Genomic DNA, 144179 nt, shown 5'->3' with positions numbered 1-144179 from the left:
AGGCATAGCTTCTCTCCAAATTATACAGAGCTTTCCCAACAGCTCCCATGCGGCCATCACTGATTCTCCAACAACAGGAAAAGCCAACAAAAAAGAACGTGTACCCAGAGGCCAGCTAACTTTTTCTCAGATAAGGTAAGCCCAATTGGAAAGCAAATGCTGGGAATTCTCTAATGGGCCAATGTTGGGGTCCTTTAATGGACCAGGACCTGGCGGTCCGGAGGCGACTATAAGAAAGTGAAAGAGAAAAAGAGGCTGGTTTATGCATAAAACCAATAAAGTCCTTGACACAGGACTTGCATCTCTCACGAAGGCACCGGGCACCCTCTCGAGGTGGGTAAAGGCACAGGGGGCCTTCTAAAGAGGGTCTTAGAAGCCCGGGCAGGAGAGTGAACAACTCTCTGTGTTCCAAGGAGTCAGCCGAGGAGAGTGAGAGAGAGAGAGAGAGAGAGAGAGAAAGAAAGAAAGAAAGACACGGGGACCCAAGCTCTGATGGAGCAGAGGTGCTTTAATGATTTTTCTGTAAGTATATATAGGCTGTAGTACAAGAAGTTTCTTTTGTCAATGATAAAGATCAGAAAACCAAATGTACAGTAACCGTAACCAAGGGAACAAGGGATGATGATGGTCACAAGGTCAGGAGACAATCCATATCTCAAGAAAGGGGATTGAGACTAAGCGTTCTGTCGAAAAGAGAATTTTTACTAAAGGAGATTTAAGCCTGTCTCACACAATGACCCCAGTTCCTGGGAGCAGCGTGCTGTTCCGCTTAAAAAGAAACAAAGGACTTGTGAGAAACAGCACGTAGGAATCTTCCTGTTAAACATTCCCTGACAGTCCAATGGTTAGGACTTGGCGCTTTCACTGCCACAGCCCAGGTTCAATCCCTGGTTGGGGAACTGAGATCGTGCAAGCCTCGTGGTATGGCAAAAAAAAAAAAAAAAGAAAGGATAAAGAGAAGCAAAGGCCAAAAAAGTGTTGGCCAGGACTGGATGGTAGGGGCTGTTTCTGAAATAATACCACTTTATTGTTTAAATGTACAAAGCTGACAGGTTGTTTTCTCTCCCTGAACAGAAAAGAAGATATTCTAAGGAAAATTTAAAAACAGACAGCTCATCTGTAAAGAAAAAAAATTAAATGCCACAGATTGCTCATCACAATATTAATACCTATACTTACACGGCCCTCATGGCTCACCAGGCCCTGATTTAAACACTTTACAAATGTTCACTCATTAAATCCTCATGATACACTAGCATTGGTCTCGTTTTATAGATGAAGGGACTGTGGCAAAGAGAAAAACTCTGTGATGTCAGGGTCTACAAGCTTCGACAAGGTCCCTGACAGGCATTTGCTGAAGCAGGGGGAGGTGGGGTGAGAAGGGGTCTCTGGCGAGTTCACGCCTCCACAAAGTGTTCCTTTGTCCTGATCATCTTCTTTGCCTGGACGACACACCCTTCTCTTCCATCACACAGTCCTGCTCCTTTTCACTCTACATCCTCATCAGCTGTGGCAAAAACGGAGGTCTGCTTTTCCTTTCTTGGCCTTCTTTTTTTCCAGCTACCCCACTTCCTGGAGAAGATGTTAGTATCATGACAGCTGGGAAATGCTATTGATCCTAGGAAAAGAGATGGACTCGCTTGTCTTGAGAGGCTCCCTGGAAGAGTCTGGAAACTCTAAGTTCCCCACCCGGTTGCACAAGACTCCAAGTCCTCTGGCAGGATGTCCAGGAGGGTGTGACCCTAAAGGAGACAGCAAAAAGAAAAGGAAAACTGAGACTTCCCTGGTGGTCCAGTGAATGCAAGGACATGGGTTCAATCCCTGGTTGGGGAACTCAGATCCTACATGCTGCAGGGCAGCTAAGCCTGTGCGCCACAGTGACTGAGCTCACACACTGCAACAAAAGACACCACAAGACATAATGAAAATCCTGCTTGCTGCAACTAAGACCCAGGATAGTCAAGTAAATATATAAAAGGGAAGACTGAGCCCAGGGAGCCCCTGAGCACCCACCATGACCCACCTGTGAGACCATCGGGGAACCTGTGAGGATAGTTTGCATCCAAGTCCCAAAATCTGGGTGCAGGCTTCATCAGCAGAGACTTCCCGACATCATGGCCTACTGAAAGTGAAAGTGTTAGTCGCTCAGTTATGTTTGACTCTTTGTGACCCCAGAGACTGTAGCCCACCAGGCTCCTCTGTCCATGGGATTTCCCAGGCAAGAATACTGGAATGGATTTCCATCCCTTTCTCCAGGGCATATTCCCTACCCAGGGACTGAACCTGGGTTTCCCACATTGCAGGCAGATCCTCTACCACTGAGCCACCAGAAAACCCCATGGCCTACCTGCTGCTGCTGCTGCTAAGTCACTTTAGTCATGTCCAACTCTGTGCGACCCCATAGACGGCAGCCCACAAGGCTCCCCCGTCCCTGGGATTCTCCAGGCAAGAACACTGGAGTGCGTTGCCTTTGCCTTCTCCAATGCAGGAAAGTGAAAAGTGAAAGTGAAGTCGCTGAGTCTTGTCCGACTCTTAAAGACCCCATGGACTGCAGCCTACCAGGCTCCTCCATCCATGGGATTTTCCAGGCAAGAGTGCTGGAGTGGGGTGCCATTGCCTTCTCTGCATGGCCTGCCTAAGAGATAACAAATTCAACCAGCACAGTGAGCTGCAAGGTGAAACACAAAAATCAAGAGTGTATTCATGTATGATTTATGTAAAAAGGAAAAAATATTATGGAAGATCAAGGAATAAAAAGGATGTAAAACTTTAATAAGTTACCCATTGATTTTTCACATGAATAGGGAAATTAATCTAGAAGTATAAGAAAATGGAAGAGTCAATATTCAATGATTATGATGAAAAGCTATATTTTAAATACTGAATCATAAGTCAAGAAAAGTAGAAATGAACACTCTCATTTAGGCTTTTACTTGATGACTAGGCTATTTTCATTAAATTAGGAGTGTCACTTAAGGGTCAAATTTTGGAACAACTATATACCAAAAATGTACTGGGACTATTCTATAAGGAAAATACATCTGTTACTCTTTTTCACCTTTTTTTTTTTTACACTAACAAACACAATAGTCCTTCATTTGAAAAAATTAAATCTTCCTTAATCTTGTTCCAGTTTCCAGAGAAATTAGTGATGACCTGGGCCAATATTTTCATTTACACACAATTGGAAGCATACTGTACAATACTATCCTGTGAATCGTTGTCTTAGAAAACTTCCCTGTCAATACATGCAGACTTTATTTCCCATTACATTGCTTTCCATAACATCATAGAATTATGGTATTTTCCAGGCCAGAATACTGGAGTGGGTAGTCTTTCCCTTCTCCAGGAGATCTTCCCAATCCAGGAATGGAATCCAGGTCTCCCACATTGCAGGCAGATTCTTTACCAGCTGAGCCACAAGGGAAGCCCAAGAATACTGGCATGGGTAGCCTATCCCTTCTTCAGCAGATCTTCCTGACCCAGAAATCAAACTGTGGTCTCCTGCACTGCAGGCGGATTCTTTACCAGCTAAGCTACTAGGAAAGCCCCATTGGAGAATGTTAGATGGTTTCCAATTTTCTGCTAACACAAACTTGCAATGAAACTTGGACAGGTTCATGCTTGTTTAAGTATTGCTAGAAGACAGACTCCTAAAAAAGCTATGACAAACCTAGACAGTGTATTAAAAAGCAGAGACATTACTTTGCCAACAAAGGTCCATCTAGTCAAAGCTATAGTTTTTCCAGCAGCCATGTATGGATGTGAGAGTTGGACCATAAAGAAGGCTGAGCACTGAAGAATTGATGCTTTTGAACTGTGGTGTTGGAGAAGACTCTTGAGAGTCCTTTGGACTTCAAGGAGATCAGACCAGTCCCTCCTAAAGGAAATCAATCCTGAATATTCACTGGAAGGACTGATGCTGAAGCTGAAGCTCCAATACTTTGGCCACCTGATGCAAAGAACTGACTCCTTAGAAAAGACCCTGATGCTGGGAAAGATTGAAGGCAGGAGGAGAAGAGGAAGACACAGGATGAGATGGCTGGATGTCATCACCGACTTGATGGACATGAGTTTGAGCAAGCTCCGGGAGTTCGTGAAGGACAGGGAATCCTGGAATGCTGCAGTCCATAGGGTTGCAAAGAGTCGGACATGACTGAGCAACTGAACAACAGCAAGACTCCTAAAAACAGAATTGTTGGGTCAAAGGCACAATAGGGTAAATATGACCACATTTCTTTCCAATTATCAAGTAGCAACAAGTCTCATACTAACAATGAACATGAATTATTAAGTCTATTTAATAATTTGAGAAGAGCTGCCATCTTTAAAATATCATCTCCTCCCATCTAGTAACATCTAGTCTGTCTGTTTTCTCTAAACTTCTCTCATTTAACCTCTTGTTTTCTAATCTAAGTATTCAGACTTCTGAACCTGCTACTGGTCCTAGTGGTTTCTCAGTTGTCTTAACTGATTTTTACATGAAAATCACCATGTGACGTCATCTTTTCTTCTATGATTGTATCAACAATCTTTATCTTTACATAGCCTTCATTAGGGCTTCCCTGGTGGCTCAGATCACCTGACTCAGTTCCTGGGTCAAGAAGATCCCCTGGAGAAGGAAATGGCTACCAACTCCAGTATTCTTGCCCAGAGACTTCCATGGACAGAGGAGCCTGGTGGGCTATATACAGTCCATGGGGTTGCAAAGAGTCGGACATGACTGAGCAACTTTCATTTCACTTCACTTCACTTCAGCCTTTATTAACTCATTCTGCTTCCCTCAAACGTAGACAACACTCAGCACATGAACAGGAATTACCCTGTACCAGCATCGTCCCACTTGCAAGCAAAAGCTTCTTATCAGCATCATTGTGTAACATGCCAGGGACTCAGCTAAGCAGTTTACCTTCATTGTATTATTTCATTTGATATCCTACCTCTGAAGACATTATTATTATTTCCAACAGTGTGGAAACTGAGACTCAGAAAAGTGGTGTGGGGTTCCCAAGTCCAGCTTCCTAACCAGCTAATGGGTAGGAGCTGAGATTTTCACTCCCATCAATTGTCAGGAGCCAGTACCACCCCCTCAGCTGTGGTTCCTCCTTAAGGACAGGAACTCATGTTGTATTCATCTCCTCATCCTTTCTTTCAGCACAGGGCATGACGTATCCCAGATCCTTGCCCAATGTCATTCCCTTGCTATATCAATTAGCACAGAAAGGTTCTAAAAGGTTTACTGAGCTTGCATAAAACCCATCAGGTCTCTACTTGCAGACTCCAATACTTGGAAGATGCTTTTAATAACAAGACAGAAGTGAGGTTTCAACACCAACACAAAAGTCCTTCTGGTAGGAGGAAGTGGTGCACACGTCTTGAACCCTGTCTCACATACTCTTTGCCTGTCTTTTCTGCCCCCATTACTGCAGCCACCAGCTGTAAACATCTGCCTCCCCAGCTATGCGACTCCCTTTCCTGCCCCCAGATGCTCTGTCCCCGCCTGTGAACCTGCCTGTGAATAAGCAGTCAGGCCCTTGGTATCATGAACCAGGTGAGATGGGTGAAGGCTATTGACATGGTCACCAACAATCCTCTCTCCCACCGCCCACAGGGACCAGCCCCAGGCACATCCACCCACTGCCCACAGTAGTGACCAGCTCGATGACACACCCTTGGGCTGGCCTTCCCACCTTCTCTGTTTCACTTCTCTGAGTTCCCCACTCCTGCTCCCTGGAATCACCTGCCAAAATAAGCTACCTGCACGCAAACCTTACCTTGCTTTCTGAGGCTTCCAGTCCAAGCTAACAGAGGATATGGTACTCGTGCCAGCTCACTCAGATGCAGCACACCCATTCTCCCTTGGTCATGTGTGCACATGTACACCACACACACTTTTAGATCCTTCAGGGATTTTTATCTGCACAGAGGAACTCAACTGTAGTCAAAAAAAAAATGAAGCATTTGTCCTTTTCAGCCTCATCAGGGCCTGATTTTAGATGCCATTATTTCTTATGCGACAGTAGATGACATCACTAAAAATCCGAGTCCACTTCAATGTCAGCAGAACCCATGCAATGTTCATTTAAGAACAACCCTTTTTTCCTTCTCAATCTGTGCCTGTGGAAGGGAGGAGAACTAAAAGTCAAAGTATAGTCATGGGTTTGGTGATTCACAAGGTAGGAAGGAGCATTTGATCATACCTTACTTACAGATCTTACTATCACTTGACTGGTAGGGCTGAAGATACAGTCAGAAATTTCTCTGAGCCTGTTTCCCCATCTGTAAAATAATGGGTTTCTTTTTTTTTTTTTAACCAAAAGCCTAGAATTCAGATTTTTTTGACTAATTCACTATCACCTCCCCAGTTACTCAGAACATCCATACTTTGTGTGTCTGTGGGGAGAGGGATGAGGGATTTATAATAAATGGATCAGGCACTGAGCTCACCATGACTCCATCGCAGCCCTTAGTTCATTTCATGTTCACAGCAGCCTGCACTCTTAGCTGCATTTTCTGCAGCCAGGTTTCAAGGGTTCACATAACACTCTTAAAGTCGATCAGATGACAGATGGCAGCACCAGCCTTGAACTGGCCTCTCTGAGCCTAAACCCTTTGCCCTTGAGCCTCAGCCCTGCTCCACTCCACTGGTAAGGGTGGTGGGAAACACGATGGAGCACAGTTAGTATCCAAAGATCCCCGCGGGTTTCATCTCACCTCCTAAAGTGGAAGCCCCTTAAGGGCCAGGATCCCGAGGATGAAATTCCCACCTCAGCCCACGTATTAGTTTCCTGTGACACTGTAACAAAATGCCACAAACGTGGTGGCCTAAAGCCACATATATGTATTTGCTTATAGCTCTGGAGACGAGAAATCCAAAACAATTCCACTAGCCAAAATCCAGGTGTTGGCTGGGCCATGAGACTCTAGAGAGGCTCGCTCTTGTCTTTTCCAGCCTCTACCAGCTGCATTCCTTAGCTCGTGGCTCCTCCTCCATCTTCAAGGCCAGTACCTTCTCTCTGACTCTGTGACCTGCCTCCTTGGCTTCTGCCACATGGCCTTCTCCTCTGTCTATAGCCAAGTCTCTCCCTCCCTTCACCTTCTATGGAAACTTGTGACTACATATAGGGGCCACATGAATAATCCAGGATCATCTCCCCATCTTAAGATCCTAAGCAGAATCATAACTGCAGAACCCTTTTGCCATTTAAGGTGACATTCACAGATTTCAGGGATTAGGGCTGGATATCTTCTCTTTTAATTACTAATTTTTTTGGCTGTGCAGCATGGCATGCAGGATTGTAGTCCCCTGACCAAGGATTGAACCCATGTCCCTTGCAGCGGAAGCACAGAGTCTTAACCACTGGACTGCCAGGGAAGTCCTCAGGGCTGGATCTCTTTGAGGACTTTCTGAAGTCATCAAAGCCAACCAAGTTTGGAGTCAAGCTATAAAAGTAACTCAGAAAACTACTAAATAGTCAAGGCTACAGCCTCAGCAGTCATATGCATACACTTTTGACCTATGTAAGGAGACCAAGGGCTCCCCTGGTGGCTCAGTGGTAAAGAATCTGCCTACCAATATAGGAGACGCAGTTTCCATCCTTGGGTCAGGAAGATCCTTTGGAGAAGGAAATGGCAAACCACTCCAGTTTTCTTGCCTGAGAAATCCCATGGACAGAGGAGCCTGTCAGGCTACAATACAGGGGGTTGCAAAGAGTCAGACACGACTGTCTGAGCATGCACACAAGGAGGCCAACCTACAGTGCACCATGAAACCAGCAAGTGCAAGGACATCTCTGATAACCTGCCTGCCTTGCCCCACCTGCCCGCTCTCCCCAGTTGCTCAGGTCTCTCCTCCATAACAATGGACTTTCGGGGGAAAGTGGCGTCAGGAATTTACTCTGCCAAGGGTATGCAGCCTGAGCTTAGTTTTTAATAGTAGGATAAAAGGCTTTATCCTCTGCAGAAGGAATTTCCAGAATCAGAAATCAACTGGGGGCTTCCTTCTGTTCATACAGCTGGCCAGTGAGACCCTTTTAGCTCTTTTTTTCCCCCAACAAGAAAATACTCAGTTTTCATCCAGAGACATCTTTCCCCCAGAAAATGCATTTCCATTGCAGGATATTCAGCCAATTGAAGATTCCACTGAAGACTTGTCTTCCCTCCTCCAACTCGCATCACTAGCAGCATCTGCTCTGCCTGTTTAACAAACCACTGTGTCTGGAACTCCAGCTGTAAGAGTGGCAGCCTCAGGGAATCAGGGTGCCAAGAACAGGTGAAAAGCAAGGTCCTGAGAACTCTAGTCCAAATCCAAAGGCTGGATTCTCCCTGCCTTCCAGGGTCCCCTTCTGCCTCCTGTTGGCCTCATCCCTGGCCATGAAGCAGAAGGGAACTAAAGTTGTCCCCAGCCCCCTGCCACTTCCAGGCACTCACCCTCCTCCCAAATGACTCACAGCCATCCATTGCCAGGTGTGATACATCATAGAGCATTTGTTTAATTAATTAATAATTTGGCTGCAATGGGTCTTAGTTGTGGCATGTGGGATCTTAGTTCCCCAACCAGGGACTGAACCCACCTTCCCTGCATTGCAAGGCAGTTTCTTAACCACTGGACCACTAGGGAAGTCCTGTCACAGAAAGTGTTGACAGACTGAAAAACATTTCAGACTCAAAGGAAATGAGAACTGATGGTGTTATGGGGCACCATAACAGGCCAGAGGGGGAGATATTTGGGAACAGGGAAGTCCCCCTGGTGACTATAAAATCATACCAAGTGGGCAATGATACACTTTCTTTGCACAAATTTTACTGGGCAAATACATTCTACTCTGGGCTTTGTCTGGTTCTTACTGAAGGACAATTTGAGGGTTTCACTTCAATCAAGGTCCTCAAGATGCACCACTGTGGCCTCAACCAGGCCAGTCCTCCCACTGCAATGCTTCCCAGGCTCCAGGGGCCCTTCAGGAGTCAGTTCTGATAAAGTGTAGCCACGCATGGCCCTAGCACATGAGTCCCTGTGAAAGTGACTTGAGTTATCCAGCCCCACATTCAACCCCACAGAGCCTGGCCAGCACCAACTTAGAAACTTGAGCAGGTAATTTAATCTTCCTAAGCCTTACTTTTTCTCCTGTGGAAATTGGAAATAATGCCTCCTAGATAGTTGGGGGAACTCAATGAAGTAGGTTTGTAAAAGTGTAACACAGGGACTACTATATATCAGGAACTCAATAAATGCACCTGTTCTTAATGTTATTTATAACAGTATTAATACAAAGTCATGCTGCTAGTTTACAGATTACAATCTAAGACCATAATCTATAGCTATCTGAGAATAAGAGTAATGACCCACAGAACTCTCCTTTTATGTTTTGCTATTGAACATCTCCCAGATCCTTGACTATGGAAGTAATGTCTTGCTTCACTCCTCCACATCCACAAATATCGACCCAGTCCTTGCTGTGTGCAGGAAAGAACTTCCAAGGACAGGTCTCAAGCGAATTTCCAGCCCGATGCAGAGTCGAGAAGCAAAAGGTACAGAAATGGGTGGGTCCCTGTCCTAGTTGTCAGCGGTCATCCAGTCAGAAGAGCTTCCAGAATTCAGAGAAAGTCTTAGTCCCTGCGGTAGGCGGTGCACAAGGAGCCTCTTTGGGAACTGGACCTTGAAGAAAGTGTACGATGTGAACACGTGAAGAAGAGCAGAGGGGCGTCCGAAGCCAAGGGAAGGAGTGATGGGAATTTAGGTAGGGAACCCTCCGTCCATCTGTCCCCTGCTGCCTGTGTGACACCCACCAAGGTGGAGCACGGGGGCTGGAGGCAGTGAGCGCTGCGGTTCTGTGAGGCTACACGTGTGTGCACAGCCCAGCCTGCAAGCAGATTCGTGACTCCACAGAAACTGCTCCCACCTTCTCCTCCAGCTGAGGGAACGAAGCGTCTTGGAATTCACTCTGTGAAACAGATTTTCTCAGTTCAAATTAGCTACAGTGGTGTTGTTAATCCCCTTGTTATGGGATTAGAATATATCACTGCGTTGAGATTAGAGCCTGACAGGTTGGAGGAGTTTGGAGTCAACTCCAAGTTCCAAGCCATGTGGTCCTGCCCACAGGCTCTGCGGTCTTTGGCCGGAACAATGGCGCCACCTTGTGGAGACAAGGATCTCTATTGGCAAGCCGTTTCCTCTGCGGCACGTTTTGTATGTGATGGGGGCAGAAACACAAGGAATACTAAGGCAGGCTAACTCCTCAGGCGCTGGTGGGCCTCACTAGTCCATGGACTATGGTCCCCAGGACTGCTTTTCCGAACCCTGGAGCCGACCTTGAAGCGGAGAGGGATTTCAGGACCCACCTACTCCCTAGCACCTTAAATCCCTTTCACAATTGACAAAACCCATTCCTGTACTTTATCAGCACGTGTTTACCATTTGCCTCTATGAGCTGTGCTTAGGGCTGAGGCATAGAAATATTTAAGAACCAGCCCCTAAACACCATGCATAGCCAAAGAGACAAGGACAAGTTTGTTGTTGTCTTTGCTCCATGCACAGACTGTGGCGTCCCCTCCCAGGCAGGTCTGAGCCCTTCATCAGCTTCCCTCATTCCCTCAACCCAAGGCTCCTTCTGCCCCACTCCCCACTGCTCCTGGGACGCCCAGGCTCCTCCTGCCACCACATTCTTTCTTGGCTGCTCCAACTGCAGGAAAGGAATGCCTTCCCTCTCCCCTCAAGGATGGCTGTTTCTGGAGGCTCTGGGCAGGGAGAGCTGAGCTAGTGCTGTGCTGTTGGACAAAAATGACTTTAAACAGCAGAACCTTGTGGGAGTGGCTGCAACAGGGTAGCCACAGCTCCAGGTGGACAGACAAGGCTGGACCTGGGAGAACAGAGACAGCAGCCCCAGGGGAGGACAGCGGAGCAGGACTTTGTAAGGGAGAAGCCATAGTTCCACACAAGGACTATGAAAGGGGCAGAAAGTGTGCATCCATGAGCTACTAGGCAAAATAAAATGGAAAACTGCATGTTTTTTGTCTGAAATTCAGGAGAAGGTAGGAAAGGGGAGAGGGAAGGTCTGCAGCTGGTGGCAGGCAAGGAGACTCTATGGGTTGAGGAGCGCATGGAAATGTCCCTGGGCGTGGTCACCATACACAATGTGAGTGTGGGAGTGACTCAGACTATCTGAATGGCCAGCTGGAAACCATCATCTACCCACTTCCCAGTGTTCAAGGAAGGATTATATTCCTATGTTCACATTAATGAACACTTTGTGTGAATAGGTTTTACTTAGGCTCAAGGCATTACCTAAGAAAAGAAGTGTGTTTCCACAGCTGGTTCGAGGCTAGGAAACAAGGAGAAAGCACCCACAGGCCCAAGAACCTGGGTGACGAGGGGACCTGGAAATTCACAACATCCAGGGCAGGACCATGGCCGTCCACAAGGCATGGAACAGGTTATAAGCCCATCTGAGGTCCCAGTGGCCAGAAAGCCTATCTGGTCCACACAAGCATTTCTACATCCTGTCTCATTATGAGCCCACTTTCTTCTCCGTTATTTTCGTTTTCTCCTTGCTAACAACCTGGTCTCCAGATATAGTGCTGTATATGATGTTGTCAGTGTGCATTATGAAATAAAGGCTTTAACAAAATAGATAAGTGGGCTTCCTTATGGTCTAGTGGTTAAGAATCCACCTGCCAATGCAGGGTACACGGGTTTGATCCCTGGTCCAGGAAGATCCCACATGCCCCACAACAACTAAGCCCGAAGTCCCAGTGCCCTAGAGCCCGTGCTGGGCAACAAGATAAGCCACCACAATGAAAAGCCTTCACACGGAAACAAAAAGTAGCCCCTGCTTGCCACAACTAGGGAAAGCCGACACACAGCAATGAAGACCCAGCACAGCCAAAAATAAAACACATAAATAAATCTTCAATAAATAAAACAGATAATCAGCAAGGACCTACTGTATAGCATAGGGAACTCCATGTTTTGTTAATACTCAATAATGGAAAAGAATCTGAAAAAGAATATAAAGAACCGAATTGCTGGACACCTGAAGCTAACACATTAGAAATCAACTGTACTCCAATATAAAACTTAAATTTAAAAAAAAAGAAATAAAGGCTTTAAAACCAGAAACATGTGAATGCTTGTCCCAGTCCCTCTTTGTCCTGGCTATGTGACCTTCACAAGTTCCCAAACCTAGAGCCTCAGCTCTGCATCTGTAAGATGGGCTGCTGTCTGGCTGAGAGATTGTGGTGCAGAAGCAATGTTTCTGAGGGACAGCATCAGGTGGCTGGGATATTGTGGCTATCACCTAAGGAAGAGCCACTCTGAGGAAGGAAAGGGAACCATGTGTGTGGGGAGGGTTGACCCCTCAAGACTAGGTCAACGGCACAGGCTCTCAGAATGAGGTGGCAAATGTCAGGGACTTAGGGCTTCCCTGATAACTCAGTTGGTAAAGAATCTGCCTGCAATGCAGGAGACCTGGGTTTGATCCCCGGGTTGGGAAGATCCCCTTGAGAAGGGAAAGGCTACCCACTCCAGTATTCTGGCCTGGAGAATTCCCTGGCCTGTATAGTTCCTGGGGTTGCAAAGAATTGGACACGACTGAGAGACTTTCACTTCACTTCACTAGGTCTAGTCACAGCTTCACATGGAAACACAACCCTTTCTTCATAAGCAGATATTTATGGGTTTCCCTGTCAGAACTTGAATCCTAACATGGCAGGAGTCCCTGAGCTTCTTGTCCACTTGTGGGCTGACTCTAGGCTCTTGCTACCAATGTCATGGACACCCCTTAGATTACCTTCTACTATGACTTTTCTAGGAATTGGCCCTTCCCCACTCCATCCAGGATGTTGTAGAAGCTCTACATGATAACACACCCCACCCTCTGCTCACCATGGATGGTCCAGGGAGAGAGCGCTGCATTGAGCACTGGTGGCTGGAGTGTAGTTTGCAAATCCGGGAGCTGGAAGTGGTGACCAGGCCCCATCATGAGAACTGGGGAACAGAAGAAGGCTGGAAAACAGCAAGACAGAAGGGCAAAGAGAAGAAACTGAAGATGGACAAGGAATAGAGACTCCTGGGTTGGGACCACATTCAGACCAGCTCTGGTCCTGCTGCCCAGCTTTATCTCTGAGGTTGGACTCAGCAACACACCCAAGATGCCTCTAACCAAGTCCTTTTTCCCTTGAGGTAGATGGAGTGAAGTTCTCAGAGCTGACATCCAGACTAAGGTTTCATCTGGGGGAGAGGAAAGACATTGATGTTGAGTGCATGTCTCCCCAAGTGATGAACAAATTACCTCCAACCTTGGCAGTTTGGGCAAACCTCCTTCAAGATGGACCCCGAGGGCGACAGACACTTCCCAGGGATGATCATTCCAGGCAGGCAAGATAGTTGCATTTTACTCCTCGATGGGCTGCTTGTAGAGTTTCACCTCCACAATGAGAACATTTCCTATTACAGGAGCAAAATGAAAAAGGAGTTACCACTCCACATGAAAAACAGGCATGTTAAAAAAAAAAGGAAACACTGTCAATCAGGCTGAATCACAAGCTCTGATTAAAGCCTCCAGATTTTTTCCCATTAGTATGACTACATTTGAATTTTAGCCCAACACCAAGCCTGTATCATAGAATGTCTGATGCAGTCTGCTTTGAACCTAAAGCCAAACAGGTCAGAGAAGAATACTTATCGCCTAAATTCAAGCAAATCGGGGCCTTTTATTCAAAAGACAATCGTGGCGTCTCATTTACAACCTGAACTCAGAACTAGGTCTTCCTAATCAAGAAACAGAAGACAGAGCTGGGGTCTGTTGTCCTTGTCCTGCTGGGTGTGAAAAGGAAACTGAACAGCGCTGGGAAAGAAAGCTGAAAATCTCGCCCACCCACTGCTGCTATGGCCAGCGGTGGATGCATTGTCGGCTTCACTCCAAACAAGGACAAGGCCCCCCGGACGGGCGCTGGGAATAGAAAGGAGACATGGTCCCTGCCCTCGAGAAATTCTCCAGCTCAGAAAGGATGACCCTCATGTAAAGAAACAATTCACTTTAATGTAGAGGCTGTGGGCACTTAGAGGGGAGGCCTGGGGTGGGAAGGGCTGGCAGAAAACACTTTGAGGATGAGCAGGATTAGAACCCAGAAGAGGGCCAAGGTCTTCCAGAGCCTGGCATGCCGGGAGAAGACCGTGTCCCATCCACACTCACCCCAAGGCTTGTAATGACCTCTGCCCCACACCCAAGACAGCCAGGAACTGAGGAGCCTTCCCACCCTAGGAGGCAGAGCTATTCTGAATGGCAGGTGAGCCTGAAAAGAAAGAAGTAGATGGTAGCCCCGAGTTTTTTTAGTGAGCTGCAGAGGTGACCATAGTGACCTGCTTCCAGAGGTGGCTCTGGCCGGCTGGTAGGGCAACTAGGAGGAGGTCAGAGGGCATTACCCCAGTGCTCAGGTGAGACAAGGCGACTGGCCAGGATGGCCTCCGCTCGGAGCTTGCTGGCCTTGACCTCTCTGTGGTGGATGCCATCACTGACTCCAGTCAGGGCCTCTGCTGAACTCAGAGATGGCCAGATCACCACTTCCTAGAAAATCAGGTTTCTCTCTTGAATCTGTCTCTTCTTTTGTACCCCTCCCCCAAAATTCATCAGCAACAGCTCCACTGCCTCCAAAATACACCCCACCTGCCGTGCCTGTCCCTCCTCACTGCCCCCACCTCAGTCCAGGCCACCCTCAGCTCTCACCTGGACGACAATGACAGAGGGATGTTGTGTTCCATTATGAATCCGATCACAGTGTTCCCTACTCAAGACCCTCCAAAGAATGTTCTCGCCACTTGGAGTAAGTCTAAGCTCTTTTCCATGGTCTATCTGTCCTATCTGTTGGTGGCCCAGCCCGCCAGCCTCACCAAAGACCACCCTGTCATGCTCGCCAGGCCCAGCCCCATCACCCTCTTTCTGCACCTTCCTCCACCCTGGCTTGGCCCTCTGCTTGGAATGTGCTTCTTACCTAATGTTACTGCCTCAAGAAGCCAACATGATGCCTAATGGTCTTCACACAACATTACTGCTCTTCACTGCCTGCTCTCCCATCCCTGCTGTTCCAAAGGCCCGGTAAGAGAGGAGACTTGTACGTCTGCATTATTCATGACTGTATTCTTATAATAAGGTCCATCCCATAAAGGATGCTTGATGTACATTTGCTAAATGAATGATCCTCTGCATCTGCTGATACCCACTCAAAGCTTTGGGCCCAGTGGAAGCCATGGTCTTGGAAATTTGCCAGGGCAGGGCAGGCTGCCATTCTGGGGCCTGCTCTGATGCTAGGGAGGGTTCATGTGCCACAAGAACTCCCAAACATTGGGATCAAGGGCCCACTTTCCTGTCTTGGTAGAATCTTTGTGACAAAGCACTCGACCTCCTTCACCATGCTGATCACTCTACTTTATGACTGCACTGTATTAGGTTCACCAAAGAAACAGAATCAACTCTGTGTGTGTGTGTGTGTGTGTGTGGCTGAGACCCAGGACAGCCAGCGGTGTAGCTCTGGTCTGAGTCCAAAAGGCTGAGAACCAGGAGAGCTAATGGGGAAGTTCCAGTCCAAAAGCCAAAAGCCATCAGGCTTTGGGAGGGGAAGGGATAAATCAGGAACTTGGGACGCGCTACTAGATATAAACTAGATAATCAGCAAGGATCTACTATATAGCACAGGGAACTCTACTCAATATTCTGTGATAACCTCTATGGGAAAAGCATCTGAAAAAGAATGAATGTACGTATGTGTATCACCGAATCACTATGCTATGCAGTGGAAACTCTCACAATGCTGTGGATCAACAATATTCCAATAAAACTCTTAAAAATAGACTATTAACCCACCATCTTTTTAAAAAAGCCATCAGGCTCAATATCTACAAAGAGTTGATGTTTCAGGTCAAGTCCAAAGGCAGGAAAAAACAACCTCTCACTCAACATTAGCCAGGAAGAATTCTTCTTCCTCATCCTTTTTTCCATTCAGACCTGCAATTGAGAGATCACAAATCTAGGACTTGGTCCCAGCTCTCTGAATGCCCCTCCTGTTGGCTTCTTTCCACACGATTATTTTTCCTCTCTGGGATTATGAACTGGTGTCTAGGGAGTAGCTAGTCCTTAACACACACAGCTGAGTTACCTTGTTACCTTGCCTTAGAGACCATAAAGGCTCAAAAGAGAAGCCTGTCCACTGAGCCTGAGGAATTCACATTCCAGGAAAGCCTTGCTGCCCAACGGAGGAAAAGGCTATGACTATGCATCCTTGGCTGGAAACCTACCCCCATCTGGAGAGCCAGTGCCGACAGCTTCAGAGGGGCTCCTGGGAGGTGATCAGGGGGCCTTCCTCAGTCCTCTTAGTCATCATGACACATTGCATCAAGCTAGGCTCAAAGCAATTGCAGTTCCAAGTCAGCCCCATCTTCCCAAGGACCCAACAGCTGTTATGTCTGCTCCAAGAAGCTGCAGATCCTGCCAAGTCAGGAGAACCATGGAATACCATCTGCATCCAAGAAAACAAAAGTCATATAGTCACATCTGCTAACATATATAGAGCACTTAATACATGCAAGAACCAGCTCCTCGTATCACATGTGTCCCAGGAGTAGCTGATGTTTCCTCCTGGTTGATTAATTGCTCATACAGTTGGGTCATTTGGTTGTTTTGTTGCTGTTATTGTAGTTTTTATTGTGGGTTTTGTTTGCTTAGTGGCTGTTATCAAATGTGGTCGTTCTAGCTGAAGAAAATATTCAAGACCTTCCTAAAATTAAATAAATTCAAATCTTTGAGCATGAAGTTGCTTGCATTGGAAAAGCTAAGACTTTGTTTCTCTAGAAAATGTAAACTTTACCTCACTAATTCCTCTCACGATCTGAAAAGTTCCTTCATTTGATCATTGGGTCTCACCATCAATCACAGCAGATTTTAGGGGTGGGGGAACCCTCTGAATGTCAGCTATGGTTGCCCCCAGTCTCAAGCAACTTCAAGGAAGACAATCAAATTCTTCCAGCAGGGTTTGCCCCACAAAGCCCACCCAACTCCCATCATTCAGTTCCTCAGTCAATCACTCAGATATTTATCCAATGTGTATTTGAGTATCTGCTGTGTGCAAGACACTGTGGAAAGCAAAACAGACATGATCTCTGACCCCATATAGTCATAGTTTAGTGAGAATATTAACATTAAACAGATAAGAACATAAAAGCTTTCTTTGGAACTGTGGTGCCTGCTAGGGAGAGAAATACAGCATGTCTATTCATTGACCACTAGATATTCACAGAGCACTGAAACAGGCAAAACCCTGCCTTGTGCTTGCATGCACAGTCGCTTCAGTTGTGTGTGTAGCCTGCCAGGCTTCTCTGTCCATTGGGTTTTCCTGACAAGAATACTGGAGTGGGATACCATGCCCTTCTCCAGGGGATCTTCCTGACCCAGGGATCAAACCTGCACCTCCCGCATTACAGGCAAATTTTTCTATCACTGAGCCACCAGAGAAGTTCCTGCCTTAGGTGCCCACCAAAATCTGGACCGAGACAAAAACTGGGAGGGAAGAGATGGTCTTCAAGGAAATGTTGCTCAAGCTGATATCTGAAGGACAGGTAGAATTCACCAGGCAAGGAGAAGGCAAAAGAGCATGCCCATCAGAGGAACAGCATGTTGGGTCCTAGGGAAGGATGTGTCTTGATGAATGGGCAGGGATTCCCCTTGGCCTGGCGCACAGGGGCTGGGGCAGGTGAGGCTGGATCAAGGAGCAGTGCCAGGGCTCCAGTGAGAGCCGTTACTTGGCCCCAGAGGCAGGGGGGAGTTTCTGCAAGATTTTAAGTTGAGAGGTCATGTCCTCTTCATTAACTCTATACCATGCTGTAGTCTCCTTTTTATCAAGATTCAAGGGCAGGTCAAATTTCAGCCTGTGTGAATCCCAGCAGGTAAATTCATATTTGAGGTATGATGTACTCCTTATCTGTGTGCCTTTCTATTTTTAACATTTTTTAAAATTGAAATATAGTTGATTTGCAAGGTTGTGTTTGCTTCAGGTTTACAGTATAGTGGTTCAGGTGTATATGTGTGTGTGTGTGCGTATATATAGATGTGTGTGTATATTCTTCTTTCTTTTCCCTTATAGGTTATTACAAAATACCGAGTATAGTTCCCTGTGCTAAACAGTAGGTCCTTGTTGGTTATCTATTTTATATATAGTAGTGTGTGTTAATCCCAACCTCCTAAGTTATGGTCCCTTTCCCCTTTGGTAACCATAAGTTTGTTTTCTATGTCTGTGGGTCTATTCTTGTTTTGTAAATAAGTCCGTTTGTATCTTTTTTTGGATTCCACATATAAACAGTATCATATGGTATTTGTCCTTTTCTGCCTGCCTCCGTGCCTTCCAGCATGCTATTTCCTCTGTTCTGTTTTTGCTCATTTCTTCCTGGTAAACACCCTCGGATACCTCAGAATTCAGCCTGGCTATCACCTCATCTGCAAGGCAGTCTGACCGCCCCAGGCCTTGGCCGCAACTTACACTCACCTCTAGGTAGCGATTGGCTCAGAGAGTGGGCTGGCACCAGGGACCAGGCTCTGTTCCCAACCCACAGGAAGTGACAGGAGGACAGAATATGAGAGTCAGTGTCGAGAAATTCTAAGAGCGATTTGATGACTACTGAATCTAAGAATAAAAGAGTGGGGCTTGGATTATGTGTGTCTTTCATTTCATTTTGCTAATGACTCATTTTTATTGTATTTTATAAAAGTATTGCTCCACAATGGATTGAAATTTATTAAAAAGGAGAGGGGTGGTGGTTCAGGTGGCAATGCCAGCAATGGGGAACAACCTGGGGGCTGGGGACCCCCGGTCCAGAGTACTTGATGACCAAAGCCTTTCCCTGCTTCCTTCTTCCTCTTCCCCACTTACCAGACCTCCGCAAACTCACTACTTGATTCATCCACCCAGCAACCTTACAGAAAAGCAATTCCTAACCTGCCTTTCCTTCTCTGATTAGAAATGAGCGAACAGAAGCTAAGAGAGGGAAAGCAGGCTGGTATCAGTCCCCTACTGCTGCTGTAACAAAGTACCACAAACAGCGGCTTAAAACTACACGCTGTATTGTCATATGGTTTGGAGGTCAGACAATCTAATTGGGCTTCACTGGACTAAAATCAAGGTGTCGGCAAGGCCATTTTCCCTCAGAGGCTCTAGGGGGATTCTTTCCCTTGCTTTTTCCAGCTTCTAACCACTACCTGCATTCCTTGGCTCATGGACCCCCTGTCCATCATCAAATCCAGCAGTATAACACCTTCTAATGTAGCTCGCTCTCTCTCTCTTTCTCTTTCTGTCCTGTCTCTCCCTCTCTCCTCCTTCACCTCTCTCTCTCACCCTTCTCTCCATCATCACATCTCTTCTGACTCTACATCCCTCTTACACGGATGCCTGTGATGACAATGGGCCCACCTAGAGAATCCAAGATAATCTCCCCTTCTCAAGATTCTTACCTTGATCCCATTTGCAAAGGTGTCTTCTGCTAAGCAGGGTAACACATTCAAAGGTTCCAGGGATTAGGGCATGGATTCTTCAGAGGGCCATTATTCTGTCTACCACAGTGGCTAAGACCACACAGCTAGCAGGCCAAATAATTCCAGGATCCAAATTTTGATCTCAGCTTCAGAATCCATGTTTATAGTTTTGCTTTGTTTTTCCCCATTACTCCACTCTACCTTTTAACATATGCACATATGCTGGTAGAACTATTTTGTTTGAAAGCCTTAGAAAATAGTGAGCCATGATGCTGTGGGTAGAAAGAAGACTCATGCAATTGTATTGCCCTAAGCTATGGAATCCCAGGGACAGCGGAGCCTGGTGGGCTGCTGTCTATGGGGTTGCACAGAGTCGGACACAACTGAAGCAACTTAGCAGCAGCAGCAGCAGCAAGCTATGGAGACCTCTGAGTCCCCTGCAGAGAGTCACTGCAAACATGCAAGGGCTGCCCCATTTACTCTCTAATCCAGACAGAACACCAGAAATGCACACAGCCAGCGTCCAGGAAGACTCATGATAAGTCATCTGGATTGCACACACATACGTCTCGGGAAAGACAGGGTTTTCTCCATCAAGGACAACTGTGGCAGTGTTGAATTGTTATTCCTGGGCAGATAGATAAATAGATATGATACTTGTTAGCAAGAAGAATAACCTGCACGACGTTTCTCCAGGAAGACATTAAGATAATCCAGCAGCAGCCATCCGCTGCTAGCCCAAAGCAATCGTTCATGGGAAAGTTCTATAAATCAAACACAGATGACTCCAGAATCCCTCAGGAGCTGGTTCCATGAAGTGCTCGGGGATGTGGGTCTTGGCACAATCTACTCCAAGGTGGGTGTTCATTCACCCTGTTGATTCTGGCTTGTCTCGCCCAAAGCCTCAAGAGCATCAGTCCCTCCAGGAGGCTGTGATGGTCTCCTGGGACAGCACCTGGGAGAGCCTGAGGAACTACTGGCTTATGTTGCACGACACAGGACAGATGGTGGAAGGGTTGGGGGAGGGCTGGGGTGGAGAGGCTTTCGAACCCGGGGTTCTCTCTGCAGAGGTAGCTTTCAACTTGAGGCCTGAGTGATGAGAAGGAGCCCTGAGTGCAGATACAGGAGGCAGGTAAGGAGGGACTGGGCTTGGGCACGTGGGGGAACAGGAGGCCAGCGCAGCTGGAGGGCCATGAGGGAAGTGGAGGCGGGGTGGGGGAGAGCTCAGAAAGGTGGGCAAATAGCTACTCAGACATATTACTGATACTTCCACTAATGACCACCCTGTATTGAGTGTTTGCTGTGGGCCTTACACTGTGTTAAGTCCTTCACCTAAGTTACCTTAGTTAATTATCATAATGGTTCCCAAGATGGCATTTATGAATCCATTTACCAGATACTAACAAGAATGATGTGCTCAGTCATATCTGACACTTTGCGACCCCATGGACTGTAGCCCACCAGGTTCCTCTGTCCAGAGAATTTTCCAGGCAAGAATATTTTCAGGCAGGAGTGGGTTGCCATTTCTTACTCCAGGGGATCTTCCCAACTCAGGGATTAAACCCCCATCTCTTGCATCTCCTGCATTGGCAAGAAGGCTCTTTACCAACTGCACCACCTGGGAAGCGCCACAAGAATGACATGCATTGTCTACTATGGGCCATGCGCCAGGCTGAATGCTTTATGTGCATCATCTCACTAATTCCTTACAACAGCCTTATTTGTCCCATTGCACAGCTGAGAAAACTGAGACTTGGAGCATTTGAGTGACTTGTTTAAGGTCCCACCATCCTGTCAGTTCATGCTGACTGTAGGCATATGACTGTCTACACCACGTGGGTTCTCCACATACATGTCCCAGCCCTCCTGTCTGCTTGCACTTGACGTTGGACTTTGGGAAATGAGAGGAAGATTCCCACCAGAAGAAAGCACTTGGAGTGTGCAAGGACTCATCCTTCCACCTGAGCTCTTTCTGGGGCCCCAAGAAACCCACGTTGTGAGAGGTGCAGTGTCCTCTTCATTCAGCAGTACGTTCAGGCCTCCCCAGAAGTGGGCTTGACTCACACCCCATCTCCAGAGACTCTGGCCAATCTGCTACCACCTTTAAAACCTCTGCCACATTTGAGGAACTTTCTGCCTCTGAAGCAAAGCTCCAGAGCTGCTCCATTTTCATTCTTCTGAACTGTCATAGCCCAGACAAAACCCAATCGACTTTAAAGCAATTTGCCTCCCAGAACTTTCCCAGTCTCCCCCACAGTGTTCAGCCCCATAGATCATTCGAAATGTTTTTATAACATAAAATCCAATCCTTTATAGCAGGCAATCAGCAGTCTTAAAATAATTACCCATAACTAAAAAGAAACCAAAGTAAGATCAAATGAAATCTGATTAGTGGGTAGTAAAGACCAACGTTCTTTAAATAATTCCTTAAAATAAATTTCAATGAAATAATCTCTCCATGAAGATATTTCTTTAGGGGCTTAAGATAAATAGATTTTTTTTTCCAAAGCACATCACGACCAAATTACATAGCATTTTGGGGAAGTTCTGGTTATTTTTCCTAAGCAGAAATTTTTCTCTGTGCTTCTATTTTTCCTCCAAGCCATCACAGAAAGAGAATAAAATTTTCCCCCTGCAATTATGTAGCTGTATTATTTTTGTAATAGGCTTATGCAGAATAAACTCTCTAAACACAATTCTCCAGCTGAAGTTCACAGGGTTGAAATTGAGAGATAAATCCTCTTTTCTTTTTCCCAGGCCTCTTTTTTAAGGTCAATGTTGATGACAATTCAGAAAACTCAATCTCTCCTCAGGTGTCCAGGTTTTCTAAGAGATACTTGGTAGCAATGTGGCCAGGGCCAACCTGGTGCATGAGTGACAGGGGTCTGGAATTCTTATCCAACCCTGGCCCCCAACTGGCCTCATGGCTTGAGGTCTGAAGTCATATAACACAGGGGTTGTTGTTGTTCAGTAGCTAAGTCATGCCCGAATCTTTGCAATCCCATGGACTACAGCACACCAGGCTCCCTGTCCTTCACCATCTCCTGGAGTTTGCTCAGACTCATATCCATTGAGTTGGTGATGCCATCCAACCATCTCATCCTCTGTCATCCCCTTCTCCTTCTACCTTCAATCTTTCCCAGCATCAGGTTCTTTTCCAATGAGTTGGATCTTCACATCAGGTGGCTGAAGTATTGGAATTTCAGCTTCAGCATCAGTCCTTCCAATGCATATTCAGGGTTGATTTCCTTTAGGATGGACTGGCTGGATCTGCTTGCTGTCCAAGGGGCTCTCAAGAGTCTTCTCCAGTACCACAGTTCAAAGGCATCAACACAGGGGTTGGGGACCTTAAAAATGGGGCAACAAGGAAGGGATCTTCTCCAGCTGAGAAGAGCAGGGGTCGAGGAGGATCAAAGGACCCTTCCAAGATGAGAAAAATGTGATGGTCAGAATTTAAACAGAACGTACAGAAGGAGGAAAAATTGGGACCCAACTGGAGCAAGTGGCCTTACACCAGAAAAGAAAGCTTTCTCCTGTGAGACCAGTAGGAAGGAGACAAAGTGAGTGGAGGTGTAAGGAGTTTCGGATATATAGCAAGTTTTGGAAGGATGCCCTTCTGAGCAAGTATTTTCTCGGCTCAGTGAGAGATCAAGCCAACCCCCGACGGTGAATGGAAAGGTATTGGTGTAGAGGAGTTGATGGGAAAGGAGAAAGTATGAATGAGCTTCTGAGAGGAATAGAAGGGAGCACTGCCAGGGAAATATGATCTTTCCATGCAAAGCTGAGCACCTAACTCAGGTCACAAGTCATGAGTTTCTAGTGGCCCAACCAGCCAAATTGTATAATTGTGCCCAGTCACACTTGGAGAAAGTAGACAGCCAGAGTGAGTCATCTGATGTAGAGCATGTTCTCTTGCATGGATGGTAGTGAAGGAGAAGTATGAAAGGGAGAGAAAAACTTGGCAAGAGAGAGATTGAGTGATAGACTCTAAGGTAGAATGGAAGTGACTACATAAAGGGTGAAAATAGAAAGAAGTTAGAATGATCAAGGGGGTTGAAATCTCAATATGGACAAAGAGCAGGTGCTGTGGGAGGAGCCTAGTGAGACTGATAGAAAGATTGGGAGGGATGGTCAGAGTATAACCACAGTTTGGGAAATCAGAATAGAAGAGATCCTTGTGAAAGGAGGGTATGGACTGTGGGGTGGTCACTGGAATAGATGGCTGAAATGGAGAGGAAATGAAGGTTTCTTGAAATCTGGAGAGCAAGACTTGAAGAAGCATAGAATGGACTATCCCTGAGAATATCAGTGTTCCCAAGAATGAAAGCAAGAATTCCCATTGATGTTAATTCCAAAATAGGTCTTAAATCCAGCAGCCTCTCTTTCTCTGCATGTCTCCTGGTCCCTACTCCAAGTTACCACAGTCCCCTGCTCTCCCAGAGGCCTCCCACTGATCCTCCTACATCCCCACCCCCGAAATTCATCTCAGCACTTCAGTCCACTTGATCTTAAAATGCAAATCTAGTCATCCCTTACCATGTTGGTGGTTCCCAAACAGCCCCACACCAGAGTTATCCTATGGAGAATTTACACATATTGTATATGAGGATGGAATTTTTTGGTTGAAAAGGAATGGGGACTTTAGAAATCTGTGCCCAGTTAGACTCCCCTGAACTTGGCCATCCGCATCCCCATGAGATTTTATGCTTATTTTTATATCCACTTACATAAAAATAAGAATCATGGCAAATACATGTGATACAAAATAATAGAGCAGGTGCGTGCATGGTTCATGCTAAGTTGCTTCAGTCATGTCCAACTCTTTGCGACCCTGTGGACTGTAGCCCACCAGACTTCCTCTGTCTGTGGGATTCTCCAGGCAAGTCTACTACAGTGGATTTCCATGCCCTCCTCCAAATAGAGCAGGTACCATCCTATTAAGGGTATCATAAAGAATCCACCTGCCAAAGCAGGAGATACAGATTCGATCCCTGGGTCAGGAAGATTCCCTGAAGAAGGAAATGGCAACCAGCTCCAGTATTCTTGCCTGGAAAATCCCATGGACAGAGGAGCATGGAGGGCTACAGTATATGGGGTTGCAAAGAGTAGAACATGATTGAGCAACTAACACACATATCCTGGCCAAAGCTCCAGGGGCTGGAAGACTTCTACCTGAACATCAACCAGCCAGTGGTTAATGGCTGACCCCAAGAGGATGTTAATTCAATGGTACTTCCAGCCCAGCAGTGCACAAGAAAAATGGGGTCCCAGTGGCCCAAGGGCAACCCCAACAAAGATGCAGGTGCTGACTCCTGGGTGTTGGACTGGGAATGGTGGAAATGCTGAAAACCTCTGAGAACATACAAGCACAGCACCCACTACAGCTGCACTCATTCAACTTTCATGGGCTCTCTCAATGGGATTATGATTCTGATGTAATTGTCATAAGGTGCAGATGTTGTTCTTAACTCTCAGCCATGACCCTGCCCTTCCACTTCCCTGGAGACTCACGTGATAGAATGCAGTCAGTTCTCACATGAGCACGCTCGCTCGGCCTCTGGAGGATGTACTGCCGAGAGCGCTCAGTGGGAAATTGGCTTGGCTTCCCATCAGTATAGGTGACCTCTACACAGCATTGATGCACTGATACCCTGATGCTGTGCCTTGAGCGCTCACTGTCACATTCTTCACAATGCCAGTTAGGGGAGATGGGGAAAAGGCTGAGCCAGGAAGCGAGAGGAAACCATATTTGTGGAGCACCTACCATATGCCAGTGCTGTTCTGAGTCTCCACAGCTGATGGAATGCACAGCCAGCCCTGAAAGGAGCAGTAGGTAGCCCTGGGAGCCTGCTGAGCTGAAGGGTGACACGTGATTCATCTCCGTGCAGTTTTGACTTGAGTTTGCCTGCTTACAAATAAGCTTGACCAGCATTTCGAGTTTATGGTTCCCCATGCTTTTAGTGTGCACACCATCACCTTCTTCACCATGCACATACCTCTTCTCGCCAGGTTATAACTTCATCCTCCTGGGAAAGCCGACTTCTGACCCGAGACACAGTTTTGAGGAGCCAGCTGTGCTCCAAGTCTTTCATGCTCATGAAAGAACCAAATTCAAAGAGCAGAAAAGAGGGGTTGAGGCAGCAGTTTCTCCAGTGCCTTTGGGATGGACCCCCCCCCCACCACCCCTGACTCTGACCGTGAAGAAGACAGAAGCCGGAAGCAGAGCTGGTTGGGCTTATTCTTCACTTGCAACCATCCTCCCTCCACTCCCCACCCTGCCCTATGCCCAGAGGCTGACCTCGAGGTGACTGTCCAGCTGTTCCTTTGCTCTCTGGCTTCTGGGCATGGGGGTGTCTGTCCAGTGCGAAGCACCGCAATGAGAGAAGAAGGCAAGAGAACAGAGCTGATGGAATTTCTTCACCCTGTTCAGTGTTAGTTCTCTGGGTTGCCACAGTGAATTACCAGAGATGGATGGCTTAAAACAACAAAATGGGGACTTCCCTGGTGGTCCAGTGGTTAAGAATCCATCTCCAATGCAGGGGACACAGGTTTGACCCTGGTTGAAGAACTAAGATCCCACATGCTGCGGGGCACCTAAGCCGACACACCCTAGAGCCTGGGCTTCGCAACCAGAGAGGCTCATGTACCACAACAAAGACCAAGGGCAGCCAATGAATAAACAAATAAATTTCAAATTCTTAAAAATATTTGGCAAAACTAATACAGTTATGTAAAGTTTAAAAATAAAATAAAATTTAAAAAAATAGCTCAAAGGAAAAAATAAATAAATAATTAAAGCTAATTAGAAAATTCATTTTGATATTTGGCAAAACTAATACAATTATGTAAAGTTTAAAAATAAAATAAAAATTAAAAAAAAGATAGAGGAAAAAAAAAGAAAAATTTTAATGTATCTGTCACAATTATGGAAAAAGGATGTCTAAAATCAAGATGTTGGTGGGGGGTACTTCCTTGGTGGCACAGTGGGTAGGAATCTGCCTGCTAATGCTGGGGACACAGGTTCCATCCTTGGTCCGGAAGAATCTTACATGCTGCAAAGCAGCTAATCCCATGGGCCACAATTACTGAGCCCACGCTCTAGAAAACAGGAGCAGCCACTACCAGACCCATGTGATGCAGCTGCTGAAGCGCACATGCCCTAGAGACTGTGCTCTGCAGCAAGAGAAGCCACCGCAATGAGAAGCATGCACACCGCAGCGAAGAGCAGCCCCGGTTCACTGCAATTAAAGAAAGCTGCACGCAGCAATAAAGACCCAGCACAGCCAAAAATAATTAATTAATAAAAAAAAAGAATGCAATCAAACTTGTTGGTACTTTAAGTCATTAAAAAAAAAAAAAAAAAACAGATGCCAGCAGGGTTGGTTCCCCCTGGAGGCTCAAGGGAGTTCAGTTCTCCTCCACTAGATTCTGATGGTTGTCAACAATCCTTGGTGATCCTTGGCTTAAAGATGCATCACTCCAATCTCTGCCTCCAACTTCACCTTCATTACCCTTTCTCAGTCTACATCTGTTTCTGTCTTCTCTTCTTATAAGGACACCAGTCGTACTGGATTACCACCCACTCTAGAGACCTCATCTTAACTTGATTACATCTGTAAAGACCCTGTTTCCAGTTAAGGTCATATTCAGAATACTGGGGATTAGTGCCTCAACATGTGTTTTTGAGAGGACGCAATTCAACCCATAACATATCACCACCTGGCTATGGCTGGTTCCCCATAGCCACTGCATCGGCCCAGCCTGTCTTTCACAAGTTCACCATTCCCTCCCCTACCCACTTCAGGGCACAGTGCTGGTATCTAGGAGCCTTACTTTATTTTGTTCTTACTCTGGCCCACCTCTATCCAAAATCCCTCCTAGGTTGCTCTCTGAATGTCCACAGCCAAATAGTGATGTCAACAAGATCCAAAAAGGGCATCTTAAGAATAATTTGGGAAGTTGACTTTGTACTCTCAGTGTGTAACAGGTACTAGACACCTTAGTCTAAACAAGTGTGTGAGAGATTTGGCTTGAGGTGGCCCAGGAGCAAATGCCTTTGACCAACAGTGGGGCAGTGGAGACAGCAATGGCCACCCACTCCAGTACTCTTGCCTGGAAAATCCCATGGACAGAGGAGCCTGGTAGGCTGCAGTCCATGGGGTCGCTAAGAGTCGGACACAACTGAGCGACTTCACTTTCACTTTTCCCTTTCATGCATTGGAGAAGGAAATGGCAACCCACTCCAGTGCTCTTGCCTAGAGAATCCCAGGGATGGCGGAGCCTGGTGGGCTGCCGTCTATGGGGTTGCACAGAGTTGGACACGACTGAAGTGACTTAGCAGTAGCAGTAGCAGGGGCAGAGATGTGTGCTGTGTCTTGCCCTCTAGATTTCATTATGGAAGCTGAGGTTCATATTGCAAAGACCAAGATTCTGTCTATCCTAGGACAAAGCAACCTCAGCCAGGTAGGAGCTTTCCTACCCCTTCTCTTCCATCCAGTTCAGGAGGAGCAAGGGGCAAGCTGGGAAAAAGGGTGGGAGGTGGCTAGAAGCACAATTCAAGGCAAAAGTGATGCTGACTGCACCCCCAGTCCACAATTCCCCACCAAGGCTCCCATCCAGAAGTGAGCTCAAAGCTGGAGAAGTTTAACCTGGGGAAACGTTCTGAATTTTGGTTACTGCTCTGGAGTGAACATTGTAATGATTAAAATGAGACTTCTGGTGATGGAAAGTAAATAAAAAATGTTTTCCCCTAAGAGTGTCAAGGAAAGTTATTGAACTTCACAGGGATTTCATCCAAGGCACAAGGAAGTCCAAGACACAGAGCAGGTCTGATGGGAACATGGTGAGGAAAAAAAATACATATAAATACTTATCTCCTGCTAGCACCCTGTTGGGTTCTACTCATTGTGTGTGCTTTATAGAAGTGCCTAGAGCTGGAGATATGAATACAAATATTTTGTGGTTGGTGGTTAGTTTCTAAGTCATGTCAAACTGTTTTGCAGCCCCACGGACTGTAGCCTGCCAGGTATACACTAAATAAAAATCTTTCAGAAAAGAAGCGCAAATAAAATAGAAAGATGATCAAGGGGACAGCATACATAAATATAGGTTCACAGGGTCATACACTAGAACAGGAAAAATGGACTTCAAATAGGGCTCTGAGTTTCCTGGCAGCCAAAGCAAGACAATCAATTACAAAATTGAACCTGTCCATGAAAAATAAAGCATAGTAGTTCTCCAGATGAAACAATGCCTTTCTTGTGCTCAAGCTTTAAATTTTTCATATGGCTCTTCAAACAAGGTCCCCTGATTTAGTGGACAATATCCTCACCAACCAGCTACAATAAATACCATAGAGGGCTTTACCCATCTATGTTTCTTATATCATCCATCACAGGAAGTTAAGAGCAGAGCAGAAGGAAAACACATTAGTAGGAAGTTAACACAATTGGATACAAATAGGTAGCTCCCTGACAGATTTTTACTGTTTTGGTTGGAGCAGCCATTAGAACAGCGCTCACCTGATGAATTTCACTAAGCAGGAGATGGGAGCAAGGGGGCAGATGGAAGGATCCCGTGCAGGCAGTCAGGTCACCATTTTTCATCACCCACCTTCCTCTGTGCCCAGAAAGGACATATCCATCACTCGTAGCCAACACCAGCAAAATAGCCTAACCTGCTTGGATGATTGAAACAATTTCAGGCTTTCCAGGGTACCCAGAAGGCACCATATATAAGAAGTCTTTTTCTTTTTGAGACAAAGTTTTACTTTTTTGTTGTTGTTGTTAGGCTTTAATTCTCAAAACACAATTAGGATTTCCTTTATGTTCATTCTAGCTACAAGTGAACACTGAGGCTGAATGGTGACAGCAAACGGAATGATATTCCACCAAGATTAAATACGTGTGTCCTCAAAGACAATGTTTCAGAAGCATAGAGTCATTCTAACAAGGAATTGATTTGGCTGTACAAGTATACTTTTATTCAAATAACTTTCAAACATAACAGAGCTTAAAGAAAAATGCCATTTTCTACCTCAGCAGAGCATGTAATGGCTTGCCACTGCACGTAAAAGTTTAATTTGTACAAAGGCTCAATGTCTCTTCACGCAGGCCTCTCTCTCTGAGACCCACACTGAGTTATCTGGACCTCCTTTCTCCTTTCTGTCTGCCATGAGGTTTTAGGAGCAAATAACAGAATAGAAGACTGCAGGTCACCAACAGGGCTGCTTTCAACTCCACTTAGACTAAAAGAAAGGAACTTGCTCGGAGGTCCAGTGGTTAAGACTTCACCTTTCAATGCAGGGGGTGTGGGTTCAATCCGTGGTGGGGGAGCTAAGATCGCACATGCACATGGCTCTAGCCAAAGGACTAAAACATAGAACAGAAGCAGTATTGTAACAAATTCAATAAAGACTTTAAAGAAAAATTAAAAGAAAGATTAAAGGTGGATCCTACGGGCAAATTCCCAAACCCAAGGGGATTCCCCAAATCCCCCCAGGGATTGCCATTGTTCAGTTCAGTTCAGTTCGGTCACTCAGCTGTGTCCTACTCTTTGTGACCCCATGAATCATAGCATGCCAGGCCTGCCTGTCCATCACCAACTCCCAGAGTTTACCCAAACTCATGTCCATCAAGTCGGTGATGCCATCCAGCCATCTCATCCTCTATCGTCCCCTTCACCACCTGCCCTCATTCTTTCCCAGCATCAGGGTCTTTTCCAATGAGTCAACTCTTCGCATGAGGTGGCCAAAGCACTGGAGTTTCAGCTTCAGCATCAGTCCTTCCAATGAACACCCAGGACTAATCTCCTTTAGGATGGACTGGTTGGATCTCCTTGCAGTCCAAGGGACTCTCAAGAGTCTTATCCAACACCACAGTTCAAAAGCATCAATTCTTCGGCACTCAGCTTTCTTCACAGTCCAACTCTCACATCCATACATGACCACTGGAAAAACCATAGATGAGCCTTTGTTGGCAAAATAATGTCTCTGCTTTTTAATATGTTATCTAGGTTGGTCATAACTTTCCTTCCAAGGAGTAAGTGTCTTTTAATTTCATGGCTGGAATCACCATCTGCAGTGGTTGCTTCCTGACCTGCATATAGGTTTCTCAAGAGGCAGGTCAGGTGGTCTGGTATTCCCATCTCTTTCAGAATTTTCCACAGTTTATTGTGATCCACACAGTCAAAGGCTTTGGCATAGTCAATAAAGCAGAAATAGATGTTTTTCTGGATCTCTCCTGCTTTTTCAATGATCCAGCAGATGTTGGCAATTTGATCTCTGGTTCCTCTGCCTTTTCTAAAATCAGCTTGAACATCTGGAATTTCACGGTTCACATATTGCTGAAGCCTGGCTTGGTGAATTTTGAGCATTACTTTACTAGCGTGTGAGATGATGCTGTGAATGTGGCATATTGAAAGTGGGTCAATATGCCAGCAAATTTGGAAAACTCAGCAGTGGCCATAGGACTGGAAAAGGTCAGTTTTCATTCCAGTCCCAAAGAAAGGCAATGCCAAAGAATGCCATGGTTAGGAACTAAGTAATAGTTTGCTAGGGGCTTCCTTGGTGGTTCAGTGATAAACAACCCACCTGTCAATGCAAGAGATGCAGGTTCTATCCCTGAGTCAGGAAGATCTCCTGGAGCAGGAAATGGCAACCCACTCCAGTATATTCTTGCCTGGGAAATCCCATGCAAGAGGAGCCTGGTGGGCTACAGCCCATGGGGTCGCAAAGAGTCGGACAGGACTTAGTGACTGAACACACATGCACACAAGAGTTAGCCAGACAGAGGGAGGGGCAGTGGAGGGAGCACATAATGGTCCCCCAGACTGAGGGCAGCATGCTGACAAGGCCGAGAGACTGCAGAGCACGGAGGCCAGGGTGCTTTCAGGGACTCTGAAAGGCTCCCCGTGAGTGGAAGGTCCCAGAACACCCAAGGGCTGGGAAATGGGGTGGGAGTGATGGAGGGCAGTCAGATCTCAAAGGGCCATCCTTAGATGCCCCACAAAGAAGTTTAGGTTTTCTTTCCCCTGAAGGCGATGGGAGACAGACCGGTGAAGGGTTTTGAATAGAGGAGTGACACTGACCATCAGAAAACCTAAACGAGCATGTCCCCCACACAGAAGAGCCTGACGTCTAGAATACCAGCTGTATCTCTGACTTTAGCACAACACCACGGTCTGTTTGGTCAGTTCATTGACATTTATCTCAGGGGTGTGAGTTCCATCCCAGGTAAACTGTCAGCTCCCAGGGGCAGGAGCCAGGTGTTCCTCTGAGTCCCCAGTGGTCCCCAGCCTCACAGTTCACACTCCCTTTGTGTGGAGATCTCCCATCTGCCCGCACACGTGGCCTGGGGTCACCCTCCAGCCTTGCTCCACCATTAGGGTGGTGTGTTCCCTTCCCTCGCTCTGCCTATGGGCTGAACCTTTCTGAGGGAGCCAATGCCTTTGTTGTAATTATGAAAAAGTATCCCTCCATCCAGGGCATCTTGCTGGGATGCACGCAATCATGGCTTTTGCTTGGGCAACAGGACCTGGGCAGATGTTCTTGGACAGAGCTCAACCTGTACAGCCACATCCAGCAGCCCCGTTCCTCCACATGTGGTCAGCTTTCCTTGTCTCCCTGCCTTTTGGGACTAGCCAGTCTCACCCCAACCCACAGCCACATGCAAGTATTTGATGAAAGACTGCTCAAAATCCTTCAAGCTGGTACACATGGGATAATCTTTTAAAAAAGAATAAAAACAACTTTGTGCTTTATTTGTGGTTCAGATGTGTGTTTATATGTACATTTTAAAAGATCTGGGGGCAATGCAGAGCAAACTGTTTCAGAGCAAACTGAAAGTGAGAGTGGAGGGATGGGAGTTTCATTTTATCCTGTGGTTGTTTTTTATAAGAGACATATATAACTTTTATAATGTGATTTTTTTTAAGAAAAAAAAAATTCCTTGAGACACATATGAGGTCCCAACTCCCGTAGGAAACCTCCCGAGACTTGCACATCTGTTGTCCTGGTCTATCTCTGAACATCCCTTGAGCATTGCAAAGACCTCCAGCCAAGTCCACTGTCGTGGGTGGTTTGATGCTGCCCGTTCATCTGTGCATGAACAGAAAGATGAGTGAGATTTTCCTGCTTAGCTCAGAATCACAGTCCCATGGCTGAGTGTCTTTAGTGTTAAGTGCCCCTAATCATGGAGAAAGCCCCCAGGTGCTTATTAAGAAACAAGCTAGAGATCTTATAAGACTGACCCCACCACTGCACCCTCTCATGTACGCATATATGCAGCCCAGAAGGTCAAAGAAGGTCACTGATGGGGCCCTTGGAGGACATGGCCTTGAAGAAGGACATGGGTGTCCTGATCCAGCTGAGCCAGGTGAGGAGGGCTTTGGGGGCACTACTTGGAAAGGTGGAGGGTGCTGCCAAAAGGGAGTCTGTCCACCCCTCCATCCAGCTGGACTCCAGCCCCAAGGCTGCTCTAGCGCAGAATGTAGGGAGACTGTTCTTGGGAGGCTTGGCCAAGCGTTGCCTGTACTTTGGGAGGGAGGGGCCACAGTCTCCTGTGTGTCATCTGGAGAATTCTGAAGGTGGGAGGCTGAGCAAAACAGCCCAGGACAGCCTCATGAGGTGAGAGAGGCACAGAGTTTGGAGGGACACGGGTGCCCCTCCCATGGTCCTAACCAGTGCCATGGGAGGAAGTGGGGAGCACCAGCCCAGCCACAGGCTACCAGGGCACGGGGCTCCACCAGAAAGAGACTAGGAGGGTGGGCAGGAATGTCACGAGAGGTCAGGGACCTGGGCAATGAGGAACCCCCTCCTGAGGGGCTTCAGAAAAGCCCACGTATTTACCTGCAAGACAACCAGCATGTCCCTGCCTGTCCCTGGAGACCACCCACGCCCAGTCCTGGGAGCAGAAAGGGGACCACAGGGGCAGGTCCCATTAAGCACAAGGGTTTGGGCCCTTGTCTTAATTCCCCTTTGCTTGCCTACTCCAGAAAAGCTGGAGATGAAGATGAAGAGGGAATAAAAGAAGCCCTGTCACAGACCACAACGAAGCCTGGGGCAGGAGTGGCTTTGGATGGGAGGGAGGTTCAAGTGGGCATATAACCAGAGCACTTGCTGCTGCCTGAGTGTCTCGATTTTCAGGGTAACCATTTCTACAGCTAAAGGGACCATTAAATCACAGGGTCTGTGGGAACTGTTGTCATGAATTGGGGAAGGGAAATACAACAGAGCAGGTTTGAAGGCTGTGGTTAGAAAAAAATAAATTTTTGTTTTGTACCCCTGAGATTTCAGCCGGGATTTCAGTTACAGGTAAGTATGTATATCCGCAACAAGACAAGATCTCTTAGTGGGAAAAGATTGTGTAGCCTGTGCCTCTGGCATCAGCTGGTCCAACATGGGGAGCCCATGAAATGCCTAAGAAATCTGTGTTGATCAGGGGCTGGCGATTGGATCCTGCAAAAGTCACCACCCAGATGACCTTCCCCTGTTTGGATACCCTGACCTCAGTGAAAAGGTTTTTAACATTTTTAACTAGAGGAGCCTTTCCTATGGTGAGGTGCATCTTAGGTCTCCTAGTGGGGAAAGAAATATGTAACTTATTCAAACTTACCTACACACAAACTTTCCTTTTGTTAGAATCTTTAATAAGTTCTTATAAAGCACCTGAGAAAATTTAGAAAATACTATCAATACCTTATGTATCATTGACCCAGCATCTGCTAGAAATGACAGTTCTCAGCCCTCAGATCCTAGATATGGGACCCTCCTGTCTCCTGTCATCCATTTACTGCAGAAACCTTAGCATATGTCATCTGTGGAAATGTACTAGGAACTAGAGATACAGCAGAGGACAAAGCAGACACTCCTATTTTTCTTCTGGAGCTTATGATTTCATTCACGAGCACGATCATGGCATGAATAATGGATGGGAACGGAGACATTCGTGATAAGGGAGTGGAAGCTACGGAAGCCATTGACAAGATGACCTGATCCATTTGGGACTGTAGGGGAGGGCTCCCTGAAGAAAGGACATTCAAACTGAGAACTGAGAGGATGAATATAAGCGAAGAAAAGAGAGAACTGGAAGGAATTTCAGGCTGGAGAAGCAGTATGCACAGAGACAAGAAAAAAACTCAGCTTCTGTCTGAAAGTGAAAATGTTAGTTTCTCAGTTGTTTCTGACTCTCTGCAATATTATGGACAGCGGCCCACCAGGCTCCTCTGTCCATGGGATTCTCCAGCAAGAATACTAGAGTGGGTTGCCATTCCCTTCTCCAGGGGATCGTCCCCACCCAGAGATCCAACCTGGTTCTGCATTGCAGCCAGATTCTTTACCATCTGAGCCACCAGGGAAGCTCTGGCTTCTTTCTAAGCCACCCTAAACCCAGTGGAACCAGATACTCTGGAGGAAAAAAATACAAAAAAGGAAAACTTCACTTTAGAAGTTTCTTGAAAGTTAAACATTAGCAATCTGTTTTGCAGGAACCACTAAGATTTTCCCATACTTCCCTTCCATGCAGAGTCTATTGATTTTACTTCCTAGCTGTCTTGGTGCCAGTCTGGGAATCTCATAATTCCTTGGGTGAGGAGGTCTGATGGATGTGCCATAGTTTTCCTCTGCAGTGTGGTGCAATCTATCATAATGAGTTTTACAAATTAGTATTCTTAAATTCCCATCGTACATCTGTGTCTTTTGATTTATATAATACAGATCTGATTTATGGATCATTGCAGTAATTTATAGCCCAGATAACTAATTTGTCGACCCACCACCAAAGTGTATAAGTCACCTAGTACTTTTTTCTGTGACATGGATGGGTCCTAAATGATCCAGGTGATTTATATTAGCAAGGGACTAATTCAGAGCATGAAACCATAGAAAGCCCCACCTTTTGCTCACTCTGAGGAGCACTATCCTCCTCAAAGTCCTCAAAAGAGGACGATCAAATGCCCTTGAACTCCCACACCCGACTCCCAGGAATTTACTCCATGGGAAATGAATAGCCTAGAAGAAAGAAATAGCTATGAGCATGCCTCTTGTAGTGCAATTTAAAATGTAAAATGTTATAAATAATATAGATGTCCAGTAATAGGAAATAGTTTGGCAAAGTATGAGTCTTTAACTAAATGTATATAATGTTAGGCAGTGGATAAAAATGATTCACAGAAATCGGTGGTCCTCAACCAAGGATGATTTTACCTCTCAAGGAACTTTTGACAAAGTCGGGAAACATTTTTGATTGTCACAACTAGGGGGTTGGAGACTACTGGAACTAAGTAATTAGAGGTTAGGGGTGCTGCAAACGTCTACAATTCACAGGAGAGCTCCCCACATATAAGGCTGGTGCAAAATGTCAATACTGTCAAGGTTGAGAAAACTTGCCATAATACATGCAACATAAATAGGGTGTTTTACTGATACAAGAGAAAGACCAGAATTCAAAATTATATCCATGTTATAATTTCAGCTACAAAGCTGTTTATGAATATGCACCAGGACCACAAAGGAACAAAATTTTAAAAAGGCAGAGGTATTGTTACAAAAGGGAAACTATGGGCAGTTATTTAAATATTATTTTATTTTTGCTAATTAACTTTTTAAGAAATAAAAATGAGAAAAGTACCTGATAACAAATTAATAATATTAGAGAGGAAGAAATTAGATGGGATGTGAGAGGAAGAGAAATAAAAAATGCAGAACACAAACAAAAACAATTGATTTAGGCAACAATTTTCATTGAAATTCAGAATCCTTGTTAGAGATCTTTAAACCAAAATCAGTCCCTCACTATGAAATGACCCACTTTATTTCTGGTAAATCTTCCTTCTGGGGTAGAAATATAGCCACACCAGCTTTCTTGTGCTTAGTATTTACATGTCATGTATTTTCTTTCCTTTTATTTTAACCTCCTTGTATCTTTGTATTTCATGTGTATAACTTTTAAACATCATAGACTTAGGTCTTGCTTTCTATTTGGTCTGAGAATCTTTGCCTTTTAAGCAGCATGTTTAGTCCGTTTACAGTTAATGTAATTCTCATTTTTTATTTATCTACTCTGTTTTTTCATCTTCTTTTTCACCTTTCATTAGGGGTTATTCAAGCATTTTTCATTTCTATATTCCATTGATTGGTTTTTAAATTATGACTCTTTATGTTTATGATTGCTCTCATAATTAAAGCACATATCCTTATCACATTCTGTCTGGAATCAATATTACATCACTCCTTTACAACAAAGAAACAAAGTGTATTTCTCTTTACACCCCCTCCTGCCTTTGTACTCTTGTTTTTGTATATTTCACTCCTACGTATATTTTAAATGCCACAATATACTTGTCATCATTTTTGCTTTAAACAGTCAGCTGGTTTTTAGGAACGTAGAAAATAAAGGAAAAACAGTATGTGCTACTTACCATTTTCAGAGTTTCTTCTTCCTTATAGATTCACGTTTTCACCCGGTATCATTTCCCTTCCACTTGAAACTTTCTCAGCAATTGTTGTGCAGGTGTACTGACAACAAATTTTCTCAGGTTTTACCTCTTTTGTTTCACCTTTTTTAAAAACAATTTTTCATTATAAAAGCTTTCAAATATACAAGAAAGTTGAAAAATGCATACTATTATTCACTACCTAAATTCTACCACTGACATTTAATTACAATTGTTTTATCACAAATCTACCATCTATCCATCTCTCTATCCATCATTTACCTTATTTTTTATGCAAATAAATTACAGAAAACAGTAAACTTCACCCTAAATACTTTGGCATGTGAACTATAATTAAAGTTAACATTAATTGACTTTTTTCTGTCTAGGTAAACCTATGTATAATGAAACTCACAAATCTTAAGTGTACCATTTGATGAATCTGACATGCATGTATACATTCAACCCAAATCTCTTTGAAGATAAGTAACATAAATATCACTGAAGAAAATCCCCTTATGCCCTTCCACTTAAATCCCTGTCCCCTTCCAAATAAAGTTGCTGATTTTTTCCACCATAGACTCAGTTTAGAATTTCAGTACTTCATATAAGTGGAATTTGATAGCTAGCTAGCTAGATGAATGGATAGATAGATACAGATATAGAAAATGAAGATTCACAGAATGCATTCTTTTTTATTCTTATTCTAGACAAATTTAGAGACCCATCCATATTGTTCCATGTACCAATGATTCATTTATTTTATTTTTGAGTAGTGATTATCAATATAAATATATATGGGGCTTCCCTGGTGGCTCATTTGGTAAAGAATTTTTCTGCAATGCAGGAGACCCAGGTTCAATCCCTGGGTGGGGAAGATCCCCTGGAAAAGGAAATGGCAACACACACCAGTATTCTTCCCTGGGAAAATCCCATGGGGCAGAAGAGTCTGGTGAGCTACAGTCCATGGGGTCACAAGAGTTGGACACAACTTAGTGACTAAGCCATCAAGCATTTTTATGTGATTTGTTTGTGTTCTCTGGTTTTTGCTCCTTTTCTCCTCTTTCCCAGCTTTCTTTTGAAATAATTTAATAATTTTTAGAATTTTTCTTTGCCTTTTTAACTATGTCTCTTTCAATTATATTTTTAGTGGCTATTGTAGGGATTATGATATACATCCTTAAATTTTTCAGTCTACTTAAAGCTAGAATTGTATGATTTTATATAAAAACGTAGGAACCTTGCAGTAATACAAGCCATGCCCTACCTCTCACTCCCTTTCCTATCTTAAAAAAACCACTAATACAGGAAAACCTCAATCAAATCTATCTATGGAACCCTGGGCTATCATCAAGACATGGTTTTTTCTAACTTGGAAATCGATGGAATTAATAGGCTGTGGCTACTTTCTATTACTCTTAAGCAAAACTCATCAAAGATCTGTGTACTAACTCCCAGGAAACACAAGGCAAATGGAACATGGAGAAGGAGCATGTAATGTTAGTGAAGTCCATGCAAGCCCTCCTTGGCCTGGTGTCAAAGGACATGACCCAAAATTTCTGCACCAGTAAAGCAGGAAGGAGAGTGCCAACCCTGCACAGCTTTGAAGAGGTTGCCTGGAAGTGCTGGCAGAGACTCAGGAGCAGAGAACAGGACCAGAGAGCAGCAGAGACCCACTTTCCTGCCCTTCCTGAGGGCCAATTGCAATGACAGTAAATCCTTACACAGCACTTACTGTGTGCCAGGCACTGTCGTAAGTATTCAATACTTTAGCTCATTGATCCCATTAGCAAACCTATGAGGTTGGTATAAATGTATCTCTATTTTACAGACCAAATAAATGGAAACACAGAGATTAAGTGACCTGCCTAATGCCACACACTAGGAAGTGTCTGAGCCAAGATTTTTTTTCCTTTTTTTAAATTTATTTATTTTAATTAGAGGCTAATTACTTTACAATATTGTATTGGTTTTGCCATACATCAACATGAATCCACCAAGGGTGTACACGTGTTCCCAATCCTGAACCCTCCTCTAAAAGAGACACAGATGTATAGAACAGTCTTTTGGACTTTGTGGGAGAGGGAGGGGTAGGGATGATTTGGGAGAATGGCATTGAAACATGTATAACATCATATAAGAAACGAATCACCAGTCTAGGTTTGATGAGCCAAGATTTGAGCCAAGAGTCTCTGTTCTAAGTCCTGGACCAACCAAGTAACTGACTACTTGGCAGCATGAATGAGAGCCAGTTATGACTTGACTCAGTTGTCAGTGTCTGTCCCTCTGCCTCCTAAATGGTCAGAAGGTGTGACGTAGCCAGGGAAAGGGAGGTCTGGAGACCCCCCACTGAGAGGTGCATGACTGGCAGGCACCAGGGTAAAGCTTTCGCCTTTTAACTAGTGGGAACAGGGAGCTAAAGAGATGAAAGGAATAGAGGGATTTCAGCTATGATCCAGAAAAATCTGAAAACATCTGGTGTTGAGTGGAGGAGGGAAAAAAGGTTCTTATAAAGCCTACTGAAATCACCCCAGTTGGCAGGCTACAGCTGTGTTCACATGACTGCCTTGTATGGATATATGTTCAATTTAACTGAATTTCACTATTTACATTTATGTGCATCCATTAGGTATTGGAAATTATATTATGTGTTATGAATAAGGCCTAGGACATAGTCCCTATGGAGTTCGGAATCCAGGGATAAGCAGACCTCTCAAACAGAAACGCTTGTAGAAGCCAAATTGGAAATAAACTATATGTCCATGAATGACGATTAGTAAGTATGGTACATCCATGGAGTAAAATGCAGCTGTAGAGAAGAATAAGGATGCTTTCTATGCACTGGTACGGATAGGACTCCATGACATATTAAATAAAAAGAGCAAGGTATAAAATATCACATGTTACCTTCCACATAAAAATGGAGGGAGGGCGTCCCTGGTGGCATAGTGGCTGAGAAGCCACCTGCCAGTGCAGGAGACATGGGTTCGATCCCTGGTCCAGGAAGATTCCACATGCTGCAAGGCAATGAGGCCCATGAGCTACCAACTACTGAAGCCCAATCGCCGTAGAGCCTGCGTTCAGCCACAAGAGAAGCCACTGCAATGAGAAGCCCATGGACAGCAACAAAGATCCAGTGTAGCCAAAAATAAATAAATTTTTTTAAAAAAATTAGAAATAAAAATGGTGGAAAATTAGAATATATATATATATATATCAATGTTTGTACATATAAGTACAAGGGCATTCTGGAAGGCACCCAGAAATCTAATCACAGTGGCTCTTGGGGTTGGAGGATGGGGGACTGTGCAGGAGCTAAAAGTGGAAAAGGAAGTTTGACTTGTTTGTTTTGCTTTATTTTGGACTTGAATGTCAGAACTACCAAAAAAAATTAGGTTAAAAATAGATGTCATGGGACTTCCCTGGTGGAACAGTGGATGGGAATCTGCCTGTCAATGCAAGGGACACAGGTTTGATTCCTAGTCCAGGAAGATGCCACAGAGCACCTGAGCCTGTGCTCCACAACTGCTGAGCCCGTGCTTTAGAGCCCAGAAGCCACAACTACTGAGCCTGAGTGCTACAACCACTGAAACCCACGCACTAGAGGCTGTGCTCCACAAGAAGAGAAGCCACTGCAACGAGAAGCCGGCACACCACAACTAGAGAGAAACTAGAGAGTAGCCCTGCTCTCCGCAACTAGAGAAAGCCTATGTGCACCAACGAAGACCCATCACAACCAAAAATTAATTAATTAATTTTTTAAAATAGATGTTATTATAGCCCATGAAAACAGTCTTAGCACCGCCTCCCCATATGAAGAACATTCTTTGTTTCTTCCTTTTCCATCAGCTCCAGTGCTGGGTCCCTGGAAGATTAACAGTGGTGGGGAGACTCAGTAAATAACAGGGAGCCTGCTCTTCTTCTTGCAGGGAGGGGTCAGAGTCCCAACAATCTACACCCCTAGTGACTGTCAGCTTGAAATGTCACACCAGCTCTCTTCATTAACCTCCTGCCCCCGTCAACAGCTTAAGGGGATGATTTCAAAGCAAACCGTCAGAGCCTTCCTGGACTCTCAAAGGCAACAGAGGACTCTGAAGGCTGTGCTCAGCTAAATGTTTTTGCTTCTTGCCTCTTTCCTCTTTAATTACAGCATAATTTGCATTTATATGATTTCATCCTGCCATTTTGTGGGCAGTGTTGATGATGATCGACACTCCATAACTTCCCATCGTAGTTGGAGAGTCAGGAGGGCGGCCACCATCTCCAATAAAATCCTTTCCAATTAAACAGTTCATTGGCCACGTCATGGTTTGGGGTTCTCGCTATCCTCTGATGTGCACGTCTCATGGATATTTTTTTTACATCATCGTAATAAGGTCTTAGTGGCGGAAGATACTTGGAAAATTATGTTCCCCCGCTGAGGGACTGTAATGACATTGACTTGAAAATAGGCCTCCTTAGACTTGCACACAAAGCAGAGCTATGTCATTAATTGGATCGTTTGGGGCTTTACTTTCTCAGGTCTCATGTCCAAATGGTATCAGATGCTCCACAGGATGAAACACACCAGAGATACTGACAAAATGATGTCAGACCACTAACTAAGTGAGAGTCACTCAGTTGTGTCTGACTCTTTGTGACCCTGTGGACTATACAGTCCATGGAATTCTCCAGGCTAGAATACTGGAGCAGGTAGCCTTTCCCTTCTCCAGTGGATCTTCCCGACCCAGGAATTGAACCAGGGTCTCCTGCATTACATGCAGATTCTTTAACAGCTGAGCTACCAGAGAAGTCCTAACAGGGTGCATGTACTAGGAGCAATGTATCTGAAAATTTCTCCAATCAACAGTCCAGCTGGAGATCTGCTCTGGATGGTGCCTTACCTGGCTGATACGGTTCATACCTACCCAGCATGGCTCACCTGGTCAGCTCACCTGGTTGAAAATATATGTTCAACAATTGTTTCTTTGCATCCAAATACCCATGCCAGTTATCTCTGGGTGGCCTTATTCCTGGTATATTTTTATTTTCTTCTTAATTCTCTTTTATGCTTTTGAAGTTGTTATGCTTTTTTTTTAAACCATTCAGCACATATGATTTGTATAAAATAATATGTTAAAGCAATACTTATAGCTATAAATGGGAAAATGTACAAGTTGAAAATGTTGTTTATTTACAACAGATTCTACAGCCATAGGGCTTCCCAGGTGGCCCAGCAGTAAAGAATCTGCCTACAATGCAGGAGACACAGGTTTGATCCCTGAGTGGGGAAGATACCCTGGAGGGGGAATGGCAACCCACTCCAGTATTCTTGCTTGGAGAATTCCATGGAAGATGAGTCTGATGGACTATAGTTCACATGGTCACAAAGAGTCAAACACAACTGAAGTGACTGACCACACGAGCCATAGCTGCAACCATGACAAAAAGAGAGGGAAATAAATCCTGAGAGTCCACCTCAATATTGTCTGACCGTATCCTCTACCTTTAGGACCACCTAACAAGCCTATCTACACCAGTCCCCAACTCTACTCCAACAAACAAAGCTAAACTTCACCCACACCAGTGGCAGCCAGCAACCACCTAGGACCACCTCACTTTGTTCCAGAAACACTTCCATTTCTTCCACCCCAAGCCTGACACTTCAATGTCCACTCAAGCCATCTTTTATATTCCTCCCCCTGTGCCATGGTCTTGGTGTTGACACTGGCTTTGACTCAAAACACTGGTCTTTGGTTCTTTCTACCCCAGACCACTATAAGAAGCCCCCTCCCAGTACTGTCCCTCCCATTGGCACTCTTGTCTTTTGTTTGGGGGCATGGGGTGGGGACATTTTAATCCAAAGGTAATCTTGTGCCAAATGACTTGAACCATCCTGTCTGGGGACTCTAATTAGTAAGGGGCTTGGTCAGAAAAAAAGGCATAAAGGCAATTTTTCTTAACTTTCTCCTTCAAATACTCATTATGGTGCTTCTTTAAACTTGAGCCCTCAGTTAGGATTACCATAAGAATGTTGCCTCGGGAGGGACCCTAGGGAAAGAAAGAAAAGTTTGGGAGGCTTAGACAAGTCCATCAACCCTGGGGCTGTCCCTCTCCCTGGACCAAATGGTACTTCAATTATTTTCAATTAGGATAAAATGCAAGTTTTCAAAGCCGAAGGTGACAGAGACTGACCAAGGACTCACATGCCTTTTAGATCTGTCAAACACAAAATCCAAGCAACACCTAACTATAATCCGCATTCTACCCAACCATTTCCCTAACTAGCAGAATGTCTCCTTATCTAAAGTCCTTGATCCCAGTTCTGAACTTTCTCCCTCACTGACCAAAGCCAAAGGGGTTCCCTGAAACTTACATCTGAATCCCCACAGGCCCCAGCAAACTGTCTCAGAAAAAGGCAGACTTGAATGTTATGACCCTTTGTATTAATTTTTCTGGGAAAAAATAGTGAGTTCAAGGCAAACTCCAACTGTAATTTCCCTTTGCTTTACTTTTTTCTCCCAGAGAGTTGGTGTGCCTACACACCATCCAGGCTCTTCTGTCCATGTAATTCTCCAGGCAAGAATACTGGAGTGGGTAACCATTCCCGGGTGGCTCAGATGTTAAAAAATCTGCCTACAATGCAGGAGGCTCCGGTTCGATCCCTGCGTCAGGAAGAGCCTCTGGAGAAGGGAATGGCTACCCACTCCAGTATTCTGGCATGGAGAATCCCTCGGACAGAGGAGCCTAGGGGGCTGCAGTCTATGGGATCACAAAGAGTCGGACACAACTGAGCGACTAACACTTTGGTTTATGTAGGAGTCAAAGGATCACATTTCTCTTTAACATTTTTGTTTGCTTCTGCTACTGCTGCTGCTAAGTCGCTTCAGTTGGACATGCTTCAGTCATGTCCAACTCTGTGCGACCCCATAGACGGCAGCCGACCAGGCTCCCCCGTCCCTGGGATTCTCCAGGCAAGAACACTGGAGTGGGTTGCCATTTCCTTCTCCAATGCATGCAAGTGAAAAGTGAAAGGGAAGTCGCTCAGTCCTGTCCGACTCCTAGCGACCCCATGGACTGCAGACTCCTCCATCCATGGGATTTATCAGGCAAGAGTACTGGAGTGGGCTCCCATTGCCTTCTCCAATGAGTGGTAAAAGCCAAATATAAATTCTTTTTTATTAAAAGTATACATATGACAAAACATTAAATAAATAGGATTGCTACAGAAAGGAGCTTTAAACAGGAAGATGAGAATAATGTCCTCCCTCCCTAGTGTGGATATGCAAGAAACTTTCCAAGCTGGAGTGCAATAGTTTTTGGATCCCTTTACTTAAGGACAAGAGTCTAAAATTATTATTACTATTTGTTTTTTTAAGAAGAGAAGATTATATATCGCCACACTAGGAGTTTTAGGACCCACTTAGGGACTCTGTAATACTAACGACATCCTTTGGTTACTGCAGGCACCAACTGCCATTTACACCTCAACAGACATCATGATTTAAGCAAAAATCTCATATTTCCAAAGACTCTGGTAGCAAATGACACGCATAGTGTGTGCTAAAAAAAAAAAAAATCTGCTTACAAATGATCAAGAAGGTCACTTGTATAAAATTATCACTGTTTGCAGATGACATGATACTATATATGGAAAACCCTATAGACTCCACCAAAAAACTGTCAGAACTAATAAATGAAATCAGTAAAGTTGCAGGATACAAAATTAATATACAGAAATATGTAACATTTCTATACACTAATAATAATCTTTCAGAAAGAGAAATTAAGAAAGCAATCCCATTTACAATTTTATCAAAAAGAATAAAATACCTAGGAATAAATTTGATCAGGAGGTGAAAGACCTGTGCTGTGAAAACTGTAAGAAAATGATAAAAGAAATTGAAAATAACACAAATAAGTGAAAAGATATACCATGCTTATGGATTGGAAGAATTTATATTGACGAAATATCCATGCTACACAAAGCAATTTACAGATTCAATGCAACCCCTGTCAAAATACCAAAAGCATATTTCACAGAAGTAGCAAAAATCATCCTAATATTTGTATGGAATCACAAAAAACCCCGAATAGCCAAAGCAACTTTGAGAAAGAAGAGAAAAGCTGGAAGTATCATACTCCCTGATTTCCAACTATGCCACAAAGCTCTAAAAAGGAGAATATGAATATGTGAAATTTAAAAGTCACTGAATGAGCTCAAAAACTGATGGAGATGATGGAGGAAAGAGAAAGAAAATTATATCATAGAAATTAACTAAACAACAAAGAAAATAAAAGATTTGAAAAATGAATATAGCCTCAAGAATCTATGGGGAAAATATCAGAAGGTCTAACTTTTGTGACACTGGAGTGCAAGAATTAGAGAAGAAGAAGTCTAGTACAGAAAAAAAAATTCAAAGTGACCACAAACTTAACTAAATTTTGTGAAGGATATGGGAAATGAGTCTTTTTTATGAATGGGCACAGGATGGAAAGGTATTTATGTTCTATGTGAATACTCTCCAAAGAATATCTACCACAGAGGAGACTCTTCATAACATGGACAAGACAGAATGCTTTATGGATGTCAATCACCTCAATGTTCGCCCTAGAGATGATGTACAAAGTGGGATATTGGCAGGAATGGCAGCTCTACACAAGTTCAACAACATGAACGTCCCCTCACTAAGGCTGACTTAGTTACTGCTACTACCTGCTGCTGCTGCTAAGTCGCTTCAGTCGTGTCCGACTCTGTGTGACCCCATAGACGGCAGCCCACCAGGCTCCCCCGTCCCTGAGATTCTCCAGGCAAGAACAATGGAGTGGGTTGCCATTTCCCTCTCCAATGCATGAAAGTGAAAAGTGAAAGTGAAGTCGCTCAGTCATGTCCGACTCTTAGCGACCCCATGGACTGCAGTTTACCAGGCTCCTCCAACCATGGGATTTTCCAGGCGGGTACTGGAGTGGGTTGCCATTGCTTCACAGCCAGCCCCAAGCCCCTAGTGTGGCACAATTCCCTAAGGGGACTAGACAGCCACCTAGTGGCAAGTTGATTACATTGCATCTCTTTCATCAAGGGGTGGGTGGCAACATGTTTCACTAAACTAGGTACATATTTTGGATATGAAATGTGTCTTCTCTAACTGTAATGCTTCTGCCAGTTTAGCAGCTTCTTTAAAAATGACACTAGCTATACCATAACTGGTCCCACACCAAAGCAAAGTGGATTCATTGCCTCCTGTGTCAGGCATTGACCTAGGGGGCAAGGGAAAGGGCATGTTATTTTTCAGACAGAGTGGCTCACTTTGGCCAAGGGCAATGCTTTAGAAAAAGGGGACAGCTATGAGCTATTAGCAGCAAACACTCAGTAGCTAGGAGATGGTACCAATGTAAAAACAGAGATTTAGGCTGGACACCAACAGCATTCACTACAGTGACCTTCGATGACCTTCCCAACAAACTGGTCTGTTTTCATTATGTCTGTGATGAAAACTATCAGATAAGGGATTTCCCCAGTGGTCCAGTGATTAAAACTTGGCCTTCCAATGCAGGGGGTGCAGGTTCAATCCCTGGTCAGGGAACCAAGATTCCACATGGCTTATGGCCAAAATACCAAAACATAAAATAGAAGCAATATCGTAACAAATTCAATAAAGACTGAAAGAAGAAGAAAAAAAAAAAAACTATTAGATGATTCCAGCTGCACTGGACTGGAGTGGAGACACACAGCCCAAACTCTGCACAACCTAGTCCAAGTCAAATTCCTCCCTAGTCCATTCTCTCCACTCTGTCTCTCCCCACTCTATCCCTTCCTCTCACTCCCTGTCTTCGTCTCCCTCTCCTCCTCCTTCTCCTCACTCTTATCCACAGAGGTGAAGCTGGCTAGCAAGCTGAAGCAATCATCCAGATAATTGCATTTCCTAATCTGTTCGTTTTACAGCAATGCCAACTGCCTGCATGGGTAGATCAAACAAAGCTATGAGTGCATGCCCTCCTCTGTCACTTTGGCTCTGAAGATGCTTCACCCATGACCAGTTTTATTGCATGAGCCCTTTTCTTGAAGGGCTCAGAGAAGGTGGCCTGACACATGAACAGACCATCAGGCTGCCAAGTGTGACATTCTGACCCGATGCTCTCGAACCCACACATCTAACTGGGGTTCGTTGCGATCACAGCTTTCTAGGAGGACGCTAGCTGATGCAGTCTGATGGGAGTCAGAAGGTGCTGTCAGCTCCTGTCTCTGGGGCTTCAGGACCACATCAACATGTTGATCTCAGACCAAGGCCACGGCCTCGCACAGAGACGCCAGCATGAAAGCAGGGACAGTGTCACCATTTAACAATATCTGCATCAACAAGGTGTAAAAAAGTGCTCATGCCCTGCTTCACAGGGATGGACCTGTCCCCTGGGGGCTGGCAGAGCCAGCCACTCAGCCCAGTACCCCTGGGTCAGATGCCCACCAAGCAGGTACCCAAATAAACCATCGCAAGTAACCATGGCAGCCTCCCTCTGAAAAGTGTAGGTTGTGAAGCCTTCCCCCACGCTGTACAGTCAGTACTGTCCTCCCCTTCCACAGGGCATGACCCTGAGGCTTAGAGAGATGCAGTCACTTGCCCAAGGCTACCTGCTACCCTCCTAGGACTTCAGACACATGTTTAAACCTATTTTCCTCTCTTAACCATTCTACTCCAGAGAAACAAAAATCGAGGAGAAAAGAGAAAGTTTCAGATGGGGAACCTGGGCTCACCTGATTGATCTGGGCCCAGGTAAGAAGGAGGCGTTGAGACAGAGTTTTCATGGCCCCCCAGCACTGCCTTTTCTGTGCCATTCTTCATGAAGTGGGGGAGGAGATGGGGTCTCTTTGTATAACTTTGGGGTCCAGAGAAGAAAGCCTGGGAGGAGACCCCCTACAATAGAGAGCAAAGGCACAAAAGTGCAGGATGAACCCCTCAGGGTCTTCACAGGGTGGAAGATGAGAGCTGAGTGGGCAGGAGGAATGGGGGGTGGGCAGCACCAGATAGGAAGGGGCTCAGAGGGATAAGCAGAGCCTTTGATGGGATCCATCCGGCAGGGGCTTCAGAAGTGGAGCTATGACCACTGCTCCTTCCCCAGCACTTAGCACAGCACCAAGTACACAGAAGACTACAAATGAGTAAGTGATGGGAAAGTTCTGGGACACAGGTCAAAGGGTGACTGCTGAAAGCCGTCCTGCTGAAAGCCAACCTCATTTATCACATCACTTACGAGAGAAAATTCTTCCCCAGACAAGGCAGAACTGGGGCCGTGGCTCCCCTAAACCAGCAGGGCTGCTGCGCAAGCCAGGGCCCAGGCCAGCCGCTGGCTCAGGAGTCCTGGGGACTGCCTCTGCCAGCCTTAATGAGATGTGATGGCTGAAGGGAAGCAGCTAATTGCATGATGTTTTATTAATCTTTTCTCCATGAAATATTAATTGGGACCTTTCACAAATACAAAGATCTGTCTGCTTTGTAATGGCTCAGGTTTCCAATCTCTCCAGGTGAATGTGAGGGATGATGACGACAAGCATGAGGCCAGACCCTGTGGCAGGAGCAGAGCTGATAGCCTCAGACACCTGGGGCTGCCAAGCATGTCTTCACCATAGAGCTGCTCTGCCCAGCAACCAGGGCTCTGTCCACAGGGACTAGGGGGAGCGTTGTTACTCAGTGCTACCCAATGGCATAGACTAAGAAGAGATTTATAGGGCTTCCCTGGTGGCTCAGTGGTAAAGAAACTGCCTGTCAATGCAGGAGACCTGGTTTGATCCTTGGGTCAGAAAGATCTCCTAGAGGAGGAAGTGGCAACCCAGTCCAGTATTCTTGCATGAGAAATCCCATGAACAGAGGAGCCTGGCAGGCTACAGTCCATGGGGTCACTAAGATTTGGACATGACTTAGCAACCGAAAAACAACAACAAAGGAGAGATTTACATCCAGACATCCAGCCCACTGTGGGCCAAAAAGAGATAGGACATCTGCAAGATGGAAGCCATCAGCCCCAACATGGTGATGATGTTTGAGACTCACCTCTGCCTTCCCCTCTTTTCCCTGAGATCACTTCCCCTGGGAGGAAAATCTTCCACAGAGAAGCACACATCTCAAGTCAGGTGTGTTGACTGAGTTCCTAAGGTAGTGGTTCCTGGAAGCTGCTGCTGCTGCTGCTAAGTTGCTTCAGTCGTGTCCGACTCTGTGCGACCCCACAGATGGCAGCCCACCAGGCTCCCCCGTCCCTGGGATTCTCTAGGCAAGAACACTGGTGTGGGTTGCCATTTCCTTCTCCAATGCATGAAAGTGAAAAGTGAAAGTGAAGTCACTCAGTCGTGTCCAACTCTTAGCGACCCCATGGACTGCAGCCTACCAGGCTCCTCCATCCATGGGATTTTCCAGGCAAGAGGACTGGAGTGGGGTGCCATTGGTTCCTGGAAGCAGGAAGGGAGAAACTGGCTTCTGGGCATGGAGTGTGACAGGTGGAGAGAGTCTATGAGGAGCCTTGGCCCACTTCCCACTCAAGCCTGGAAGCCTGCTGTGGAATGCTCAGTGGCCTGACAGTGGTCCCAAGTATTGTATCCATGAGAAGGAGAACCCGGGATGGCCGCTTCCCTTGACTAGCCCCAGAGCCAGGACCCAGCATCAGACACAGAGGCTGGTTCCACAGGAATAGTTGGTTCCAAGGCCACATAAGAGAATGTCCAGCCTGACAAAAGGGTAGCCCTCCAGGAGCCAAAGGGAGGAGAGCCTGCCCCTCTGGTTTGTTTCCAAGAGATAGAGGAGCCATGGTAAGCACTGCCCCAAAACCCCACACAGCACCATCAGGAGAAGCCAGCAAAGGGCCCCAGTGATGGCTGGAGCTGCCTGAAGCAGAGTGGTATCTGCAACACTTCCCATGGCCGTCATGGAGGAGCCAAAAGAGAGAGACTTCCCCTCCCCACCTCTGCTCCCTGTCTGACTCCAAGACCCCTGATGAGATGCTCTTGCAGGGAGCAGGGGTAACTTCAGGACCAGACCTCACATCTCCTCCCCAATCTACGAAGGTAGGACCATAATTCTAGCCTTCACTGGAGAAAGGAGAATTTGTCCCAAAAGTTTGAGACTAACAAATTCTTGAAACCATTATTTAAAATTTTTTTAAATAAGGAACAGGATGAATAAGCTTTGACTTCCAGAAAAAGTAGAACCTGCAAATATTGCAAAATGTTCAAACAGGACCAAGACTGTTTACAGAACCACAAAGGGGCAAGGGACATTGCATAAAGCAGATTTGCCTGTTACTCCAAGTGTGGCCCACAGACTGGCAGCATTGGCTTACTGGACAAGCAGGATTTCTGCCTTTAGCCTGAAGCAGAATCTGCATTTAACATGATCCTCAGGTGGTTCATAAGCACATTAAGATTTGAGAATCACAGGTATAATTGGACAAAATACAACATTTGATGTTTATACTCCAATGAATTGAGATTTTCCGATCAGTTGGTTACATTAGATGGGATCTGTTTCTATTGCTTGCGACCAAAACCTTAAATGAACTGAGAAATCCTCACTATGTACAGAGGTTCTCCCAGGATCAAAGTGATAAGGGGGAAGAATTGGTCTTAGGGAATATTGACTGTGTCTTTGTGGCTTCCTGATGCCCAGTGCTTACATCCAATCTCTCCATAGCACAGAGCCCATTCTGCACCACACCCAGCCAGAGTCAGCATGTGGTCACAAGGACCGGTTCTGCACACTCTGGGTACCAAGGTCTAAATCAACATGGCAGCCCTGCTCTTCAGCTTCCTGAAAGCCTGCTCTCCCTAACTCTGACCTTTGTTTAAAAAAATAAAATAAAATTAGTATCAGAATTAAAGCACAGGGACTTCTCTGGTGGTCCACTGGCTAAGACTCTGAGTTCCCTGTACAAGGAGCCTGGGTTCAATCCCTGGTCAGGGAACTAGATCCCACATGTCATAACTAAGAGTTAGCATGCTGAGGCTAAAGATCCTGATTACTGCAACCAAGACCTGGTGCTGCTGCTGCTGCTGCTAAGTCACTTCAGTCGTGTCCGACTCTGTGTGACCCCATAGACGGCAGCGCACCAGGCTCCCCCTTCCCTGGGATTCTCCAGGCAAGAACACTGGAGTGGGTTGCCATTTCCTTCTCCAGTGCATGAAAGTGAAAAGTGAAAATGAAGTCGCTCAGTCATGTCTGACTCTTAGCAACCCTATGGACTGCAGCCCACCAGGCTCCTCCGTCCATGGGATTTTCCAGGCAAGAGTCCTGGATGGGGTGCCATTGCCTTCTCCAAAGACCTGGTACAGTCAAACAAATAAATTAATTAATTAATTTTTTAATACATCACTCAATTAAGTTTTTTAAAAAAGAATTAGAGCACAAAAGTGGATTTCTCAGCTCAGATTTTTCTCCCCTCTAGAATAATAGCACTCTATGAAGCACTGCCAAGGGTGTCTCACATATGCGTGTGAACGGTCTCTTCCATTACCCTTTAGAGTTCCCCATGTTGCTCCTCTCTCCTCTGGGTCCCTGCCGTGCTACAGATTTGGGGCACAGTAGTCGTGTATGTTCAGTGGTGCTATACTGGAGATTTTGACTGAAGGTACCTTCGCCCTGTAACCTGGCACAAACCTGCATGGGAAGAGAATAGAGGACAAACCCAATTATAGATCCGTAGGTTTTTCCAGTCACTCTCATTTGAAATTTCTCAAAAGATGTATTGTTTTCCATGTGTGTGTATGTGTGTGTGTGTGTGTGCACACGCACGTGCGCGCACACACACTCAGTTGTTTCCGACTCTGAGACCCCATGAACTATAGCCCACCAGGCTCCTCCATCCATGGGATTTTCCAGGCAAGAATACTGGAGTGGGTTGCCATTTCTACTTCAGTGGATGGTCCCAACCCATGGGTCGACGAAACCGCGCCTCTTGTGTCTCTTGCATTGGCAGGCAAATACTTGACAACTAGCACCACCTGATATATAGTTAATGTTCGTCTTTCCACTGGATGGTAGTCTCTGTGCAAGTGATCTAGAAAAGACAGCAGCAGTGAGTGGTGGCTTGAAGTGAAATCTTAGTTTCCTGCCCAGGAATTGAATCTGGGTAGCCTGGATGAAAACCAGGAATCCTAGCCATGAGACCAGCAAGGGCTAGAGACTAGAAGAAAATTTTCCCTGGCTCTTGCCCCCACAGAAAAATGCATTTCTCAAAGAGGTAAAAACTGTAAATGTAGGTTAAAAAGTGTATTATTAGAGACACAGAACAACAACAAGTGGGAGAGCACACAGAGAAACTGTTTCATTAAGACAAATCAAGGCAGAGATGCATACCGGGACAGAAAGGGTGTGGGTGTCCTCCCTAACAAGGAATAGCACGGTAAAGAAGCAGTTAAACCTTTCATATAGGGCAGTTCTTCTGGGTCTTTGCTTACCTTTGACCAATTGTCTGATTTCTTTACCATACCTAACCTGCCCTAGGACCCTCCCCAAGATGCGTGCATAACTTTTTCCAAGATGGATTCCAGCCCAGATTCCTATGGGGCAGCCTTGGGGTGATCCCCTTCTTTTTGACCCCCAAGGAGCCTTTCTGAACATGTGCAATGTCTCCCTTGCCCCAAGGGTGGGAAATACATGACCTCTTAATCTTTTACTAAAGTAGGGTTTAGCCCTTCTCTGCTCCTGCCACGACTGTTATCTTGAAGAGCTGTCAGGAGACAAAGCATGGCTATTGGCCTTGTTTTTGTTGTTACTTCTATTTTGAAGTGCAAACCAGAGGCTAGTTGTAAATATCTAGACTGGAGCCCATGTATCTCCTGCCTCAGGGGTAGATCTAGCTCCCCTTGGCCCACCGTTGTTGGTCAGCACCAACCACGTTGTAGGGGTTCAACGAGCGCTCCCTGAGAGAATAAATAAATACCTGAATTTGTTAAATAAGTAATAACTTCCCACTTTAGGAAAATCTCAACCACTCTAAGCCTCAGTATATTTATCTGTATAATGGAGACTGCTTGTCAAGAAGTTAACCTCTGTCCATGAAAAGTGCCTAGCATAGCACTTTGTACCAAGCAGACTTTCAAAAATATTTGTTTCCTTCGTATGTGATGTGGGTAAAGCGGCATACAGGCCCATTAAATGCTGAGTGAGACCTAAATAAGCACTTTTCTCTTAGTTGGCACAGCAAAATGGCTTCTCCTCTCTGATTCCCTCGCAGGCCATCACCCTATTCCAAGATGACTTTAGCTCTGCCTCTTCTGTGTTATCCTAGCACTTTATGTGACCTTGCCTCTGCTAGAAGACTTACCATACTCTCTGTACTCAGCTCTATACAACTGTGACCTTCTTGAGGGCAGGGCCTTGTTCTTCACACCTCTCCAGGCTCCACACTTCAGTAATTATCTGAATGAATGAATGTCTCAGGCTTCTTCTCTGTTCACCAGCTTTTTATGTTGAGAAATATGCTTATTTATTTTGAACATGGGTTTTGAAATCTGACAATCCAGAACTTGAACCCAGGGTCAACTAATTACTATTTAAGTGACTTTAGGCAATTTCTTATCTGCTCCACACCTCCACTCCCTTGTATGTAATGTGAGGTTAATAATATCTAACTTTCAGAGAGGTTTGTGGAATTCAGTTAGATAATATATGATATGTGGTTAAAAAAATATTGGTCATTTATTAAATGCTTCATCAGTTGGAACTTACTTTTACTTGGCATACTAATGTATACTTAGCTGTGAATGGTAAATGAGTTCTCAATTTGCTCTTATTCCTAGGGTATCTATAAAGCTCACCTTGGGTCTCATAAATTAAATACATTTGCCTTAGTTTTTACAAATAAATCAGAAATACTGAAATTATAGGTACTTAGAGTATTTTGGAGCTCAGTGACCTTGGAGAAACATCACCCATGAATGTCATCAACTTTTCTTGAGGCTGCCAATAGCACTAATATACCCACCAACAAATATTTCCAGAGTCCCTACCACCCCAGTATAGATGGAGCTGAGAGAAGGGGACAGATGGACACTGAGCTGAGGGCAGCATGATTTGCACCTTCAAGAAGGCTTAAGGGAAAATAAAAGACCGATGCAGATAGTCATTTCACAGTTCAGAAATACTCTGCACTCCCTGCTCTGAGCTCCCATAGTGCCAGGACATATATCAAATACATCGTAGGTTTTTGAATGATGTTCAAATTCTATTCATCAACATTTATCTAGTACTTACCATGCACTACGCACTGTTCGGAGCACTTCACAAATTTTAACCCGTTAATCTTCTCACCAACTCTCTGAGGTCAATTTTAGGATTAAATGTCATTGTACAAATGGGGACACAGTGGCCCAGAGAGATCAAGAGGCTCCCAATGACCTCACAGCTAGTAGATGGCACAGCAGGGATGCCGCGCCATCTTCATCCTGCCTCTGCCCAGCAACGGCCACTTGTGACCAACGCCAAAGCCGACAGTGATGAAAATGACAAACTCCTCATAGACAGATGACTCATGCTGGAGACTTCGATATCCAAAGCATTGAAAAGATACCTATGCTTCCACTCCCAGATGTCATTAAAAATAAAAATTATAGGAACTTCCCTGGCACTCCAGCAGTTAAGACTCCATGTTTCCCATGCAGGGCATGTGGGTTTGACCCCTGATCAGGGAACTAAGATCCCACATGATGTGTAGTACAGCCCCCCCCAAAAAAGTCACAAAATTTTCATATGTATTGAAATTAAAATAGTTTTACTTTAGATATTATGGTTGTAAAATTCTGGAGGAGTCATTCAAGCTGAACCTTTAGCAGTGTTTTTTCTGAGACCCTACTTGGCTGGTGACCTAAATACATGTTTGGTGCCTCGCAGCCTAGAGCACAGGGTCCAGGCCTGATGCTTCTACTTCAGTGTCCAGGAGAGGGCATGTTCCCTCTCCACGGAAGTTTGTTGAGTGAATGTTTAACTGTGTGTTTCCCAATCTCATTGGGTTGCTAGATAAAATCCAAGATGCCTAGTTAAACTTGAATTTCAGATAAACAATAACTTTTTAGTACAAGTATGTCCCATGTAATATTTAAATGACATCCTGTGTTTTTGTTAGCTAAATCTGGCAACTCTGCCCTATAGGTTAGGAATTCACAGAAAGGAAATTGACTGTGACTTGGAGCCAAAGAAGGGACTAACTTGGAAGAGATAGATGTTGAGCAGACTCAGGAGGGAAACATAAATATTTATGGAACCCCCTGGAGTTCTACAACCCCATGGTGCTGAGAGATGGAGAGCATTCCCAGGTGGTGGTAGTGGTAAAGATTCCTCTTGCCAATGCAGGATTCACGAGAGACACGGGTTCGATCCCTGGGTCAGGAAGATCCCCTGGAGAAGGGAATGGTAACCCACTCCAATATTCTTGCCTGGAAAAATCTCATGGACAGAGGAGCATGGTGGGCCACAGTCCATGGGATTGCAAAGAGTCAGACAAGACTGAGTGCATACAAATGCACACACAAACTCACACACACTTGTTGAGAATATAGCCCTGTGCTCCTGACATGAGGCTGATAGTGATGTTCAATACTGTCTGGAGAATCCTTCTTCAAAAACATTCACTGCAAGGGTTTCAGTTCAGTTGCTCAGTTGTGTCTGACTCTTTGTGACCCCATGGACTGCAGCACGCCAGGCCTCCCTGTCCATCACCAACTCCCAGGGCTTGTAAAACTCATGTCCATTGAGTGGGTGATGTCATTCAACCATCTCATCCTCTGTTGTCCCCTTCTCCTCCTCCCTTCAATCTTTCCCAGCATCAGGGTCTTTTCAAATAAGTCAGCTCTTTGTATCAGGTGGCCAAAGTATTGGAGTTTCAGCTTCAACATCAGTCCTTCCAATGAATATTCAGGGCTGATTTCCTTTAGGATGGACTGGGTGAATCTCCTTGCACTCTAAGGGACTCCAGGAGTCTTCTCCAACACCACACTTCAAAAGCATCAATTCTTCGGCACTCATCTTTCTTTATAGTCCAGCTCTCACATCCATACGTGACTACTGGAAAAACCATAGCCTTGACTAGACGGACCTTTGTTGGCAAAGTAATGTCTCTGCTTTTTAATATGCTGTCTAGGTTGGTCATAGCTTTTCTTCCAAGGAGCAAGCATCTTTTAATTTCATGGCTGCAGTCACCATCTGCAGTGATTTGGGAGCTCAAAAATAAAGTCTGTCACTGTTTCCACTGTTTCCCCAACTATTCCCCATGAAGTGATGGGACCAGATTCCATGTTCTTCGTTTTCTGAATGTTGAGTTTTAAGACAATTTTTCATTCTCCTCTTTCACTTTCATCACGAGGCTCTTTAGTTCTTCTTCACTTTATGTCATAAGGGTAGTGTCATCTGCATATCTGAAGTTATTGATATTTCTCCCAGCAATCTTGATTCCAGTTTGTGCTTCACCCAGCCCAGCATTTCTCATGAGGTACTCTGCATATAAGTCAAATAAGCAGGGTGACAATATACAGCTGTGACGTATTCCTTTCCCAATTTGGAACCAATCTGTTGTTCCATATCCAGTTCTAACTGTTGTTTCTTGACCTGCATACAGATTTCTCAGGAGGCAGGTGAGGTGGTCTACTATTCCCATCTCTTTAAGAATTTTCCAGAGTTTGTTGTGGTCCACACAGTCAAAGGCTTTGGCATAGTCAGTAAAGCAGAAGTAGATGTTGTTCTAGAACTCTCTTGCTTTTTCTATGATCCAACAGATGTTGGCAATTTGATCTCTGGTTCCTCTGCCTTTTCTAAATCCAGCTTGAACATCTGGAAGTTCATGGTTCATATACTGTTGAAGCCTGGCTTTGAGAATTTTGAGCATTACTTTACTAGCATGTGAGACGAGTGCAATTATGCGGTAGTTTGAGCATTCTTTGGCATTGCCTTTCTTTGGGATCGGAATGAAAACTGACCTTTTCCAGTCCTGTGGCCACTGCTGAGTTTTCCAAATTTGCTGGCATATTGAGTGCAGCACTTTCACAGCATCATCTTTCAGGATTTGAAGTAGCTCAGCTGGAATTCCATCACCTTTACTAACTTTGTTCGTAGTGATGCTTCCTAAGGCCCACTTGACTTCACATTCCAGGATGTCTGGCTCTAGGTCAGTGATCACACCATTGTAGTTATCTGGGTCATGAAAATCTTTTTTGTACAGTTCTTCTGTGTAGTCTTGCCACCTCTTCTTAATATCTTCTGCTTCTGTTAGGTTCATACCATTTCTGTCCTTAATTGTGCCCATCTTTGAATGAAATGTTCTCTTGGTATCTTTAATTTTCTTGAAGAGATCTCCAGTCATTCCCATTCTATTGTTTTCCTCTGTTTCTTTGCACTGATCAGTGAGGAAGGCTTTCTTATCTTTGCTTGCTATTCTTTGGAACTCTGCATTCAAATGGGTATATGTTTCCTTTTCTCCTTTGCCTTTTGTGTCTTTTCTTTTCTCAGCTAAGATCTGGTTTACCCAGTTAAACACTGTCCTGACCCACTCTTCCTGGACCATTTTTTAATTCATGAGCACTTCCCTAAAAGGGACTCTTGATGTTGCCCCCAGGAATGTCTCCTGCTCTCCCACCCTCCTAGATAGCCACTTTCCCTTTTCCTCTCTCCTCACACCTCTGACATCTCCTCCCCATTCTCATACTCAGGAGAGAAACCAACATCTCATTTCACCAAGAAGATAGAAGCCACAGAGGAGAACTCATACACCACCCACCCCAGGCCCCCACCATCTGCCCTCCTGTTACAGGAATGAGCTGCTGCTGCTCCTTCCAACCTGGTCACTGGATCCCACATTCTCTCACCTGCTGGACATTGCTCCAGAGGTTGTCACTGTCTCCTGAATCATCACTTTTCCTCTCTACTAGAGGCAATGGCACCCCACTCCAGTCCTCTTGCCTGGAAAATCCCATGGACAGAAGAGCCTGGTAGGCTGCAGTCCATGGGGTCGCTGAGGGTCGGACACAATTGAGCGACTTTACTTTCACTTTTCACTTTCATGCATTGGAGAAGGAAATGGCAACCCACTCCAGTGTTCTTGCCTGGAGAATCCCAGGGACGGGTGAGCCTGGTGGGCTGCCGTCTATGGGGTCACACAGAGTCGGACACGACTGAAGCGACTTAGCAGCAGCAGCAGATCATTCCTACAAAGGCAATGCTTTGTTCCCACTTGGAAATACTTCTCTCTTGGCTCCACCTCCCCCACCAGATACAGCCTCATTTCTCTGCCTCACTTTTGCAGCAAAATTCCATGGAAGAGGTGACTCTAGTACTGTCTCCCCTTTATTCCTCTTGTCCTCTTGTGAGCCCACTCTATCAGGCATTGGCCCCACCACTCCATCACACCTGCTGTGGTCCCCAGTGACCTCATCTTCATTGACCTCTCAGCAGTGTCAGACAGAGGTGGTCATTCCATCCTCTTTGAAACACCTTTTCTTTACTTGGCTTCTAGGGTAACACTCACTCCTTGACTTTTCTATCTCATTGGCTGCTTCCTCTTCATCTCTTGTTAGACCTTTTAACTCCCCAACCTGTAAACCATAGAGTCCCCCACTCAAGGCTCAGCTCTGAGGCCTCATTTCTTCTCTCCCTGGGCTCACCCACTTGATGATCTCAACCTCTCATGGCTTTAAATGACAACTTCCCAACTCTCCCTTGAACTTGTGGAACGACCTGCCTGTATAAGGTCTCCACTAGGATGATTGCCGGGCATAACAAATTTAACATGTCTCCGCTCCCCCAAATCTGTTCTTCCCATGCTCTTTCCCATCTCAGTCAGTGGCAAATCCAGTCTGCCAAAATCCCAGGAGTCATCATTGAGCTGTTTCTTTTTTCATTCCCCCACCAGATCATCAGCAAACCTGTCCATTCTGCCTTTGAGAATCCAGCCACCTCTCCCTCTTCCACCCTGTAAGCTACCAGCATCTCCTCCCTGGATTATTGCAGTAAGTTCCTACTTGACCTTGTTTCCACTCTTGTCCCTCTATTGTCAGATTTCCACACTACAGCCAAAGGGATCCTCTTAAATGTAAATGTTGCATGGGACAGGACTCTATCAGGCCTGCAGGGACCTCTGCAACATCATTCATCTCTATGCTCTTCTTGGAGCTCTAGCCACCAGGCCTTTCTAAAGTTTCCTGAACACTCCTAGCACACATTCTCCAGGGAGCCTTTGTCCTGGTTGCTCCCTCTGCCTAGAATGCTGTCCCCTCCCCACCCCACACCCCACCACCCTGATAGCCACATGACTCATTCCTTCAGTTCATCAGTTCTTGCTCAAATATCCCTTAATAGAGAAGCCCAGACCACACTATTTAAAATAATACATACTCACATATACACATACAAGAACATACATTCTCTCATCTTACTGTTTCATTTTTTCCCCATAACATCCAGAATATTACATATGTGTACTTATTTATTCACTGTCTGCTCATCCTTACCAGAATGTAAGCTCTGTGAAATCAGGTGCTTTGCTTGGTTTGTTTACAGCTGTTTGGTTTACAGAACCCAGGACATTTTTTTTTTTAATTTAATTTAATTTTATTTTTAAACTTTACATAATTGTATTAGTTTTGCCAAATATCAAAATGAATCCACCACAGGTATACATGTGTTCCCCATCCTGAACCCTCCTCCCTCCTCCCTCCCCATTCCATCCCTCTGGGTCATCCCAGTGCACCAGCCCCAAGCATCCAGTATTGTGCATCAAACCTGGACTGGCAACTCATTTCATACATGATATTTTACATGTTTCAATGCCATTCTCCCAAATCTCCCCACCCTCTCCCTCTCTCACAGAGTCCATAAGACTGTTCTATACATCAGTGTCTCTTTTGCTGTCTCGTACACAGGGTTATTGTTACCATCTTTCTAAATTCCATATATATGTGTTAGTATACTGTATTGGTGTTTTTCTTTCTGGCTTACTTCACTCTGTATAATAGGCTCCAGTTTCATCCACCTCATTAGAACTGATTCAAATGTATTCTTTTTAATGGCTGAGTAATACTCCATTGTGTATATGTACCACAGCTTTCTTACCCATTCATCTGTTGATGGACATCTAGGTTGCTTCCATGTCCTGGCTATTATAAACAGTGCTGCGATGAACATTGGGGTACACGTGTCTCTTTCCCTTCTGGTTTCCTCAGTGTGTATGCCCAGCAGTGGGATTGCTGGATCATAAGGCAGGTCTATTTCCAGTTTTTTAAGGAATCTCCACACTGTTCTCCATAGTGGCTGTACTAGTTTGCATTCCCACCAACAGGGTAAGAGGGTTCCCTTTTCTCCACACCCTCTCCAGCATTTATTGCTTGTAGACTTTTGGATCGCAGCCATTCTGACTGGTGTGAAATGGTACCTCATAGTGGTTTTGATTTGCATTTCTCTGATAATGAGTGATGTTGAGCATCTTTTCATGTGTTTGTGAGCCAGATCACTGTTTAAATCACAGAAAGTGAAGTCGCTCAGTCCTGTCTGACTCTTTGCGACCCCATAGACTGTAGCCTACCAGGCTCCTCTGTCCATGGGATTTTCTAGGCAATAGTACTGGAGTGGATTGCCTTTTCCTTCTCCAGGGGATCTTCCCAACCCAGGGCTCAAACCCGGGTCTCCTGCATTGTAGACAGACGCTTTATCATCTGAGCCAGCAAGGAAGTCCTTTTAAATCACAGAACTGCTCAAGAAATATGTATTGATTGAATAATATGTGCTGATATGTGTTAATTTCCTGTGTGTGATGGTGGCAATAGCCAAAGGCAACCAAGAAGCTTAAGTGTCTAGCAGCACCCCAGATCAGACAGGGGTCCCCCTCAACAGCTTTAGGAAGAACTTAGAACATCTCCACTCACACTTTAAGTTCTCAATTTTATGTCCTTTCTTTTCTGACACTCTTCTCCCCTTAATAAAGTTAAGTCCTCTTGCTAGCAGCTCCCATAGCATCCTATGCTTCTCATTTCAAGGTATTTGTCACAGTATGTTGTAATTGTGTCTTAACTGTCCTCTTGTAAGGTTGTCTATTTTCTGAAAATGCTATGGAATCCTCAATAAGCACTTGCTGAGTGAGTATATGAATGAAGTAGAATGAGCATTGTGTGATCATGACATTGTAGCTAAAAGAACTGAGCTGAGCATGAAGGAAGAGGAGGGATTAAAAGGAGCAGGGACAGAATGATAAGCTTGAAATATTCACAATAAGAAAGGAGGATAGGGGCTTTCCTGGTGGTCCAGTGGTTAAGACTTCGCCATCCAATACAGGGGATGCAGGTTCGATCTCTGGTTGGGGAATAAAGATCCCACATTCCTCATGGCCAAAAAATCAAAGCATAAATAGAAGCAATATTGTATCAGATTCAATAAAGACTTTTAAAATGGTCCACATCAAAAAAAAAAAAAAAAAACTTTTAAAAAGAAAAAAGAAATTAAAAAAAAAAAACAAAAAGAAAAGAATAAAATTCTAAAATAAAGAGCAGTGAATTTTAAAAACTCTCAACAGTTAAAGACAGAGTTCACTGATTTATGTTGAGAGCAATTAAGCAAAATAATTAATCACTGCCTTTGTTTTTATTGCAAATAGACAGTTTTTCTTACTTTTATGTAAGAAATAAAGAATAAGTCAATGAACACCACCACTAAAGAAACTTCTGATAATTATAGTGGTTAAAAATAGTTGATTATTGGCTTCATGTTAGGGATAAATAGAAATTTCATAATCTAATTCATGATTCAGAAAATTTATGTCATATGTCAATGATTAAACAAGAAATTATCCTGGCAAGGAAGTTAAAATCTTTCTTAACTAGTCATAAATTTACTATTGAGCAGGCTAAAGAAAATTTCAGGATAATAAGTATTAGAAAATCCAACAATATTACTTCAAAGGCAACAAGAATTTTCAAACCATAAACTGATTTCTTACCAAGAACCAAGACAATGGTTAGACAATAGATGCACCATGTAAATGACAAGAAAAGAATTATGGATGGATTATGGTGGACCAACAACAGATGTCTAATAAATACTTATTGAACTAAAAAAAGAAGAAGAAGAAGAAAGGAGGATGGAAAGGAGGAAGAAAAAAGGGCGGAAGGGAGGAAAGCTTATTTAATCTCCCTGCCAAACTAATTTGGGCCCCACCAGTGTCTACACACTTAACCTAGCTGGCATAATCTGATCAAATGATCTTCGTGTAGCCTACCTGTCTATCTAGCTATAGTGCCTTCAGCTCTTCATCTGCTATTTTGATAAGGTGTTCCCATGGGCATTTTATTCCTCTAGGCAGGGTGCGCCAAAGAGGAATGGAAATGACTTCTATAGCAGAAGGAACATGGAAAGGCAAAGAAGGGCAGAGCAAGAGACTCCTGCAAATTTTGTGGTTCTACTGGCCACCTGCAAGCCTCTTCTGGTATTCATCACTTCCAGCTAACCTTCTTTTACAATCTACACCCTCACACTGAGAAATACAGCCTGTCTCACCTCACAGAAGCCTTCCTGTGAACAAGACCCAGCACAGACCTACCTTCTCTAGAGACCTTCATGACTAATCTAGTCAATCCATATCCCTCCTTTTTCTGATCTTGTCAGCATTTATTTTGAAATATGTTCTATGAATCATTTCTTAGTATATTCTATTGGTATGCACACTGTTGTTGATCCATCTTTCAGTTATGTCCAACTCTTGGCTATCCCATGGACTATAGCCCACCAGGATCCTCTGTTCCTGGAATTCTCCTGGCAAAAATACTGGAGTGGGTTGCCATTTCCTTCTCCAGGGGATCTTCTCCACCCAGGGATCAAACTGGGTCTCCTGCATTGCAAGCAGATTCTTTACCATCTGAGCCACCAAGGAAGCCCCACTATGCACATAGTAAGTGCTAAATAAATGATAGCAATTAGCATCAACATCACATAATCATAATTAAAATGGCTTTTCTCCCCAACTAAATGGTAGGCTTGTTGAGAGTAGATATTACTTTATATTTTTATTTTAAAACCCCAGAGAACATGCCCAAGGGCTGAACAAAACTAAGTACCCAGAAAATACTTCTTTAAATCTGTCTCCTTTAAAGTTATTGTAGAATAAAACCAAGGAGCCATAGAAATGCTTTCTCTGTTATAAAAGAAGGAAGTGATCTCAAAGATGTTTTTAAAATGCTGTCTGTTGCCCTGGCACTATCTGAGGGACTGCATGGTTCATTCCAGGAGAAATGCCATAATGGATGAAAGGTACATTTCTGCTGAGTTAGGGGTTATCATGTTCCCCGCATCCAGGCACCAGATTGATGGGATATGCCTCTATGATTTATAATACACTAATCTCACTGGAGAGTGAAGCACAATTAATCTTAGAATCTTGCAGCTTGCACTTAACAACTTTAGAACCTTCCCTGTGCACTTGGCCTGCATAGCAAACATCTGCCCGTCCCTCAACACTGGAACAATAGGGAGATGAGAATACAAAGACAAAAAAATTGCCTTCTCTATAAGGCAATTTCCATGATGTTTCCAAAGAAAAGAGACTATATAGTGGTGGCATTTTATATTAGAGTTGCAATATTCAATTACAATAATATCATGAAGCATATATAAAATCAAGACCACGAAATCATCCAATGTGTCAGAAATGTAACTATTCATCTTCCTTTCCTTTCTGCTTTGTGTTCTGGACAAACACAACTTTGGTCCTAGCAGTGGCCACACACATAACCCACCTGGCATAATCTAGTCAAATGACCTTCTCCATGTAGCCTACATTGCCTACACAGCTGCAGTGCATTTTTCACTTTCCTACCTGCCGTTCTGATGAACTGTCACCCTGGGAATTCTCTTCTTCTAAAGAGGAATGAGGCAGCTGAGATCCAAGAACAGATTTCCAAGCAACAGATATAAAGCAGACATGACCAAGTCTGTGCACTTTCCTCATGGGAGAGTTCCTCATGTCATGCCCAACATGTATTTACTTTTACCATATATTAATATGTAATTCCTCCCTGGTGGCTCAGTGGTAATGAAACTGCATCCCAATACAGGAGACACAAGTTTGATCCCTGGGTAAAGAAGATCTCCTGGAGAAGGAAATGGGAATCCATTCCAATATTCTTGCCTGGAAAATCCCATGCACAGAAGAGCCTGGCAGGCTTAGTCCATGGGACACAAAGAGTTGGACACAACTTAGGGAATTAAAAAACAACAACAACAACAAAATTCCAGCAATCCTTGTTGTCTGAATGCTGAAAGTGGAAGTGTTAGTCTCGCGGTTCTGTCTGATTATTTGCAACCCCAGCAGTCCACCAGGCTCCTGTGTCCATGTAATTCTCCAGGCAAGAATACTGGAGTGGGTAGCCACTCCCTTCTCCAGGGTATCTTCCTGACCCAGGGATCAAACCAGAGTCTCCCATATTGCAGGTGAATTCTTTACCATCTGAGCCACAAGGAAAACCTGTCTGAATGCTGAGCCTTTATCAAATCCAAAGGAGGACAATGACAGGCAAACACAAAGCTATAAGAAAAGGCACCCATAGAATATCTACTCACCAGAAAAAAGGGGGAAAACTATGTATAACAAAAGCCCCAAACATACATTTTGGAGCCTCTTCTTATATATGTCAATACCTCCCACTCCTTCAATGAAATAACTTTTTTGGTACAATATAGTCATAATAACCCCTAGTATCCAATCATATTCATAGAGTAGGTTCTTTAAGCTCCAAGAAAGCAAAAAACATGTTAGTATTTGGAATGATTTCCTTCCAAAATGGCTCCAGTGGAAAATTTTAGTGCTTAAATTTTTTACTCAGATTTAGCTAAAACATATATTCTTTAACTTTCTGGGTAGCCAGAGATATGCAGCTTTTTAAAAATCTGTAATCTCCTTTATTATTAAGTCAGTGCAGAGATAGGGACTCTTTCAAGAACCCAAAGACCTCAGTGCTCCAGTGTTTCAAACAAGAAGAATCCCTGATGGGAGATAACCTTAAAGTCATTGTAAACAGTAAACAACAATGACCTACTGTATAGTACAAGAAAGTATACTCCATATTTTATAATAACCTATATGGTAGAAGAACCTAAAAAAGAATGTATATGTGTATAACTGAATCACTTTGCTGTACACTCGAAACTAACACAACATTGCAAATTAACTACGCTGCTGCTCAGTCGCTCGGTCATGTCTGACTCTCTGTGACTCTATGGACTGTAGCCCTCCATGCTCCTCTGTCCATAGGATTCTCCAGGCAAGAATACTGGAGTGGGTAGCCATGCCCTCCTCCACGGTATCTTTCTGGACCAGGGATCGAAATCGAGTCTCCTGAATGACAGGCAGATTCTTTACCACTCAGCCACCAGAGAAGCCTGTAAATTAACTACACTTCAATTTTTTAAAATATGGCAGCACATAGTAGTCTTTCAACAAATACTTAAAGGACAAATGAATAAAACAAAGAAAACTTAATTGGTCATAACATACATCATTCTCTTGGGACACTAAAACTTTTGCTAAGGCAAATAGGAAGAGAAAGCAGTTGATCAGCTTCACGTGGTTGAAGCAGAGGTCTATATACATTTTAAAGTCTAAACTTAGAGCAGAAATGCTGAAACCTCCCTGCAGTTAGAAGATCAGCACCAATACCAGAAGCAGTCAGAATATATACATATGTATACCACTGCTGTTCAGTCTCTAAGTCATGTCCAACTCTTTGTGACCCCATGGACTGCAGCACACCATGTTTCCCTGTCCTTCACCATCTCCAGGAGTTTCTTCAAACTCATGTCCATTGAGTCGGTGATACCATCCACCATCTCATCCTCTGTTACTCCCTTCTCCTCCTTTCCCAGCATCAGGGTCTTTTCCAATGAATCAGCTCTTTAAATCATGTGGCCAAAGTATTGGAGCTTCAGCATCAGTCCTTCCAAAGAATATTCAGGGTTGATTTCCTTTAAGATTGACTGATTTGATCTCCTTGCGGTCCAAGGGACTCTCGAGAGTTTTCCCTAGCACCACAGTTGGAAAGCATCAATTCTTTGGTGTCACTGGAAAAACCATAGTTGACTATACAGACCTTTGTCAGCAAAGTGATGTCTCTGCTTTTATTGTCCCTCTCCCCACCTGCAGTCCCTGTGTCCTGAACAATCTGGAGGCACACACACCTCTGATATCTGTTTGTCTGATTATAGCTTTGCCCAACTTGCTTGGTTACCTGTACCCATCTTAAGCCTTGTGAGGCTGAATTTGTAGGATCATCTTAAGAAGATCGGAATGAAATGGAAAGGAGAACAGGGATTCACTTCTCTTATCCTGGCAACTGATGACACAGTACCTAATGCACTGCTCAGATGTGTTCTTTAAAAAAAAAAAAAAAAAAAAAAAAAAAAACACTTTTATTTTGTATTGGGGTAAAGCCGATTAACAATGTGATAGTTTCAGGTGAACAGCAAAGGGACTCAGTCATACATACACACATATCCATTCTCCCCCAAACTCCCTTCCCATCCAGTCTGCCACACAACATTGAGCAGAGTTCCATGTGCTATACAAAAGCAACACGCATGGACCTAGAGGCTGTCATATTGAGTGAAGTAAGTCAGACAGAGAAGGAGAAATACCATGTAACATCCATTGTATATAGAATCCAAAAAGAAATTATGCAAATGAAGTTACTTACAAAACAGAAAGAGACTCACAGACTTAGAAATCAAACTTGTGATTGCCAGTGGGAAGGGATAGCTAGGGAGATTAGGATGGTCATGTATACACTGCTATGTTTAAAATGGATAACCAACGATGCCTCTGCTTTTATGCATAATTGAATCACTTTTCTGTACACCTGGAAATAACTCAACACTGTAAAATAACCCAACATTGTAAATTAACTGCACTTCAATTTGAAAGAATAAATAAAGTCATTGTAAGGGCTTCTGGTATGAACATGGCTGCCCACATCAGCTTGCTGTCCTCTTCTCCAGTAAAATCATGTGAAAGGAGCAGCAGAATTGAAACTAATGCATATCCACAAACTCCATTTTCAGTGAAACATGAAACGAAATATATAATCTGCACACTCCAAAATATACTCAAAGGTTGACAAAAGCAACTAAAATCAGACAGAAATTACATGGAAAGAAAGGGGAAAAAAGGAAAATTGAGTTGTGAAAGAACATAATGATGGCAGATCTTACAAGTGCCAGTCAAAATAAAATTCCTGAAGGCAAGCAACTCACTGTGAAGTGTATAAGCTACCACCCTATTTGCAGCAAGTTGCAGGGACCAAGGGAAGCAGAAAGCATAGGAAGAGCACCCCTGGGGTTCAAAGAAACAGGGGAAGTAAGACCACACAAAGGACTACACAGTAAAACCATATTTCCAGCAATCAATCCATCTTGGGAAAAACAAAGAAAGCTTTTATTTGTGCATACATCAAAAACTGTATGCAAATAGCTGGAAATAAAACATTTAGCACATTTATTGATAAGTGTTTTTTTAACATGAACTGGCATTGCATCTATATAATGTTGCTGTAAGGTAAAAACTTGAAAAGTAGCAAAATTTACCAACAGATGAACCACATTCATCCCAAAAAATCTTTCTATAAAGTAAAAAAGCACATAAATATTTCACCATGATATTTTAAAAATTAATAAAGCAACCATCCCTCTGAAAGAATACCACAAAATACAAACACCAGAATTCAGGGAAGTTGTAGCAAGAAACAGGAGGGAATGAACTGTGAGCTAGCAGAACTCTGTAAAATGATTGACCAAAAGTTTAATAAGCCATCAGAAAAATTAAGACAAAATTAGAAAGTTTACAAGAAAGACTATAAAGGACAGATACAAGAAATGCAATCAGGATTGAATGAAATAAAGATAGAACTTAAGGGGATTAAAAGAAAAGGATAGCTACAACAGCAAAGGAGATCCAACATGTACAAAAACAGAGTTCATAAAGAGGAAAACAGAAACGATGAAACTGAATACATAAAAGAAGACCTGACATTACATATTAGAAGAGGATGGACTTCCCTAGTGCTCCAGTGGCTAAAGACTCTATGCTTCCAATGCAGAAGGCCTGGGTTCAATCCTTGATCAGGGAACTGGATCCTACATGCCACAACTAAATATCTCACACACTGTAAAGAAGATGGAAGATCCTGCATGCCACATTTAAGATTTTGTATAGCCAATAAATAAATAAATATTTTTTAAAAGAAGAAGAGTACACCATGGACCAGGGAAAATTAAATGGGAGCTGTCAGCCATGAGACACACCCCACAGGGTTGGAGGGTGAAAGAGAAAGAGGGAGAGAGAGATGGGAGGGCAGAAGGGAAAAGTGAGAGAGCAGGGGATAAAGGAAGGGAAAGAGAGAAAGAATCTTCTGGGGGTTCAGGCAAAGAGACAAGCCATTAAACGGGGAAATTCAGACATGTCTCAGATTTCTTCAATATTCAAAACAAGAAGATGATGTACTTAACATTTACAAGATTGTCAAAGAAAGAGACCTGTGTGCCAAGGATTTTATACCCAGCAAAGAATGTCCTTCCAAAACCAAACAAAGCTAACAGCTTTGAAATCTTCCAACTTATGTAATGTTGTCCCATGAACTCTTCTTCAGGAATGTACAAGAGATCAACATTCAGCCAGCCAGGTGATTATTGACGAAACAAACAACAAAAAGGCAAGTGAAGGGCACTATGTACTATGGACCACAACCACAAAATTAAGATTAAACATCAAACGCTAACTAGACTGAATGTGGTGATCATTTTGCAATACACACAAATAATGAATCACTATGCTGTACACCTGAAACTAACATAATACTATATGTCAATTATAGCTCAATAACAATTAAAAATTGATTAATTAGGACTTCTTGGTAGTTTAATGGTTAATACTTCGGCTTCCAAATGCAGGGGATGCGAGTTCAAACTCTGGTCAGGGAGCTAAGATACCACATACCTCATAGCCAAAATACCAAAACATTAAAAAAAAAAAAAAAAAACAGAAACAGTTTTGGACTTCCCGGTAGTGCAGTGGGAAAGAATCTGCCTGCCAATGCAGGGGACACAGGTTTGATCCCTAGTCCAGGAAGATTCCATGTGCTGCAAAACAACTAAGCCTGTGCACCACAACTACTGAGTCTGTGCTCAGGAGCCTGCAAGCCACAAGTACAGAGCCTGTGTGCTGCAACTGCTGAAGTCTGTGGGCCTAAAGCCCATGTTCCACAGCAAGAGAAGCCTCTGCAAGGAGAAGCCCACACACCACAACAAAGACTAGCCCCCACTCACCATAACTAGAGAAAGCCAGTACAAAGCAACAAAGACCTACCACAGCCATAAATAAATAAATTTTTAAAAATTAATTATTAAACAAAGGTGGAGGTTGAGGTGACAAGAGTTTAAATGTTATATACCTTTATAATGTATAAATGACACAAGTAATAAAAAATGGAAAGAAGGGGTAGAGAAAAAGAGAAGCAGGGTAAGTTTGCAGCCTGTTACATTCATAATAGGGGAGCCAAAGAATATAGTTCAAAGCTGACAAACCAACCTAAGGCGTATGTGTAAACAACTTTATAAAACAATGGTAAACACTAAAAGTGGGTGATGGAAGAGAGGGTAAGGAATATGAAGCATATTGATTTTATCATTATTCATACAAAAGGACTAAGCAATTCTGTCTAGAGCACTTACAATATTATATAAAGTTTCAATTATAAAGGTAAACTTGAGAACAAAAATACAAGTCCTGCTGAATGTCAGAATTGCAACTGTTCTTTTTTTACTTTATATTTAAATTTTTATTAATTTTAAAAAGTTTTATCACCATATAGTTAACTTATAATGTTGTATTGGTTTCAGGTATACAGCAAAGTGAATCAGTTATACATATACATGTGCTCAATAGCTCAGTCATGTCAAACTCTTTTTCAATCCCATGGACTGGCAGGCTCCTCTGTCTGTGGGATTCCCCAGGCAAGAATACTGGAGTGGGTTGCCATTTCTTCCAGGGAGTCTTCCCAACCCAGGGATCGAACCCACATCTCCTGCATCTCATGCATTAGAAGGCAGGTTCTTTGCCGCTGCACTACCAGGGAAGCCCTCAGTTCAGTTCAGTTCAGTCGCTCAGTCGTGTCTGACTCTTTGCAACCCCATGAATTGTAGCACGCCAGGCCTCCCTGTCCATCACCAACTCCCAGAGTTCATTCAGACTCACGACCATCGAGTCAGTGATGCCATCCAGCCATCTCATCCTCTGTCATCCCCTTCTCCTCCTGCCCCCAAACCCTCCCAGCATCAGAGTCTTTTCCAATGAGTCAACTCTTCGCATGAGGTGGCCAAAGTACTAGAGTTTCAGCTTTAGCATCATTCCTTCCAAAGAAATCCCAGGGCCGATCTCCTTCAGAAAGGACTGGTTGGATCTCCTTGCAGTCCAAGGGACTCTCAAGAAGCTTCTCCAACACCACACTTCAAAAGCATCAATTCTTTGGTGCTCAGCCTTCTAAACAGTCCAACTCTCACATCCATACATGACCACAGAAAAAACCATAGCCTTGACTAGACGAACCTTTGTTGGCAAAGTAATGTCTCCGCTTTTGAATATGCTATCTAGGTTGGTCATAACTTTCCTTCCAAGGAGTAAGAGTCTTTTCATTTCATGGCTGCAGTCACCATCTGCAGTGATTTTGGAGCCCAGAAAAATAAAGTCTGACACTGTTTCCACTGTTTCCCCATCTATTCCCCATGAAGTGATGGGACCGGATGCCATGATCTTCGTTTTCTGAATGTTGAGCTTTAAGCCAACTTTTTCACTCTCCTCTTTCACTTTCACCAAGAAGCTTTTTAGTTCCTCTTCACTTTCTGCCATAAGGGTGGTGTCATCTGCATATCTGAGGTTATTGATATTTCTCCTGGCAATCTTGATTCCAGCTTGTGCTTCCTCCAGCCCAGCGTTTCTCATGATGTACTCTGCATAGAAGTTAAATAAGCAGGGGGACAATATACAGCCTTGACGTACTCCTTTTCCTATTTGGAACCAGTTTGTTGTTCCATGTCCAGTTCTAACTGTTGCTTCCTGACCTGCATACAGATTTCTCAGGAGGCAGGTGAGGTGGTCTACTATTCCCAACTCTTTAAGAATTTTCCAGAGTTTGTTGTGGTCCACACAGTCAAAGGCTTTGGCATAGGCAATAAAGCAGAAATAGGTGTTTTTCTGGAACTCTCTTGCTTTTTCCATGATCCAGCGGATGTTGGCAATTTGATCTCTGGTTCCTCTGCCTTTTCTTAAAACCAGCTTGAACATCTGGGTTCACATATTGCTGAAGCCTGGCTTGGAGAATTTTGAGCATTACTTTACTAGCATGTGAGATGAGTGCAATTGTGCGGTAGTTTGAGCATTCTTTGGCATTGTCTTTCTTTGGAATTGGAATGAAAACTGACCTTTTCCAGTCCTGTGGCCACTGGTGAGTTTTCCAAATTTGCTGGCATATTGAGTGCAGCACTTTCACAGCATCATCTTTCAGGATTTGAAATTGCTCAACTGGAATTTCATCACCTCCACTAGCTTTGTTCTTAGTGATGCTTTCTAAGGCTGACTTGACTTCACATTCCAGGATGTCTGGCTCTAGGTCAGTGATCACACCATCATGATTATCTGGGTCGTGAAGATCTCTTTTGTACAGTTCTTCTGGGTATTCTTGCCACCTCTTCTTAATATCTTCTATTTTTGTTAGGTCCATACCATTTCTGTCCTTTATTGAGCCCATCTTTGCATGAAATGTTCCCTTGGTATCTCTAATTTTCTTGAAGAGATCTCTATTCTTTCCCATTCTGTTGTTTTCCTCTATTTCTTTGCATTGATCGCTGAGGAAGGCTTTCTTATCTCTTCTTGCTATTCTTTGGAACTCTGCATTCAGATGCTTATATCTTTCCTTTTCTCCTTTGCTTTTCACTTCTCTTCTTTTCACAGCTATTTGTAAGGCTCCCCAGACAGCCATTTTGCTTTTTTGCATTTCTTTTCCATGGTGATGGTCTTGATCCCTGTCTCCTGTACAATGTCACAAACCTCAGTCCATAGTTCATCAGGCACTCTATCTATCAGATCTAGGCCCTTAAATCTATTTCTCACTTCCACTGTATAATCATAAGTGCCGGGAGCCGGCATATTGCATATTGAGTGCATATTGCATATTGAGTGCAGCACTTTCCACAGCATCATCTTTCAGGATCTGGAATAGCTCAACTAGAATTCTATCACTGCTGGGAGCCAGCGTGAGGCACTACGCCCATGGCAAAGGTCATGAGGAAGGAGGCTCGGCATACGCAAAGGTGGGATTGAGCCTCAGGAGTCCCCCTGGAAATTCTCGAGCATCTACCTCCAAAACCAGAGTCTGCCTACTTTCTGCTTTGTGCTTTCACCTACACTTCTGACTTTATGGGGGGCTGTCCCCCACTACCTCTCTCTGAAAAGAGAGTTAGCTTACAGCTCCAGTTAATAGTTCCTGGGTGTGACAGTGTTTCAACCTACAAACTCCTTTGGAAGTCCTCTAGCCTGCCTGAATAGGTTTTTCCAGCCACATGTGATTGTTTAGAGCCTCCCAACTGTGAGAGGCAGGAGATGTTCTAAACTGTCTAAACACAGATTCTTTTGAGTAGTTAAAAGATTGATTAGAAATTGTATTGGTGAAGGGTTTTTCACTTATTGAGCCAATGTTTGCTGCTAAGTCTCCATACTCCTTACCTACTGTGTCCTTGGCAGTGTATTGATTGATATAATGGGTGTATAGAAATGTAAAATGCAGCTTTGTCCAGTGCTTTTTTGGAGGCTGGTGCCTGACTTTGGAATAATCACCTTTAGAGAAAAATAAGTTTCTTAAAATGTTAACAGGCCTCCGGGCCAGAAGATGATGTAATTCACCTGAACTTTTGCATATGATAAGTTTGAAAACCTGGCTTCGATTAGGACCAGGAACTGCTGTCCTTACATAACTCCACCCCTTCCCCCATTATCCTCTATGCACAACTTAAAGTATAAAAACTACTTTGGAAAATAAAGTGCGGGCCTTGTTCACTGAGACTTGGTCTCCCCATGTCGCTCTCTTCTCAAATTCTGGCTGAGTCTCCATCTGGAGGGGGAACCCGCCATGCTTGCTAATTATGCCTGGGCTTCTAAGATCCGACCGGGGAGGCCTCAGCGTCTCCTCTCCTTCGGGAGATCAGAAGGACGCCTGCGGCCTACGTAAGTGGTGCAAACTTCTTGTCTTGAAGTTTTATTGGTCTCCCGCATAAACCAAGCTACTCAGCCTCTTTTCTCCACTGAATTTTCCTACTGAGCTATCCTCATTCTATTACTCTTTATATCCTTAATTAACATTTAATTAAGCAGTTGTTTCCTGACCCTCGCCTACTCTGTCTCTCCTTCGAATACCCTGGATCAGCTGGGGCTGGACCCCGGCACATAAGTGATTTGATTTAGGTCATACCTGAATGATCTAGTGGTTTTCCCTACTTTCTTCAATTTAAGTCTGAATTTGGCAATAAGCAATTCATGATCTGAGCCACAGTCAGCTCCTGGTCTTGTTTTTGTTGACTGTATAGAGCTTCTCCATCTTTGGTTGCAAAGAATATAATCAATCTGATTTCAGTGTTGACCATCTGGTGATGTCCATGTGTAGAGTCTTCCCTTGTGTTGTTGGAAGAGGGTGTTTGTTATGACCAGTGCATTTTCTTGGCAAAACTCTATCAGTCTTTGCCCTGCTTCATTCCGTATTCCAAGGCCAAATTTGCCTGTTACTCCAGGTGTTTCTTGACTTCCTACTCTTGCATTCCAGTCCCCTATAATGAAAAGGACATCTTTTGGGGGTGTTAGTTCTAAAAGGTCTTGTAGGTCTTCATAGAACTGTTCAACTTCAGCTTCTTCAGCATTACTGGTTGGGGCACAGACTTGGATTACTGTGATATTGAATGGTTTGCCTTGGAAACGAACAGAGATCATTCTGTCGTTTTTGAGATTGCATCCAAGTACTGCATTTCAGACTGTTTTGTTGACCGTGATGGCTACTCCATTTCTTCTGAGGGATTCTTGCCCTCAGTAGTAGATACAATGGTCATCTGAGTTAAATTCACCAATTCCAGTCCATTTCAGTTCTCTGATTCCTAGAATGTTGACATTCACTCTTGCCATCTCTTGTTTGACCACTTCCAAATTGCCTTGATTCATGGACCTAACATTCCAGGTTCCTATGCAATATTGCTCTTTACAGCATCGGACCTTGCTTCTATCACCAGTCACATCCACAGGTGGGTATTGTTTTTGCTTTGGCTCCATCCCTTCATTCTTTTGGAGTTATTTCTCCACTGATCTCCAGTAGCATATTGGGCACCTACCGACCTGGGGAGTTCCTCTTTCAGTATCCTATCATTTTTGCCTTTTCATACTGTTCATGGGGTTCTCAAGGCAAGAATACTGAAGTGGTTTGCCATTCCCTTCTCCAGTGGACCACTTTCTGTCAGATCTCTCCACCATGACCCGCCCGTCTTGGGTTGCCCCTCGGGTATGGCTTAGTTTCATTGAGTTAGACAAGGCTGTGGTCCTAGTGTGATTAGATTGACTAGTTTTCTGTGAGTATGCTTTCAGTGTGTCTGCCCTCTGATGCTCTCTTGCAACACCTACCGTCTTACTTGGGTTTCTCTTACCTTGGACGTGGGTATCTCTTCACAGCTGCTCCAGCAAAGCGCAGCCGCTGCTCCTTACCTTGGACGAGGGGTATCTCCTCACAGTGAATATACTATGAATATCAATGCTACAGACACATAGAAGCAGCAGTCAACAACAACAACAACAACAACAAAAAACAGTATTTATAGCACCTGCAAGGAGAAATGGGCTAAAAATGTATATCTATATATAAGGTAGGAAAATTTTAGTTCCTGTCTTAATCTATAACAGATCAAGTAGGTCAAAATATTAAATCAGTATATAGATGACCTAAATAACATAAACGTACCCTAGATCTGGTTGATATATATTGAACACTATAGCCTATAATACCCTTGGAATTCACAAGAAATCCATTCACAACTTAAGTCACAAAATGGTACCCACAACATAGATCTCAATTAGGTGTTCTTCTTGAGCTCACATCCTCCAGCATCAGGTCTGTCCAATCAAGGCTTTCTTGATTTCATTGTCCTCATCTGTATCTTGTCCACTGGAGAATGGTGGATGAGAAGTAACAGGACAATGGCACACAGGCATTGTGGTTGTGATGCCACACAGGGCTCTCTTGAAGCCTGTGTGTGTGCCTAGTGCTGACCCTTACATCCATCTATCTAGTTCCCATTTCTCTTTGAACCTCAGTCTCTTCATCAGTAAAACAGTACTTGTGTTGCATGCATGCTAAGTTACTTCAGTCATGTCTGACTCTTTGCAATCCTATGGACTGTTGCCTGCCAGGCTCCTCTGCCCATGGGATTTTCCAAGCAAGAATACTGGAGTGGGTTGCCATATCCTCCTCCAAGAAATCTTCCTCACCCAGGGATCGAACCCACATTTCTTATGTCTCGTGCATTGGCAGGTGAGTTCTTTACCATTAGCACCACCTAGGAAGCTCATTTACACAGTTAGACAGTGTAAAAATGCAAACTAGCTTTGCCTATTGCAAGAATAACAGGAGATAATACGTTAAGTCATTAAGAGTTAAATTATGAGAAACTTCATATTCTAGACTTAGGCTGACAATAGAAATACAATGCAAGCCACATGTCAATTTTAGATTTTTCTAATATTTCTATTAAAATTTTAACATAAAAATTATTAATTGGAATCATCCTTTAATTCTACATATCCAAACATTATAATATCAACATGCAATTAACAAAAAACTTAATGAAGCATGTCATAGTCTTATTTTTTTTTCTCCTGTACTAGGTCTTTGAAATTCTGTGTGTATTATACACTTATCACACCTCTCATTTCAGAGTGAACACATTTCAGGGGTTCAGTAGCTACATGCAGATGCCACTGGACAGCCTAGCTCTAGACTAAAGTTGAACTTCATTCTATGGAGGACAGAGAACCATGATGAATTCTCACCAGAGGAGCAATAAGCACAAACAAGCAGTTTAGGGAGCTTTAATCTGTCTTGGGCTAGGGGCAGAGCTGTTCTGCTTCAGTGATCCAAGCAGTAGACCAAGAGACAGCAGCTCTATTTTCTGTCTCCCTGGCACCTACACAAGACTTGAGAAAGAGAGTCCTGAGTAATTGGTTAGATACAGCCATCAATCAGCAAGTCACCTGGACCAGTGGCTGCCTAGATCTGTAGAGCAAGTTAGAGAAGAGTCAAGATGAGTCTGAAGGTCAGAGCCTGGGATCAGGGCAGAAGGATAGGGGCACTGCAAGAGAAAGAGACTAAATGAGGACCTGGGAAGGTGGCAAAACGACCCTCCCCTCAGACCTGGTAGTGCTCTGCAGGACAGAAGCTGTGGAGATTGAGTGACTGGTGAGAGAGGATGAGGAACTGGAGCTCAAAAGATGGAAGTCACTGGAGCAGCCATCTCCAGGGGGCTTATATGCATGTAGCAGTGACCAGGGAAAAATTCAAGTTCATGTGGACATTTCAGTTCTCAGATGCTTGTAACAGCTAGGAGGGGTTGTCTGGAGATGGGGAAAATGGTTTGGAGAAATCTTAAGCAGCAGGTTTTATTTTTTTTTTATTTTATTTTATTTTATTTTTAAACTTTACATAATTGTATTAGTTTTGCCAAATATCAAAATGAATCCACCACAGGTATACATGTGTTCCCCATCCTGAACCCTCCTCCCTCCTCCCTCCCCATTCCATCCCTCTGGGTCGTCCCAGTGCACCAGCCCCAAGCATCCAGTATCATGCATCGAACCTGGACTGGCAACTCGTTTCATACATGATATTTTACATGTTTCAATGCCATTCTCCCAAATCTTCCCACCCTCTCCCTCTCTCTCAGAGTCCATAAGACTGTTCTATACATCGGTGTCTCTTTTGCTGTCTCGTACACAGGGTTATTGTTACCATCTTTCTAAATTCCATATATACGCATTAGTATACTGTATTGGTGTTTTTCTTTCTGGCTTACTTCACTCTGTATAATAGGCTCCAGTTTCATCCACCTCATTAGAACTGATTCAAATGTATTATTTTTAATGGCTGAGTAATACTCCATTGTGTATATGTACCACAGCTTTCTTACCCATTCATCTGTTGATGGACATCTAGGTTGCTTCCATGTCCTGGCTATTATAAACAGTGCTGCGATGAACATTGGGGTACACGTGTCTCTTTCCCTTCTGGTTTCCTCAGTGTGTATGCCCAGCAGTGGGATTGCTGGATCATAAGGCAGGTCTATTTCCAGTTTTTTAAGGAATCTCCACACTGTTCTCCATAGTGGCTGTACTAGTTTGCATTCCCACCAACAGTGTAAGAGGGTTCCCTTTTCTCCGCACCCTCTCCAGCATTTATTACTTGTAGACTTTTGGATCGCAGCCATTCTGACTGGTGTGAAATGGTACCTCATAGTGGTTTTGATTTGCATTTCTCTGATAATGAGTGATGTTGAGCATCTTTTCATGTGTTTGTTAGCCATCTGTATGTCTTCTTTGGAGAAATGTCTATTTAGTTCTTTGGCCCATTTTTTGATTGGGTCATTTATTTTTCTGGAGTTGAGCTGTAAGAGTTGCTTGTATATTCTCGAGATTAGTTGTTTGTCAGTTGCTTCATTTGCTATTATCTTCTCCCATTCTGAAGGCTGTCTTTTCACCTTGCTAATAGTTTCCTTTGATGTGCAGAAGCTTTTAAGGTTAATTAGGTCCCATTTGTTTATTTTTGCTTTTATTTCCAATATTCTGGGAGGTGGGTCATAGAGGATCCTGCTGTGATGTATGTCGGAGAGTGTTTTGCCTATGTTCTCCTCTAGGAGTTTTATAGTTTCTGGTCTTACGTTTAGATCTTTAATCCATTTTGAGTTTATTTTTGTGTATGGTGTTAGAAAGTGTTCAAGTTTCATTCTTTTACAAGCGGTTGACCAGATTTCCCAGCACCACTTGTTAAAGAGATTGTCTTTAATCCATTGTATATTCTTGCCTCCTTTGTCAAAGATAAGGTGTCCATATGTGCGTGGATTTATCTCTGGGCTTTCTATTTTGTTCCATTGATCTATATTTCTGTCTTTGTGCCAGTACCATACTGTCTTGATAACTGTGGCTTTGTAGTAGAGCCTGAAGTCAGGTAGGTTGATTCCTCCAGTTCCATTCTTCTTTCTCAAGATTGCTTTGGCTATTCGAGGTTTTTTGTATTTCCATACAAATTGTGAAATTATTTGTTCTAGCTCTGTGAAGAATACTGTTGGTAGCTTGAGAGGGATTGCATTGAATCTATAGATTGCTTTGGGTAGTATACTCATTTTCATTATATTGATTCTTCCAATCCATGAACATGGTATATTTCTCCATCTGTTAGTGTCCTCTTTGATTTCTTTCACCAGTGTTTTATAGTTTTCTATATATAGGTCTTTAGTTTCTTTAGGTAGATATATTCCTAAGTATTTTATTCTTTCCGTTGCAATGGTGAATGGAATTGTTTCCTTAATTTCTCTTTCTGTTTTCTCATTATTAGTGTATAGGAATGCAAGTGATTTCTGTGTGTTGATTTTATATCCTGCAACTTTACATAGTCATCCAACAACACATTAAAAAGATCATACACCATGACCAAGTGGGCTTTATCCCAGGGATGCAAGGATTCTTCAATATCCGCAAATCAATCAATGTAATACACCACATTAACAAATTGAAAAACAAAAACCATATGATTATCTCAATAGATGCAGAGAAAGCCTTTGACAAAATTCAACATCCATTTATGATAAAAACTCTCCAGAAAGCAGGAATAGAAGGAACATACCTCAACATAATAAAAGCTATATATGACAAACCCACAGCAAACATTATCCTCAATGGTGAAAAATTGAAAGCATTTCCTCTAAAGTCAGGAACAAGACAAGGGTGCCCACTTTCACCATTACTATTCAACATAGTTTTGGAAGTTTTGGCCACAGCAATCAGAGCAGAAAAAGAAATAAAAGGAATCCAAATTGGAAAAGAAGAAGTAAAGCTCTCACTGTTTGCAGATGACATGATCCTCTACATAGAAAACCCTAAAGACTCCACCAGAAAATTACTAGAACTAATCAATGACTATAGTAAAGAGCAGCAGGTTTTAGACAGCTGATGTTTGCTGAAGGAGGCAGTGCATCCTCCACCCCAGAGTCCTGGTCCAACCATTTACATTTCATGATCCAATTGTGTTTTCCAGGGACCTGGGGTGAGACAGCTCAGGCAAGCAGCTGTTTTCACTTTAAACAGTTTTAGACCAAAGCCTGTGGCCCATGAGCTGTCTGTGTGACACAGGTAATGAGTCAAGGATGGAAAACGAGCTAACACACAGTGGCCATTCCCTGACGGCGCATGCTCAGTGTGCTGCCCATGATGGAGACACCAGTAGGACACCCCCATTCTCTGCCTCTTGTCTTCCCTTCTCTGGCTTTGTTCTCTTGGGCCCCCTGCTGCAGGCGCTTCAAGCAAACATCTTATAGCCTCACAGCTAATGAGGAAAGAAAGTCTTTCTGCCAGCTTCAATTAGCAGAGGCTTGGAGAAGCACTCAGGCTGGCCAGGCTTGGGTCACATGCCCTTTCCTGGTCTGCAACTATGGCCACGTGATGGAGAACCACTGCTGGTCCAGCAAGATCAACATGCTGTATCCACTCTTGCCTGGGTGTGTTTCTAGATGAAACAAGAGTTTCAGGTGCTAAGCAACCAAAACCTCAGCCTCTCCAGTTACTGATAGGAAAGCTGCAACAAACAAGGAGTCCAACCACCTAGCTTGGATCTCATTCATTACTATTGATTTAATGAGTATGTATATTGCATCGGATACAGGGCAGTAACTAAAAGAGACATGATCACTATGATCTTGGTCATACAACCTACTGAGAAAGGCAGATAATAAAGAGTTAAGCAGACAAATAGTTGCTAACTATGACAAGTGCCTTGAAAGAAACCAACAGGGTGAAGTGAGGAAGAAAACTAGGCAGCTATTTGGGTAGAGGTTTTAGAGAGAACTCAGAGGAGAAGCCAGTAGGCTGCCATCAGGACTAAAAAGGAGCTGAAGGGAGAGTAAAAGGAATATGGTTTCAGGCTTGGGGAGGAGCTCTGTGTTCAGAAGCCCTGAAACAGGAAAGATACTGCCCCACGTGGGAGACTGAAAGAAGACCAGTGTGGCTGGAGCCCAGTGGAAAGGCAAGAGCGGGAAGATCTGCCTCTTGAAAGTAGGCAGAGTCCAAGCACACAGGACCTTCAGACAGGAAAGGAGTTCAGGTACTGCAAGGCTAGGAAAGGACCTTTATTCCTCAGAGTATTATGAAATGATTTGTATTTTAAAAGAGGGGAGAGACTCCCCTGGTGGTCCAGTAGTTAGGAAACCACCTTCCAATGCAGGGGATGCAAGTTCAATCTCTGGTCAGAGAACTAAGATCCCATGTGCCACGAGGCAGCTAAGCCTGAGCACCACAACGGGAGAGAAGCCTGCATGCCACAATGAAGATTCCGTGTGCTGCAACTAAGACCAGATGCAGCCAAATAAATAAATATTAGAAGAGTGGAAACAGATTAGGTAAGCAGCTGTTATTGCAGGAATTCAGCAAAAGTTGATGTGGCTGAAACTACAATAATAGCAGTGTAAAAAAATGGAAAGAGGAGAAATAACTTTGGGGAAAGGAAAGAAGGCAGGGCTTGCAGGGGTGGACGCATGGTTTGAGGGAGAGGAAAGAATTATAGGAGATTCCTTGGACTAAGCAGTTGGATGAATGGTGGGATCATTTATTGAGAGGGGGCAAATTGGAGTCAAGTCATTCAGATATGGTAGAGATGTAGAGCTCAGCTTTGGACAGCTAATTTTGAGATACCAAAATGTTAAAGAGACATTTGGATACTTAAGTCTGGGTTCATCAGAAATTTGGGCTGGTGATAGAAATCAAGTCTATATCAAAACATAGAAGATATTTAAAAGTGAGGGCATCAATGAGATTATTTAAGCAAAGGAGAAAAGGAAAGATATAAGCATCTGAATGCAGAGTTCCAAAGAATAGCAAGAAGAGATAAGAAAGTCTTCCTCAGTGATCAATGCAAACAAATAGAGGAAAACAACAGAATGGGAAAGACTAGGGATCTCTTCAAGAAAATTAGAGATACCAAGGGGACATTTCATGCAAAGATGGGCTCGATAAAGGACAGAAATGGTATGGACCTAACAGAAGCAGAAGATATTAAGAAGAGATGGCAAGAATACACAGAAGAACTGTACAAAAAAGATCTTCACGACCCAGATAATCACAATGGTGTGATCACTCACCTAGAGCCAGACATCCTGGAATGTGAAATCAAGTGGGCCTTAGAAAGCATCACTATGAACAAAGCTAGTGGAGGTGATGGAATTCCAGTTGAGCTATTTCAAATTCCGAAGGATGACGCTGTGAAAGTGCTGCACTCAATATGCCAGCAAAGTTGGAAAACTCAGCAGTGGCCACAGGACTGGAAAAGGTCCGTTTTCATTCCAATCCCAAAGAAAGGCAATGCCAAAGAATGCTCAAACTACTGCACAATTGCACTCATCTCACATGCTAGTAAAGTAATGCTCAAAATTCTCCAAGCCAGGCTTCAGTAATATGTGAACCGTGAACTTCCTGATGTTCAAGCTGGTTTTAAGAAAAGGCAGAGGAACCAGAGATCAAATTGCCAATATCCACTGGATCATGGAAAAAGCAAGAGAGTTCCAGAAAAATATCTATTTCTGCTTTATTGACTATGCCAAAGCCTTTGACTGTGTGGATCACAATAAACTGTGGACAATTCTGAAAGAGATGGGTATACCAGACCACCTGACCTGCCTCTTGAGAAATCTATAGGCAGGTCAGGAAGCAACAGTTAGAACTGGACATGGAACAACAGACTGGTTCCAAATAGGAAAAGGAGTACGTCAAGGCTGTATATTATCACCCTGCTTATTTAACTTATATGCAGAGTACATCACGAGAAATGCTGGGCTGGAAGAAACACAAGCTGGAATCAAGATTGCCAGGAAAAATATGAATCACCTCAGATATGCAGATGACACCACCCTTATGGCAGAAAGTGAAGAGGAACTAAAAAGCCTCTTGATGAAAGTGAAGGAGGAGAGTGAAAAAGTTGGCTTAAAGCTCAACATTCAGAAAACAAAGATCATGGCATCTGGTCCCATCACTTCATGGGAAATAGATGGGGAAACAGTGTCAGACTTTATTTTGGGGGGCTCCAAAATCACTGCAGCCATGAAATTAAAAGACGCTTACTCCTTGGAAGAAAAGCTATGACCAACCTAGACAGCATATTCAAAAGCAGAGACATTACTTTGCCAACAAAAGTCCGTCTAGTCAAGGCTATGGTTTTTCCTGTGGTCATGTATGGATGTGAGAGTTGGACTGTGAAGAAGGCTGAGCACCAAAGAATAGATGCTTTTGAACTGTGGTGTTGGAGAAGACTCTTGAGAGTCCCTTGGACTGCAAGGAGATCCAACCAGTCCATTCTGAAGGAGATCAGCCCTGGGATTTCTTTGGAGGGAATGATGCTGAAGCTGGAACTCCAGTGCTTTGGCCACCTCATGTGAAGAGTTGACTCATTGGAAAAGATTCTGATGCTGGGAGGGATTGGGGGCAGGAGGAGAAGGGGACGACAGAGGATGAGATGGCTGGATGGCATCACTGACTCGATGGACCTGAGTCTAAGTGAACTCTGGGAGTTGGTTATGGACAGGGAGGCCTGGCATGCTGCAATTCATGGGGTCGCAAAGAGTTGGACATGACTGAGTGACTGAACTGAACTGATGGGGGTAAATGAGAAGAAGATCTAAGATGAACTCAAAGGAAACTCAAAACCTAGAGATGGAAGAGGAGAGACAACAAAAGAGATGGAAGAAGATGATCAGTCAAATAGGAGGGAAACTAGGAGAGAATGATTCCATAGACACCAAGGGGGGGGGGGTGTGTTTCAAGGAAGAGGAAGCAGTGTATCAGTGCTGCTGAGAGGTCAAGTACAGGGTGAACAGAAGAGTGCCGTTGAATCTGGCAAGATGGAGATATTGGAGAGCTTTGCCAAAAGCAATTTTCAATGGAGGATAAGGATGACATCTTGACAGAGGTGGTTGGAGAGCCAGTGGGGATGTAGAGCATGGAAACAACATGTGTATACACCCTTTCAAGTTTTGTGAGAGAAGTGGATTAGTGAAATGGCCACTTGATGGAGATGCAAAAGCAAAGAACATCTTTAAGTGATTGGAAAGAGATACAAAGAAGCACTTCCTTCATCTGTTTTATAAACTGTCTGCAGTAAGTTCTTATTTGAACACTGTGTTCTTAGTAGTATATTCCAAGAGACTAGATATTCCCCAAGGTCCTTTCCATATCTGTCATTCTAAAGTTCTACAACAATTCCTGTTTCAAAGGTCAGAAAGAAAATATTCAAGACTGTTGTCAGTCTATGCAGGCTGCTATAACAAACTATCATAGACTGGCTTAAACAATAAACATTTGTTTCTCACTGTTCTAGAGGCTGGCATTCAAGACACCAGCAGATATATGCCATCTGGTGATATATGCCTCTTCCTGGTTCATAGACAGCTGTTTCTCATTGTGTCCTTACATGATAGAAAAATGAGGAAAAGTCTCGGCAGTCTCTTTTTGTTGTTGTTTAGTTGCTAAAGCTGTGTCTGACTCTTTGCAACCTCATGGACTGTAGACCACAGGGCTCCTCTGTCCATGGGATTTTCTAGGCAAGAATACTGAAATGGGTTACCATTTCCTTCTCCAGGGGATCTTCCCGACCCAGAGATCGAAGCCGTGTCTCCTGCATTGGCAGGTAGATTCTTTACCACTGAGCCACCAGGAAAACTGGGTTCTCATTTATAAGGGCACTAATCCCATTCAAGAGGGCTCCATCCTCTGACCCAATCAGCTCTCAAAGACCCCCACCTCCTAAACCATCACATGTGGATTAGGTTGCCACATATGAATTTGGAGGGGACACAAACATTCCATCTATAGCAACTGGTATCTAAACAGCAATTCCTCCTCTTCTCAATTCATTGGGTCCTTAATTTACCCATTCATTTCCCTACAAGGAGAGTCACAAGGGCAATGAAATTTGTTGTTTTTCACAGATATGCACATAACAAGTGCTTAATAAATATTTGCTGAATGAATAAACAAATGGGTGGATGTTATAAATGTTATAAGCCATCAGAATGCCTACACATGCAGAACTCATTCAACACTTACTCAATAAACATTAAGCATCTGACATGTGCCAGACTCTATGCTAAGCACACATCAGTCAGCTCCTCCTTAAAGTGGGTAAAAAAGACTCTTAACTGCTTCACAAAACCATTGTGAGAATCAAATAAGAATTGTAGAATTAAAAAAGAAAAGAAAAAAAAAAAAACCTTGGCAAATGCTATAATACCTTGGGAAGATAATATGTTATTAAACTTGGCTCTGCCCTCAAGCACTTTGTGGTAAAATTAATGAAATGAGAAACACAGGAAGTAGATGAATCTCTGCTTCAAGTCAGCTCAGTCACTTCGTGTGCAACTCTTTGCCACCCCATGGACTGCATGCAGCACACCAGGCTTCCCTGTCCCTCACCAACTCCTGGAGCTTACTCAAACTCATGTCCATTGAGTCAGTGATGCCATCCAGCCATCTCATCCTCTGTCATCCACTTTTCCTCCTGCCTTCAATCTTTCCCAGCATCAAAGTCTTTTCAAATGAGTCAGTTCTTCGTATCAGGTGGCCAAAATATTGGAGTTTCAGCTTCAGCATCAGAGCTTCCAATGAATATTCAGGACTGATCTCCTTTAGGATGGACTGGTTGGATCTCCTTTAGGATGGACTGGTTAGATCTCCTTGCAGTCCAACAGACTCTCAAGAGTCTCCAACACCACAGTTCAAAGCATCTATTGTTCCGCGCTCAGCTTTCTTTATAGTCCAACTCTCACATCCATACATGACTACTGGAAAAACAATAACTTTGACTAGACGGACCTTTGTTAGCAAAGTAATGTCTCTGCTTTTTAATATGCTGTCTAGGTTGGCCATAACTTTTCTTCCAAGGAGTAAGCGTCTTTTAATTTCATGGCTGCAGTCACCATCTGCAGTGATTTGGGAGCCCCGCAAAATAAAGTCAGCCACTGTTTCCACTGTTTCCCCAACTATTTGCCATGAAGTGATGGGACCGGATGCCATGATCTTAGTTTTCTGAATGTTGAATTTTAAGCCAACTTTTTCACTCTCCTCTTTCACTTTCATCACAAGGCTCTTTAGATCCTCTTCGCTTTCTGCCATAAGGGTGGTGTCATCTGCATATATGAGGTTATTGATATTTCTCCTGGCAAACTTGATTCCAGCTTGTGCTTCATACAGCCTGGAGTTTCTCACGATGTACTCTGCATATAAGTTAAATAAGCAGGGTGACAATATACAGCCTTGACCCACTCCTTTCCCTATGTGGAAACAATCTGTTGTTCCATGTCCAGTTCTAACTGCTGCTTCCTGACCTACATACAAATTTCTCAGGAGGCAGGTGAGGTGGTCTAGTATTCCCATCTCTTTAAGAATTTTCCAGAGTTTGTTGTGGTCCACAAAATCAAAGGCTTTGGCATAGTCAATAAAGCAGAAATAGATATTTTTCTGGAACTCTCTTGCTTTTTCGATGATCCAACAGATGTTGGCAATTTGGTCTCTGGTTCCTCTGCCTTTTCTAAAACCAGCTTGAACATCTGAAGTTCACGATTCACATACTGTGTGTTGAAGCCTGGCTCGGAGAATTTTGAGCATTACTTTACTAGTATGTGAGATGAGGGCAATTGTGTGGTAGGTTGAGCAATCTTTGGCATTGCCTTTCTTTGGGATTGGAATGAAAACGGACCTTTTCCAGTCCTGTGGCCACTACTGAGTTTTCCAAATTTGCTGGCATATTGAGTGCAGCACTTTCACAGCATCATCTTTCAGGATTTGAAATAGCTCAACTGGAATTCCATCACCTCCACTAGTTTTGTTCATAGTGATGCTTCCTAAGGCCCACTAGAGTTCACATTCCAGGATGTCTGGCTTTAGGTCAGTGATCACACCATCATAGTTATCTGGGTCGTGAGGATCTTTTTTGTACAGTTCTTCTGTGTATTCTTGCCACCTCTTCTTAATATCTTCTGCTTCTGTTAGATCCATTACTGTTTCTGTCCTTTATTGTTCCTATCTTTGCATAAAATGTTCCCTTGGTATCTCTAATTTTCTTGAAGAGATCTCTAGACTTTCCCATTCTGTTGTTTTCCTCTGTTTATTTGCATAGATTGCTGAGGAAGGCTTTCTTATCTCTCCTTGCTATTCTTTGGAACTCTGCATTCAAACAGGTATGTCTTTCCTTTTCTCCTTTGCCTTTCACTTCTCTTCTATTCACAGCTATTTGTAAGGCCTCCTAAGATGACCATTTTGCCTTTTTGCATTTCTTTTTCTTGGGGATGGTCCCTGCCTCCTGACAGTATCACGAACCTCCATCCATAGTTCGTCAGGCACTCTATCAGATCTAATGCCTTGAATCTACTTGTCACTTCCACTGTATAATCATAAGGAATTTGATTTAGGTCATACCTAAATGATTTAGTGGTTTTCCCTACTTCCTTCAATTTAAGGATGAATTTGGCAATAAGAAGCTCATGGTCTGTGCCACAGTCAGCTCCTGGTCTTGTCTTTGCTGACTGTATAGAACTTCTCCATTTTTGGCTGCAAAGAATATAATCAATGTGATTTCAGTATTGACCATCTGGTGATGTTCATGTGTAGAGTCATCTCCTGTGTTGTTGAAAGAGGGTGTCTGCTATGGCCAGTGCATTCTCTTGGCAAAACTCTATTGGCCTTTGCCCTGCTTCATTCTGTACTCCAAGGCCAAATTTACCTGTTACTCCAGGTGTTTCTTGACTCCCTACTCTTGCATTCCAGTCCCCTATAATGAAAAGGACATCTTTTTTGGGTGTTAATGCTAGAAGGTCTTGTAGGTCTTCATAGAACCATTCAACTTCAGCTTCTTCAGCGTTACTGGTTGGGGCACAGACTTGGATTACTGTGATATTGAATGGTTTGCCTTGGAAACGAACAGAGATCCTTCTGTTCTTTTTGAGATTGCATCCAAGTACTGCATTTCAGACTCTTTTGTTGACCATGATAGCTACTCCATTTCTTCTAAGGTATTCTTGCCCACAGTAGTATATATACTGGTCATCTGAGTTAAATTCACCCATTCCAGTCCATTTTAGTTCACTGATTCCTAGAATGTCGACGTTCACTCTTGCCCTCTCCTGTTTGACCACTTCTAATTTGCCTTGATTCATGGACCTAACTTTCCAGGCTCCTATGCAATATTGCTCTTTACAGCATCAAACTTTACTTTCATCACAAGTCACATCCACAACTGGGTGTTGCTTTTGCTTTGGCTCCATCTCTTGATTCTTTCTGGAGTTATTTCTCCACTCTTCTCCAGTAGCATATTGGGCACCTACAGAGCTGGGGAGTTATCTTTCAGTGTCCTATCTTTTTGCCTTTTCATATTGTTCATGGGGTTCTCAAGGCAAGAATGCTGAAGTGGTTTGCCATTCCCTTCTCCAATGGACCACATCTTGTCAGAACTCCCCACCATGACCCATCTTCCTTGGGTGGCCCTACACGGCATGGCTCATAGTTTCATTGAGTTAGACAAGGCTGTGGCCCATGTGACCAGATTGGTTAGAATCACTGCTTAATGGGGACCAAAGTGTGTGCATCAGGCACTGGGAGTTTTATGTGCCTTCTCTCACCTAACTGTTATACCCACACCCTGAAGTGAGCACTGCCACCCCCATGATGTAGATGCAGAGACTGATGTCTGAGAGGGTAAGTAAATTGCAGAAGCTACTCAAAAAGAGGTTAAAACACATGAACATCTAGGTCTATTTTCAAACCCTTTACCTTTTCAAAAAAATATTTTCTTTCACACAAAAGTAAATCTTAGGAAGCATTTAAAACTGTGTCCCAGGACTTCCCTGGTGGTCCAGTGGTTAAGAATCTGCCTGCCTTTCTCCAATGTTCATCGCAGCACTGTTTATAATAGCCAGGACATGGAAGCAACCTAGATGTCCATCAGCAGATGAATGGATAAGAAAGCTGTGGTACATATACACAATGGAGTATTATTCAGCCATTAAAAAGAATACATTTGAATCAGTTCTAATGAGGTGGATGAAACTGGAGCCTATTATACAGAGTGAAGTAAGCCAGAAAGAAAAACACCAATACAGTATACTAACGCATATATATGGAATTTAGAAAGATGGTAACAATAACCCTGTGTACGAGACAGCAAAAGAGACACGGATGTATAGAACAGTCTTATGGACTCTGTGGGAGAGGGAGAGGGTGGGAAGATTTGGGAGAATGGCATTGAAACATGTAAAATTTCATGTATGAAATGAGTTGCCAGTCCAGGTTTGATGCACGATACTGGATGCTTGGGGCTGGTGCACTGGGACGACCCAGAGGGATGGAATGGGGAGGGAGGAGGGAGGAGGGTTCAGGATGGGGAACACATGTATACCTGTGGCGGATTCATTTTGATATTTGGCAAATCTAATACAGTTATGTAAAGTTTAAAAATAAAATAAAATTTATAAAAAAAAAAAAAAAAAAAAAAAAGAATCTGCCTGCCAATGCAGGGGACACAGGTTCAATCTCTGGTCTGGGAAGATCCTTCATGCCGTGGAGCAACTAAGCCTGTGGGCCACAGCTATTGAGCCTGTGCTCTAAAGTCCAGGAACCACAACTATTGAGCCCACTTTCCACAACTACTGAAGCCCAGTGCCCTAGAACCCTTGATCCCCAACAAGAGAATGAGAATGAGAAGCCCTCAAACCTTAATGAAGAGTAGCCCTCATTGACTGCAACTGGAGAAAGCCTGCTCACAGAAACAAAAGAACAGTTCAGCCATACATGAATAAATAAATATAATTTTTTTAAAAGAAAATCTTATCCCTAGATAACTAATAGGGAGCCACTGTATAGTACAGGGAACTTCACTCAATACTCTCTAATGACCTATATAGGAAAAGGATTAAAAAAGAGGGAATATACGTAAATGCATAACTGACTCACTTTGCTATACAGCAGAAACTAACACATATTGTAAATCAATTACAGTCCAACAAAAATTAATTTAAAAAAATCATGTCTCTGAATATTGGGAATAGGATGAGTGAGGGAGGCAGCAACTATTGCTTACCCCATGTTTATTGAACACTAATCTCTGTGTATGTATTGCATCCTTTAATTCTTGTTTCTGTTATAGGGTCTGCCTGCATTTTGTATACTAACACAAAAGTCACCTGAAGTCTCTAATCCACTGGTATTTAACTAAAGTTAGCTCAAACAGTTCCCCTCATTCTGTGGAAAACCTAATGCCATTTTCAAGATTTTTTTAAATATTCCTAGTGTTCACATTCTTGAGTCAAATTCCAGTTCCAAACAAACTCACCTCACCACACCCACCATCTGCAATTTATCTCCTGCTCCTGCTAAGCACCACCCAGATGTAAGATACAGATTCTTTATTTCATCAGACCACTCACACAAGGCATTAACAAGCACATGGCAGGCTTGGCAGTATGTTTGGGGAGACATTGTAGGTTTACAACTCAGCAAAGCAAACAGCTTCAGATTGACTATCAGGGGGATTAAGAGGTACAAACTACTATATATAAAATAAATAAGCTACAAGGATATATTGTACAGCACAGAGAACATAGTCTATATTTTATAATAACTATAAATGGAATATAACCTTTACAAATTGTGAAGCACTATGGTGTACAACTGAAATGTATATAATATTGTACATCAGCTGTATCTCAATAATATATGCATGTATCTAAAGCAAATAAAGAAGGCTGAGTGCCAAAGAATTGATGCTTTCAAATTGTGGTACTGGAGAAGACTCTTCAGAGTCCCTTGGATAGCAAGGCAACCAAACCAGACAATCCTAAAGGAAATAAACCCTGAGTATTCATTGGAAGGACTTATGCTGAAGCTGAAGCTCTAATACTTTGACCACCTGATGCTAAGAGTCAACTCATTGGAAAAGATCCTGATGCTGGGAAGGATTGAGGGCAAGAGGAGAAGGGGACGACAGAGGATAAGATGGTTGGATGGCATAACTGACTCAACAGACATGAGTTTGAGCAAACTCTGGGAGACAGTAAAGGACAGGGAAGCCTGGAGTGCTGCAGTCCATGTGGTCACAAAGAGTTGGACACAACTTATCAATTGAATAACAACAATATAAATTAATAAATCAAAGAATATGAAAGTTTAAAAAGGTAACTGCCAGACATCCCTGCTCATCTCATTGTATCATTAGTTCAGGAGCCTCTGGAGGGATCTCACTCTTCTCTTTTCTCTAGAGGCTCCAAGCTTTACCTCAAAACACTCTTCATTTGTGAATCCCCCTAGTGGACACTTATGGAATTTCCTCCTAGCACCTCTTTATCTAAATCCCAGTCCCATATCCACCCACTGGGAATACTGCAGAGCTATCACGTGATCCCCAGTGACTGGTCAAGTTGTGACTGTCAAATCCATATTCAGCTGGAGAGACTGTTCCCTGGGACTTTTGGACTTGGACCAGAGAGGTGATCAGGTCAGCCCCGCGTTAGTCACGGGAGCTGTAACATATAACTCTCTGGGGATGCGGGCTACAATACTCCAGGAAGACAATGAAGCATGTTTACAGAAAGGAGTCAAGGAGAGAAATAATAAGAGATGGAGAAAGAAAGAGCCTTGACAACATCCAACATGCTGGTTTGGGATTTCCAGGAGCCCAGCCTTGTTCCCGTGTGGCCCCATCCCAGACTCTTGCCTTCCAGTTGCAGGAACCGTAGGAGAATTTGAAGCATTGGTCTTTCTCCTCTCCTCCTTCCACATTTGCATGTAAATGAGAGCAGTAGAGAGATGTATCCCCTATCCATGGGAATTACGCCAGTTGAGTTAGAAGACAGAATCAGCTTGCTCTGATTAAAGAACTCAGCCAACTCAAGACCACTCCTGAGTACTTCCGAGTAAAGCAAGGACACACTTGAACACTTCTCACCAGGCTTCCCTACCCAGCTTCATTGAGAGCCAAGTGTCAGGTTCTTACCACCACCCTGCCCCCAGCTAGCCGCCCTCCTGACCTTGGCTGTCACCCTAAGGCACACAAAAGGGAACAGAAGCTCAAGGAATTTAAAGAGCTTGCCAAAGTCACAGCTAGCAAGAAGCAGACACAGAATTGGGGGCTGGATCTGTGTATGTATGACTAACACCTTGTTGGGACAGACATGCAGGCCCAGGGCTGGTTGTGTGGGGATAGGAGAAACCCACCCAGCCGGGGTCTCCCGGGTTCAGCCTTTTCCATTATTGGTATTCCTATTTCTCCTTCCGCCCTGTTTTGATCTCAGTGAGGCAGCTCTGAGCAGTGGCTTGAAGTGATATCTTAATTCCTTGCCCAGGAATTGAACCTGGGTAGCAGTGGCACCCCACTCCAGTACTCTTGCCTGGAAAATCCTATGGACAGAGGAGCCTGGTAGGCTGCAGTCCATGGGGTCGCTAAGAGTCGAATACGACTGAGCTACTTCACTTTCACTTTTCACTTTCATGCACTGGAGAAGGCAATGGCAACCCACTTCTGTGTTCTTGCCTGGAGAATCCCAGGGATGGGGGAGCCTGGTGGGCTGCAGTCTATGGGGTCTCACAGAGTCGGACACGACTGAAGTGACTTAGCAGCAGTAGCAGTCTGGATGAAACCCAGGAATCCTAGGCACCAGACCAGCAAAGGCTAGAGGCTAGAAGCTAGTTTCCCCTGGATTTTTACCCCCAGTGAAAAATGCATTTCTCACGGAGGCAAAAACTGTGAATGCAGCTACAAAGTTAATCAGTACAGATATAGCACAAGAAGTGGGAGAGCACACAGAGAAACCATTTGTTTAATAAAGACAGAAGCAAGGCAGAGATGCACACTCAGAGAGAAAGGGTGTGGGCGTCCACCCCAATGAAGAGGAGCACAGTAAAGAGGTGGTTAAGTCATTTATATAGGGCAGTTCTTTGAGGTTTTGTTTACCTTTAGCCAATTGTATGGTTTCTTTGTCCACTCCTGACCTGCCCTAGGACCCTCCCCAACATGCAAGCACAAATTTTTCCAAGGATGGAGTCTGACCCAGAGGCCTAGGGTACGCCCTTAACATCACATATCACTGGGTGGTGCCCCCCTCCTTTTTGACCCCCAAGGAGCCTTTCTGCACATGTAGAATGTCTCCTTTGTCCAAAGGATGGGAAATATATAACCTGATCTTTTAACAGGGTTTAGTCCCACTGTATCCCTACCATAAAAATGCCCCACGCCCAGTTATTTACCGTATTCCTGTGGCTGATTTTTATATTGAGGTGTAGCTCTTGAAATACAGACAGGAGTCCAGTCATAAATACGTAGTCCTAGAGCCAGTTTGTCTCTTGCTTCAGGAAATGCAAACAGGGGCTGGTGATGAATGGCCGGCCTGGAGCTTGTCTTCTCACCCAGGAGGTGTGAACAGGAGGCCAATCGTAAATGCCTCACATGGAATCCATCCATCTCCTGCCTCACTTTCTCCTCCAAGCCTTCTGGGGCCCCAGGACTCCAACTGGCAGGAAGGGACACAGGTGTCCTCTGCCCTCTGAGTCCTGTCAGGAGACCTTAACCACTGGCTCATCCCTGAGAACAATACAATCTTTGTGCAAAGGCGCCTGAGCTGCTCTAAGGACAGGTCATTATAGAGAGAGTTCTGAGTGAGAAACAAAGGAGACTGGAGAGAGCAGCCCTTCCCACACATGGTTCTTGAATGGCCATCCCTGGCCTTTTCTGCATCCTCTCTTACTTTTTCTTTAAGAGAGAAAGCCAACAAGTTACACTACAGCCTACTATATCTGCTAAACAAAATGGTTGTTCTTAGTCGTCACACCATAACCCCAGCATCCATCCTGGTTTCCACACTGGAAATCCATGCAGCCTTTGGAAAGTCACTAAAGGGAGCAACAAAAAGTCAGAAAGTGTGAGTATGGATGTATGCTTGCACAAAGGAAAAGGACCAGGATGGAATGCATCAAAATATTGGAGAGGGGAGTGTATTTCAAGTGTCTTCTTTACACTTTTCTATATATTTCATGCTTTGTACAATGAACCTGGATTACTTTCACAATTAGAAAATCCCTCACTGAGTATCTCTGAGCTTTAGTCTCCATGGGTATCAAGTGTGGGATCACATCTGCCTCGCTTCTGTCATAGTCCTGCTTGGGGAATGATGTGATAATGCCTAAATCCACATGATCCACATCACCAGCTAAGTTTACAAACATGAGTGTGTTCATTTTTCCAATTTCATTTTGCACTTAAGCAGCAGCAAGCCCTTGTTATTAAGCAATACAGTGTCTGCCCTCTTGGGTCTCTCCCTAGTAACACTTAAATGTGAGTTCCATTGTAAACATCAGGAATCCAACTAACTGTGGCAGACACAAACCAAGAGTATTTCCCTCCTATAAGAAATGTGGAGTTAGGCAGTCCAAGACTGGACTGCTGTTCAAGGATCCAGGCTCCTGGCTCAGCATCTTTAGTTTATGACTCATTCCTGTGGTCACAGGAAAGCGGTTGTGCCTTTAAGAAGAGCAAAGGAGGAAGAGATTTTTTTTTCTTTCCACTTGAAATGTAAACTCAGCCTATATCCTACTGGTTAGAACTAGATCACATGACCACCCCAAGCTGCAAGGGAAGCTTGGAAGTTCACTTTTCCTGCTCTATACTTTATTCAACCTAAGGACTTTGGTTCTGCTTCTGAAGACCAAGTGGAGTGAGAACTGGGAAATCTGACCTGTCCCCAAGGAAGTCCAAGTTGTTATCAGTCACTGAGTGTGTTTCTGCCTTGCTGTATTGCTGTAAACAACTGGACCACCACAGGGGTGAAGCTGTCATTGTTCCAGTTCACTGTTCAGGCCATGGGGGTCTCATGCTTGGTTCTCATGCAGCAGTTATTCAGGTTACACTCACAGGCACAGTCAGTGAGTAGGCCTCAATTGCAAGTTTAGTGGACAGGAGGCTGGGTCCTCAAGGGCTTCTTGCCTCAGCTGCAACCTGTGTCAGATATGGCTCTGCTGTGATTCTTGAGACCCCAGTTTTGAGTCCAGACTCCCAATAGGATATTGTTTTCTTACTGGGAGACCTCAGACTGTATCACCTCAACCCATGTCTGATGCAGCTGAACATTTCAATGGAGGCAATCAGAATCTCAACGCTTTCCCCACAGGAGGCTCTTGACCCCTCTGCAAATCTATATACTTTCTGCCTAGATCAGCTCTGAATACAAGAATCATAGACAGAGCTCATCTCCATTAGGCCACATTAGGCCTTCTTCTGTCCTTTTATCAAATCCAGAGGGACTTACACAATTAAAAGAGCCCACATCAGGGGTTCTTCCTGAAAACAAATATTCCTTAAAGTGATTTGTCATGAACACCTAGGTAGAGAAACAACTATACTAAAAGTATGTCATATTTCATTGGATCCACCTGCTACATGCATGCAAAAGTGATTTAAGACAGAAGGGGACTTCTAGTGGTTAAGAGTCCACCTGCCAATGCAGGAGACAGGTTTGATTCCTGCTCTGGGAAGATTCCACATGCTATGGGGCAACTAAGCTCATGTGCCACAGTTACTGAGCCCATGTATCCCAGCTACGTGAAGCCTGTGTGTCCTAGAGCCTATGCCCCACAAGAGAAGCCACCGCAATAAGCCCACTCACCAGAACTAGAGTGTAGCCCCCACTCACCACAACTAGAGAGTGGCCCCCACTCACTGTAACTAGAAAAGCCCGTGCAGAGCAACAAACACCCAGTGCAGCCAAAAATTAATTTTTAATAATTTTTTTAAAAAGAAGGAAATCTAAAATTTATCATTCTGCAATATGATGGACTCCTGTGAGCCATCCTCAAACAAACAGCAGGGATTCTGGGAAGCATAGCACAAATATTCTTTTACCTCCTCAGATGAACTCACAAATAAAGAAAGGGAAATCTCCCAGGCCCAGAAATACAAGGAACTCAAAACCAGAGAGGCAAATATGTTAACCACCTTATGGCTGCTCTGGGGGATCTTAGCTTTTGTTTATTTTTTATTGGGGTATAACCAGCATAGAGTAAAAATGTTCAATTCTAAAGTGTAGAGCTTAATGAATTTTTACATATATGTACCACCATGTACCTCTACCCAGATCAAGATCTAGGATATTTCCCTCATATCCCCTCATCAATACTTCCCCTCAAGTGTAAACATTATCCTGACTCATCATCAAAGACTAGTTTTGCCTGTTTTAGAATTTTCTAGGAATGCAGTCATACACTGGCTATTCTTTTTTTGTCTTGTTTTCTTTCTTAACTCAGCAGTATGTCTGTTTCATTTCTCCATGTTATCACATATATCAGCAGTTTGCTCTTTTTCATTACTGTGCAGTATTTCATTGTAAAAAAATTCACTACTTATTTATAAATTCTACTACTGATGGGTATTTGGATTGTTTCCAGTTTGGAACTATGATGAATGAAGCTTCCATGAACACTCTTCAGGTGGACATATGCAGGGCTTGGGTTTTAAAAGCTCATCTGGGGACACTGTGAGATGAGACCATCAGCCTAAGCAAAGAAAGGAAATGATGCATAGAAGCCCACATGAAGCCAGGACCATCAGCAGGCCTATATTCTTGGTGATAGTGTAGGCTAGGAAAAGAGTCTACCCATAAGCACAGGCTAAATAGGATATCAGTCTGCCTCTGTGTGAGATCTGGGTGGGGAAAAAAGTCCTCCCCTGGGAATTAGGATCACAGCCCCATACCTCACATAACTTTAAAATTAAAATGTACACTATCAGATCAGATCAGATCAGATCAGTCGCTCAGTCATGTCCGACTCTTTGCGACCCCATGAATCGCAGCACGCCAGGCCTCCCTGTCCATCACCAACTCCCGGAGTTCACTCAGACTCACGTCCATCGAATCAGTGATGCCATCCAGCCATCTCATCCTCTGTCATCCCCTTCTCCTGCCCCCAATCCCTCCCAGCATCAGAGTCTTTTCCAATGAGTCAGCTCTTCGCATGAGGTGGCCAAAGTACTGGAGTAAAAACCTCAAGCTGATAAACTAGCACAGAAATATGTTAAAAGCTGGTAATATCCCTAGAGACTCTGATGGAAGTGAATGAAAAATCATTGTAGAAAGACACAGTTTCATCCCACACTGTGCAGGATTCCAATAGATAAATGTCCACTGAACATAAGTCCAAAATTAAAAAAGCAAATGACTCTCAACTTGAGTGAGAGTCAGCAACATATATAATTTAAGTGGAAAAAAAGAATGCTTATACTCATAAGAGCTTCAGATAACAGAACAATATAATAGAGACCATAAATAAATATGTTAAAATAATAACAAAAATGAATGTTATGTGATCATAAGAAACAAGGCATTATATTTTTTTAAAGTGGGAAAATTTTTTAAATAAACATGGAATTCTTGGATGCTAAAAATTCAGCCATTTATACCAAAAACCACTGAATTATATACTTTAATTGGGTGAATTGTATGGTTTGTGAATTACATCTCAATGAATTTTTTTAAGTTCAACCATTGAAATAATGTTTAAAAACTTAAGATAGGTTTAGTGAAATAGTGCTAGACAAAGCTGTACAGAGAAGCAATGCACTAGAAGATGAAATTAAGGAAATTCCAAGAAGCACAAATAGATAAAAAGATATAAAAATATGAAAGAGCATTTTAAAAAGCTGAGGCTAGAAAAATAATGTTCACCTATATCTAATTTCCAGAAAAAGATAGGCTAAATGAGGGGGGGGGTAATATTTGAAAAAATTGTAAGAAATAATGGGTGAGATTTCCAGAATTGATGAAGACACAGCTTCTCAGATTTAAGAATCATAAGTATGAGGAAAATAAATAAACTTGAACCTAGACACATACATCACAGTAAAACTATAGAACACCCAAGAAAATCTTACAAGCAGCTAGAGATAAAGGGTGGACTTTCAATAAAATAATAATTAGACTGGTATAGACTGCACAGTAACTGATTTTCCTACAAAACAGTATTAATTAAACTAGTACAACTTCAACGATAGCATCAATGAAGGGCAGAAGAATACATGAAAACTTCTTTCAAATACTGAGAAAATACAGTCAACCATCCATAATAATAATATCAGCTAAACTTGTATCCTAGTATCCTAGGATGACTAACTTCACCCTATGTGCTATGCTTAGCCTCTCAGTCGTGTCTCACTCTTTGCGACCCCATGGACTAGCCCGCCAGGCTCCTCTGTGCATGGGAGTCTCCAGACGAGAATACTGGAGTGGGTTGCCATTTCCTCCTCCAGGGGATCTTCCCAATCCAGGGACTGAACCCAGGTCTCCCACAATGCAGGGACTCTACCAGTTGAGCTACCAGGAAAGCCCCAACTTCATTCTAGTGAAGTTACTTCAAACAAATCGGGACTGAGTTTACCACTTCAGACACAACTTGGAAAAAAAAATTGAGAAAACTACCAAAGATAAAGGAAATTAAACAAGTACAAAAGATACAAAAAGCAATTGTGCTTATTATTTTTCCATATATTTATAATGTGTCATATTGAAGATTAAATATATGTATGTGTGTATGTAGACAAAAACAGAGCACAAGAATGCTCCATTTGTGAAATACGTGATGATTATTAATATCATCCATTTGATGAACTTGTCCCCTTCCAGGCCAGACACTGATAACTGATCATATCATGATAAAGAGGTGTGACTTTAGAGACAATAAGCAGACATGTGAGTGAAGCAGGGGCAACTCAAGATCAAGCCAAGTTATTTCAAGGTGCAGAGAAACAAAGCAAGTAAGAATAGAGATGGAGCTAGGCGTTGATAAGAAGGAGCTGGTAAGATGAGATTCTGGGTAGGGGGAGAAGAGGGGCGGGGGAAAGCAGGCTCCAGGCAACAGACTGAAGCATAATTCCTAATTCCCTGCCCTCTGGTAGAAAGAATATGGCAAAGAAGTCAGGTTCTCCAAGGGATGCAGGCAGATAGGCATCTGAATATACTACAGAGGACTGGGGATGCAGGAGGCACTGAGGCATCTGAGACTCCAGCCCTTAGTTGAAAAGCAGGCAGAATCCTTGACTGCCTGACCGGATGTCCTCTCCCAGATTCCAGAAGAGAGTCAGGCCCCATGCTGGTTGTTGAGAGCATACTGGGATGAAACCAGGACAAGGCAGATCCAATAAATGAGAACTTCTCCTCACTCTAATTAGAAAATCAGATCACTAAAAGAAAGCAATGGAACCATTTCCTAGGACCCAAAAGTACTTTTAAAACTAAGATGCTGTCTGTAATATGATCAGAAAACTGAATATTCACAGTGTGAACTAAGCAAAGAGCTTCTGCTTAGTTGGTTGATTAACAGAGGCGAAGGTGCCAAGTAAGACAAAACACACCCACCTTTGCTCTGTTTTTAGGTGCCAGATTCTCTTTTTGTGTTATTTTCATGTTACAAAGCTAATCTTCACTCATTTAAATGGTAGCCTGCTACCTGTAAGAGGTCTAGTCTCTAACTTGTTTCAGAACATTATGGAATGTCATAAAACAATAAGAGTGGGAGATATTCAGTTCATTAATTATATTTATGACATCATACACTTGAGATGTAACTCAAAATGAACATTTTAAAATTCTTTTCCTCCCTCTTTGGGTTTTTCAAAACATAAAATCCCAACAGTCTTCATTTTTGCAATGGGCAATTTTAATTTGATTTCTCTTCTGAAAAAGTTTATAGTACATTTAAACAAAGTTAAAAGTGTTTCCACTATTTTTCTACATCTAACACAATATAGAGCTTTTTAAAATATGTCCTTCTTGTCCCATTTATATCACGCAAATCAGGCTACATTTGGATTTTGTAATATGGCTCTACACCAAGCACCTTCAAGCACCAGATCCCCCTTCCTTTAAAGGTTATTTTACTTATTTATTTTATTTTTGGCTGTGCTGGGTCTTTGTTGCTGTGTGCAGGCTTCCTCTAGCTTCAGAGAGCAGGGACTACTGTCTACTTGCAATGCACAGGTTTCTCATTGCAGTGGCTACTCTTGTTGCAGAGCACAGGCTCTAGGGTGTGCAGACTCAGTAGCTGCAACTCAGAGACTCTACAGTTTTAGCACATGGGCTTAGATGCCCCTGGGCATGTGGGATCTTTCCAGACCAGGGATAGAACCCATGTCCCTTGCATTGACAGGTGGATTCTTAACAACTGGACCACTAGGGAAGTCCACCAGATTCCCTTTTATATCCCAACTACATCTTGTGTCCATGTGATTGGCCAAAGATCATGGATAGAGGGCCTACTTTGTGTGCTGAAGAGATAGGTAGACAGGTTGAGGGGTAAGAAGTTTCTGAAGGCAACTGTCACACCTCCCTACACCACCTTTCTTCCATTGCTGATTAGTTTCCTCAATAGCAATAAATAAGTTTTCATCCTGCAGTTAGAGTAATTTAAATCCACATGTTAAATTATTCATTGAGAGCAAATTGTGTTGGAGTTGCAGGAGGAAGAATTGAATTCTTAATTTGTACAGACTCTGAATAAGGCACATTACTACTGAATATTTGTTTCCTTCCAAAGTTCAAACATTACATTCTAATCCCCAACATTATGGTATTAGGAGGTAGGGCCCTTGGGAGGTGATTAAGTCATGATGGTGGAACCCTCACGAATGGAATTAGTGCCCTTAAAACAGACTCCCTCGAGTTTGGGGGAGAATGGATACACGTGTATGTATGGCTGAGTCCCTTTGCTATCTACCTGAAACTATCACAACCTTGTTAATTAGCTATACTTCGACATAAAATTAAAAAATCTCTTTAAAAAAAATAAGGGGGAGAAAAAGAGACCCCCCCCACCCCTTCCACCATGACAGCAAGAAATGCCCATCTTTGAACCAGTAAGAAAGCTTTCACCAAACACCTAATCTGCCATCACTTTGATCTCAAGACCTCAAGACTCCAGAACCCTAAGAAATACATTTCTGTTGCTTATAAGCCACCCAGACTAAGATATTCTGTTATAACAGCCTAACAGACTAAGACACACATGCATTGTCTTTTTTCAGTCCCCACAAGCCTATGAGATGGACGGGATTAATATTCCCATTTTACAGACGAGGACCCCAAAGCTTAGAAATACTCAGCCACTCTCCCCAGGTCCGCAGCCATTAAAACAAAAGAAGAGATCTGAATCCAGGCAGCGTGGATCAGGTTGCCATGCTCTTAGCCACTGCGCTGAGACCCTGAGAAATGGCATGAAGTCAAAATCGCTCAGTGGTGTCAAACTCTTTGCGACCCCATGGACTGAAGCCCCCCAGGCTCCTCTGTCCATGGAATTCTCCAGGAAAGAATACTTTAATGGGTTGCCATTTCCTTCTCCAGGGGACCTTCCCAACCCACCGATCCAACCTGGGCCCCCTGCATTATAGGCAGATTCTTTACCAAATGAGCTACCAAGGAAACATAGGAAACAGCAAATGCAAAATGATCCCATCCATACTGGGTGTGAAGTACAGGGTAAGTGTTCTGGAGCTCATCTGGAGGCCTTTCTCAACCCCTGAACCCACATCTAGGTCTCAGAATTCTTCCATACATTTTTATTTGAATGTCATTCAAATTTACAACTGTGGAGGTCAAGGGTTGTTTGCCTTGCCTGAGTTTCCTGAGCAGCAGCTCTTCTTCCCCCTGGCCAGGTGCACCAGAAGGCCTCCTCCTCCCTGCCCTACAAAACAATAAGAAGTACCCTGGGATTCTTCTTGGTATCACTGTTGAAGTCCAAAGCTGCAGGGAAACAATGATAAATGCCCCCACATTCTCAGTTCAGAAAGTCCCCAGCAGTGGAAGAGAAATGAATGAGAGGTGTGAGGTCCTCAGCCTTTGTGGAGACACAGAGTGGCCACAGAGAGAGGCTATTCCTGCCCCAATTTGTATCCCCTGTGAGACCAAGGAGGAGCTGCCATTAGGAGTGGAGATCCCAAGCTGGATACCTGGACAGGAGGAGCTGTGAGGTGGGTGGTCCCAGTAGGGTTGATGGGGGAAGACAGAGCCAGGTCTCCAATGTCAGAGAACTGTGCAGTGAGGAGTCCCACAAAGAACTCAGCAACGCACCCCCAAGACAGGCTGCCTTTGGGTGTTCTCCACACAGAGGGCACAAAGAGCCAGATGTGTTAACTGGAGTAGCAGCACTGACCACCAGAGACCACCAGTCTCCATGCCAGATGAGGAGACCGGCACCCTCTCATTTTCCCACCAGAGAAGCCAGAACACAGAACAGAACAGAAGAAAAGGGTATGATGACTGATGACATAGCCGTCTCACACCCCCAAAATACCATTCAGAGACACAGTTCTGGAAGGAGAGAGTTTTGAATCAGGCATGAGGTTGCATTTTTGTGAGCAAACAGGATAGAGTCTTTAATACTGGAATGAGACATGTTTAATAACCAGAAGTAACTGAAAAGTTGTATACTTTTGTCTAGAGATTGATGAAGGGACAGCTACTGTCATCTGTAAAGAAGGGGAGGTCAATATAGCATAGCTGGAGGGCAGGTACTAGAAAAAGTTATTCACCCCAATAGTTGAAATGCTGTGACATCTACTGCACTAAGATGATTAGAATCAAAAAATCATGTCATAGCAAGTATTGGCAAGGATTCAGAGAAATCAGAACCTTCATTCATTGCTGGAGAGAATGTAAATGGTGGCACCATTTTGGAAAATAGCATGGCAGTTTGTCAAACAGAGTTATCATTTAGCCCAGAAATTCCACTCCTTGGTATATTATATCTAAGAGAATAAAAATCATGTCCACACAAGAACTTGAATGCAAATGTACACAGCAGCATTATTCATGAAAACTAAAAGGTGGAAACAAAACCAAACTTATTTAACTGATATATGTAATATATCCATACAATGGATACATTATTCAGCCATAAAAAAGGGATGAAATACAGATGCTACAACATGGGTGAACCTCAAAAACTAAGTGAAAGAAGTCAGTCACAAAAGATCACATACAATTTCATTTACATGGAATGTCCAGGATAGGTAAATCCATAGGGATAGAAAGTAGAAAAGTGGTTCCATAGGGCTGAGAAGGTTGGAAGGTAATGGCTACAGGGTGTAGGGTTTCCTTTGGGGGTGATGAAAATGTTCTAAAATTAATGGTAATGATAGTTGTACAACTCAGTGTATATATTAAAAACCATTGACTTGTGAGGGCTTCTCTGGTGGCTCAGACAGTAAAGAATCTGCCTGCGATGCAGGAGACCCAGGTTGATGCTTTCAAACTGTGGTGCTGGAGAAGACTCTTCAGAGTCCCTTGAACTGCAAAATCAAACCAGTCAATCCTAAATGAAACCAACACTAAATATTCACTGGAAGGACTGATGCTGAAGTTGAAGCTCCAATACTTTGACCACGTGATGCAAAGAGCTGACTCATTGGAAAAGACCCTGATGATGGGAAAGGAGGAAAAGGGAGCAACAGAGGATGAGATGGTTTGATGGCACCATGACTCAATGGACATGAGTTTGAGCAAACTCTAGGAGATTGTGAAGGATAGGGAAGCCTGGCGTGCTGTAATTAATGGGGCTTCAAAGAGTTGGGCTGTGATTGTGGTTTTCATTCTGTCTGCCCTCTAATGGATAAGGATAATAGGCTTGTGGAAGCTTCCTGATGGGAGGGACTGGCTGTGAGGGAATCTTGGTCTTGCTCTGATGAGCGCGGCCATGCTCAGTAAATCTTTAATTCAATTTTCTGTTGATGGGCAGGACTGTGTTCTCTCTCTGTAGTTTGGCCTTAGGCCAAACTATGGTAGGGGTAATGGTGATCTCCTTCAAAAGGACTTATGCCAGCAAGCGGCACCTCCCAGGACTGTTGTATTCAGTGCCCCTGACCTTGTGGCAGGCCACTGTTGACCCACGCCTCCACCAAAGCCTCCTGGACACTGACAGGTAAGTCTGCCTCAGTCTCTTGTGGGGTCACTGCTCCTTTATTCTGGGTCCTAGTGCACATACAGTTTTGTTTGCGCCCTCCAAGAGTCTGTTTCCCCAGTCCTATGGAAGTTCTGTAATCAAATCCCACTGGCCTTCAAAGTCAAATTCCCTGGGGGTTCTCAGTCCCTTTGCCAGATCCCCAGGTTGTGAAATCTGTTGTAGGGCCTAAAACTTTTATAAAAGTGCGAGAATTTCTTTGGTATAATTGTTCTCCAGTTTGTTAGTTGTCAGCTCAGTGGCTCTATAGTGGGGCTAATGGCGACCTCCTCCAAGAGGGCTTATACCACATGCCATGCCTCCCAGGTCTGCTGCAGCCAGAGACCCTGTGCCAGTGGCAGGCCACTGCTGACCCATGTCTCAGTAGGAGACACTCAAGCACTCAAAGGCAGGTCTGACCCAGTCTCTGTGGGGTCTTTGGGTCCTGGTGTGCACAACGTTTTGTTTGAGCCCTCCAACATCTCTGGCAGGTATGGAGTTTGATTCTATATGTGATTTTGCCCTTCCTACCACCTTGTTGGGGCTTCTCCTTTGCCCTTGGACATGGGCTATTGTTTTTGGGTGGGATCCAATGTTATCCTGTCAATGGTTATTCAGCAGCGAGTTGCAATTTTGGAGTTCTCACAGGAGAAGATGAGTGCACATCCTTCTATTCCACCATCTTGTACAGATTAGGCTTCCACAAGCCTTTTATCCTCATCCATCAGAGGGCAGGTAGAATGAAAACCACAATCACAGAAAACCAACCAAATGGATAACATGGATCACAGGCTTATCTAACTCAATGAAACTATGAGCCATGCCATGTAGGGCCACCCAAGACTGATGGATAATGGTAGAGAGTTCTGTAAAAAAGTGGTCCACTAGATAAGGGAATGGCAAACCACTTCAGTATTGTTCCCTCGAGAACCCCATGAACAGTATGAAAAGGCAAAAAGATATGACACTGAAAGAGGAACTCCCCAGGTCAGTATGTGCCCAATATGCTACTGGAGAAGAGTAGAGAAATAACTCCAGAAAGAATGAAGAGATGGAGCCAAAGCGAAAACATTGCCCAGTTGTGGCTGTAACAGGTGATGGAAGTAAAGTCTGATGCTGTAAAGAACAATATTGCATAGAAACCTGGAATGTTAGGTCCATGAATCAAGGTAAATTGGAAGTGGTCAAACAGGAGAGGACAAGAATGAACATCAGTATTTTAGGAATCAGTGAACTAAAATGGACTGGAATCGGGGAATTTAATTCAGATAACCATTATATCTACTGCTGTGGGCAAGAATCTCTTAGAAGAAATGGAGTAATCCTCATAGTCAACAAAAGAGTCTGAAATGCAGTACTTGGGTGCAATCTCAAAAACAACAGAATGTTCTCTGTTCATTTCCAAAGCAAATCATTCAGTATCACAGTAATCCAAGTCTATGCCCCAACCACTAATGCTGAAGGGGCTGAGGTTGAATGCTCTATGATGACCCACAAGACCTTCTGGGACTAACACCAAAAAAAGATGTCCTTTTCATTATAGGGGACTGGAATGCAAAAGCAGGAAGTCAAGAGATACCTGGAGTAACAGGCAAGTTTGGCCCTGGAGTTGAAAATGAAGCAGGGCAAAGGCTAACAGAGTTTTGCCAAGAGAATTCACTGGTCATAGCAAACACCCTCTTCCAACAACACAAAAGATGACTCTACACATGGACATCACCAGATGGTCAATACTAAAATTAGATTGATTATATTCTTTGCAGGCATAGATGGAGAAGCTCTATATAGTCAGCAAAAACAAGACCGGGAGCTGACTATGGCTCAGACCATGAATTCCTTATTGCAAAATTCAGACTTAAATCGAAGAAAGTAGGGAAAACCACTAGACCATTCAGGTACGACCTAAATTAAATCCCTTATGATTGTATAGTGGAAGTGACAAATAGATTCGAGGGATTAGATCTGATAGACAGAGTGCCTGAAGAACTATGGATGGAGTTTTGTAACACTGTACAGAAGGCAGTGATCAAGACCATCCCCAAGAAAAAGGAATGCAAAAAGACAAAATGGTTGTCTGAGGAGGCCTTACAAATAACTGAGAAAAGAAGAGATTCTAAAGGCAAAGGAGAAAATGAAAGATATAGCCATCTGAATGCAGAGTTCCAAAGAACAGTAAGGAGAAATAAGAAGGCATTCCTAAATGATCAGTTCAGAGAAATAGAGGAAAACAATAGAATGGGAACCACTAGTGATCTCTTCAAAAAAAAAGTAGAAATACCAAGGAAACATTTCATGCAAAGATGGGCACAATAAAAGACAGAAATGGTATGGACCTAACAGAAGCAGAAGATATTAAAAAGAGGTGGCAAGAATGCACAGAAGAACTATACAAAAAAGATCTTCATGACCCAGATAACCACGATGTTGTGATTACTCACCTAAGAGCCATACATCCTGGAGTGTGAAATCAATGGGCTTTAGGAAGCATCACTATGAACAAAGTTAGTGGAGGTGATAGAATTCCAGCTAAGCTATTTCAAATCCTAAAAGATGATACTATTAAAGTGCTGCACTCAATATGCCAGCAAATTTGGAAAACTCAGCAGTGGCCACAGGACTGGAAAAGGTCAATTTTTGTTCCAATCCCAAAGAAAGGCAATGCCAAAGAATCTTCAAACTACCACACAATTTCACTCATCTCACACACTAGGAAAGTAATGCTCAAAATTCTCCAACCTAGGCCTCAACAGTACATGAACAGAGAACTTTCAGATGTTCAAGCTGGATTTAGAAAAGGCAGAGGAACCAGAGATCAAATTGCCAACATCCATTGGATCATAGAAAAAGCAAGAGAATTTCAGAAAATATCTATTTTCTTCATTGACTACACCAAAGCCTTTGAGTGTGTGGATCACAACAAACTGTGGAAAATTCTGAAATAGATGGGAATACCAGACCACCTTACCTGCCTCATGAGAAATCTGTATGCAGGTCAAGGAGCAACAGTTAGAACTGGACAGGGAACAACAGATAGGTTCACAATCGGGAAAGGAGTACATCAAGGCTGTACATGGTCACCCTGCTTATTTAATTTATATGCAGAGTACATCATGAGAAATGCCAGACTGGGCCATGAAGCACAAGCTGGAATCAAGATTGCCAGGTGAAAATCAATAACCTCAGATATGCAAATGACACCACCCTTATGGCAAAAAGCAAAGAGGAACTAAAGAACCTCTTGATGAAGGTAAAAAAGGAGAGTGAAAAAGGTGGCTTAAAATTCAACATTCAAAGAACGGAGATCATGGAATCTGGTCTCATAACTTCATGGCAAACAGATGGGGAAACAATGGAAACAGTGACATACTTTATCTTCTTGGGCTCCAAAATCACTGGAGATGGCGACTGCAGCCATGAAATTAAAAGACATCTGCTCCTTGGAAGAAAACCTATGACAAACCTAAACAGCACATTAAAACACAGAGACATCGCTCTGCCAACAAAGGTCCTTATAGTCAAAGCTATGGCTTTTCCAGTAGTCATGTATGGATTTGAGAGTTGCACCATAAAGAAAGCCGAGTGCCAAAGAATCGATGCTTTTGAACTGTGGTGTTGGAGAAGACTCTTGAGAGTCCCTTGGCCCGCAAGATCAAACCAGTCAATTTTAGGAATTCAGTCATGAATATTCTTTGTAAGGATTGATGCTGAAGCTGAAGCTCCAATACTTTGGCTACCTGATACAAAGAACTGACTCATTAGAAAAGACCCTTATTTTTTGAAAGATTGAAGGCAGGAGAAGAAGGGAATAATAGAACATGAGATGGTTGGCTGGCATCACTAACTCAATGGACATGAGTTTGAGCAAGCCCCAGGAGTTGATGATGGACAGGGAAGCCTGGCATGCCATAGTCCATGGGGTTGCAGAGCCGGGCATGCCTGAGCAACTGAACAACAATTGACTTGTGGACATCCATGATGGTCCAGTGCTTAAAAATCTGCCTGCCAATGCAGGGGACATGGGTTCAATCCCTGGTCAGGAGGATTCCACATGCCATGGGGCAACTAAGCCCATGTGCCAAAACTACTGAGCCCTGGACTCCACCACAAGAGAAGACACCACAGTGACAAGCTCTAGCACTACAACTAGAGAGTAGCCCCTGCTCTAGAGAAAGTAGCTCCTGCAACTAAAGAAAGCCCAGGGCAGCCAAAAATAAATAAAATTTAAAAAAACTTTTTTAATTGACTTGTACTCTTTAATTAGATAAATTATATGGTAGGAGAATTACAACTCAATAAAGCAGTTGCTGAAAACAAACAACATGGCATAATAGGAGACAAGCACCAGGCAAACACAGAGAAGCAGGCTGGGCAGGTCGGGCCAGGTCCGACCTGGCTTGGAGCAGCGGTTTTCACACTGAGAGCACCTTGGAGTCCATTCTGGGGAAGTTGGCCTGGCCAAGCACCCTGAGCTGGTCCCAGCTGGCCCCCATGCAGAGTGTCCTGGCCACCATGAGAGCACAGTCCTGGAGGTCTACCCACACATTTAGAGGACTTGACTTGGAGACCAAGAGGCCACAGATTGTGAGAGAAGGTGGATGAGCACCAGACAGCAGGAATCCCTACCTCAGCTCTGTTCTCTACATTCCTCCACTCAGGGTGCAACCTGGACCCACACCATCCAGCTGGTCAGACACGCAGAATCTCAGGCCACCCCAGAACTACTGAACCGGGATCTGATTTTTATTACACCATGGAAATCACAATGCCTCCTTCAAAAGGAGGATTTTGTGGGGGATTTCAGCAACAGGGTCTTCACTGGTGGCTCAGATGGTAAAGAATCTGTGTGCAATGCAAGAGACCCATGTTTGATCCCTAGGTCGAGAAGATCCCCTGGAGAAGGAAATGGCGACCCACTCCAGTATTTTTGCCTAGAGAATTCCATGGACAGAGGAGCCTGGAGGGCTACAGTCCATGGTGTCTCAGAGTCAGACACAACTGAGTGACAAACACTTTCACATTCACTTATTAACAGTGACTGGTGATGGAACCAATCACCTGACACTCTATGTACCAGATCCTGGGGTCATATGGAGAGATACCTTGTGTGGTGCCTGCACACAGCAGGCACTCCAGGTCAGGTAGCTATCCTTTAAAAGAGCCTGACTTGGGAGGAGGAAATGGTCTGAACGCTGCATCACACACACACCAGACCCTCATCCTGTCTCTGACATTGAGACCTGCCTGTCTCTGACATTGAGACCTAGGCAAGTTACTTAACTCATCTGTGCCTCAATTTGCTGATCTATAAACTGGGCTCAAGAATTGGCCTGTGGAGAAGGAAATGGCAACCCACTCCAGTACTCTTGCCTGGGAAACCCAATGGACAGAGGAGCCTGGTGGGCTACAGTCCATGGGGTCGCAGTGAGTCAGACATGACTGAGCACGTAGTCATGCATGTGGAAGACTGGAGAGAACACAGAGTAACAGTCAGGACACCTGAGTTTGACCTGCAACTCTTCCAAGTGCAAGGATCCCACACCCAAATCCTTTGTTCTCTTCAGGCTTTGTCCTCAAGTGTGAAGTGTGGAGTTTGGGGGTTGGTGAGAAAGGGTGAGCTGAAGAAGGTGGGGCATCGTCCCTTACTGCTATTTAATTCTTTAAATCTATGGCTGGTTCTATTGTATTTGGAGGGCAAACTTATGGTTGATTTTCATTTGAGGCTTGTTATCAGATTATTTGAGGGAGAAGAGCCAGAGCTGGGTTCTGTGACTAACAGCACTGAAGCGTCATCATGATCATTGGTCATATGTACCAGAAAATGTTTGCTGAGAAATCTGAGCCAGGCACTGTGCTAAGTGCTTTCTGCAGATTCTCTTACTGCATCTTCATAACAGTCCCCTGAGGCTGTGATTATTACATTGTACAAATGGGGGAACTAAGGCTTTAGGAAGTGGGGTCAACTGTCCAGGGTCATAGCTAGAAAATGGCAGAGCAAAGAACTGGATCCAGCAGTCTGCCTCCCAAATGTTCTTAACTTATTTGTCTGAGTGATAACCTCACAATCCTCAAACCTCAGTACCAGGGTTTTCAAGGTGACAGGGATGGAGAAAAAGCTGTAAGAACCCCCCTAAAGCAACTCACTATGGCAAAAAAGAGAATTTGCCTGCCACTGCAAAAGACACAAATTTGATCCTGCATCTGGGAAAATCCCTTGGAGAAGGAAATGGTAATCTACTCCAGTATCCTTGCCTGGAAAATCCCATGGACAGAGGAACCTGGTGGGCTATAGTCCATGGGGTTGCAAAGAGTCAGACATGACTTAGTGACTGAAAAACAACAACAATAAAACTAGGCTCACCCCCAGGAAGCGTGCAGCAGCCACCCCACACCTAGGGGCACACAGGAGTCCAGTAGCCATTTGATTATTGCTTCCTCATGGCTCAGAAGGTAAAGAATCTGCCTGCAAGGCAAGAAATCCAGGTTCAATCCCTGATTTGGGAAGATCCCCTGGAGAAGGATATGGCAACCCACTCCAGTATTCTTGTCTGGAGAATTCCATGGGCAGGGGAGCCTGGCGTTGGACTGGGGTCTCAAACAGTCGGACACGACTGAGGAACTAACACTTTTACTTTCACTTCCTCTCCCTACAACCATATATCTTGAGACTTCATCAGGAAGAGACCCCACCACCCTGAGTCCTACTCACTCTTGCACCCAGCCCCACCCCTCTCTATGATTTATTTCCCTATCCACGGAGCAAATTCTTCCTGAGGACCTAGTGTATGCCAGACTCGATGCTGCAAGTGCACACGGTGCAGCTGGAGTCCCTGAGTCCTGAAACCTGACCTGGCCTGGTAGAGAAAGGAAACAGGCCTGTTTACCCACCTGTTCTGAGAGCTATAAAAACAAAGCCCATCCTCTCTCAGCAGCCATCTGAAACAATTAGTTTCAACTCTCAGCCTTAATGGGCTTCCACACTGTGAAAAAGCACTTTTTGGAGGGGGGCAGGAGACATAAATTAGTATAATAATACAATTAAAATGCATGTTCCTTCCACTTATTTAAATTACTCTTCTTTGTGTCTTGAGAAAATGCATCCTTCCTCGGAGATATTTAAGGAGAATCACGGAGGCTGTCGAGATGAGCAAGAAATGTCCCATATGGAAAACACACGAATAGCCTACCCTGCAGACCCAGAAGAGACATCCCCCCGGTGATGACCATCTGTGACTACAAGAGACTTCGGCCCTCTAGGGCTAGGTAAAAGTCCTCAGATGGAATGTCCTGGCACATCACTGGCCCTCTCCATAAAGGCCCATTTGTTCATTCGTTCATCAACAGTTTTTTGTTGTTGTTGTTTTGTTTTGTTTTACATCTCCTTTTTTCTGCACCTCCTCCATGCCTGGCACTTGGAATAACCTGAGATGGCCGGGACACAATACCTACCCTCAAGGGCACTGTCTAGAAAGAAAGCAACCAAGCAGAGAAGAGCAGGACTGGAAGTCCCCACTGCTGTAACAAGCAGATGGGAGGTGAAGGGGCCCCACCCAGCCTGGGAGGGTCGGGGAGGGATGGGCAACGTGGCCCCTCAGAGGGAGAGCCTTGCCCTGAGCCCCCAAGGATAAGAAGGAATTAACTAGATGTGGGAGGAAAGAAGGGGTCCTCCAGACGTAGTGACCAGCAAGAACAAAGGCCTGGAATGTGGAAGAGCAAGGAGGGTGAGAAGCATTAAGCCAAGAGGCAGGACTCAGAGGAGGACAAGAGAAACAGAGACTCACCAGCCCAGAAGGGTCTGAGAGGTGTGGGGACTTTGTCCTGACGGCCTTAGGAAACCTAGATGAGCCCCCTAGGTAGCAGGGGTGGAGTATCCAGCAGCCCAGAAACCTCAAAAGGAAGCCTGACACCCACTTGACCGAGGACCCAGCAGCGAGTTCCAGTCCCTCCTCAGGAAAGCACAGGTTTTGGATTCTGAATTATTGGTTTTGTGCACCACCTGCTGGCAAGATTTCTTCAGTGCAACTGATTCAACCCAGATGTTCAAACAAAATCTTTCAAAACCGTTTTAACAAGGAACGACATTGATATTGGGTCATTTGTAAAGATGTGGATGGACCTAGAGACTCTCATACAGAGTGAAGTAAGTCAGGGGGAAAAAAATACTGTATATTAACGCTTATATGTGGAATTCAGAAAAAATGTACAGATGAACCTATTTGCAGGGCAGGAATACAGAAGTAGAGGATGGACAGATGGATACGGGGGTGGGAAGGGGAGGGTGGGATGAACTGGGAGATTAGGACTGACATATATACCATGTGTCAAGTATATAGCTAGTGTGAAGCTGTTGTATAGCACAGAGACCTCAGCTTGGTGCTCTGAGATGAACTGGCATAGTGAGATGCGGGGTAGGGTGGGAGGAAGGTGCAAGAGGGAGGGCTATATGTATACATATGGGTGTTTCACTTCCTTGTACAGTAGAAACCGACGCAATATAGTAAAGCAATTATACTCCAATTTAAAGAAAAGAAAGTATTAATAGGCACAGGAAACGTCCATGAAGTTGCATGCTAATTTGCTTCAGTCATGTCCAACTCTGTGTGACTCTACGGACTGTAGACTGCAAGGCTCCTCTGTCCATGGAATTCTATAAGCAAGAATACTGGGGGCGCAGTCCTAAGAAGGCAGAGGAATAGGACGGGGAGACCACTTTCTTCCCCACAAATTCATCGGAAGATCAATTGAACGCTGAGCAAATTCCACAAAACAACTTCTGAACGCTGGCAGAGGACACCAGGCACCCAGAAAGGCATCCCATTCTCTTGGAAAGGAGATAGGGCAAAATATAAAAGATAAAAAGAGAGACAAAGAGTTAGGGATGGAGACCCATCCCAGGAAGGGAATCGTGAAGTTTCCAAACACCAGGAAACTCTCTCACCGGTGGGTCTCTGGGGGGTTTTGGAATCTCAGAGGGCAACATAACCAGGAGGAAAGAAAAAAAAAAAAAAAAAAACCCACAGATTATGCGCATAGCCACAACTCCCAGCGGAGAGGTAGCCCAGAGAGCAGGGGCTGAACAGAGAGGCGTGGGATGCATTGCTTAGGGTAAGGACTGGGCCTGAATGTCCTGAGGACAATCTGAGGGCGCTAACGTGAGATAGCAATCCAAACTGTGGGATATCCAAAGAGAGGGAAAAAATAAATAAATAAACAGAGAGAGAACTTTCCCAGAATAGCTCTGAGGCATAGCCTGGCCTGCTGACAGAACAAAGGCTAGAGCGAATACCAGAGGAGAGCTAGCCAGCTGAGGACCGGCCCCTGCCCCCACCAGAGGCAGAGGCAGGCAGGTGACAGCCAGAGCCGGAAGGTGAGGGGCAATCTTGGCCCCAGAGACGGCATTCTCCACCAAACTGTGAGCAGTTGCTAACCAAGTCTTCCTGGGATCCTGGACGGTTGACATCTGCCTGGAGGGTCACAGTCAGAGATCAGCTCACCAGAGGAGACACACAGCACACCTGAGACGGCGCTCTTGCAGCGCACCCAGGAAACCGAGGGACCGGGACTGGGGAGGTGATAAGATGTACCGCCCAGCTGAAAGACTGTGCTTGCCAAGCACCTGGTCGCCTGAGCTGCTCGGACCTGGGAAGGGGACAAAATGCACACCCAACCGAGTCTGTGACTTTGTGGAGTACCCAAGAACCTGAACCTGAGCGGCTTAGACCTGGGAAGTGCATGCAACCCAGGGCCCACTTTAGACAGTTCCCATGGAGAGCAACCTGGAGCCTGAGCAGTGTAGACTGGGAAAGCACACACACCATGAGCGGGGTCAAACCCAGTGTGGCCCAGACACTGTGAGCACTCCCCACACACACCAGTGATATTTGTGTGCAGTGTCCCTCCCTCCCCACAGCACAGCTGAACAAGTGAGCCTAAATGAGTGACCACCTTCGCCCCCTTGTGTCAGGGTGGAAATTAGACACTGAAGAGACTTACAAACAGAGGAAGCCAAAATAAACAAAGAAAAGGGAACTGCTCTGAAAGTGACGGGTGCAACATATTAAAACCCTGTAGTCAGCACTAACTACACTAGAACAGGCCTTTAGACCTTGAGAAGAAGTATAAGCTGGAACAAGGAACTATCTGAAACTGAACTGACTCCACACTGCCCTCAACAGCTCCAGAGAAATTCCTAGATATATTTTACTATTGTTATTTTTTATTTTTTAAATTTTAAGTTCTTTACTATTCCTTTAATTTTCATTTTAATAACCTACTATTACCTTGCAAAAAAAGACCCTATTTTTAAAGCAAATTTCATATATAAATTTTTTATAATTTTTGTGATTTTGTTTTGCTTTTTTATTATTGTATTTTTGAGAGTCTAACCTCTACTCTAGATTTTTAATTTTTGCTTTTTGGTTTTTGTTATCAATTTTGTACCTTTAAGAATCCAATCTTCAGTACCCATTTTTACTTAAGAGTATGATTACTGGCTTGATTACTCTCTCCCCCTTTTGACTCTCTTTTCTCCCCCAGGTCACCTCTATCTCCTCCCTCCCCCTTCTCTTCTCTACCCAACTCTGTGAATCTTTTTGGGTGTTCCATGCTGTCGAGAACACTTAGGGAACTGATTACTGGCTAGATCTGTCTCTCTCCTTTTGACTCCTCCTCTTCTCCTCCTCAGAGAAGGCAATGGCACCCCACTCCAGTACTTTTGCTTAGAAAATCCCATGGATGGAGGAGCCTGGTAGGCTGCAGTCCATGGGGTCGCTAGAGTCGGACACAACTGAGTGACTTCACTTTCACTTTTCACTTTCATGCATTGGAGAAGGAAATGGCAACCCACTCCAGTGTTCTTGCCTAGAGAATCCCAGGGACGGGGAAGCCTGGTGGGCTGCCGTCCATGGGGTCGCACAGAGTCGGACACGACTGAAGCCACTTAGCAGCAGCTTCTCCTCCTGGTCACCTCTATCTCCTTCCTCCCTCTTCTCTTCTCTATATAACTCCGTGAACCTCTCTGAGTGTTCCAGACTGTGGAGAGCACATAGGGAACTGATTGCTGGCTAGACTGCTCTCTCCCCTTTTGACTCCCCCTCTTCTCCTCCTGGTCACCTCTACTCCCTCCTCCCTCTTCTCTTCTCCATGTAACTCTGTGAACCTGTCTGGGTGTCACTCACTGTGGAGAATCTTTTCACCATTAACCTAGATGTTTTATCTTTGGTGCTATATGGATGGAGAAGTCTTGAGACTACTGTAAGAATAAGACATAAAGCCAGAGGCAAGAGGCTTAAATTAAAAACTTGAGAACTCCAGAAAACTCCTGACTCCAGGGAACGTTAATCAACAAGAGCTCATCCAAAATCCTCCATACCTACACTGAAACCAAGCTCCACCCAAGAGCCAACAAGTTTCAGAGCAAGACATACTAAGCTAATTCTCCAACAACACAGGAACAGAGCCCTAAGTATAAAAGTACAGGCGGCTAAAAGTCACACCAAACCCATAGACACCTCAAAACTCACTACTGGACACTTCATTGCACTCCAGAGAGAGGAGATCCAGCTCCACCCACCAGAACACCAACACAAGCTTTCCTAACCAGGAAACTTTGACAAGTCACTTGTCTAACCCCACCCACAGGGAGGACCCTCCACAATAAAGAGGAACCACAAACTACCAGCATACAGAAAGGCCACCCCAAACACAGCAATATAAACAAGATGAAAAGGCAGAGAAATATTCAGCAGGTAAAGGAACATGATAAATGCCCAACAAACCAAACAAAAGAGGAGGATATAGGGAGTCTACCTGAAAAAGAATTCAGAATAATGATAGTAAAAATGATCCAAAATCTTGAAAACAAAATGGAATTACAGACAAATAGTCTGGAGAGAAGGATTGAGAAGATGCAAGAAATGTTTAACAAGGACTTAGAAGAAATAAAAAAAGAGTCAATCAATAATGAATAATGCAATAACTGAGCTCAAAAACACTCTGGAGGGAACCAACAGTAGAATAACAGAATCAGAAGATAGGATAATTAAGGTGGAAGATAGAATGGTGGAAATAAATGAAGCAGAGAGGAAAAAGAAAAAATAATTAAAAGAAATGAGGACAATTTCAGAGACCTCTGGGACAATGTCAAACACCCCAACATTCGAACCATAGGAGTTCCAGAAGAAGAAGACAAAAAGAAAGACCATGAGAAAATACTTGAGGAAATAATAGTTGAAAACTTCCCTAAAATGGGGAAGGAAATAGCCACCCAAGTCTAAAAACCCAGACAGTCCCAAACAAGATAAACCCAAGGCAAAACACCCCAAGACACATATTAATCAAGATCAAACACAAAGAACAAATGTTAAAAGCAGCAAGGGAAAAACAACAAATAACACACAAGGGGATTCCCGTAAGGATAACAGCTGATCTTTCAATAGAAACTCTTCAGGCCAGAAGGGAATGGCAGGAAATACTTAAAGTGATGAAAGAGAAAAACCTACAACTCAGATTACTGTACCCAGCAAGGATCTCATTCAAATATGAAGAAGAAATCAAAAGCTTTACAGACAAGCAAAAGCTGAGAGAATTCAGCACCACCAAACCAGCTCTTCAACAAATGCTAAAGGATCTTCCCTAGACAAGAAACACAGAAAAGGCTTATAAACTTGAACCCAAAACAACAAATTAAATGGCAATGGGATCATACTTATCAATAATTACCTTAAATGAAAATGGGTTGAATGTCCCAACCAAAAGACAAAGACTGGCTGAATGGATACAAAAACAAGACCCCTATATATGTTGTCTACAAGAGACCCACCTCAAAACAAGGGACACATACAGACTGAAAGTGAAGGGCTGGAAAAAGATATTTCATGCAAATGGAGACCAAAAGAAAGCAGGAGTAGCAATACTCATATCAGATAAAATAGACTTTGAAATAAAGGACATGAAAAGAGACAAAGAAGGACATTACATAATGATCAAAGGATCAATCCAAGAAGATATAACAATTATAAATTTATATGAACCCAACATAGGAGCACCTCAATATGTAAAGGCAAATGATAACAAGTATGAAAGGGGAAATTAACAGTAACACAATAATAGTGGGAGACTTTAATACTCCACTCACACCTATGGATAGATCAACTAAACAAAAAATTAACAAGGAAACACAAACTTTAAATAATAGAATGGACCAGTTAGACCTAAGTGATATCTATAGGACATTTAACCCCAAAACAATGAATTACACCTTTTTCTCAAGTGCACACAGAACCTTCTCTAGGATAGATCACATCCTGGGCCATAAATCTAGCTTTGGTAAATTCAAAAAAAATGAAATAATTCCAAGCATCTTTTCTAATCACAATGTGGTAAGATTAGATGTCAACTACAGAAAAAAAAAAAAAAAAAAAAAAAAACCCTCATGGCTCAGACGGTAAAGCATCTGTCTGCAATGCAGGAGACCCAGGTTCAATCCCTGGGTTGAGAAGATCCCCTGGAGAAGGAAATGGCAGCCCACTCCAGTAATCTTGCCTGGAAAATCCCATGGACCGCGGAACCTGGTAGGTTACCGTCTATGGGGTCACAAAGAGTCGGACACAACTGAACGACTTCACAGGAAAAAAAACTATTAAAAATACAAACATATGGAGGCTAAACAACACACTTCTGAATAACCAACAAATCACAGAAGAAATCAAAAAAGAAATCAAAATATGCATAGAAATGAATGAAAACACAACAACCCAAAACCTATGGGATTCAGTAAAACCAGTGCTAAGGGGAAGATTCATAGCAATACAAGTCTACCTCAAGAAACAAGAGGAAAATCAAACAAATAATCTAACCGTACACCTAAAGCAACTAGAAAAAGAAGAAATGAAGAACCCCAGGGTTAGTAGAAGGAAAGAAATCATAAAAATTAGGGCAGAAATAAATGAAAAAGAAACAAAGGAGACCATAGCAAAAATCAACAAAGCTAAAAGCTGGTTCTTTGAGAAGATAAATAAAATAGACAAACCATTAGCCAGATTCATCAAGAAAAAAAAAAGGAAAAGAATCAAATCAATAAAATTAGAAATGAAAATGGAGAAATCACAACAGACAACACAAAAATATAAAGGATCATAAGAGACTACTATTAGCAACTATATGCCAATAAAAATGGACAACATGGAAGAAATGGACAAATTCTTAGAAAAGTATAACTTTCCAAAACTGAGCCAGGAAAAAATAGAAAATCTTAACAGACCCATCACAAACATGGAAATCAAAACTGTAATCAGAAATCTTCCAACAAACAAAAGCCTAGGACCAGATGGCTTCACAGCTGAATTCTACCAAAAATATAGAGAAGAGCTAACACCTAGAGAAGGGCTAACATATTATCCTTCCAGAAAATTGCAGAGGAAGGTAAACTTCCAAACTCATTTGATAAGGCCACCATCACCCTAATACCAAAACCAGACAAAGATGCTACAAAAAAAGAAAACTACAGGCCAATATCACTGATGAACATAGATGCCAAATGCCTTAACAAAATTTTAGCAAACAGAATCCAACAACATATTAAAAAGATTATACATCATGACCAAGTGTGCTTTATCCCAGGGATGCAAGGATTCTTCAACATTCACAAATCAATCAGTGTGATATGCCACATTAACAAATTGAAAGATAAAAACCATATGATTATCTCAATAGATGCGGAGAAAGCCTCTAACAAAATTCAACATCCATTTATGATAAAAAACCCTCCAGAAAACAGACATAGAAGGAACATACCTCAACATAATAAAAGCCATATATGATAAACCCACAGCAAACATTATCCTCAATAGTGAAAAACTGAAAGCATTTCCCCTAAAGTCAGAAACAAGACAAGAGAAATTAAGGAAACAATTCCATTTACCATTGCAACAAAAATAATAATAGCCAGGACATGGAAGCAACCTAGATGTCCATCGGCAGATGAATGGATAAGAAAGCTGTGGCACATATACACAATGGAATATTACTCAGCTATTAAAAAGAATGCATTTGAATCAGTTCTAATGAGGTGGATGAAACTGGAGCCTATTATATAGTGAAGTAAGTCAGAAAGAGAAACACCAATACAGTATATTAACTCATATATATGGAATTTAGAAAGATGGTAATGATGACCCTATATGCGAGATAGCAAAAGAGACATAGATCTGAAGAACAAACTTTTGGACTCTGTGGAAGAAGGCAAGGGTGGGATGATTTGAGAGAATAGCATTGAAACATGTATATTATCATATGTGAAACAGATCGCCAGTCCAGGTTTGATGCATGAGATAGGATGCTCAGGGCTGGTGCACTGGGATGACCCTGAGGGATGGGATGGGGAGGGAGGTGGGAGGAGGGTTCAGGATGGAGAACACATGTATACCCATGGCTGATTCATGTCAATGTATGGCAAAACCACTACAGTATTGTAAAGTAATTAGCCTCCAATTAAAATAAATAAATTTATAAAAAAAAAATAATACTGGAGTGGGTTGCCATACTCTACTCCAGGAGATCTTCCCGACCCAGGGATCAAACCCAAGTCTCTTATGTCTCCTGCATTGGCAAGCAGTTTCTTTACCACTAGTGCCACCTGAGAAGCCCCCCTTGAAGTTATATAAGACCAAATTAGAGCAGCACTTACTATAGAAAGAACATTGTTAGAATTTCATTCGAAAAGGGGAGAAGAAAGCATTCGTATGAGTCATGAGTTCAAATCCCAGGTGTACCACTTATTATGTGCAAAATCATTTCACTTCTCTGAGCTTTGTTTTTAACATTCATAAAATGGAAATACTACCTTACAATTGTGAGGGAAATAAAAGATCGATTGTATCAAGATAACTATAATGGGAGTTAGAGATAGGGTGGTGTTAGAAAAACAGCATGTGACCTACAGCTATCACCTCCACCAACTCCGTTGCCTCTGCTGGAAAGACTGGCTTCTTCCTTTAGGTTCAAAACATGAGGGAATGCACACAGTCCCTCTACTGCATCCCAGGCAGGACTACTCCTTGCTCTCTTTTCCTCTTTCCTACAAACCCCAGGAAGTTGGCTGCCCCCCCCCGACCCCCGACCCCCCCCCACGCCGCTCTTCCACTGTCAGCCCTAGCCCCTGTGTTAGGCACTTGATAAATATCCTATCTAAACCTCACAACCCCTGCAGAGTAGGTACTATTACCATATTCTTTCATATAGTCAACTAGCATTCACTTAGTACTAACTATGTGTCAGACACCACGCCAGGCACTGAGGACATGGGGATTAACAACACAGATGTCTTTGAGTTTAAATTTTATAAACAAGGGGGATGAGGCTCAGTAAAGTTAAATAACTCACTCTCTGTCACATCACTGAAGGTGGAACCCGCGCTGCCCAACTCCACTGCTTCTCGGCTCCTCCTTTCTCCCAGGCCCAAACTCAAATAAAGGCTCTGTGCTTCTCTCCAGGAGGAAAAGGTGGTTTAAAAGGAAAATAAATGATGAATTTCAGCAAGAGTAAATATAAAGACATATACTCACGTCTACAGAAATCAAATAAGTCAGCCAACAGTTTTGAAGGAAAATTGTCTATCTGGAAAGGAGTTGACTGTCCACTAACTTAAGGTGAAGAAGAGCATGAGGAGGATGGATACCATGTGGAAGAAGGTACGCAGTCTGACTCCTGACAAAAAAAATACCTCCCTCATCTCTGGGTTAGTCAGACCACGCGTGGAGCCCCAAGCCACGTCTTAAGATGGGCACTGACCAACTACAGGAAAATAGTGGCCCAAGAGAAACAGCTGAATGTTCAGGGGACAAACAATGAAACATACAAAAAGATAATGAACCACTGCTACACACAACACAGGTGAATCTCACAGACATCATGATTAATGAAGGAGACCAGAAACAAACCATTACCTAGCATATGATCCCCTTCATATAAAATTTAAGAACAGATAGCAATAAAAGTGAGAAACGTAGTGGCAGCCTTTGGGGTGGGTAATGGTGGAAGACTATGGGAGAGAGGCTTCAGGGAGCTGGATGACCCTTGAAAACAATTCATTGAATACATTTGACTCAGTTCTAATGAGGTGGATGCAACTGGAGCCTATTATACAGAGTGAAGTAAGCCAGAAAGAAAAACATCAATCAATCAAATCAAATCAAATCAATCAAATCGATTACATCACTCAATCAAATCAGTCAAGTCAAATCAAATCAAATCAATCAATCAAAACAGTATACTAACGCATATATATGGAATTTAGAAAGATGGTAACGATGACCCTATATGCGAGACAGCAAAAGAGACACAGATGTACAGAACAGTCTTTTGGACTCTGTGGGAGAGGGCGAGGGTGGGACAATTTGGGAGAATGGCATTGAAACATGTATATTATCATATGTGAAATGGATCACCAGTCCAGGTTCGATGCATGGGACAGGGTGCTCGGGGCTGGTGCACTGGGATGACCCAGAGGGATGGGATGGTGGGAGATGGGAGGGGGGTTCAGGATGGGGAACACATGTACACCCATGGCTGATTCATGTCAGTGTATGCCAAAACCACTACAATATTGTAAAGTAATTAGCATCCAATTAAAATGAATAAATTTATTTTTAAAAAATTTAAAAATTCATCTAGCTATATACTTAATATTGTTCACTTTACTGTATGTTATCATTCAATATAAAAGTTCATGAAAAAAAGAGAAGGTGGTAAAGGTGTTGTCGGACAAATAAAAATGTGATAATTCCTTCCCAACAGAGCCTCACAAAAATATTTCCAAACAATGTACTTTAGGAAAAAGAAAAGTGATTCTAGAAGGAAGGTCTGATATGCTAGAAGAGATAGTGAGTTAAGAAATTAGGAAATACATGGGTAAATCTAAACAAGTGTCAATTATATAAAAGAATAATAAGTACTGTATAATTTGTGGGGTTAACATAATAATACAAAATGGATTTAAAATACCAAACAAAATTAGAAACAAGAGGAATTAACGTGATTGATGTTAAAATAAACTAAGATTTAGGAGGAAAGATAAGTCATTAATTTTTGACTTTGCTATATTAAGTAATAAAGTAAGTAAACCACTAATAACAAGGATCTGTGCTTCTCTTGGGCTTCCCCAGTGGTTCAGCAATAAAGAATATGCCTGCTGATGCAGGAGATGCAGGAGACTCAGGTTTGATCCCTGGGTCAAGAAGATCCCCTGAAGGAGGGTATGGCAGCCCACTCTGGTATTCTTGCCTGGAGAGTCCCATGGACAGAGGAACCTGGCAGTCTACAGTCCATAGGGTCGCAAAGAGTCAGACATGACCGAAGCAAGTGAGCATCCATGCTTCAGTTACACAGTCAACCCTCCCTTTCCATGGATGCAAAATCCACAAATATAAAGGCTGACTTAAGGGACTTGGGATTCGTGGATTTTGTTCCAGGATAGGTGTCCTGGAACCAATCTTTTGCAGATACCAAGGGATGACTGTATAACCAAAATTGATCAAGAACTGTTAGCAGAAGGCAGATGCTGCTCAAACCAAAGCCAGTCTATAAAAGGGGAGCCAGATCCTACAGAAGTCTGCACAACAGTTTTGTTAAAACACAAAATTTAACTGAGTAAATTTGAAGATCTAATTGGATTTACTAAATGACTCATGAATCAGGCAATGTCTCATCTGGCAAACAAATTGGTGCTCCAAGGGATACATATAATAGGCTTTTGGAACAAGGAAGTCATCAATCCAAAAAAAAAAAAAAAGAAAGTTCACTGGAGGAAAGTAAAAGTTCAGGTGAAACAGCTTCTCTTTGACTAAGCTGCAGTGTTTTTCATTGGCTGCACTTGTTGCTGGACAAGAAAGAAGTCTTCCTTCCTCCTACTGGACAAGTAAAGTAATTGCACTTCCTGCTTGGGAGTGCAAGATACCACTCTTCCCACTGAGGTCAGTAAGTGACATCTTCCTGTTGGGGTAAGTGAAATCTTCCTGTTTGGAATAACTGACAATGAGTCAGTAAGGGGGCATGAGAGCTCTCTCTACAGACCTTCCCAACTTTAAGTTTAGTTAAGCTTTCCTCTCATTAATTTTCACGAAGTATAGTAGCATATCTCCCAATTCTTCCCCCAAAGGGACTTCCAGCCATTTATTAGAGTAGCTGTACACTGGAGCAAGGGAAATACTCAGAACTTTACTGTACAATACAAGTTGTGAGGTATACAAGTATGCAAGTTGTGAGGTGATACTGAGGCCGGGCCCCCAAATAGCAGGCAGAATGACAGAGATTACTGCCATTCTCTAAGACTGAGAGGTACACACATCCCCTTTTAACTCACTGATATAATCCCTGCAAAACCAGATGGATGATAGAAGGTGATGGTAGACTAATATAAACGTAGCTACAGGCAGCCACCTTTGCAGCTTCAATGCCAGATACAGTATCTTTATTAGAACAGATGAACACAGCCTACAGATGAACACATCTACTGATCTGGCCTCATCAGGATGATCAAATTTCCTCCCATTCACCTGGAATGGACAGCAGTGCACATTTACAGTCTTGTTCCTCAGCTGTATTAACTCTCCTGCTCTGTCACAACATAACCTAAAGGAATCTTGATCTGGATCAAGATTGGTCCATTATATTGATGACATCACATTAATTGGACATGGAGACTAGGAAGTGACAAGCACTCTGAATATCCTGGAAATAATCATTCATACCAGGGAGTGGGAGATAAACCGTAACAAAGGTTGGGAGATCTGCTTAGCCAGTGAAGTTTTCAGGGGTCCACGGTCTGGAATACGCCAAACATCCTCTCCAAAATAAAGGACAAGTTACTGTAATTTGTGCCACCTGTTACTAAGAAAGAAACACAACACTTGTTTCAGGTTTTGGAGATAGCATATATTGTACTGGGAATACTGCCTGAACCCCTTGCAGGTAACATGGAAGGCTGCCAGTTTTGAGAGGGTCAAGAGCAAGAAGGAACTTTGCAGTGGATTCAGACTGCAGTACAAGCTTGGGCATATGGTCTGACAGATCCAATGATGCTAGAGCTTCTGCGGTATTTAGGGACGCCCCATGGAGTCTATGACAAGACCATGAATGAGAGTTGCAGCCCAGACCCCTAAGGTTCTGGAGCCAAGCCATGCTGTCTACAGCAGATAACTATGTGCCATTCAAAAAACAGCTCTGGCTCAGTACCGGTCCCTGCGGGAAACTGAATGTCTGACCACAGAACATCATAAACTGGGGCGATTGTCAGACCCACCAAACATAAACTGAGACAGGCACAATTGCAATCTGTCATCCAATGAAAATAATACATTTGGAGTCAGGCTTAAGCAGGTATGGAGGAAACAAGAAAATTGTACGAACAGGTCCCATACCCTACCTCTCTTGCACAGATGCCTTGCTGCTGCTGCTGCTGCTGCTAAGTTGCTTCAGTCATGTCCGACTCTGTGCGACCCCATAGACGGCAACCCACCAGGCTCCCCTGTCCCTGGGATTCTCCAGGCAAGAACACTAGAGTGGGTTGCCATTTCCTTCCCCAATGCATGAAAGTGAAAAGTGAAAGTGAAGTCACTCAGTCGTGTCCGACTCCTAGCGACCCCATGGACTGCAGCGCACCAGGCTCCTCCATCCATGGGATTTTCCAAGCAAGAGTACTGGAGTGGGGTGCCATTGCCTTCTCCCGCATAACATGTTGGTATAAACTAAAAATGGACTGCTACTACACAGAATGGCCCTGAAAAAGAGTGGTAAGGGAAAAGCCTCCCAGTGGGCAGTGTTTAAAGTACAATCAGGGGGCTTCTCTGGTGGCTCAGTGGTAAAGGACCTGCCTGCCTTCCCTGATCCAGGAAGATCTCACATGCTGCAGAGCAACTAAGCCCAAGTGCCACAACTATTGAGCCTGTGCTGTAGAACCCACAAGCTGCAACTACTGGAGCCTCACCCTAGAGCCTGTGCTTTGCAACAAGAGAAGCCACTGCAATGAGAAGCCCATGCAGTGCCACTAGAGAGTGGCCCTCACTCACCACAACTGGAAAAAAGCTGGCACAGTGATATAGATTCAGCACAGCCAATAAATAAATAAAATTATCTTTAAAAAAATTAAGTATGATCAATCATCTACTTCGTGTGGGAGAAGAGATAGCCTGAGCTAAGGATACAGAAAGACTTCCAGATCATGACAAATGGTTTGGCTGCTTGGTCAAGGACTTGGAATGATCAAGACTAGAAGACTGGAAACAAAGATGTATGAGGATGAGCTCTGTGGATGGAGTCTGTAAATGGGCACATAGAGTATGGATCTTTCTGCCCCACATCAATGCTCTCCAGAAAGTATGAGTGGCAGAAGAAGAAACACTGAATAAGCAGATGGACATGACGACCCATCCAGTGAATGCCAGTGCACTCTGTCCTCAATGACCTCAATCTCTGCAAAGGGTTTCATGAAGGAATAAGTTAGTCATGGTGGCCTGACATGATGAGCTGCCTCTCCCCAAGGCTGGTCTAGCTACCATTTCTGCTAAATGCCTGACCATCAGCCGTACAGAGCAATGCTGAGCCCCTGATATGGTACAACCCCTCAAGGACATACAACAGCCATTGGTTGTCAAGTTCATTACCTTAGATCTCATCTACCCTGGAGGAGATGACAATTCATCTTTACTATAAATGATACATATTCTGACTATGGGCTTGCCTTTAAATTGGCCAGCACCATTATTTGCAAGCCACAGATGGTCTGCTTCTGCAGGAACCAAACCTAAGGCAGTCAACAAATCAAGAAGTTGGTCTCTGAAAATTCTAATAAAATACAGAAACTTCTGGTAAGATTGGACCAGTAAAGGAGGAAGAACAAAAAAGTGATAACTACAAATTAAAAAAAAAAAACAACTATGGAAGCTGATGAGATTTGAAAGGACTAAGATAAACAACAGTAGAAGAAAGAACTCTTCCTTAAAGAGAATGCCAACCAATAAATGAAAAAGAATTGAAGGTGCTAGAGAAATTACTACTTTGCAACCATCATCGTAATGATTGATGCAGGCAAGTGTCAACAATGAATGCTGCAACTCAAGTGTGAAAGTTTGATGAGAAATAGAATAGTTCCACCATTTCAAAGTACCTCCCACAAATTACTTACTTAATACAGAAAGTAAAATAGTAACTTTACAGTGGAGAAAACTATTGGACATCACCTTAACCAAGGGCTCAAAGTTGACATAACAAATTATCATCAATTGACTTTTAATATTATGCACTGACAAGCTAACGGTATTTTGTAGTGCTCCTTCAAAGCAATGCATTACTTGAACCTAACCATGAGGAGCATTACTTTGCTAGTGTGTGAGATGAGTGCAATTGCATGGTAGTTTGAACATTATTTGGCATTTCCTTTCTTTGGGATTGGAATGAAAACTGACCTTTTCCAGTCCTGTGGCCACTGCTGAGTTTTCCAAATTTGCTGGCATATTGAGTGCAGCACTTTCACAGCATCATCTTTTAGACTTTGAAATAGCTCAACTGGAATTCCATCACCTTCATTAACTTTGTTCGTACTGATGCTTCCTAAGGCCCAGTTGACTTCCCATTCCAGGATGTCTGGCTCTAGGTGAGTGATCACACCATCGTGGTTATCTGGGTCATGAAGATCTTTTTTGTATAGTTCTTCTGTGTATTCTTGCCACCTCTTCTTAATATCTTCTGCTTCTGTTAGGTTCATATTGTTTCTGTCCTTTATTTTGCCCATCTTTGCATGAAATGTTTGCTTGGTATCTCTAATTTTCTTGAAGAGATCTCTGGTCTTTCCCATTCTATTGTTTTCCTCTATTGCTCTGAACTGATCACTTAAGAAGGCTTTCTTATTTCTCCTTGCTGTTTTTTGAAACTCTGCATTCAGATGGATATATCATTCCTTTTCTCCTTTGCCTTTAACTTCTCTTTTCTCAGCTATTTGTAAGGCCTCCTCAGACAACCATTTTGCCTTTTTGTATGCCTTTTTTCTTGGGGGTGGTTTTGATCACTGCCTCCTGTACACATCACGAACCTCAGCCACAGTTTTCAGGCACTCTGTCTATCAGATCTAATCCCTTGAATCTATTGTCACTTCTACTGTATAATAGTAAGGGATTTGATTTAGGTCATACCTGAATGATCTAGTGGTTTTCCCTACTTTCTTCAATTTAAGTCTGAATTTGGCAATAAGGAGTTCATGATCTGAGCCACAGTCAGCTCCCAGTCTTGCTTTTGCTGACTGTACAGAGCTTCTACATCTTCGGCTGCAGAGAATATAATCAATCTGATTTTAATATTGACCATCTGGTGATGTTCATGTGTAGAGTCACCTCTTATGTTGTTGGAAGAGGGTGTTTGCTATGACTAGTGCATTCCCTTGGCAGAACTCTATTAGCCTTTGCCCTGCTTCATTCTGTACTACAAGGGCAAATTTTCTTGTTACTCCAGGTGTTTCTTGACTTCCTACTTTTGCATTCCAGTCCCCTATAATGTAAAGGACATCTTATGGGGGTGTTAGTTCTAGAAAGTCTTATAGGTCTTCATAGAATCATTCAACTTCAACTTCTTCAGCCTAATTGTTTGGGGCATAGACTTGGATTACTGTAATATTGAATGGTTTGCTTTGGAAACGAACAGAGATCATTCTATCATTTTTGAGATTACACCCAAGTACTGCATTTCAGACTTTTGTTGACTACAAGGGCTATTCCATTTCTTCTAAGGGATTCTTGCCCACAATAGTAGATATAATGGTCATCTGAGTTAAATTCATCCATTACAGTCCATTTTAGTTTACTGATTCCTAAATGGTCGCTGTTCACTCTTGCCCTCTCCTGTTTGACCACTTCCAATTTACCTTGATTCATGGACCAGGTTCCTATTCAATACTGTTCTTTGCAGCATCAGACTTTACTTCCATCACCATTCACATCCACAAATGGGTGTTGTTTTTGCTTTTGCTCCATCTCTTCATTCTTTCTGGAATTATTTCTCCACTCTTCTCCAGTAGCATATTGGGCACCTACAGAGCTGGGGAGTTCATCTTTCAGTGTCATATCTTTTTGCCTTTTCATACTGTTTACGGGGTTCTCAAGGCAAGAATGCTGAAGTGGTTTGCCATTCCCTTCTCCCGTAGACTACGTTTTGTCAGAACTCCCCACCATGATCTGTCTATTTTGGGTGGCCCTAGATGGCATGGCTTATAATTTCATTGAGTTAGACAAGGCTGTGGTCCATGTGATCAGTTTGATTAGTTTTCTGTGACTGTGGTTTTCATTCTGTCTGCCCTGTGAGGGATGAGGATAAGAGGTTTACAGAAGCTTCATGATGGGAGACTCTGACTGTGGGGGAAATTAGGTCTTGTCTGATGGGTGGGGCCATGCTCAGTAAATCTTTAATCCAATTTTCCTTTGAAGGCTGGGGCTGTGTTCCCTCCCTGTTGTTTTACCTGAGACCAAACTATGGCAGAGGTAATGAAGATAATGGCGACCTCCATCAAAAGGTCCCATTCATGCACTGCCACACTCAGAGCTCCTGACCCTGCAGCAGGCCGCTGCTGACCCATGCCTCCACCAGAGGGAAATTGCTGGACACTCACAGGGAAGTCTGGGTCAGTTTCTTTTGGGGTCACTGCTCCTTTCTCCTGGGTCCTGGCATGCACAACGTTTTGTTTGTGCCTCCAAGAGTCTGTTTTGCCAGTCCTGTGTAAGTTCTGGTGGCTCTATGGTGGGGTTAATGGTGACCTCCTCCAAAAGGGCTTATGCCACACCCAGGTCTGCTGCACCCAAAGCCCCTGCCCCTGTGGCAGGCTACTGCTGACCCGTACCTCCACAGGAAACACTCAAACACTCAAAGACAGGTCTAACTCAGTCTCTGTGGGGTCTCCTGATGCGCACAAGGTTTTGTTTGAGCCCTCCAAGCTTCTCTGGCAGATATGGGGTTTGATTCTAAACACAATTTCATCCCTCCTACCAGCTTGCTGGGGCTTCTCCTTTGCCCTTGGATGTGGGATATCCTTTTTCAGTGGGATCCAACATTTTCCTGTTGATGGTTGTTCAGCAGTGAATTGTAATTTTGGAGTTCTCGAAGGAGAAAGAGAGTGCATGTCCTTCTACTCCACCATCTTGATAGTCCATGGGGTTGCAAAGACTTTGAATGACTTTCACTTTCATTACCAGACAGTAAAGAATCTGTCTGCAATGCAAGAGACCAGGTTCAATCCCTGGGTCAGGAAGATTCCCTGGAGTAAGTAATGGCAACCCACTCCAGTATTCTTGCCTGGAAAATTCCATGGATAGAGTAGGCTGAAAGGCTTCAGTCCGGGGGTTGCAAAGAGCCGGACATGACTGAGGGACTAACACACACACTGTTATTATGCGGGTGCAGGCTAATCATGGGTCTTATGGCTATGCTTCTTAAAAGTCATTTTCTGTTAGAACACACTATTGTATTTACAGGTTAAATGATATGATGCCTGGGGATTATTTTCAAATACTTAAAAAAAAATTTTTTAAGTAGAAGAGATGGTACAAGACTGGTAGGAAACTGATCATTGTTGAATTTGGGTGATGAGTCATAGTATTCACTATAACATTCTCTCTATTTTGGTGTATGTTCTGTAATAAAGAGTTAAATATATTATCACCTTAATAGTTCCAGAAAAAGCTCATATTTGATACATTCATCACCCATTCATAATTGGTTTCTTAGCAAACTAGGAATAGAAAGGAATTTCTTTAAGCCTGCCTATCAAAACCTACAACAAACACTATAGTTAATAATAAAACAAACAATTTGGGACTTCCCTGGGAGTCCAGTGGCCAAGACTCTGTGCTTGCAATGCAGGGGTCTTGGGTTTGATATCTGTTCATGGAACTAGATCCCACATGCCACAACTAGAAGTTTGAATGCCACAACTGAAAAAGATCCTGTATGCTGAAACTAAGACCCAGCATGACTAATTAAAGAAATATTTTGTGAAAAATAATGAAACAAACATTTTTTGAAAATCATAAATAAAATAAGAATACTCTTACTATTACCATATCTCAGTAACATCAAATCAGAGAACCTGATCAATACGGTAATTCACAAAAAAGAAATTGAGATGTAAGAAATGGAAAGGAACAAATAACAGCTGAATGCCACAATTCTCTACCTAGAAAAACCCAAAATGATAATAAACAAATTATTAGAATAATTCTCAGACTATCTAAGTTTAGCAAAGGAATGGTAAAGAAAACAAATGGTGTTTACCCTCGGTGGGGAGAGAGAGGTTTCAACAGGATAGAACACAGGTGACTTTCAGAATCATTGGTAATATTCTTAAGATAAATGGTAGAGACAAAGCTGTTTATTTTATTATTCTACATAACTTATCGTGTGTATGAAAAAATTTATAATAAAAATTACAAGTAAATAAAAAATAATGTCTTCACTATTGCTGGAATTCCTAAAGCATAAAACATATGGCCATGTCTGTCAGGGAGTTGTAGAGATAATTCTTGCTTTAGGAAAATTACAATAACTTGCTCTTTTTATTTGTTTATTTATCTGGCTGTGCCAGTCTTAGTTGGCAGCATGAAGGATCTACAGTCTTCACTGAAGCATTTGGATCTTTATTGGCAATATGTGGGATCCAGCTCTGACCAGGAATCAAACCCAGAGCCCCTGCCTTGGGAGTGTGGAGTCTTAGCCACTGAACCATGAGGAAAGTAACTTGCTCTTGAATGTCCATTGCCATTGTCAAATTTTCTCTAATAGTCATTATATCACTCGATTAATGCCATGTGGCACTGTAAACTAAGGGTTGCCCGTGCCAACAGTTCAGAAAAAGCCAAAATAAAACCAAAGAACACAAAAGTAGTAATTAGTTTTTAAAAATTATTGTACACCATCAAAAAGACAGTTTGTGAACTGGGAGCACTCAAACCCAACCTGGAATGAGGCTCTGGGAGTACACTGTCAAAAAACAGCTCATATAGTCAGAAGGCAGTGTCTCTGCAATAACTGGTAATTAGGCTAAATTAATGACTAAACTGATTTTGTCTCCTTGGGGGAACTTCAAGACTGGTCTCCATTTTCTTCTGATTTTAACGGAAAATATGTGCCAAAATTCTGGAAATAAAAAAAAAAGTTTTAATGTCCACAACTATTTTGAAACACTGCATGGATCAACACTGTGAAGGACAATAAAAAAACATCAGTCTGTAGGCTGCGATGGCCTCTGTCTAGACGCATAGTCTTGGACATAGCCTTGAACAAGTAGGGTCATTCCCTTTTTGATGGGGCCTGAGTTCTCCAGTACTCCCCACAGCTCCCCACTCTTCTCACACTCTGCCATCTTCATTCTTCTACACTTCCCTGCCTGGCCCAGTAGGTAGCTGGGTTTGCAAACCCATCATCTTCCAGAAATACAGGCATTTGTGGGAATCTACCTGTATTTCTCTGAATTCACCGCCAGAGGGCAGACATAGAAAATAAGAGGCGAAATCCATAGCTTTTGCTACTTTCAGGGAAAGGAATCTAATTTTCACCATGAATATGTTACATGTTTATCTGAATTGAGAATTATTCTGCAGACAAAAGGTATGAGGCTGGGAATGTTCATGTCTCGCTAGAGCTGATCAAAATGAGTGGTCAAAATTTGAGGGTGGTCTCTCAATACAAATGCTCTGAGGATCACAGCTTGGCTCTCTGCAAGCGTGTGTCTCTCAGAACAACCAGAAATGTGGCTGATTTCAGAAATTCTTACAAATGAGTGAATGTTTCAGTAAGCTACCATCACACTTTTCTGCTGAACACTTCTGTTGAAAATCTCTCCAGATCTTCTCTCCTCAGATAGGAAATGAGGAGTGACTCTATACAGGGCAAGGAAGGGACAAGCCACCCTCTGTCACAGTCGGAAAGTACACGGTGTATGGTGTGCTGGTAAATGCTTAGCAACCAGTTCTCAAAGCATGGCTGATTCATGCTGGTGTATGGCAGAAACCCACACAATATTGTAAAGCAATTGTCCTCCAATTAAAAATAAAGGAAAACAAAAAGGAGGTGGGGGGACTTCCCTCATAGTCCAGTGGCTAAGCTTCTGTGTTCCCAGCGCAGGGAGCTCGGGTTTGACCCCTGCTCAGGGAACCAGATCCCAGTCTTAGGTGCAGCTGCCAGTGCTGAAACGGAAAGAAACTGCATGTCGCAATGATGACTGGAGATCCCACATATGATAACGAAGACCCGGTACAGACAAATAAATAGGTACTAAAACAAAATAATAATAAGCTCCAAACTGTTTCATGGCATTTGCCATTTCCATGATGTAAATACTCCTACCGTAGCCAACTTCAAGCTACCAACATTGTGAAACTGAACACGGAGTTGGAGACAGATACTGCAATGGGCTCTGAGCTGCCAGAAGTCAGCTTTCCCACAGCACTGATTCCCACCCACCCTTCACCACTGTTTCAAAGTTAAATCAACTGCGGAAGCAAGCCCATCCCAATATTTGGAGGGTTTAGGGTGAGGATACAAATGGAGGCCCACGGATTATATGTCTAAATATTTAAGTTAAAAGTCAAACTAATAAACTGTTCATTAAAATATTGCCTATCCTGCTGCCATGACAAATATGCCTTCATAATTACCGAATCGGGTTTAAATTTAGGATTCTATGCCTAACACAGGCAGAGAGAAGAAGCCATTTTGGGACTTCCCTGGTGGTCCAATGGCCAAGACTCCATGTTCCCATTGCAGGCGGCCCAGGTTTGATCCCTGGTCAGGGAACCAGATTCCACATGCCCTAACTAAGAGTTCACATGCCACAAAGAATATCGAAGACCCAGCATGCCACAACTAAGACCTGGTGAAGCCAAGTAAATAAATATTTTAAAAAGAAGAAGCAGCCATCCCCCTGGCCCTCTGTCTCAGGCCCAGCCCCTGCTCCTGCTCACCCTCAGCACACACAGCCCTAGTCCATGTGTCCAAGCTCCACTGCACCCTGGGCAAACAGCAGACCCTAAGCCATCCCTTGGCCCAAGTATGAGCACATTGGCAGTGTGGTCTCTGTACAGGGGAATGGGCCCAGGGTAAAGTGGTCTGGAGGTCACTCAGGCAGGGAGTTACAGGGCCCCAAGTCCTGAAGCATGGAGGTGAATCTCTAAGTGGGCATGCCTCCACTGCCATGTAGATTCTTCATCCCATGTGGCAGGCAAGGCCAGATCAGGGCCAAAGCAGGCCCTTTCCAGTAGGAGACTTGAAGCAGGGAGCCATCTCTGAGAGTGATTACTGCAGAGAAGTCCCTCCAGCCACCCACGTCTTCTGACAATCTTCAGTATTTAATCTCCCGACCTTGGCAGGGCTCTTGAAATTTCAATCACTCAGGTAGAGCGCTTGAGTACATACAGTTGGCTGGGACTGAGCTGTATGGTAAAGGAATGAAAAGATCTTTCTGACCCAATACTCCCCAAAGGATAGTTCATTACATTGAGTCTTCACTTACGCTTTAGGGCAGGGTCAGCAAACCGGGACCTGAGGGCCTATCCTGCCTGACTGTTTTTGAATGGCCCTTGAGTTTAGAATGGATTTTACATTCTGAAAGAGTTAAGAAAAAATCCAAAGAAGAATATTTCATGACATGGGGAAAATATGATACTCTAATTTGTGTCCATAAATAAACTTTTATGGGAAAATAGCCCCGCCCTTTTGTTTACACGTTGTCTGTGGCTATTTTCACTTTACAACAGCAGAATTGAAGACTTGCATCAGAGACTATGACCACATGACCCAAGTTGTTTACTTTGACCCTTTACAAAAAGGTCGCCAACCCCTGTTTTATTTGTTTGTTTGTTTTCTGCATGCTGCACCACGCAGCATGCAGAACTTCCCTGCCCAGGGATTGAACCCATGGCCCCTACATTGGAAGGGCAGAGTCTCTACCACTGGACCACCACAGAAGTCCTGTGAACCCCCGCTTCAGAGTTAAGTTTCTACATTTCTCTAGAGAATATGGGTGATATGGAGAGTTAAGGGATGTGAACCCCTGAGAAGGAAGGGCAAGAAGGGGACAAGCAAAAGGAAGACTGGAAGTTCTGATTGGGCAAACTGCAGAAACTTGCCCTCTTTCTGTAGAAAAGAGAAGTTATACAAAGGCAGTAAGGGCCTGCAGGGGGGACACTTAAGAACAAAGAGGAAGGAGAAGTGGGCATGTTACCCTCTAACTTCATCAACACTGAGGCCAGACTTTGCCTTGTTTTTTTTCCCATTAGTCTCATTTATAAGCTTTGCTTAACTGAAACATTAAATCTTAATGGCAGTCCCTCGTCTGTGTGATAATCTTTGTGGTTGAAAATGGCACTGGGGGCTCATCATTAAAACATCTAGAGAAGCTCTGTCTCCTAGATATAAATGGAAGCCAGGTAATAATCTATGGGGAAAAGAATCTGAAAAAAATAGATATATATGTGTATAATTGAATCACTTAGCTGTACTAACATAATATCACAAATCAACTATACTTCAATTAAAAACAAGTAAGAAGGGTAGACAAACTTTAAAATAATAATAATAATATAAGCCAGAATATAATCTTTAATTTTCTAGTAGCCTCATTTTAAAAAGTAAAAAGAACTGGTAGTATTAATAAACTCCCTTACTTGATGCAATATATCTACCATATTATCAATTCAACATATAATCATGTAAAATTATTAATGAATTATCAAATATTCTCAACACACTGAAGTACTTTCTAATAACTGAGTCAAGTTTCAGCTTTTCAAGGTACACTGAAATTGAATAAAATTAAAACTCAGTTCCTCAGGTGCACTAGTCTCATTTTAAGTGCTTGATAGTCACAGATGGCTAGTAACACTACTGAATGGTGTAACTCTACACAAATCCCTAATACCGAACTGCCGTGTTGTCCTCTGTGATTGGTTTCTATCAACTCTGGACAACGTTAAATATTTACAGAGCACTTATTCTCTCCCTTTAAGCTTTCTGGATGACAGGAAATTGACATGGGTAATTTCTCTGTGTTGACTGCCTTCTTTGCTCTTCTGGTGCTGCAAAATATTTCAGGCTCATCTCGAATTTTCCCTTCAGCCTCGTCTTGCTAAAGATCATTTTGGCCAGGTCATCCCCTCTTTTGCAACCCTCAGTGACTTTCAGAGAATAAAATCCTTACTGTGGTTTCAAGGCCATTTTTTTCCCCTCAAGCCTCAATCCCTGATGCTCTCCGCCCTTGCTCACCTGTACTCTAGGTACATGGAGTTCTGACAGTTTCTAGGACATGCCCAATTATTCCAACCTCAGGGCCTTTGCACGGCTGGCTCTGTCATCCTTCATCTTTCACGTCCTGTCACCTCCACAGAAAGGATTCCTTGAACTCTGTACCTCAAAGAGCTTCCTGTCCTAAAGTTACTTCTCTTGTCACCAGTGGCCCACTTCACCTCAGTGCTTGGTGTCATTTCTGTTATGTTTGCTTTAAATCATATATTAACATATGATTGATTCTTTTTATTTTTGGCATTTTAAATAAGATTTAAATCAATACAAATGCAACAATTATAAATGCAGACTGACAAAGGAAAGTTGAATTGGGCATCAGAACTGACAGTGTTGCCACTGGTGACATGCTTTCCAATCCTTAAACAACCCTCGCAAAGTTCCAAACAAAACTGAATCCTTTGTTCTTTGATTTACACATTAGTTGCACCCCTGGAAAATTCAGTGTTTGCTAAAATTGAACAAAAAATACTTTTGCATTTACATATAAAACAGGATTAGGTTTTAGGCTCAGAGCATTATAAACAAGTTTTTCACCTACTTGAAGGTCAGGTGGGGCACTTGAGAGTCACATGCCAGCTGCAATAGTGTTTCACTGATCTGGGCAGTATGTTTAGCATCCCTGACCTAATACTGACCTTGCCAGAAGATCCCCCAATCACTGTGTCAATCAGATGTGTCCGCATTTGATTGAGATTTCCAAAGCATTTCAATCTCGAAAACTCATTTGTTTTACATTTCTAGAACATTTCCTGGGCTGGTGAGGGGCATTGTTTTCTAAGAAGCCATGACATAAGACTGAGACCCATAGGTAGGGTAAGCAAAGAGACCATGGGATAGGGCCTTTTGTGTGTAGTCACCCCACCTCAGCATAACTATTGCAATATTAGAAATGGGCTCTAACTGCTCGGAAGGCATTCTGTTATCAGGAAGGTAACAGAGCACCCATGGCTCCCTCTGCTAACTCCTACTGTCTCAGCTCGACACCATTCTGCGGACCTGTTCCCAGGATACAGGTGAGCAAAACAAATGTCTGCCCAAGCAGAGGGAGCCAGGCTTGTTAAGTCATATTAGGGGAACCCCTCCTCCAGATACCCCTCAGGCACTGCCTCCTTTGTCACCACCCTGCAAGGAGGCAGGAGGAGCACAGGAGACAGACTGGAGACAAGTTCCAGAACGCAACACACTCTAACAGACAAACAAGCTGCATATCCAATGGTCAGCCCCACCTCTGTCACCAAGCCCTAAGACCTGAGCAAGTTCTTCAGAGATTAGAAAAGTGCTCTTGGCTTCCTGAGGATTCCACCAGTTGAAAGTGTCTTTCCTTGGGGACGGGATGCTCCCAGTGTGACCTGACCTTCCTACACTTTTGGTAGGAATGTAAATTGGTACGAAGTTCCTTAAAAAACTAAAAATAGAGCTACCATATGATCCACTCCTGGGCGTATATCTGGAGAAAACCATAATTTTAAAAGATACATGCACCCCAACGTTCATAATGGCACTATTTACAATAGCCAAGACATGGAAGCAACCTAGCTGTCCATCAACAGATGAATGGATAAAGAAGATGTGATACATACATACAATGGAGTACTAAAATCAGCCATGGGGAAAAAGGGAAATAATGCCACTTGCAGGAACATAGATGGACCTAGAGATTATGATACTAAGTGAAGAAAGTCAGACAGAGAAAGACAAATATCACATGATGTCACTCATATGTGAAATCTAATTTTTAAGTGACATAAATAAACTTATTCACAAAACAGAGTCACAGATTTTGAAAACAAACTTGACAAAGAGGAAAGTGGCAGGAAGGGACAAATTAGGAGGTTGAGATTAAAATACACACACTACTATATGTAAAATAGACAATCAACAAGGACCTACTGTGTAGCACAGGGAATTCTACTCAATACTCTGTAACAACCTATATGGGAAAGAAATCTGAAAAAAGAATAAACATATGTATGTATGTATATAAACACATATTCACACATATTCAACATAACTGAATTGCTATGCTGTACACCTGAAATTAACACAACATTGTAAATCAACTATACGCCAATAAAAAATTTTTTTAAGTGTGACCTGATTCACTTAAACAGTCATATTGTCTCCCCAGTGAACCTTTGCTGGGAAGGCAAAAGCATTCAGCTTTCCAGAGCGCCTACTCTGTGCCAGACATTGTCGCAGGTGCTCCACACAGGTCACCTCATGCAACCCTCCCAGTACACCACACACAGCAGGCATTAAGATCACTGTTCAAAGATGAAGAACCTGAGGCTCAGAGAGGCCAGGCAACTTGCCCAGTATCACACAACTCTTAAGCGGCCTACCAGCCTACCCACAAGTAGACTACCTGACCCTAACAACAACTTCATGATGGCTTGAGGGGTGAAGGTGTGACCTGTGTGAGGACTTTGAGGACAGGAGTCGCCTTGACTGGAAGGAGGAATCAGCCAGTCTAGGACAGAGGTGCAGTCTGGGGTCTGGCTCAGGTGCCCGTCAGTGAAACACAGACAATACCTTCCTCCAGAAGGTTTGTGAGCCTTAAAAGAATGGACATTGGCACAGAGTAGAGGCTCGTTCCCATGCCTTCCCTGCTCTGCAGTCTGGATGTAACTGTGCTCTGTTGTCCATGGACAGGTGTTTGCCAGCCTTTGCCCACAGTTGGTGCCTCTCAGAATCAATCATGCACCCAGCAGGAGACAGACAGAGCACTCAAACCTTTTAGTGCAAACGCACTAGAGATAAGGTAACCATCAAGAGGTTATGAGCTACCGAAGTGCCAGCCATGCTGAGAAGCCCTTTCCACCTTCAGACCTGTAGGACAAAAGAAGGGGACAGAATTATGGAGTCTAGTAAAAGCTGGGACTACAGAGAAAGGTCTGCCCACCAGGAACTGCACCTGTACATCCTTGGTACCCAAACTTTACAGAGCATCAAAACCACCTCGGAGGGCTTGTTTAAATACAGATTGGATTTCCCTGGTGGTTCAGTGGCTAGGACTCTGCGATCCCAATGCAACAGGCCCAGGTTCCATCCCTGGTCAGGGAATTAGATCTCACATGCTGCAACTTGAGCTCGAATGACACAACTAAAAGATCCTGAGGGCCACAGCTAAGATCTGCTGCAGCCAAAAAAAAAAAAAAAAATACGGATTGCTATGTCCCCCAGGATTTTGAAGTTGGAATGAGAACCTGCATTTCTAACAAGTCCTAGGTGATGAAGATGCTGCTGGTATGCTGCCCACTTTTTGAGACCCACTGCCTCAGAGGAACAGAACCACAGTGAGGAGGTATAAATACCCTGACCTCTCTCTTCCGTCTTCCAGTCCCTGGCTGGTGGTTTTCATTGGCTGAATCCAACGCAGTGCCAGAGGGTACAGGCTGGAGATAATCTGCTGCTAGGACACAGAACAGGAAGGAGAATGGATCTGGGAGGCAAAGAACAAGGAATAATCATAAATTTCCCACTCCTCCCTCTGCTCCTTCACTTCCACCAGTCCATCAATCAGAGGACCCCATTCTTATTCAAACAGTTTTCTACCCTATGGCTTCTCTGACCATTGTTCCTGAGTGCTAGAATACATTACATTTTCCTCAGAGGCTTAAAGAAAATTATGATTCTCTCAACTCAATTAAATAAATGATCTGTCATGTCTTATTTCCCTGCAGTAATTTTGTGCATTTCCTGTGCTGAGAAGTGTTGAGATTCATATCTGGAATAAAGCTGTCATTCTCCACCCCTTTTATTTTAGCTTTCCACAGCTGTTTCTAGGAGACCTGTTTTCTGATTAATACATTTTTTTTTCTTAGAATTTAAGGATTTCTTTTATTACCTAAGAAAACGATAATAAAACAGTATTTCTTGAACTTTCTCACAATGTCTCTTCTTATATCCCCTGCTCCCGACTTTGAAGAGTAAAAACACTTTTTTAGCAGTGAGCCTAAACCTCAAGATTTGCATGAAGAGTTCAGGAGGAAGAAACTCTGTTTAGTTAAAGTCCACTTAATGTTTGTGAATGAAAACACTAACCATTGTTAGCAGTTCTACAAAAACACCGACTCCAGAGCTATCCCTGAGACTGAGAACATTTATACACAGCAACTCCCTTAATGTGAGTAGGATTGATAAGATGAGAAATCAGAGGACTTCCTTGGTGGTCCAGTGGTTTACTTCAAGCTTACACTGCTGGGGGCATGGGTTCGATTCCTGGTCAGGGAACTAAGATCCCACATGCCACTCAGCACAGCCAAAGAATAGAAAAAAAAAAAATTTTTTTTTTTTCAGTTTTTAAAAAGAAGAAGAGAAATCAGGTTGATCAGTGGTCTGGACCAGGAGCCTGGGAGAGCTGAAACTTGCCACAATATGACTTAAAGGCAGTATATCTCTGGCAGAGAGATTCTGTAATACATACTCAGATATATTCTGATTCCCTGAAGACATTCTCCCCCACCAAATTCTGCCCCTCAGCCACCCATCAGCCTTCCCCACAGTTCTGCCTTCCTTCCTCACTGAGTAACTATGTTTCTACAAAGTGGAACAAGTTTATCTTTTGTACCAACTCTATCCATTGATAGCGGTGGCCTGTAGTACTGTGTGGAGAATTGTGGTGCTTACCTTCCTGTGGGGCTTCCCTGATAGCTCAGTTGATAAAGAATCTGCCTGCAATGCAGAAGACCCCGGTTTGGCTCCTGGGTTGGGAAGATCTGGAGAAAGGATAGGCTACACTCTAGTATTCTTGGACTTCCCTTGTGGTGCAGCTGGTAAAGAATCCACCTGCAATGTGGAAGACCTGGGTTGGATCCCTGGATTGGGAAGATCCCCTGGAGAAGGGAAAGGCTACCCACTCCAATATTCTGGCCTAGAGAATTCCATGCACTGTATAGTCCATGGGGTCACAGAGTAGGACATGACTGAGCAACTTTCACTTTCATCTTCTAGTAAAATAAGTCAACAAATGAAGGAACAAGATAATTTTAAATTGTGGCAAAGAAAGAAATTCTAACATGGGAGTATCAGGTAGAGTCAATTTTATTTTCTTTCCTTCTTTCTTCCTTTCTTTCTCTTTTTCTTTCTGGCTGCACTGGGTCTTCATTGCTGCGTGTGGGCTTTCTCTAGTTGCAGTGAGTGGGGGTTACTCTCTAGTTGTGGTGCACAGCCTGCTCATTTCAGCGGCTTCTCTTGTTTTAGAGCATGGGGTCCAGGCCCACAAATTTCAGTAGCTGCAGTATATGGTCTCAGTCGTTACTGCTCATGGTCTCCAGTTCAGTTCAGTCACTCAGTCATGTCCGACTCTCTGCGACCCCATGAATCGCAGCACACCAGGCCTCCCTGTCCATCGCCAACTCCCGGAGTTCACTCAGACTCACGTCCATCGAGTCGGTGATGCCATCCAGCCAACTCATCCTCTGTCATCCCCTTCTCCTCCTGCCCCCAATCCCTCCCAGCATCAGAGTCTTTTCCAATGAGTCAACTCTTCACATGAGGTGGCCAAAGTACTGGAGTTTCAGCTTTAGCATCATTCCTTCCAAAGAACACCCAGGACTGATCTCCTTTAGAATGGACTGGTTGGATCTCCTTGCAGTCCAAGGGACTCTCAAGAGTCTTCTCCAGCACCACAGTTCAAAAGTATCAATTCTTCAGCGCTCAGCTTTCTTCACAGTCCAACTCTCACATCCATACATGACTACTGGAAAAACCATAGCCTTGACTAGATGGACCTTTGTTGGCCAAGTAATGTCTCTGGCTTTTGAATATGCTATCTAGGCTGGTCATAACTTTCCTTCCAAGGAGGAAGTGCCTTTTAATTTCATGGCTACAATCACCATCTGCAGTGATTTTGGAGCCCAAAAAAATAAAGTCTGACACTGTTTCTACTGTTTCCCCATCTATTTCCCATGAAGTGATGGGACTGGATGCCATGATCTTCGTTTTCTGAGTGTTGAGCTTTAAGCCAACTTTTTCACTCTCTTCTTCCACTTTCATCAAGAGGCTTTTTAGTTCCTCTTCACTTTCTGCCATAAGGGTGGTGTCATCTGCATATCTGAGGTGATTGATATTTCTCCCGGCAGTCTTGATTCCAGCTTGTGCTTCTTCCAGCCCAGCGTTCCTCATGATGTACTCTGCATAGAAGTTAAACAAGCAGAGTGACAGTATACAACCCTGACATACTCGTTTTCCTATTTGGAACCAGTCTGTTGTTCCATGTCCAGTTCTAACTGTTGCTTCCTGACCTGCATACAGGTTTCTCAAGAGGCAGGTCAGGTGGTCTGGTATCCCCATCTCTTTCAGAATTTTCCATAGTTTATTGTGATCCACGGGGTCAAAGGCTCTGGCATAGTCAATAAAGCAGAAATAGATGTTTTTCTGGAACTCTCTTGCTTTTTCCATGATCCAGCGGATGTTGGTAATTTGATCTCTGGTTCCTCTGCCTTTTCTAAAACCAGCTTGAACATATGGAAGTTCACGGTTCACGTACTACTGAAGCCTGGCTTGGAGAATTTTGAGCATTACTAGCGTGTGAGATGAGTGCAATTATGCAGTAGTTTGAGCATTCTTTGGCATTGCCTTTCTTTGGGATTCAAGTGAAAACTGACCTTTTCCAGTCCTGTGGCAACTGCTGAGTTTTCCAAATTTGCTGGCATATTGAGTGCAGCACTTTCACAGCATCATCTTTCAGGATTTGAAATAGCTCAACTGGAATTCCATCACCTCCACTAGCTTTGTTCATAGTGATGCTTTCTAAGGCCCACTTGACTTCACATTCCAGGTCTCCAAAGTGCTGGCTTAATAGTTGTGGCACACAGGCTTAGTTGTTCCAAGGCATGTGGGATCTTCCTGGACCAGGGATCAAACCGGTTCCCTGCATTGGCAAGTGGATTCTTTACCACTGAACCACCAGGGAAGCCCCTGAGGCAACTTTAAATACAGGGGTGGTCATGGGAGACTGCTCTATGGTGTTTGAATTTAAAGAATGGTGTTTAAATTCACACTGAAAGATGAAAATGAACCTGGCATACAATTGCCAAAGGAAGCAAAGACCTAGAGAAAGAAAAGAGTTTGAAATATTCTAGGAACAGGTTGAGACCAGTATAGCTGGAATAGAATGATCAATGGAGATAACAGAGATCAAAGGAGAGCCTTGGAAGTAAAGTGTAACAGTTATCTACTGCTGTGTAACAAACCAAAACTCAGTGGCTTAAAACAATAGCCATGTATTTGCTCAGAGTCCTGGGAGGCAGTCATTTGGGCAGGGTCTCACCTGGTTTCACTTATGTGGCTGCCATCATTTGGCTGCTCATCTGAGACTAGATGATCTATGATGGTTTCCCATACACGTCTGGTGGTTAGTGCTGGCTATTGATCGATCAGTCTAGGGGGCCTCGGATGGAAGAGCTCTTCTCTATCAATATGATATCTCATCCTCCAGGAGGCTAGACCAGCCCTCTTTACATGTTAGTCTCAGGGGAACATTCCAAGAGAACAAAAGTAGAAGCTGCAAGGCCTTATGAGGCTTAGACTTAAAAGTCAAACAATGTTACTTACACTGCATTTTATTGGTCAACCAAGTCACAAAGCCAGTCTAGATCCAAGGGGTAGGAAAATGAACTACTCCTCTTTATGGGAGGAGTGGCAAAGTCACATAGCATAGAGATGGAAAAAAATTGTGGCCAATTCTGCAATATACTCTACCAAGCAAAGAGGTTTACATTTTAACTTAAGAGCAGTGAGAAGTCACTGATGAGTTTCATATATGAGAATCGAGTAAATCTGGTTTATGCTTTAAAAGGCCCACTGTGACAGACAAACAAACTCATAGAAAAAGAGATGAGATTTATGGTTACAGGAGGCTGGGGTGGGAGGAGAGAGAATTGGATGAAGGCAGTCAAAAGGTACACACTTCCAGTTATAAGATAAACAAGTAATAGGTATATAATGTACAACATGATAAATATAGTTATTCTTGCCTGGAGAATCCCCATGGACAGAGGAGCCTGGTGGGCTACAGTCCATAGGGTCACAAAGAGGCAGACATGACTGAAGTGACTGAGCACACACGCATGTTTCCTCTCTTAAGAAAGGAAATCTTAAGCGATCTCATCACAGGGAAGAATATTTTTTTTCTAGTTCTTTAATTTTGTATCTGTATGAGATGATGGATATTCACTGCACTTACAGTGACAATCCTTTCACGATGTATGTGAGTCAAATCGTCATGCTGCATGCCTTAAACAGTGTCAAAATCAATCATACCTCAATAAAACTGGCATGAAAAGAAAGGAGAAAGGATCATTTCTTGTAAGTGGGCAGTGTAAGGCAAGAATGTAAGCAAGGAGGGTGAGGCAGGAATGTAAGCAGAGAAACTGGTTAAGTGGCGTTGGCAGTCGTCCAGGCTGGAGATGAAGGAGTCTAGCCAGGGTGGGGGCAATGGAAGAGGTCCAGCCTGCTCTTCTGACAGCCTGACCTACATATCTGGGGCTTACCTATCAAGCCTTTAAAATCACACAAGAAATTCCTCTCAATAAATCTCTTGATATATTTTCCTATTGGTTCCAGTTCTCAGGTCAAACCCTGGCTGATAGAGGGGTCATCAACAAATATATGATATAGATGGTGCCTCATGCCACAGGACTGTGTGAGACCTCACAGGGAAAGAAAAGAGAAGAGGACTAAGGAGACATCAGCCCAGGGCCCTCCAACATGTGTCTACGGTTAAAAGAGGAAAAGAGAGGGACTCCCCTGATGGTCCAATGGCTAAGACTCCATGCTCCCAATGCAGAGGCCTCAGGTTTGATCCCTGGTCAGGGAACCAGACCCTGCATGCTACCACTAAAGAACCCACGTACCACAGTTAAGACCTGATGCAGCCAAATAAATAAACAAATTAAAAAAAAAAAAAAGAGGAAAAGAGGAAAAAGAGACTAGGAAGGAACAGCTGGTAGAGTAGGAGCAAACCCTTTGGTGAGTTGTCACTAAAGTCAGAAGAAGCAAATGTTTCAAAAAGGAGTGAGCATCCTGGAATTGGTACCATAGGACGCCTCTCACATCCTGACTGCAGCTGGCCACTCGAGCCATCTGTGCCCAGTGTCCTGTGTACACACATGGCAAGTGACATTGCCTTGAATGTGACTTCCAGCTTACAAGTTGAATGGATCACATCCCTTACCATTACTGCTGGGATGGCTGCAGTTGGTTATCTTACAAAAGATTTCATGTTAAAAATCACTGCAGCAAATCTATTGTAAACCCTCACAATCAGAAAGAAAACTCCAAGATTGTGTTTGCTTTTGATATAAAGGGACTTGGGAGATAAAGTTGTCTACAGCTATTGTGCTGTGCTAACTTGCTATAGTCATGTCCGACTCTTTGTGACCCTCTGGACTGTAGCCCGCCAGGTTCCTCTGTTCATCGGGTTCTCCAGGTGTGGAGTGAGTTGCCATGTGGGATCTTTCCCACCCAGGGATCAAACCCATCTCTCTAAAGTCTCCCACATTGCAGGTGGATTCTTTACCAGCTGAGCCACAAGGGAAGCCCCTAATGCTATTGGTAGAGGCCAAAAAGTTCACATTCTGTGATGGATCATCACAG

General features: G+C 43.4%; 1 long non-coding RNA gene and 1 pseudogene across 1 annotated transcript; one reads left to right on the top strand and one right to left on the bottom strand.

Moving 5' to 3' along the window:
* Positions 1–32270: 32270 nt before the first annotated feature.
* On the bottom strand, positions 32271–138164 carry LOC129644115 (uncharacterized). The gene is made up of 5 exons (XR_008710748.1): positions 137900–138164; positions 51411–51553; positions 36924–37061; positions 34121–34173; positions 32271–32604 (listed from the first exon to the last, which is right to left on the bottom strand). It is a non-coding gene; the product is annotated as an uncharacterized LOC129644115 (long non-coding RNA).
* A 5528-nt stretch (positions 138165–143692) lies between these two features.
* Positions 143693–144179, top strand: part of LOC129644524 (CDGSH iron-sulfur domain-containing protein 1-like) — a 539-nt pseudogene continuing 52 nt past the window's right edge.

Source organism: Bubalus kerabau, chromosome 2, assembly GCF_029407905.1.
Source record: "Bubalus kerabau isolate K-KA32 ecotype Philippines breed swamp buffalo chromosome 2, PCC_UOA_SB_1v2, whole genome shotgun sequence".
Taxonomy (NCBI): Eukaryota; Metazoa; Chordata; class Mammalia; order Artiodactyla; family Bovidae; genus Bubalus; species Bubalus kerabau.
Note: the sequence above shows the minus strand (reverse complement) of the source record. Positions and strands in the feature narration are given on the sequence as shown.